This window comes from Pteronotus mesoamericanus, unplaced genomic scaffold (genome assembly GCF_021234165.1).
Source record: "Pteronotus mesoamericanus isolate MK-2021 breed Mesoamerican mustached bat unplaced genomic scaffold, CSHL_Meso_final scaffold_54, whole genome shotgun sequence".
Taxonomy (NCBI): domain Eukaryota; kingdom Metazoa; phylum Chordata; class Mammalia; order Chiroptera; family Mormoopidae; genus Pteronotus; species Pteronotus mesoamericanus.
The window spans coordinates 18,518,967-18,663,145 of NW_026555321.1; the positions used below are offsets into that span (position 1 = coordinate 18,518,967).

Here is a 144,179-nt window from a genome sequence, read left to right on the forward strand (position 1 = left end):
AGAGCGATTACATGATCCCTTACCAGATAAAACCGGAGGCCTGCCCCACCGCAGGTCTCGGTTTCATCTCCCACGTGCTCCCCCTTGCTGTCTCCGCCCTCCCCACACTGGTCTTGCTTTCCCTCCAGCACTTGGAACACATTCCCAGCTCAGGACCTCGGCAGGTGCTGCTTCTGGGGCTGGAACGGGTATGCGTGGTTTGCTCTCTCATTCTTTCCGGGTCTTGGCTGCGAGTGCTCTTTCAGAGAGGCCTTCGCCACAGCCAGAACAGCGCCCTCCATGCCTCCTCACTCTCTTCATTCCCTGCTTGGCTTTTGCCCTTAGCATGGATCACCCTGGCATATTATACATTTATTCCTTTATTGTCTCCTCCTACTAGACTGTCAGCTCCCTGACAGCAGGGAGTCTGTGTCTCTTGTTCATTGCGGGACCGCTAACGTCTGGAACAGTGTCTAAAACATGTTCAGTGCTCAGTAAATACTTGTTAGATGATTAATGAGCAGGCGAATGAATGGCATCTCGCCTTCTATATAGTCTATTGTCCAGAGTTTTCAACCTGGCATTCGAGGCCCTTGAGGAGCTGCCCTAAACTTTAGTCTTGCCCCCTGCTCCTTCCACGTTCCCCAGTCCCTGTGTGGGCCCCAAGTCCACATGACCTCCCTCCTTACTCCCCACCCACCCATCCCTCCATGACTTCCCCATGTTATTTGTCATCTGGAAAGCCTTTTCTTCCTTTCTTTGGCAAAACCTTCCCTCCTGGTTTGAGAAAATTCGGTTTGATATTCAAGGCCCAGTATTGACTCCTCTGTAAAACCGTTCTGGCCCTTGCAGGCAGAAAAGGGGGTGGCTTCTGTGCCCTTACAGAGGCTAACAGGGCCCTTCTCAGCTGCCGGGGAGAAATTCCTGGTCCCGTCACCCACGTGAATGGGCAGCACTTCCCCTCTTTCCGCCTTAAACTCAACCCAAGTGCTCTGAGGTCAGCAGATTGGCCCACTTCCTCTCATTCCACTCCTGGGTCATTCATTGCCCCTCTGGTTTCTATTTTCACAGAAAAGACTGAGGAGCACTTTAGGTCCAGTTGGAGAGCCCTCTGTTCACCTGCAGACTTGAGCACAGCAGGGTTTTCTGGGAGTGTTTATTAGACAAATCCAAGTTTCTCTCCACACCTACAGAAATAGAAACATCCCCAAATGCTCGCCACTGCAACGGGTAGACCATATAAGGAGAGGGTGTCCCTTCGCTGGTGACCTGCTGGCTTTATAATTCTGAGAGGAGGAGGCTTGGATTGTAGGTGTGAGACATCAGTGAAGAGGTGGGGGTTACAAAAGGAGAGGCTGATGTTAATCCCTCGGAAGAAAACAGAGCATGACAAATAAGGGCCATTTGTAGAGGAATATGTAAACCTACGCTCATCCTGCCAGATACCTTTTCCCTCCTGCTTTCCAAATTTCAGCCCACTGTTTTACATGGTGACTGGGAAGCTGAGAGGCTGTGATTTTTACCTAAGAAGATTCACTTAGAACTTGAGGAAGTGGTGGGCAGGGAACAAACACACAGTGTATTTCCCTCCAGTGTCAGGACTTAAACGAACTGCAAGGAGGCAGTCAAAAGAAATGAAACAGGAAGTGTGGTTTCCAAGCAAAGCAGTCCTCAAGCTTTTCAATGTTAGCCACCTCCAACCTGCTCACACTGGGTGCCCTGTGATCAGGCCCCTGGCAAGAAATTGCAGCTTTGATATAGGTGTGTCCTGAACCGCCCGGACCCACCCGAAGCCTGGGGAGGCAGAGGTGGGGGCTTGGAAACCACCTCACAGGCTAAGCATTATAAAACTATTTTCTCCAAAGGAGCAACATTATAATTGGGTGATGCATTCTTCATAGGAATTTATAAAATGTAGATTCTACGAAATAACTGAAGAGGTGCCACATGAGCAGCACCTTATCTAACCATCTCCTCAATCATTTAAAATTGTTAAATTATGTTTAAAGTCTTAAAATGGGCAAACATGTATGGTGCCTGTAATACTCTACCAGTGGCTAACAGGGGTCCTGGGTTGGGGTCTGCATTGTTTGAATCAAGGAGGGAGTGGAACTTTAAATACAAATAAAAAGGATAACAAACCTAGAGTACACATTTCCTCTCCATCAGTGGTTCTCAAACTTTTTCATGCCAGTACACCTTTATATTTTTTTAAATGATTGTGATCTCAAAGAGCTGTTGTTTATGTGGTTTTATCTACTGATGGGTACTATATAGAAATTAAAACAATTTTAAAAAACACTTTTTATTAATTTATCTAAAAATAACAGCAGTAAATTTATTTATTGTTGATGTTAACATAAATATTATATATTTATGAAAAATAGTTTCCAAGATGAAAATTAAAAGTTTTCAAAATAAAATAAATAGTAAGAATGGCATTATTTTACATTTTTGCAAAACTCTGTAATGTGTACCTTAATAGATGATGGCTGGACTCTTGTATATTCTGCATTCGATCTGTTGTGATATCATGTGTCTGCTCTGGAAAACTCTAATGTATTTTCATGGGAGACTGAGAGTGAAAAAAGCAAATATTGTCTAGTATTAGTATGAAAGTACTTTTGATCTTTTGGGCATCTGGAAAGGTCTCAGAGACCTCCAGGGGTCTCCAGCCTATACCTTTAAAGCCACTACTTCAGATCAGCATGCCAGCTAAATTAACATCAAGCATTTACTTGGCTTATAAGTCACTTAGATGGCTCTCCTTCTTAGTATGTGCAGAGGCAGAATCACAGGACTGAACCATTTCCTGCTCCCTGGTGTGCACACTCCAGTATAATTATGGGAACTTGTAAATATGGTGGGATAGTTACTTCTGTCATTAGGTCATGTATATGGCACAGTTGACTTTAAAAATGGGAGACTATTCTCGGGGTACCTGACTGAATCAAGCGATCCCTTAAAAGGGACTGGGCTCTTCCTGGAGAATAGATTGAAATGTGCAATTTCATTCATCTGAACACAAGTGAGATTCTCTGTTGCTGGCTTTGAAGGTGGAGGGAGTCATATGGCAAGCAATGTAGGCAACCTCCACAGCTGAGATTGATCCTTGGCTGCTAGTCAGCAAGGAAGTGGGGGCCTCAGTCCTACAACCACAAGGAACTGAATTTAGCCAATAACCTGAGAGAACTTAAAAGGATGTTTTCCTCAGAGCCTCCAGAAAGGAATATAGCCTGGACAACACCCTGATTCAGCCTGGGATACCCTGAAAAGAGAACCTAGTTACACCATGCCTGCACTCCAGATCTACAGAATTATTTGATAAAGAATGAGTATTATTTTAAGCTGCTTTGTGGTAATGTGACACAGCAATGAAAAACTAGTAATGTATTATTTTAAGTTACACAAATAATCACAAATACATCTTCCTTGCAAAAGATGAAAACATTACTGAGAGGTTAAAAGTTCCCATTGAGCGCTGGCCGGTGTATCTAAGTTGGCTGGAGCATCATCCCACACACCAATGGGTTGCAGGTTCAATTCTTGGTTTGGGTATGTACCTAGGGTGTGGGTTCCATCCCCTGTCTAGGAGTGTTTGGGAGGCAACCAATTATGCCTCTCTCACATCAATGTTTCTCTCTCTCTCTATCTGTGTCTCCTTTCTTTCTCTCTCTCTGGAATCAATGGCTATTTAAAAAAAATGTCCTAAGATGAGGATAAAAAATAAGTTCCCTTCGACATATCACCCCCATCCTAGACAATCTTGAGCCCCTCCATACCCAACTTCCCTGAGGGTATGGTATGAATACCCCTTTGTTGGATATGAATCCTTCCTTCCAGAACTTTTTCTATGCATTTATGTGCATATATTTGTACCAACAGAAAATATATAATACTGCGGTGGTTTGTTTATTTTTCTTATTTGAACTTCACAACACTATAGGGATTAATGCTATAGCTGGCCCAAGTCTTCTAAATATAAACAAGAAAAGTCTGAGTTGATGTTCCCTATGTCCCATGGAGGCATTTGAACCACCCTATTGCTCTTAGATCCAAATTTAAAGAGAAATGTATTTTCGAAGTGGTTGTTTAGAATGGGGAGGATGGGGTTCCACCAGCTGAGAAACATTTAGAGTCAGGGCTGACCTCACATTTCTTGTTTTCTACCTTTGTCTCTCAGGTTATCACAGCTAGAATAACCCTGCTCAGTTATAGCCTCAGTTCCAAGCCACCAGAGAAACATTGGTGACCCTTGTGCCCCAAAGTGACCCTTAACGGCCATCAGGCCCCTGCCTTCATCCAGTACTGGAAAATCAGGGAACTTCAGAACATCCTTCAAAGAACTGCTTACTCTCCATTGATTTGAAGAACAATGAGGAGCTGTGACCTTTTCAGAAACAAGCCTGTGGCACACCTCCAGGAGACAGCACGAATCTCCTTTGACAGTGGACCACAGGCCACCCTGTGGAGGGTAGTGTCTTGCCCAAGGAGTAACCTCCCAACTTAGCTTCTGATCAAACTGTCAGAAGCAGGTTTTCCAAGGTGACTTTAATGATGCGCTCTCAGAAAGAAGCTCCTTTCTCAAGCAAGTCTGTCCTTCAAACTCACAGAGCCGATGGGCCACAAGCCTCTGTGTGAAAAGTGTGCATGTTCCATATTTTGGTAGCAAAGGACACATTAGCAGTGGCCAGTGGCAATGTCCTTCTTGCTTCGCTAAGGTCATCTCATCTTGTGCTCCCCTGACATCACAGAGGTCCTGACATTTTATAACAGCACAGACATGCCCCTTCGATCTTTGGCCTTTTGTGATGTTGAGTTTGCCAGGGAAGCTCTGGCTGCCTATTTGTGCTGGGTGGGCAAGAAACCTTATCAGTTGTAAATCTTTGGACAGAGCCGCTCATTAACAGGGGTTACACTTAACACCTCCTGGCAAAGGCTGTACCCACCTACCCACATCCCTGATCCACGAGTTTCCATGCTTCCTGGCTATTCCAGTAGGGTCACCCCACAACTATGAAAGCACGGGTCTTTGGGGATGGAGCTCTGACCAGGACGGGGCCACCGCCTTTGGACAAGGAATCCATGCACAGAGTAGCAGCTGACTCCTTTGTACTTCTGTGTCTTTGTGACCATATGTTTCTGTTCCCTTTTCTGGTAAAATCTTCTAGTGGATACAATTCCAAAGGTTCACCCAAGGAGAGAAACGTTCTTTGGGCATGCACAAAGGTTTGAGTGAGTCTTGAAACTGGTCCAGGGCCACTGGGGACAGGCTTCTAAAGGCGACTTCAGGGAGTGGAAATACCCCAAACTTTCCTGCCACACAATCAATTTGCCTTAGAAGAGGAGGAGAAAGCTGCCCCGAAAGTAGGCGTTCAGCGTTGGGTAGTTTGTGATATATTCGAGCTGCTGAGTCTTACAGGAGTGAGAGCTCCCCTATTTCACCATGCTAGAGGTTTTCAGAGAGCTGGGGTTTTTGTGACGGTGACTTGGGTAACCGGGACTGGAGAAGTAACAGAGTCAGAGCCGCGCAGAGGGCGGCCCGGGCGCGCGAGGGCGGAGCGGGCGCCACTGCGTTGACGGCCGCGGCAGACAGGGGGCGGCCGCGCCCATTTCCTCCGCTCCGCCTGGGCCGGAGGGATCCGCATCGGCGAGCGGCGCCTCCCGGGTGTAGGCTGCGGCGGCTCCCCGACTGTGCTGGGCTGTGGCGAGACGGCTCCGGGCGAGCCTTCCGCGGTGGCAGACGACGCCCCGAAGCGCGCCGCGCGGTTCGCGTTCCGGCTGCCCGCATGGACGCGGCGTTGAAGCGGAGCCTCTCGGAGGAGCCGGCTGAGCTCCTGCCGTCGGCCCGGGACTTGGAGGAGGAGGAGGAGGAAGAGGAGATGGAGCAAGAGCTGGAGGAGGAAGAAGAGGTAGACCCCCGGATCCAGGTAGGGCGCACGGAGGACGCTCCGGATCCCGGCTCCGCGAGGGCCTCCGCGGAGGTCGGCATCTATACTTACACCCGCCTCGCAGCCCTCAGTGCCTACGGTCTGGGGGCAAGAAGAAAGGGTCTGAATCCAGGTTTTACCTGGTTCTTGGGGAGACTGCAGTGCCCGCGTGGATGCGGCCTGACTATTGCGGGGATGCCCCCGCAGACTCCGGGCAAGATCTTGGGGTCGCCGCAGCGTGCCCAGCGGTTTAGTGGATGTGCAACAAAGGGAAAAAGGGGGCGGGGGCGCCATGCGGATATCGTGGGGTACCCCGGCCGGGCTTAGGGTGCCGTGGGCATTGCACAGCCTCCCGGCCCTTGGAGGAGGGGTCGGCCGCCGGGTGGGCGTTGTCCGCCCTGCAGCGTGGGCTGGCCGGGGTGCCCTGGGCTCCGAGTCTTCACCTGGCGCAGGTGCCCGGCCTGAGCCATCTTCCTCCTCTGATTCATTGTTACCAAACTGAAGGGTTTATTGTCACCACTGGCTCGACCCTGCACTTGGCCTCAAACGGTTTAATACTCAGCCTTTTCTTGTGATGAGGTTGGGTATGAACAGAAATCGGGAACAACTGATGCTCAAAGCTGACGCGGGGAGAAGGCGAGGGGATTGGCCTGACTCTCCGTGCCTCCATTTCTAAAGGAGATGATTAAAAAACAATTTCCAAGCTGAGATCTAGTAGTGACAGTCTAACCTCTTCACCCTCCAAGCAAAAAGCACAGCAAATCCCTTTTTCAAGACCCATTTTTCTACCTTTTCCATAAATCGTTTAAAAAAAAATATTGCTTTTAAGTATGTTTGCCATTCCTGGAGCCCTAATTGGTTTTTCAAGTGCGCAGATCAATTAAAAGCTCATTTAACTTAGCTGTTTCGATTTAAATGAATTGTTTTGGCAGATTAGCAAGATAAAGATCAGGTGGGAAATGTTTGCGTTAGGAATTTTATTAAAATAATCAGTTTCAACTACTGTTCACTTGTTTTCTTGGTACAGGAATTCTGTTAACAAGATCCTTTGTTTGCAGAGTAAGATGAGTTAACTTCATGTTGGGTACTTTTTAGAGGATTTCATTTTGTAAATGTTTATTTAAAGGTGGTTTTTGTTTTTTTTTTTAAAGCTGGTTTAAAAAATATCTAGGGAGAATGAATTGGCAGTTTGAAAAGATTTTCATCTTTATAGAAAAATACTCAACCACCAGTGACTTAATGCCAGAATTCTGCCCTTGATTTAAAACATTTCACTTTTAGGTTTATACTTTCGGCTTGGTCTTGTCTATTTTCTCTTACTGTCTTTTCTGTAAAGTTCTTGCTCTAAGGCAGAAGGTGCTGTTTTGATTCAACCCCTGAACGATCTGTTAACAGGTGGCTTTACCTGAAGGCACAAACCTGAAATAAATATTTGACCTTCTAAGAAAAGACAGATTCCTAGGATCTTAAGGCATTTCAAATCAAGAAAAAGTTTTCAGAAAACTTGACATTCATTTGCTCTTCCAGCCAAGCTTGGCTCAACTGTTTTCCTTGAGAATTAATACTGACTCGTCCCTCTTTCCACAAACTGTGCTGGGGTAATTTTGCAGGTAATGGGCTGAGTCATACGGAAACAAAAGACAATCCCTTAAATCTTTTTTCTCCCTCTTTTCTTCATTAGGGAGAATTGGAGAAGTTAAACCAATCCACGGATGACATCAACAGACGGGAGACTGAACTTGAGGTACAGAAAGCCAGGTCCCTGTTCTTGTTGAAGTGTTGTTGGTCCCACTGACACCAGAATGGTTAATTTTGCTTTAGTAGCTGGAGGGTGATTGCTTGGCGTCCCCTCCTCGAAGTTGAGCAACAGCCTGCTGTCTGACAGAATGAAGTACACCACTGAGCCCAGCTTGTGGGTGGAACGCATGTGGATCCAATTTCACATGCTGTTTTTCATCATGGAAGCGCTGTGGGGCCAAAACCAAGAGTTTTACACACGTGTAAGCCCTCAAGTTATTGTGTCTGTGGAAGAGCTGAAAAACGGAGGGGAAAATGAACCGAACTCTTTAATGGAGAAGAATAAGGGCGCTCATAAAATCTCTTAAATATTTTAGGGTAACTCCTTACATTATACTTGGAAATGTGTGTCTTCTCAGACTCAAACCTTTTTTTACTTTCCTGCTCTAATAATTCACCCCCTTCTACTTCTCTACTCAGTTCTTTAATGTCTGCTTGTGTGTAGAATATAATTATCTTAATGGTAAGGAGAAGCTGTTTGGACTGGGAAAGGGCTTTCCTGCTGGGAGAGACTAGAACTTGATTTGAATTTCATGAACATCTTCTAACCTGAGTGTAAGCAGATGAGCGTTCTTTACAGCTACCAATTAGTCCCCATCCCTTTTCAGTAGTGGTTGGTTTTACCGTCCATCAGCAGATTTGAACCGCCCCCGCCTGTATCTGAGAGCCTGTGAATGACTGTCAGAGCTGAAGGAATGCAGGGAGCTGTTGGGAGGACCTGTTTGTGTAGCAGGGAAGGTCAGCGGAAAGGGCAGGAGACATCTGGGCCCTCAGAGTGCGGGTGCAGGAGATAGGAATGTAATCTACCAGCAGTCCCCTGGCAACCTTGATTCTGACGGCCTACCATGCGGAGGCCCGACGGCACCAAATCTGGATGTGGGAGTGCGGATTGAAAGCTTGTTTTCTGAGTTGTGTGTGAAGCGTTTAACCCTCTATTGTGATTGTAGTTATTTGTGAACACTGGTTACCCTTCTCCCTCAAATGGAGTACAGCCTGAGGGTTTACTTAAATTCTTTTTCACTTAGGATGAATCGAGTCTCTTTGTTGGGCAGTTGAAATCTCTCAGAATATGAGAGACAACAACAAAAGCCCTACCATTTCTGTGGGTATTTACAAAGATGTTTAAGGTGTTTCACAAGGTGTATCTCATTCCATCCAGTCACAGCAGCCTAAAGTCATACTGTCCCATGTGACCACATGTGGCTACTTGAATTTAACTTAATTATAATTAAATAAAATTAAAAATTCAGTTCCTCAGTCATGGCAGCCACATTTTAAGATACTGTGTTGGACAGAGCAGAGAACACTTCCACCATCGCAGAAAGTTTTAGTGGATGGCACTGGCCTGGGAAGCAGGGAAGGTGGTAGCTGCCTCTTCAGGTTGAGGACACAGGCACAGAGTCCTCACAGATCAATGACACTGAAGAGCCAGGTCATCTTCCACGTCCCCTACAGCTCTCATACTCTACCATCCCATATGTGAATAGACAAGTTGGAAATAGTGTTTTTTTTCCCCCCACCCCCAAAGGACTCATTGATTTATTCATTCAACAAATATTGGTATGTCAGCCACTGCTCTCTGGTAGTGCTTACTTAATTAGCATTCTGAGGGTAAAATTATTTCATCTGTTAAAACTCTTTTTAGCCCTGATTTCCGAATCCTTTTTCTGAATGCACTTAGGTGTACGTGTATCACAGGAAGTGTGGGACAGGTGTTTCCTGCCTTTCTGCCGTGGCGTGTTCTTGGCAGCAGCCAAGAGAGTTGGTCGACCTGGCCTGTGTCGCTGGCTGACCTCTCCATGGTATTATTATTATAACCAAGATGGTCTCAAATATAATGCAAGCTTTGTTATGCAGTTAAAACTTCCCTAGCAGCCACAATAAAAAATAAAATGAAACAAGTGGAATTAATTTTAATATACTTCATTTAACCCAGAATGTTCGAGATAGTATAATTTTAACATGGAATCAATGTTAAAAGTCCTTGAGATATTTTACAGATATTTTTAAGTGAACTCTTCAAAATCTTGTGCGTAGTTTATACAGCGATTACCGAAAAGCCTCTGGTGTCGCTGTGTGTCTGGTGGGCTGTTCTCTGTCAGTCAAGCCTTGGGCATCAACCTTGCGTCAGGAATTTGTGGGGCATTTGTGGGGAGCGGTGGAGGGCTACTGCAGACACAAGGGTGAATGAGACAAAGGTCTTGCCCCCAGGGAGTTTACATTTTGGTTGGGGGTGCAGCATGCAGGGGTGGCTGATAATTGCTGATTGTAATAACTATTATAAAACAGTAAGCGACAGGCTGTAAGAGGAGTCACTGGTGTCTGAGCAGAAAAGCCTGCAGAACGAGAGTCCATGTGCAGAGGAGCAGATGGCGTGAGCAGTGGGGTTGTCCGGAGGGCGGTGTGCCAAAGGATGTGGGAGAGGAAGCAGGGCGTTTTGATGTATGGTTGAGTCTCGTTATTTGTGGTAGTCGTTTTCCATGAAGTTGCCGTGGACATTGAATTAGTGAGTCCTGAACCGTGGCTCCCAGAGGGGAAATGTTGTGACCCGAGACTTGCAGGACCCTGACCCCATATTAAGTTCCTGCGAGACTCTAGTCACATTTTTGTCAACGGATCAATACATAATAACCTTGTTTTATGTGTGTTTCTGTTTAAAGACACCTTATTTAGTATATGTTATTGGTTCATTAATGTTGAATCGTGGGCAACAGCACAAAGGTGCATGCCTGAATGAAGCCTATTTAACACACGTATGAGTTCTCTGTAAGACCTATCACAGCCTTCTAGGACTTAGAAACACTGGACAGCACTTCAGCACTAGGCTTGGAGGCCATCTGAAACAGCAGAATCTCCCACAGAAAGCACAAATGTGCAAAAAACATGGCGCTAAATGGACCGTGTGAAGGACACTTGTTTACAGTATAAGAGCTGAAACCAGAAAGCAGGGGGTCTCTTTGCCTGACCTCGGCCAGGAACATGCACATTGGGCGACTGTTTTTTTGGCCACTCTGTGTATGTCCACAAATGACTGCCGAAGTACCACGAGTATTGATTTGGAGGTAGGAGTACACTTTAGTGAGTATGGAGTCTGCCAGTAATGAGGATTGACTGAAATAAGTTCAAAGCCTCACGAGGAGGGTCTTATGCTGTCCACGTTCCTTTTTTCTTTACTTTTGGATTATGATCCGGAGTGCCCAGCACCCCCTCCTGATTCTCCCTGGCTCTGAATAAAGCGAACTGGTGACCAGGTTTGTGACGGCTGCTACTTCGCTCGTAGAACGTGGCTTGGTCATCCCTGGGCAGCCACAGGCCGAGGTGCAGGCCTGGATTCACCTTGAGCTTCCCATTCTGTGTCCCGGTTCTTTCGAACGGCGATTACCAAGAGGCCTCTGGATGTCAGCCACCTGCATGTCGTCAGTTGGATGTTTGCCTCTTCCTGCAACCTCGCTTTGCCTCTGACCTTGTTTGAACAGTGCTGTGTCCCCTTTGCACTCTGATTGATATCTAGAAGGCCTGTCTTTTCAAGCTGTTGAAGGGAGTAACCTTTTAACCAGAGAGGCCCTTGGGTATAAGCCTGATGTTTCAAATTAAGAAAGCAAATGTATTTTCTTAGAGACACATCCTTGAGTGTTATTCAGCACCTACTATGTGCTAGGGACAGTTTTTAGGTAATGGGGAGAGAGCAGTGAAGAAAAGAGGGAGAACTCTCTATCCCCCTGATGCTTCCTTAGGGAGCGGGAGGCAATGCAATTAACAATGAACATTGCAGTAGTTACATGGTGATGTGTGCTAAGGAGAAAAACAAGTCAGGGAGGGGCCTTGGCAGTGTGGGTATTCTGGGAGAGGGGAGGGGAGAGGGTAGGAAAGACTTCCCCGAAAGCCTGTCTGGAGAGAGGGAGCCTCTGGGCTTTGTGGGGAAAGAGCATTCCAGCCACAGGGAAGGGCCAGTGCTAAGCTGGAGGTGTGGCCTGTCTGAGGACCCAGCAAGGAGGAACCGGTGGGGGGTGGGGGGTGGGGGCAGGGGTGAGCGGCGAGCGGCGGGTAGAAGAGGAAGAGAGATTCAGAGGCGAAATGGGTCACTCAGGTGAGGCCATGCAAGGGAATGTGCCCATGTAATTTTGCAATTATATTGGGTTATCTTTTTTACAGATGTTTGTTAAAACAAGATGCAGTACAGAGCATTTCAGCATTTCGTTGTAATCCACATTTGCAATATTCCACGCCCATTAATTTAACCACAGTGTATAGTGTTTTCGTTACTTCCCTTGCTTGCTCTGGAGGTGGGCTATTCCAGGGAAGTGAAATGGTCACAGAGGAAGGACACAGCCTGGCCTAGTTACCCACATACAGCTTTTCTGCTCCCAGTGATCAAAAGCTGCCTTTTCCAGCCTGCCCCTCCCCACGAGGGGAAGCAGTTGTAAATGTCCGCGCTCTGTCCCCTGCTGCTTGGGCGGGACGTTTCTGGGCAGGCTTGTAGAGCGCTTGGAAAAGCATTTGCTTCTGGACATCTGTGTTCTCCAAACTTGCATAAAGCCTGCACTCAGAATTTGCCTTTCCCCCCTCCAGAAACCAGCAAACATGATCTCTCAAAAGTAAATTTGAACTTCGAAACTGAGGAGGGGGAGAGGGGGAGGTAGGGGTGAACTGGAAGCAGGTCTGGCCCCTCTAATGAATTATTAACACAAGTCAGGGGAAGAGGGCAATTCTTTCCTGAAAGGATAGTGTTGTCACATCTTAGTACTTTGTCCTTCAAGGCCTGTGTGTGTGGTGAGTGTGGCGTGTGTGGTAAAACAGGTATGTGCATTGTGTTTGTGTGTTGTGTGTGAGTGGGTCCCCACTGGGGGGAAGGCCCCATAAGACTTCAGTTGCGTTTTGAAGAAAGTACTAGAAAATGTTTGAAGTGATAAATGGATGAGGGGAAGTGAGGAATAACTGGCACCAAAGGAAGTGAGGAGTTCCTTGAAACTGGCACCAAATTCCAGGCCTGATGGCAAGCTGCCCAATCCGGGCTGGGAGGGGCCCTGGCCTCTTTGTCCTCAGGTGAGATCATCAAGTAAACACTGGCCTAGGGGCATTCCTGTCACAAACACACAGGCCATCATCCCGTGGGCTGAGGGGTCCCTCACCTAAATCTCAGACACAGTTCCTGCCCGGGAGGAGCTTGCCCACTCCTGGATGCGAGCACGTAGTTATGGAGTGAGAGGGGCGCGCAGGGCCCTCCGGAGAGCCCCAGGCGAGAGGGGATAGAGGGCGTCAGAGTTGAGGCGTGGGGACCCAAGTCATTTGGGAGGGTCTTTTAACATCCTGCGTAGCCTAGACCTGGAGGAGGAAGAGAGCTGGCACTGTAGACACCTGCAGCTCGACCTGTGTGGGGGAGGTGAGGAGAGCAGTGCTGTTGTTATGACTGTGGCCATTGACTGGTGGTGAAGACAAACGTGCTTGAGGTCTCACTGGGTGCTTCTGGTGACCCGAGCTGAGGCTGCTGCTGCGGTCCCCACGGCTCTGACCTGAAGTTTGGTATCAGAAAGATAGGAAACTTCAGGCTTCCTGCCTCAGGGACAGCCCCCTTCATACCACTGCTGGGATGTCGGGGGACAGTAGCTTTTGACCCAGCAGTTGCACTTGTAAGAATTTACTCTAACGGAATAACTGGGCAAGGATATAGGTCTGAGCATGTTCCGGGCAGCATTGTTTAAAAATGTGGGAAAATCCGGAATCCGAATGACTATCAATAGGGGATTGGTTAAATAAATGAATACAGTGCACACACAGTGGTTGATAGAATCCAGGCCTTAAAATGGTGACACAGCCTGTTGTTAACATAGACATCTAAATGGGATAAAGAAGATTCTAGAAGAGCAAGTAATGGGGTGCTCTTCTTTAAAACAGGTCTCTATGCATAAAAATACCTAGGAAAGATCACACACGAGTTACACCTGGGAGGTGAGTGGAGTGATATTTATTGTGTATGTTTTTCTATATTTTTTGAATTACTTGCTTAGAATTTGTACTCTTTTTTAGGCAGGAATACGGGGAGAAATTCAAAGCCATGGGAACGGGGTGGGGGGAGGGTCTTGGCATCAGGTAACATAGGGTGGTGTTGGGTTAGAATCAGAGGTCTGCTGACTTTTAGGGGCCCCTTGGAGCCTGAGTCTTGTCATATATAACATGGGAGGCTGTGATTCCTGCCCACGCCCCTGCATGGCCTGGAGGAGGAACTGTCTGAAGGGGTGCTCTGCCAGCGGCACAGCCTGGGTGGAGGGGGGCTTCTGTGTGGGGGGCTGGCAGGGAACGGCTAGGCCCGCTGGGCGCCAGATGCAGAAAGGCTCCGACGAGATGCCCGTTGGAGCAAGGCCCACCACAGTGTCTGGCGATGGCTCTGCTCTCCTTTGCCAGGCCCAGCCATGATTTTTGTTGTTGTTTTGGTCAGTGACAGGCACTGAGCAAGGGTCCAGAGAGAGGGCTCGTACAGCCAGTATCACGGGGGCATTGACTTTACAGTCGCCAGAGCAACAGAGCTTTGCTCTGCGGCTGTTCTGCTGGGATGTAGAATGAGTTTGTTTCCAGCGAGCCCTGCCTTGTTTAGGGTCTGTCTTCTCCTTGGACTTGCCTGGCGCATAATAAGTGTTCAATAGAGATTTGAGTAGATGAATAGTAACAGATTGCCTTGGATAAATTACGTCTCTGGGCCTCAGTTTCTTCATCCCAATGCTGGCGCATAATAAGCTATCATCCATTATCGCCGTCACAGGAGCAGGGCAGTGAGGGCCGCAGCGTCGGGGGCACTTGAGGAAGGGCTCTGTGTCCATCCGGAGTGTCCTTCCTGCCTGTTTTTATCTCCTGGCTGCCCTTCAACAGCAATGACTGCTAATGATGATAGTGAGTGCCTACTGTGTGCCAGGCCATTTTCTAAGCTCTTTGCCTACAGAAACTCATCCAATCTTTAGAACACCTTTATGAAATAGATCTTTATGAGCCCCATTTTGCTGATAACAAAACTGAGGCATAGAGTGCAAATGTCTTGTTCTAGAGCAGTTGCTCACTTAACTTTAGCTCTTGGACGTTGGGGGCGGGATAATTCTTTGTTTCACAGGGCTGTCCTCTGTATCACAGGAGGTTTAGCAACATCTGCTCACTAGATGCCAACGATAGCACCATTCCTTCCCAGCTGTGACAGTCAAGCATGTCTCCAGACTTGCAAGTGTCCCCAGGGTGCAAAATTGCCCCTGGTCGTGAACCACTGCTCTAGAGCAGTGCCATCCAAGTATGAGTGTTGCGCCAGCAGCCTCAGCATAACAGGAGCTTGTTAGAATTGCAGCACCCCGGGCCCCACCCTGACCTACTGAAACAGTCTCTGGGGCCTGGGGCCCAGAGGCCGTCCAACCAGCACCCCCTGTCCCACGCACTTCCTAGCACCCTTGTCCCCCTCTAGTGTATGTTTATCAGGCTGTAGTGTGGCCATTTGTTTACTTGTCTGACCCCCCCACAAGATGTGGCTCCTGGAGAAGGGGGCTGGGCCTCCCTATCTTTTTGTTCCCAGGATCCCATGCAGCGTCTGCACCAGGGGGAATGATGAATGTTGGAATGTGTGGGTGCGCATTTTTCCTTAGAATCGAGAGCCCTTGTGGACTCTTGGCATCGGCATACACGGTGTCCTGAAAAACAGACAGGTCCCTCTCCTTCAGTGCCAGCTCTGGAATTGTGTTCATACCCAGGACTCTCGTTAGGCAGGGCCACCCCTGTGCGCAATTGTGATATTCAGAAAGTACCGCCTGGGTCCTTCCCCTCCCCAAAGTCCCTCACTTACAGAGATCTTAGCTCATGAAGGTCTAAGATTCTGCCCTGCTTGGAGAAGTTGGCATTTAAGAGTGGCCTTTCGCATTAAACAAGGATGGCATGCGTGAACATGGGCAAATGGCCATGATCTATTTAGTGGAAGAAAGGTTGGGTAATAAAAGCATGTGTAACGCTCTGTGTAGAATATATATAAAACCATGTGCACAGTAAAAGAATATGTGCAAATGAGAGAAAAGTCTAAAACAGAGTGATTCATAGTGTGGTCCACGCCATGAACTCCTTGTTACCAGTTAAGGTGAACTAAATACAGAAATTGGTAATAAGACTCTAAAAACTTTAAAAAATGACATTTCCGGGTGATCCAAGTGACATTTCACTTTTCTAGTTTATTTTTATTGTATTCTACAGAAGTGTTGATTCACAGTGGGTTGGAGGGTGGGCACTGATTTCCATATAGATTGATAAGCATGGCTTTAGAAAAATGTACCCTCAGATGTTACCAGTGGCTATTGCTAGTTGCTAAGAATGCTAGTGATTTTTATTTTTCACTTCTTGACATTTTCTGAATTATTTACAATGACCATATTTTATTATTTTCACAAGCAGGGAATGGGGGTGGAGAGAAAGGAGCATTATTATAAAGAGATGTCTTTATGAGTCAAAGAAATGAATTTCTATGAAAGGAATTTTAGGAACTACAAACGCTGGTGGGAAACAATTTTCAGACTGGTAGTCCCTGCCTTAATTTTAGATAAATCCTGATGTTGGTGGGCTCCCGAAGTGAATTACTTAATTGTTTAACTCTTATGGTGGTAATTCATGGAGGGATAAAAAAATGCCTTAAAGGCATTTTAGAATTGTCTGCAGCCAAGAAACCCCCATTTACGAGATACAAAAAGTCACCAAGACATAATAGTGTAAAACATTTCAAATATTAAGAGTATTTAAATATTCAACTTAGTCACTATGTGAGTTTGAATATTTGCATTATTTCTAAATGGACAGACTTGTGGGCCCGTACAGGCTTTCTTGCCCAGTCTCATTCACTTGTAGCCACATTAGCACACTGTTATTGGTATGGGCTATTGACTAGAACATAGAAATCGCTATCTAATATCTAATATCGACTCTGTTGCTTTAAAAAATTGTGTCTTCCTTTTAAGCTATAAAGGCCAATGAGATAACACACAAACCTTCCTGGTTCCTCAGCCGGAACCCATCACAGGAATGTAGACACTTGCGGTTGTAGTAAAGCAAACTTTTGTACAGTGACACGACTGTGCCCCAGGTTTAGCCAAGACACCTTGCCTCTTCCTGCCGCGTCCTTGGGGGTCTCCCCATCAGAGCCAGATTGGCTGTGGGGGTTGGTGGATTTGCTGCTGTGCCAGTAGACGACAGAATCTTCAAATTCCCCAGGTAGCAGGGAGCGGTGGTCCCTGCGGGCTGTAGCCTTTTAATGTTGAGCTGGTCTTCTTTTTCTTTTTAAAACAATTTTATTGAGTTTATTGGGGTGACACTGGTTAATAAAATGATATAGATTTCAGGTGTACAGTTCCGTAACACATCATCTGTATATTGTATTGTGTGTTTACCACTCAAAAGTCAAGTCTCCTTCCGTCACCATTTATGCCTCCTTTACCCCTTTCTACCTCCCCTCACTCCCTTCTCCTCAGGTAATCACCATACTGTTTGCTATGTCTGTTGAGTTTTTTCTTTTTTCTTTTGCTTAAATCCCTTCACCTTTTCACCGAGCCCCTAACCCCTCTCCCCTCCAAGGGCTGTCAGTCTGTTCTCTGTCTCTATGAGTCTGTTTCTATTTTGTTTATTTTGTTCATTAGATTCCACATATGCGTGAAATCATATGGTACTTGTCTTTCTCTGATTGGCTTATTTCACTTCGCATAATACCCTCCAGGTCCATCCATGCTCCATGCTGTTGCAAAAGGTCAGATTTCTTTTCTTTTTTTTTAAGACTTTATTTATTTTTAGACAGAGGGGAGGGAAGGGAGAGAAACATTAATGTGTGGTTGCCTCACACGTGCTCCCTACTGGGGACCTGGCCGGCAACTGAGGCATGTGCCCTGACTGGGAATCCAACCGGTGATCCTTTGGTTTGCAGGCCGGTGCTCAATCCACTGAGCCACACCAGCCAGAGCAGATTTCTTTTTTCTTTTTCTTTTTCTTTTTCTTAACAGGCTAGTAGTATTCCACTGTGTGAATGTACCACAGGTTTTTTTATCCACTCACTACTGATGAGCACTTGGTGCTGCTTGAGCTGTTATTTTTTTCCTTCTAGCATTTAGTATAGGGACCTTTACTGTACATGTGTGTGTGTGTATGTGTGTTGGTCGGCTAAATTAAACATCTGTTGAACCTCATCCTTGGCAGGCATCCCAGTTATCTTTGCCCAGCCGTCCTCTTTGAGAGTTACTTAATCTGCCTATGGCCACAAAGATATTTCAACAGTAAAGATTGTCACTTTTATGCAAAGCATCTTAACCAAGGGTCTCATGATCATTTGCAAAGCAGCTCTTAAAGAGCTCAGAGAATCAGCCGCTTTCATTTCCTTAAAGGAAGGTGGAAAACATTTTTTGTTCTATTCTTGCCTGATTTTTCTTTTGCTGTGTTTTGCTGGATTATATGAGAGAGATTATTAATGTTTGCTGTGACAGAAAGAAACTGCTAGTGGGGAGACAATGAGAGGAACATCCGCTGTTTATTATAACCACAGCCAAGCCCACTCAGGATCCACTCTTTCATTGCCTGTCATCAGACTCAGCCGAAGCGTGATGAATGGGGTTTGGTTGTCTTCCTCCACCCACCCTTCTGTTGCCAGCATTGCAAAAGGGTTCAGCTTCATCCCAATAGATTTGCAGTCTGCAGATTTGATGTTTTTTCTTCCCCGGTTTTTGATTTTTATTAAAAGAAGAGATGAAATGGATGTTTTCCTTCCTCATTGTTCTGGTTACTATTTCTACCTAACAGATTACACCAAAACTTCATAGCTTGAAACCACTGCTTTTTTTTGTCCGTGATTTGCAGGACAGGAATTTGGAGAGGGCTCAGCTGGGCGGTTCCTGCTTGAGGGGTGTCTGATGGGGTCAGGTGTCGGCTGGGGCTGTGCGCATCTGAAGCCGTGACTGGACGTCCGAGGAGGCCCAGGTCTGTGTCTGGCAGTGGACACTGGCTCTTGGCAGGGAGCTCAGCTGGGGTTGTCAGCCCCAGGGCTTCCATCTGACCCTTCCAGCATGGCGGTCTCAGACACTCCGACCTCCGTATGGTGTCCGGCTTCCCCCACTGTGAGCACCCGAGGTGACCAGGCGGAAGCATCTCGACCTTTTCTATCTGAGCCTCGGAAGTTGCGTACGAGCACCTATGTCATAGTGTGTTGGTCTGAGCACCGAGCTCCCCCAGATTCAAGAGGAGGGAACACAGACTCCATCTCTTGATGGCAGTCATGCCAAAGAATTTTGAGCCACATTTGAGAACTGCCACACTCACGGTGGTCATGTGGGCACAGTGACCCGTTCTGAGGCTTGCAGGACATCCGTTTTCATTCACTTCATAAACCACCCCATAGCACAGTGCCTTCTCAAGTTGTTTTAATGGTTAACCAGCCAGCCAAGCAAGGACTTTGGTTAGTGCCTCCAGTGACCCTTAAACAAACCAGCAACAATAAAAGTGAGAGGGAGCAGTGTTTAGCAGAGCTGTGGATGGTGTGACAGAAAATTCCTTGCCGCTTTGCCCGCTTCTTAAAAATGTTGTTTGAGACAAAATGATGCCATGGTTTTCACGCCTGTTAGCAAAAGTTAGTGAAACCTAGAGCCGAACATACGGTACCCAGGCAGACACTTGATGGGTTCAGGAGGAAGGCTCTACAGCTCTCTGGACAGCCCTTGCCATGCAGCTTTCTGCATTTGCTAGAAATTGGATCTATTCCCCAGGCTGGAACTTGTTAAAGCAAACCAGACTTTAATGCGATGAAATGTGGGGAAAAAAATAGGAAAACTTGTTTTGGAGCTGATCGAGGCTTTAACTACAAAGCGTGTGATGGTAGGAAGCATGGGCTTTGGAGTTCTTGAGAGCTGGGTTTGAATTCTCCCCTGCTTCTTTATCGGCAGTACAGTCTTAGCAAGGAGTTTAGCTTTTCTGGGTTTTAATTTCTTTCTCTCCCACATGGAAAGGGCGATGAATACCTATCTTGCAGGGCTAGTAAGAATTAAGTGAAGCAATGTTTGTAAGTAAGGTGCTGTGCCTAGCATAGCCCGTTCCGCAAATGTTGGTTCTTTTCCATTCTGCCCTTTATTGAATAATGGCTTCTACATAAAAATCACCACTATTTACTGAAAGCTTATTATATGCTAAGCAACAGCTCTTGAGGACATTGATAAGAAACGGAGGCACTAAAAGATTGAGTCAGTTCTCCCAGCTAAGATTTGAATTCAGGATCCTGAGTCTGGAGCTCATACTCTTAGGTCGTTTTGGGATGTGTGCCCATTCTGAGGTCCCCCAGGGCTGGTGAGCCGAAAGGATGCTGGTCTAGGACTTGGGAACCAGGTTTTCAGTCTTTGGCCTGACACCAGGTATAAATCTGTGGGAGAGGAAAAGCTCCTGAGGCTTCAGTTACCTGCTCTGTGGAATGGGAAGATCTGAGCTAAGTGAGGAGCAAAGTCTTTTCCAGCCCTAATAGTGTATGACTGAGATTTTGATTTTAATCTGGCCACATGCTGAATGTATTACGAATCACTGTAAGTCTCAATGATATGGAAAATAAAAAAGGACTTTGGTCAGTCTGTGCTGTGGTTATTTAAATTTTATTTTTAGTGAAGCAATGCTTGGACATAGTTTTTTTTTGTGGGGGGAAACGCCCTGGAGAAGTTTTAATGAAAAATGAAAGTTCTCTGCCTAATTTCTTCCCACCCCCAGTTCTACTCCAGGAAGCAGCCACTTTTAACATTTTTAGCTGTTTCTTCTGTCGTTTCTTTCCTGTCTCTAAAGTAATAGCAGTGGATTTTGACTTGAGTTCCTTTGCATCCTGTGCCCTCCTTTTTTTCCATTCTGATTAGCTGCAGTCAGGAAGAAGGTTATCCAAAAGCCAGCAAAAACCAGACAGCTGGCTTGCCTGGAATGCTGTGGGTGGATGCAGGCTTCCAACCGAGGCTGCCTGAAGTGATCGCCAGCGCTGTCAACGCCGGGCCATGAACTCACTAGAGTGCCTGGATTCTGAAATTTGTATCAAGTATAAAATGGAGCTTGTAGGACATAACAGCCAGAGTGGTAGTTGACACGCTACTCTGATAAACGTGCAGATCTGTTGTAGAATCCATTTACCATCTAATGTTTAAGAGTTTTTGGAAGAAAGTGGGTCTTGAAGTGGAAATCTGTTACGGTTGTTGGTATAAACATGGAAATTGTTTACTGGGCTTGAACTCAGTAAAAAGCCCCGGTTCCAGCCATTTTGCCTACTCTTACAGAGAGTCCTGCCGACTTAAAACCATGCTTGGCCAGGAATTAAAAAGCAGTGGGTCTCATCGGTCTTGTCTCGCCGTGTGCGCGCGTGTGCAGGGTTATGGAACTTTACTCCTTTCTCCAGGGCCTCTCAGGACTGACCCTTGTGCCTGAAGGTTTAAAGGGTTTATGGGTCTTTTCCTTTGTGGTGCTTTGGACCTTTGTCTATTTAAAAAAATAGTGTGTGTGTGTGTGTGTGTGTGTGTGTGTGTGTATATATATATAAATAAATTGGTTAAATTCCATTCTGGTGGCTCATTCCTATGTAACATCATCAACATCAACAACAACAACAAAAAAAATGGATTGAAAATGAATCTTTTCTAATTTGACAGACATTATACAAAATAAAGGGCTCATGTTATTAAAAAATATCAAAGCCATGAAAGACAAAGACTGAAGAACTGATCCAAAGGAGAGGAGAGAGAGAGAGATGGCAACTAAATTCAGGGTGTAGATGCTGGGTTGGATGCTTGAACAATTTTTCTCCCTTTATTAAAAAAGACATGAGTGGGACAGTTGATCATTTGAATAAAGTCATAGCTCAGATTAATAGCCTTGTATCAATGTTAATTTTTTGACTTTGATTCTTGTATTTTTTAAAAAAGATTTTATTTATTTATTTTTAGAGAGGGGAAAGGAGGGAGAAAGAGAGGGAGAGAAAAGTGTGTGGTTGTGTCTCATGCGGCCCCTGCTAGGGACCTGGCCTGCAGCCCAGGCAAGTGCCCTACACTGGGAATCGAACCAGCGACACTTTGGTTCGCAGGCCGGCACTCAATCCGCTGAGCCACACCAGCCAGGGATGATTCTTATATTCTTGTCATGTAAGAGAATGTCATCTTTAGGAAATACATGCTGAAGTATTTTAGGGTAAAGGAACATCCATCTGCATCCTAACCCGCATTTTTTCCCGTCCGAAATTATTTTAAATTAAAAAAAAAAAAATTAAAGTCTTTTCCCCATTCCCAGACCTGCCCATTGCCTTAACTTAGCCTCCAAACGGCAGAGCCTGCCTTTGGTTATGGAATCTTGACATTGGCCATTGCTTCGGAGGAAGCTGCGTGGTCCGGCCTGGCAGGACAGCTGGGGTGGGCTGTGACGTGGGGCGGATGGGACTGGGCGCTCACATGATCGTTTGGAAATATTCTGCAGTCACATCAGCATTCTAAACCAGAGAGCCCTTCTGCCTAGGAGGAACTCCGTTCAATTTAGGCCTAAATAAAAGCTCCAAGACCTTTATTAACCTCAGGAGAGGGAAATTTACAGCAGGAAACACTGTTGACTGCCATCTTTTCTTTCTTTTCTTTTTTCCCTCTTGTTGGGAGGAACCCCTTCATGGGTCACAGCCGAGACAGAGGGGGTGGTGCCGTGGAAAGAGAAGACAGGCTCTGGCCTAGTCACCAAGGCTGTCGAGCTGCACAGAGCCTGCTCCTGGGTCCACAGCTGGGATTGGGACCCCCAATACTTTGCCCACCCCCCACTGAAACAGTTTAAATAAAAGGGGGGATTTTCTGAAAGGTTAAAGGAGGCTTTCATGGAACCCAAGGGAGGTAAGTGTCTCTGGGCCTTAAGCCTAGGGGGACCACACATCCTAGGTGCCTTAACAGTCTTGGTTTAAGTCTGTTGTCCCAGCATAATTATTAATAGGGCCCCTCCTCACTCTTGAAAGTACTGTGCTTTGATTGATAACTTATACGGCTATGTAATTTCAGGATTAGAGTCAGGCACCCAGATAATCTCCCCTGCTCTGCTGCCTCCTGGTGTTCCCTCATTTGCCGGCTTCTCACACTCTGTCATCTGTCTCTGTCACTCCCTCCTCCCGGTTTCTCAGTTCTTTCCCTGAGTGTCTTGTGTCAGAAACATGGCTGCGAGGTTCTGCCCGACATGTGGAGGACGATCCCCACAGAAAGAAGTGGAGGAAGCCGTGTCTTTGGCAAACGCCCCAAGAGGCCTCTGTTACTAGACTTGGGGCTTGAGGTGGAAAAACAGGAGTCAGAATGGAAGGGACTTAGGTGCCTGATCTCTAACAGTGATTCTGATGTCTCTTAACTTGAAGGGCCTGGCGTTTGCTTCCCCTTTTTTTTCTTTTCCATAAATATCGGGGCTGTTTGAACCAGGGTCTTCGGGTTGGGTGAAAGTTGCTGACGTGGCACTGGGCTTGCTGTGATCGGGGGTGGGGTGACCCTTGGCGGGGCTGGCTCCAGCTCCCTGGGATCTTCTGTCCTGCCCTTTCCCCCTTCTGCTTCCGCCTGGCGCTGCGCCTCTCTGGTTTGGCTCACTTGGCTCTGGCTCTAACCTGGTACATTCTTTCCCATTCTGCCTCCACTGCAAAATTCCTGAAGGTGAAAATGAATCGTCCTGGCTCCCCTTCTCACAGGGCTGGGCAAGGCACTCAGTGGGAGTGGGGACTGAGGGAGGAGAACTGGACAGAGGGAAGGAGAGAAGGCAGCTGGAGGCCCCGAGGAGCACTGAGCGATCTCAGCGTGGAGAAGCAAAGTGAAATCTGGGGTCTGCGGGCTCGACCTGTGCTGTCCAATTTGGCAACCACTCACCATATGTGGCTATTTCAATTTAATTTAAAAAATTAGAAGTTAATAAAAATTTTGTGATTTGCACAAGCCACACTTCAAGTTTTCACGTAACCACACGTGGCTGGTGGCTTCTGTATTGACAACTTGCATTCTTTCAGAGAGTTCTATCAGACCACACTGGAGAGCACTTACTCCCTTTTCACCCAGCACTGTTGAAAGTGGTTTCTTTGTGCGTTCTAGTAGCTACCGTGAGTGCTTTTAAAGAAGAGATTGGATGGGTGAAAAGAAAACATGATTTGTAGTGAACTTCAAAACATTTCAGGTATCCTATAACAGGTCAGTAAGGCAGACTGTTTTCTCCAGTGGTGCCTTTTATCATGTAATTCTAGAATGTTCCTTTGACAGGCTTTAGGGTCCTAACTAGTTATTCTTCTGCCTCTGTTGTAATTTTTGCCTTATCCTAGTTTTCTGTATGTACTATTTATTCTGTATTTTCCTTTACATTGACTAACATTTTTACTTCAGTTTGAAAAGGAGAATTCGTAACTGTAAGTGGAAAACCATTCCAGGGAAATGCATTTTTAAAGCAGGAGTTTTATTGATGGTGTGTGTGAATGGAAGTGCCCAACTTGTAATGGCACAGCTTAGTGCCTATCAAAGCAATGGTGTTGGTTTCCTGTGGATTTTTCGTTTTGCTTATCCAATTGTAGCAGTTCCCTTCTCTGTGGAAGGCTCTGAGCCTGGACTAGCCAGCCATCCCCTTCTTAACAAGGAGATGAGCAAAGCAAACACCAAGAAGTGGGGGGGGGGGGTGCTATGCAGACAAGACAGCACCAGCGGAGGCTTTAAAGAAGGCCCTGAGGGAGGACAACTGCTTCACCATTATTGCAAATACATGGGTGTTTCTCGTCTGAGGAGGGGCTTTGCAGGGCAGGCCTGAGCGACCGGGATGCCTCGGTGCCACGGCAGAGGCGATGCTTTTCAGCCGCAGGTGCCCTTTTCCACTCTTGTCGTCACTGAGTACCGCCGAGAGCTTTTGCTTTGATGGGCAATACCCATACTATTTGCCACGTTAGAAATTAAACTTAACTTTTGAAAACTTGTATTCTTTAAAAAAATCTAAACCTATAAACATGTTAACATAAATAATTTATCAAAATAATGATTTCCTCGAATGAAAAAATATGCCTGACCAGAATGTAATCGTTTATAATTTTTGCACGTCCTTCTCCTGTGTGGCCTAATAGAAGAGCTGCATTTTCCTGTCTGCTTCTGTGTCCCATCTCTTATGATGTCCCATATCAAGTAATCTCTGGAAAACCCCACTGAACACTCACGGGAGAATGAAGGTGAAAAAGACAAATAAGTCTAACTGGATTATGAAAATAGACTCCCAGGAGAGGTCTCAGGGACCACCCCCACCCCGTGGTCCCCTGGACCACACTTTGAGAACCACTGGTGTAGTGAAAGGCACACTGCACTAAAAGACCAGAGGTCTGTGCTTTTGTCTGAAGTCCGACCTTTGTGTGTGACTTCAGGCCAAGCAGCGCTTCACCCGCCACCGCCCCCCCCTCCGGTTCTCTGATCTGCCCAGGCTGGGAAGGGTCCTTCTTGCCGAGCCAGTCTTACAGGTTGTCCTGAGGCATTAGCCTGTGACGTCTGGCTCCACCCACTGAAAGCAGTGTATTTATAAATGGCACTACTGAGGACCTTTTTGAAGTATGGTGTCATCTTTAATTTGTAGGACAGTTATTTTTAAAAACTGACATCCCATCTTAGTCTCACTTGGTTCTGGGGACACTTTTGTGAAGTGGAAAGGCTGTCATTTTCTGCTGATGGGTGAGGTAATTGAGGCTTAAGAGAGTGGGTTGGCCAGAAAATGGGGACCCTGTCCCCCGTGTGGTGACACTGGGCACCCTGTATCCAAGGCTCACGGGTGCTGGCTGGCTGGGTGTAGCAGGAGTTCTTATCTGATACAGGGCCGTATTTGTGACACACTGACACATTCGCACAGGGAGGCTGTGCCACCCTCAGCAGCTCTTGGCTTGAATGCATCGCCCTCAGTCTGAGTCACCTAATGGATGTGACACAGTTTTCAGATTTGAAGATCTGAGCCCTCATCCAGAGGGAACCTTTTTAGAGCTCTTTAAGTGCTGATCTAAAAAAAAAAAAAACCACAACAAAAAACAAACCCCGCCAATAAACAGCCCTGGAGAGTAAATGGCTTGTTTTTCTTGACTGGGAAGGTCTGCTTGTTCTGCGAGATGAGTTGAACTTCCGACTGTGCCCCCGCACGGATCACTTGCCATAGGGAGAACAGTCAGTTTTCTCTGCTCCCTGCACATTCCTGGAAACAGCCTCCCCTCTGATCTTGGGACGCACATTAGCCTGTAATTGTAGGAGACAAAGGACCATAATCAAGTCGTTTCTCAAACTAGGGAATTAGGCAAAAAGCACAAGTTCAATGGAGGCAAACTGACATGATGACAGATTTAAAGAAAAGTTTTGTACAAGTTTGGAACTTGATTGAATCAAGTTCCCCAGGCGCTGCTCCTTCTAAACATGGCTTTATTGTCAGGGCAGAAGTTAACCAAATTTAAGGACAGTGCTTTGCCATGCATGGTCCAGACTGTAGATTGATGCTCTCCTCCTTGTCTATATACATATGACTACCCCAAGGCCTATTTTTAAGTCTTCTCTTATAAGGCTTAATTCGATTGCATGTGACAGAAATCCAATCGCAACTTAGCTTAAACATAACATATAGCAGCGTTGACAGTGGCGGGTGTGTGTGCTAGTTTGGCTCTGGGGAAAGTAGAGTGTAGGATCGGCTGTAAAGCATTATTAGGTCCAGAAGCTCAAAGGGGCATTAGGACTTCCTCTCTCCTTTCCTCCTTCCTTCAGGCTCTTCCCTCATGGTGCCAAAATGGTTGCCCTCTGCTGCAGGCTTTTGTTCCAATCCACTCAGCCTTCTGGGGGGTGGGGGCAGGGCGGGGCATTTCTCTTTCTGACCATTTCAGGCAAGTCCCAGAAGGAAGTCCCCTTAGTACTGATGGGTAGTTTGTTCTGATGTTCTTTCTCAGCAGTCACCGAGGCCAGGGGTATCCACAACTGATTGGCCAGGACTGGGTCAGACGACTCCTGGGACCAGGGCGAGGCCCAGGAAAATCAGGGCTGTTATGTTGGACACACAGGAGGGGTTTCAGTGTGTGGGTTCCCGAACCCCAGGGTTTGTGAAGAATTGTTACTCGAGGAGCTCTGAGCCTCCGTGGGATGGTAAAAGCACTGGGACCACTCTGTCTCATCAGGGAGCAGGCCGGTTTTGTGTTTAGCTTTTAACACATCTTGGGTGAATAGGCGGGTTGGTGGCTGGATGTCAGCCAGTCATGAATCATCATCCCAGGTGACACAGCCTATTCGTAGAGGGTAACGCTGATCTCAAATCATGTCTCTTGGGTCCAGTACCCTTTGATGGCAACTCCCTTGACCAGGCTGGTGCTCCCTGAATCACCCAAGGAGCCTCATTCACGCTTTGGTAAAAGCCAGATTGGATCAGGCCATGCCTCTGCTTAAAAATCCACTGTGATATTTTGACACAATTAAAAAACAAACAAACAATCCCACTAATATTCCATCCTCCCTACCTCACTCCCATTTTTTTCTCCCTTAGAGGCAGTTCTGTAGATCAACATATTTTAGCTGATTATTTAGGTATTTACTTCTGTGATTCTAAGTAGTAAGGTTTTGTGTGGCTACCTCTTGATTTTCCAGGGTCAGTTATTATCTGCGATATCCCATTATGGAAGGTGAGATTTCACCCTCTTTCCTCCCTCTGTCCCTGCCACACACACTCTTTTCTTACTCCCTTTCCTCTCAGTGGAATTATTGTGTAGTCAGTATCCGGTGTTTACATTATTGCAGCTATTGACAATGGAGCCATCTAGTCAAGTACGATTACTTTTACTTTTTGTGGTAGAATGAACTCTTCAGTCATTTCTGACAAAGATACCTGGAAAATAAATTGAGACTTGCTTTAAAAAAACAACCCCGCTGTTTCCCCATTGTGCGTGGGATAAAGTTCAGATGCTTTAATGGCACGCATGCCCTTCCTTGCTTCAAACGCCACCAGACCTCCTACCTGCCACTCTTTGTTCCTGCGAGTCCTTCAGTCACTATTGCCCCTCCTTCTCCACCTGGTGAAATGCCCCTTTCTTCAAGGTCTGACTGAGACGGCCTTTCTTTGGGTGGCCTTCCCAGTTGTACGTCTGTTGCACAGTGTGTATACTGGGGTCTTGTACTTATCACATTACATGGCACTCACTTACTTACTGCTTGAGTTGAAATCTTGGCTCTGCCTTTTCCCAGCTGTGTGACTTCAGTTACCTAGTCTCTCTGTGCCTCAGTTTCTCTCTGTGTAAAATGTGAGTGATAACAATAGCACCTGCCTGATAAGGTTGTTAGTGACTACACAAATTGATGGATTTGAGCGTTCATCATGATGTCTGTCACTTAGTGAATTGTCCATCTGTGCTATGCATCGCTCTGTCTCACAAAGGCAGAGTTGGTGGGTTATGTTCATTAGTGACCAGAATAGCTCTTGGCAAATCAAGTCTCCAGGAGTTGGCAGGGAGCCCGACTGCGTGAAGCAGCCCGGGTGTGAGTCAGGCCCAGGTGGGGACTGGAAAGGGCAGGATCTCTAAGAAGTGGGCATCTTTACACCACCTCTAGCCAGTGCTTGCCAAATTACCTGATTTTTTTTTAAATGAGAAATTTAAGAATCCACATTTAAAAAAAAAAACAAGGATTTTCCTGACATTTGGTAGACGGCATACAGGCCAACGGCCCCTAGGCCCAGAGCGATGGTGCACTGCGGCCTGCCCTGGGTCACGCGCCAGCTGCTCGGACGCTCAGGGTTCTCGCTCGTGGTCTGGACGTGGGCAGCGCTGCTGCTGATTCCCACCAGGGCGGGGACAGCAGGGGTTCAGTCAGGCTTGTGAACACATTTGCAAAGCAGGTCACTGACACAGGTCACTAGGTCTCTATGTCAGCTGCCCCTGCCCCAGGGAGACCCCCTTGGTGCTCTTTGATAGGACCGTGGGCCTCTTCATGCCAGGGGAGAAATTGTGTACATTTATGGAGCACCTTCTATGTGCCCAGGAACTGCTGGGTGTTTAACATTTGCCACCTTTATTCCATCTAACAGCTTCCACCATGACATGGAAAGTAACTATTTTATAGGTAATAAAAATGGTATGTAAAGAACGTACCTGATTAGGGCTGCACAGAAAGAGGTTTGGCCAGAATTGGATGCATCTCTGATAAAAATGCCAGGCATTAGGCAACATGCTACCTCCCATACACTGGACTGACGTCAGGTCCAGCAGAACCTCGGGGGGTGCTTTGCTGGTCCCTGGGCTGCCCTAGTGCATCTGTAGCATTTGCTCAGAAGCGCAAGTCTCCTCTTGTTCCCTGTCTTCAGAAAAGCTGTATTAGGTGACTGTAGGCCTGGCCAGATAGGAGAGAGGCAGAGAAAATCATGATGATGACACAGGACTGGGAGAAGGGACCAAGGCCTGTGTCCAAGTGTCTGGTATTGTTACCGAACAAAAGGACCCGTGGGGGGGGGATGCCCAGATGCTGTTACAGAAACGACACCCTCCTTCCCCGGGACCCCTCGGTTGTGGGTCCTTTGCCCCGCCGCCCTTGGAATTATGGCTCTGAATGGCAGAGTTTGTGAAAAGGAAAAGGAACTACTTATTCAAAAGTTATACAGGTTTGATTAATGGCTAAATGTCACCCTTAAACCTCAAAATCCCTTCTAAAACAACCACCAGCACACACGCCGTGCTGCCTTCCCCCCTTTGCCCAGTGAGGCCAGTCAGGCCAGTCAGGGTACCGTCCTTCAGAAGAAAGAACAGAGGTCCGGGGCTGGGCTGGGCAGGCCTCTCATGGGTCTCAGCACCATCCGCTGCCTCGCCGCGATCTCCAGCTCTTAATCCATAACCATGTGGCACCTTCTCCTGGTCCACTAGCAAGAGTCCTTTCTCCCCTCTTTCTTCCCAGTGGTCTTCACACTGTTCCCCAGAGTCTGTGTCCCTTTGTCTCTCCTGCAGGCCCCTGTCTCTCCTCTTTTCTCGCTCCCTCTCACATTCTGTATTAAGTCTTTTAAACCTTCCTGATTAGCTTTGGTGATACGCCAAATAATCCTCTTTGCAAAGGAGGAACGAAGCTATCCTGTTATTGACATGCAAACTTGACTTCTCAATGGCCCTGCTCAAGGCTCCCATCCCCCATGACGGCCCGCCCTGGGGTGGGGAATATATTTTTCTTGGACACCCCAATCTCTGGACCCCGTTATAAATACTTTGCGGGGGGCCTGGCTGTGCCCTGTTACAGTATGACATGACAGAGGGGAATGAAATGAGAAGTGATCAGAGAGTCTTGTGTCTCCCATGGGCCATCCCATTGGACCAAGAGGCTCCTACCACTTGATATTTATAAATTGTTTTCAGATGGTTACTTGCCAAGGCAGGCACTTTGCAGCCAAGGAACCTCGTGTAAAATTTTACCGGCGAGTGGCTGTTAGGTTTTGGGACAAGCCCCATGGCTTGTGATCAAGTGTTGTTCCTCCTCTTCTGAGTATCCACTTCCCCTTTCTCAAGAGTGTGCGTGTGCGTGCGTGCGCACACGTACGTACCCCTCCCTCCCAAGGTGTGGCTGCGTCAGGCAAACTCCCGAGGGAAAAGGAGTCACGGGCCTGTGACCTGCCTGGCCCTCCAGTATGCCCTAGACATGGGACTAAATTGCTTAAACTTTTTTTCCTTCTTGTCATGTCCACAGGTCTGGTTTCTTGACTTTCACAATGTAATTAAGACTGGCATAGCCCATCTGACTGTTCCTCCTTTCTAAACTCCCTGTCTTTCTCTTTTTAAAATCCTCACCTGAGGGTAAGTTTACTATTTTTAGAGATAGAGATGGTGGGGGGTAGGTGGGGGACGGGGAGAGAAACTTTGATCGGATGCTTCCCCTATGTGCCCTGACTGGGAATCGAACCCTCTCCTTTTTGGTGTATGGGATGATGCTCCAACCAACAGGGCCACCTGGCCAGGGTGCTCCCTTCCAAACTCTTATCTAGGCCCACGTTGATGGTGACCGTCTCCAGGATGGGTGGCCACCCTTATCCCTTGCCATTCTCCGCATTCCAGACTTCAGCTTCCTTTCCCTTTCTTGAAAACACCATATTCTCCCTCTCTAGCTGCTGGCTCTGCTATCTATGGGACTCAGTATTTCCTGCCCCCCTCCCAAGTGCCCATTCATACTTCAGGTTTCTGTGTAGATGTTCCTCCTCCAGAAGTTTTCTGCGGATCCACCAATCAGCCCCCGTCTTACCTGGCCTAGTGAGGTTCTCCACTGCTGGGTCCCATGGCACCTGTATTGTTACCATCATGGCACAGACTTTTCTGGAATGGGCTATACATGCCCGATTTATCCACCAGACTGGAAGTGCCCTGAAGGCAGGGACCAAGCTCAAGGCCCAGCGCAGGGTCTGGCGTGGGAGAAATTTGCACCTTCCTGTTGACCACATCCTATGGCTAAGGACTTCATGGGAGGGGAGGAGATGGTGCCATTGTATAGACTACAGGTGCTGGCGTGGCCCAGTTGGACATCTTTCCGAGCATCTGGACAGAGCTTTTTAATCTAAACTGCACTGTCCAATATGGTAGTCACTAGCCCCATGTATTGTTAACTTTTAAATATATTTAATTAAAATGAAATAAAACTCACTTCCTCAGTCTCACCAGCCAATTTCAGGCGCTCAGTATCCACATGGGCCCAGTGGCTGCTAGAGCGCTTCCAGGGACCCAGGAAGAACGTTCATGTGGATGGGGCTGCTGCGGACACTGCCTTGTGAAGGCATTAATTGAGGTGCTTGTAGGCTGTGTGAAGTCCATCCTTGGTGTTTCTGGTGAGGTCAGGCAGATTTTTGCAGATTCCTTCTTAAGCCTGAACTGTGTCTCCTCACTATCCCCTGGCTGCAGGATGCGCGTCAGAAGTTCCGCTCTGTTCTGGTTGAAGCAACGGTGAAACTGGACGAACTGGTGAAGAAGATCGGCAAAGCTGTGGAAGACTCGAAGCCCTACTGGGAGGCGCGGAGGGTAGCGAGGCAGGTAAGATAGCCCTGCAGGTCATCACGGCGCCTCTGCCCCCCATCCCCGCAGGTGCTTGGCTCTGCCTTCTGACTTCCCTGTCTCCCTGAAGGCTGGAAACGCCAGTCTAGTGTGATGGAGAGCGGCTGTGACTTTGTAAACAGCTGCGTTTGTAGTCAGCCTCTCATCACCCCCCACCCCCACAGCTTGCCTTCATTCCAGCTCTTGGTACTATTCATAGAGGCTGGGTGCTGGCATTTGGGTGGCCCTGTGAGTGGGCGCCGCTTTGCCGCCGGAGTTGGCGCCCAGGTCCACTTCCCAGGCAGCTGGGCCAACTCAGGAGGATGAGAGGATGTGTCCTGAACACCAGGCTTATTTCTCTGCCCCTCCTAATGATCGCTTGTCAGGCAGCAGGAACACTCCATCCCTCTCATTCTCCTCCCTAGTGTGGGAGGAATTAGCTGTTTGCTTCTCTTGAAACGTCAGTTCTTTCCCGTGAGAGCCCAAATAGGCAACTGAGGCACCACGATGAGAAAAGGGGCAGCAGAGGAGGGGGCCTGCGGTCACGCGATTGCTGGGGTTGCATGGAAGCCGGTGCTCAGTTCAGAGTTTGTCTTCCTTGACGGCCACCGCTGTGTGCCTGTGTCGCCTCTCGGCCTCCATGGCCAGGCATGTGAAAGGGGAAGGAAAAGAGCCCTGACACTTACTAGTCCGAGGCTGCTGCTCCTTCCTCTCATCCCGTGGCTCGGTTGGTGAGCATGACAATTACTGAATCCCTGGGCAAGCCACTGAGTCATCAGGTCTAATCAGGTAACAGCCAGACCCTTAGGGGCCTGTGGCTGACTCATTGTCAACTGGCAGAGCTCAAGATGGGCGCTGAGGGACCCCTGCGCGGCTTTGTGCCTGCAAACCCTTCCCTTAAACTCCTGCCTTTTTGCAGATGGGGCAGGAAGAAGGGCGAAGAAGGCTCAGAGTGACCCTGCCCCTCAACCCCGAGAGACCTTGTTGGTCTGTAGCCGCGGAACTGGGAAAACATTCAAAGGCTGAGGCCGGGCTGGATGTCACATTTCATCTCCGTGGATGGGGGCTGTCTGGGCTTGGGCCAGGTGGCCGAGCGTGTCTCTGCACCAGCGTCCTCTGACCTTCCTGATGGTGAAGGGGTGGGGCCCACCGCCAGCTGCTGCCCAGGGGGCTTCCTGTTTTCTTCCTCTGGCCTTAACTCCGCCCCCTTCCTTTCTGTATTTACAAACCCCTCTGACTGTGCAGATAGAGCAGGGGTGGTCTCTGAGAGATGCCTTCAAGTACGTGTCGTGAGGCACTGTGTTCCCAGAGTCTCAGCATCCTTGTCCATGAAATTTTTATGGTCACAGATCGGCCATGGCGCTCTCACGAGGTCATCCTTAGGACTTAAATGAGATCGTGCTTAACCACAGAATCCCTGCATGAGCTTAGGTTTTGGCTTCATTAAAAAAAAAAAATTTATTGTAGGAAATGTCGAAAATAGATGATAAGAAGAAAAGTCTCATACCTTCTGATTATACTGTAGTGGTGGCTTTATTATATGCCTGGAATGGCCGTGTTCACGCATCCCGAGGCGCAACAGGACAGTGGAGACTTAACAAAGGGGAAAACTTCTACAGCTTGGTTTTCTGTAGAGTTCACAAAGATTTGTCATTTCCCTGTAGAAATTCTGTCTGCCTGTCGAAATTTGCATTAACTTTACTGTTCCTGGTGTCAACTCATTTTCCTACTAATGAGTCAGATCCAAGTCCTGGGATTTTGAAATCCAGTCCAGATTCTGCCAGGAGAGGTAGAAGATGTCTGCTTTTCCTTTTCTGGGAGGAGGTGGGGGCAAGGACTTGGCTTTGATTTATTTGAGGTTTTTTCCCTTGAGCCAGAGCTTGTTTTTAAGATGGCTTTGACATATCTGTCCGCCCATCTGGCCTTCAGTGTGTGACCGGGACATTCTGACAAGGGGGCGGGGCCATGTGACTCAGGAAACCTGAATGGTGGAGTGTTTCTTGCTTATTTTGCTTCCTGGGTTCTCTCTGGTCTAACAGTGGCCCTGGACCTACCATTTTATCACTACCAGTCCCTACCCTTGTAATCATTTTTTCTTTTTTTTTTAATTGTGGTAAACTATGTAAGATTTGCCATTTTTAAGTGTACAACTCAGTGGTATTAAGTACGTTCATATTGTTGTGTAACACTTACCACCATCTGTCTCTAGAACTTTTTCACTTTCCTAAATTGAAACTCAGTACTCATTAAATAATAACTTCCTCTTTCTTCTTTCCCTGAGCCCATCGCAACCACTATTCTAGTTTCTGACTATGAGTTTGACTACTCTGGGCCTCTCTATATGTGGAATCATGCACTATTTGTCTTGTTGTGACTGGTTTATTTCACTTAGCATTATGTCTTCCAGGTTTATCCATGTCATAGCATATGTTAGAATTTCACTCCTTTTTCAGGCTGAATAATATCCCACCGTATATAGAGACCACATTTTGTTTATTCATTCATCTTTAAATGGACATTTGGGCAACTCTTGCTATTTTTAAATCGTTGGAATGTGTGAGGAGAGAGCAGAGTGCTTTGCAAACCTGGAGGGCAGCATAAATGCAAAATAATAAGTGTTATTCAGTGCTGAAAGGTGCCTGTTTGGTGTTTATGGGCCATGTGAGTTCATGTCCTATACTTAACCTCTTTGGGGAAGTGAGGGAGGGAAGAGACATTGGAAACTTGCAGAATGACGCAACTGCGGGACAAGCAGCAAAGCCGAGCCCCTGGAGGCAGGCTGCCTGTAATTCGCCATGCAGTAGCCATGGACCTAAACAGGTTGCTTAATCTCTGTGCCTCAATTTCTTCATCTGTAAAGTGGAGCTGTGTATCAGTTCTAGCTTCTGCTATGAAACAAACCACTCCAAATTTAGGGGCTTAAAGCACTTAGTTAGCTCATTATTTTGTTGGGCAGTTTTCCTGATCTCAGGCATGGCTGATCTCCTGTATATACAATCAGCTGGTGGGTTGGATGGAGGCTGGCTGATCTTGGATGGTGCTATCTGTCAAGCAGTTGGCTGGTTGTCAGCTGGATCTCATGTGTCTCACCCAGCAGGCTAGCATGACTTCTTCACATGGTGCTGGGATTCCAGGAACAAAAGGGCAAGCCCTTTCCAGGCCTCTGTTTGCATCACATTTGTTTTTGTTTTTGTTTTGTTTTGTTTTCTAAGATTTTATTTATTTATTTTTAGAGAAAGGGGGAAGGGAAGGATATAGACAGGGAGAGAAACATGGATGTGTGGGATAGAAACATCAATGTGTGGTTGCTTCTTGTACGCCCCTAACCTGGGACCTTGCCTGCAACCCAGGCATATGCCCTGACTGGGAATTAAACCAGCGACCTTTCAGTTCTCAGGCCAGTGCTCAGCCTACTGAGCCACACCAGCCAGAGCCACATTTGCCCTGTTGGTTAGAGTAAGTCATACAGCCAGTTCAAATTCAAGAGGTGGGAAACAATAAGCTCTGCCCACAAAGTATTATGGCCATTTTTACAATATACCATAGTATTAAATTAGTACATGAAAAGTGTTTGGGTCAAAGAAAAAGAATGTAAGTTATTATTAGTGCAGATGTATTTTATGTCAAATATTATATCTCTGTATTGAATCTGCTGTGTTAAAAAAAATAACAATAAAAACCTATGGGTAGAAGAAACAGACCTCTGCTGGCTGGGAGGGCATATGGAAGGTGGAGAGACTGTGAGGGCAGAAAGGCAGGTTGAGTGCACATGGAGCTGCTTGTGAGCATAAAATGTGTCAGAGAATCAAAAACGATGAGGACGAGATAGCTGATTTACCTTTTGACCGATCAAAAGCATTCTAAGCCCAAACAGATAACATGGTGAGGGCCTCAAATGGATGGGGAGTCATGTTTCTCATGACATGAAACAGGCCAAGTGCATCACATAATCCCCTGAATTCTTATGTTAATCGTAGAGGAACAGAGTGTTGTAGTCTTCCTTTGCTGGGAAATTCTAGACACCAATTTTGTTTGCAGTCGACCCTCCCTAAGAGGAGGATGAGAGGCCCAGGTTCTGCAAAGGTGGGTTATCACCCTCGTTACTTGTCTAGGGATGTTTTTCCTCCTCGATTTATTATTTTCTTTCGTTTAACAAACTTTTCCTGGGTTCCTACTAATGGTCATTCACTGTTTTAGTCACTTGTCAAGAACAGGACAAAGACCCTGATTCTGCAGGGGTGATGCTCCTCCCTTCCCAGTCTTACAAAAGTGTGTGGCATGGGGTGTTGTGCGCAAAAGTAGAATCTTTGTTACTGATCTGGATGAAAGGGTGGGCTTTTACCTCCTCCATTTGAGAAATGGAGTGAGACTGTGAGAGGGCTAGGGATTGGCATATAGAAGTGTCTCAGCGTATTTCCTGAGCAACCCCCTTTGTTTGTGCTGGCCATGGTGGACATGAAGTGTGGTTTTTATCCTCCAGGAGCAATACGTATATACGTAAGCAGGGTAGTTTTAGGGTGATTACACAGTCCATGGTCATTATTTGTGATGGGTGTCTGAAGTCACTGCCAGCACAGAATGAGAGAGGCTTTCTACTGAGGCGATGCTCCTAGTGGGAGTAGAGGGTCAGGTTCCTAAGAGCCCCTGGTCACATTTTCATCAACCCAACCACACATAACCTTGTTTTATGTATGTTTCTGTTTAAAGAACACCTTATTTAATATATATTTCTTATAAATAATTAACTATATATAGTATTTCTTAATAGGGCATGTCAAACATTTTCCTGGTCCTGGGTGACATGCCCGTAAATTTCTTTGTCTTTCAGCCTCACAGTGTTCTCCACTACGTTTTTGTAATTGGTTACAACCTCTCGGGCATCGATGCCAAACAGAGTCCACAAATTCACTATTTTTTATAGTTTCATCATGTACTGTAGACTTTATTTTAGCCTTTACTGGAGCAGCCCCTAGAACGGATCTGCAAATTTCCTCTTCCTTTTTCTGGATGTCCCATGCTGTTGATTCATTAACACTGAATTCACAGCCAATGGCACTATGTATGACTCATGCTTGAATGAAGTTTATCTAACACACGTATTTTCTCTTTAAGGCACATCGCAGCCTTCTTGGGCTTAGGGACACTGGCCAGCACTTCAGCCCCAGGCTTGGGGGCCAATTTAAATATCTGCTCACCCAAGAAAAGCACAAAACTGTGAAAAGCATGGCACTAAATAGGCTGTAAGGTGGACAGTGGTTAGCAGTGTGAGGGCTGGAGAACGAAGGCAGTGTCACCTGTGAGACCTCAGCTGGGAACGCGCACGTTGAATGCCTCGAAGATTTTGCTACTCTGAGCGAGTCCAGAAATGACCCTGAATGTGCCATAAATCTTAGTTTGGGATTACAAACAAATTTTAGCAAGTAGGCAGATTGGCAAATATGGAATCTGTGAGTAAGGAGGACCGACGGTACGCCCCAGGTAAAGAGGCCAATGGGGAGGCTCATTTGTTAGAGAATTGGACCACATGGCACGTGTGTAGACAGGCACGGGTGTAGATGGTGTGTGGAAGAAGCCAGTGGAGTGAGGTCACTATGCCTGTGTGTGTGTGTGTGTGTAGGGGGAGGGTGTGTTAAATCTGGGGAAGAGGAGCACATCTGTGCCCTAAAGCACAGGAGAGTCTGGGTACAAAGGATAGAAGAGCTGAGATCTGAAGGGGAAGTCCGCATAGTCCCAGGGTAAGAACATCAGCTTCAGGGAGCCTTGGGGGCCTGAAGGACCAGGCAGGGAAGGAGCTGTGTGGCCAGGTGCTGGAGTGCCTGATGGCCTCGGCCTGGCCTCTGCACTGGGTTGAGAAGCTATGAAGCAGCCATGGTGGGCTCCCGCAAAGGGGGGCTCATGTCACGTTTGCGAAGCTGATTGGGCATTGACGACCAGTGTCGCTTCCTTACGTTAACAATGGCACCCTCTTTTGAGACCTGTGTGTTAGGCACTGTGGGTGCTGCTCTGGGTAGGGGTCATTTATCTTCCCCTTCTGTGCCCATGCAGATGAGGAAACTAGTCTTGGAGCCCAGAGACCATTACATGGGCCTGTACATGACCCTTTCTGGTGTGTGGCCTACTCTGAGAGAACATGAAGGCTTTAGCAGGCTTAGTGGTTAGCCTGCTGCTAAGAATGACTCATAGGGAACTCCAGGGTTTTTTTTGTTTGTTTGTTTTTTGTTTTATCCTCACCTGAAGCTATATTTATTGATTTTAGAAAGAGGAAGGGAGAGAAAAACATCCATCAGTTGCCTCCCGTGTGTGCCCTGATTAGAGATTGAACTCCCAACCTAGGTATGTGCCCTGACTGGGGATTGAACCTGCAGCCTTTTCGTGTATGGGATGATGCTCAATGAATCGAACCACCAAGCCAGGGCCACTCTAGGGTTTTGACCTGAAGATCCTGAGCAGTCAGTGGGAAATTGAAAGAGGGTGGGGATCTAACTTTGGGAGAAAGTGGTGAGTTTACTTTCCTGAGTGTTTTAGTGACCGGGTGGCTCATTGGGAATTTCAGGGCAAGCTGGAGGTGGAGTTGGAAGTCAACAATACAGAGGTGACAGTTTACTGGAAGAGAGTGTATAGAGAGAACTTAACCAGAGATTGAGGATGGAGGAAGAGAGAGGAAAAGGAGAGTCATTTTAACACTCTTGGTATGCCAGTCACGTTTCCAAATGCTTTACCTGCATGAGGGAGGTACATCGCCCCCACTACCCCCCCGCCCCGGAAGAGGAAACAGGCTTAGAGAAGATGAGATGTTCACGGTGCTCACCACATCCTCATTTACTGAGCATCTACGGGGCACCCAGGCCTGTAGTAGTAGGTTGCTTATGTTTATTATCTCGTCCTCATGACAGTGGACAAGGTGGCATTATTGTCATCATACAGAAGGGATGAGACGTGAGGCGCAGGGAGGCAGAGTAATGTGCTTGCATCACAGACCTCATGAGGAGAGGAGCTAAGATTTGAACCTGCAGCTACCTGGTTTCAGCTGCTGCCTGGTGCTTGGCACATAGGAGGCATTTAGTGACTGTTGCAAAGGCTGAACTAACTGCACACTCACATGTCTTAGGGGAACAGGTAGAAGAAATAATTGACTTCTTGGGCTAAAGGAAGATTTTGAATTCACCTATGCAGTTAGTGTCCTGTCTTTTCTGCCCTGGGGTAACCGGGAGGCTCTTGTTCCAAGTACTTCGGGGCCCTTTGAAACGTCTTCCCGGCAGGAACCTCTGCCTTAGTTCTTCTGGGATCAGTGCAACTTCATCATGCCTCCCTGCTTCCTGGTCACTTTTGTTTCTGCTGAGCCACTTTCCTGCCTGGGTGGTAGCTCTCACTGTGGGACTTGGGTCAGGAGGTTGGGTCAGTGACGTCCATCCCGGTGGCCCTGATCGTGTTCCCACTGGGTGGCCACAGGCCACTTCCTGGGAACTGCGTCATCCTGGCTGCCCATGGTAAGGGCAGACAGCTGAGTGACAGGGCACCTGTCCCAAAGCAGAGCGCCTGGTGATTTATGGCAGGAAGGGAGAACGGACTGTTAACTCTCCCTCGCCCGTGAGACCATGTGCATCCTGCTTTGCAGACTTGGTCGAGATTCTGGGGAAGAAGCAGTGGCATTTCGGGAGCCTGGCATCTTGGATCAAGAGTGGGGCAAGGCGGAGAGTGGCAGCTTCTGACCCAGGTTGCAGGCTTCTGATGTAGGGTGGGTTTTGAGGATTTAGTCAGAAGGGCTGACCTCTCTTTGGAAATTACTGCACTTCCTGCTTGGCTGGCTCTGCTTCTGAGTCTTCCGCAGGGGTGGGAGCAGGTAACCTTGCTGATAGTGAGGTTTTCCTCTCCTGGTGGTGCAGTGGGCCACTTGCATTTGGCTCTTACCTGACTGGCAGGTGGTAGAGAGCCAGGCATGGGGGACTGGTCACATACAGAGTCTCAGCAAGGCAGTATTAAGCTGGAGGTGCTACCTAGCATTACCTTGTCATGTGGGAGCTTTGTCAGGGACAGTTCCCTTTTCCTTGTCCCCTTGGCCTTTCCCTGATGCATGAGCGCTGCTTGGTGGGCGACATTGCAAGATTCCTTGGTGGTGGTTTTTTATAATCTTTCCTCCCTCCCATCTGTCCTCAGTAAATTAATTGCAATGGCATAAATCACCCCTTTTTCCCTCCCCAATTTTGTAAATCACATAGGTATTCCTGGGAAAGATGTGGCAGGGTGACTGATTCCTCAGTTAAGAAAATCAGAGTAGGGGATATATTTTTGCTACTGGTTTTGTCAACATGGGTAGGCTTTTTATGTTGGTGGGCAGCAAGCTTTGGTCCCTGGCTAAATGGGGTGTTTCTTTTCAGCACTTTTGGCTAATCTTTCCATTCCCTTTCCTCACCTTGGGAATCCCTTCTGCCCACCCCGCTTTCCTTCTCTCCTCTCCCACTTTCCCCTTCCTAGCCCTCCCCACGGAACATCCTATCTGCCCCGTCCCTTCTGTGAAAATCTACCATTAAGAACCTGATGAACTTGTTCACACTGTGAGGTAGCGCACTGCTACAGCTTAGAGATTTACAATCTCTCTGGATGTTCAAGTACTTGTGCTTTAAAATCATTCCCATAGCTTGGGATACTCTGTTTCCATCCTGGGGGTACTGCTCATGTCCAGCTCTGGGTTTATCCCACAATGGGTGCATCTTGATGTGTGTGAAGGAGCCACACCCATTATATCGGGAGGGTAATACCTTGAAGTCCTGGCCATCGACAGTTTTCATTTCTGTATGGTAGAATGTTCTTGGGGAGTTTAAGTCAAAGGTAGGGCCTGCAGGCAGTGTACAGACCACCCAGTCAAATTCGAATTTCAGGTAATTTTTTTTTTTTTTTTTTTTTTTAGTATAATGCTATTTCATGCAATATTTGGGACATACTAAACTGAAAGAAAAAGTTGTTGCTTACCTGAAATTCAAAGTTAACTGGGTGTCCTGTATTTTTATCTGCTAAATCTAGTATCTCTACAAAGGCAGGAAGTTGTGGTGTTGAGTCATCAGCCAAATAAAGTTGTTTCAGAGTCAGCCGGCCCCTGTTCGGGACCCTGAATTCATAGCCAGTGGAGCTGTGGATTTTGGCCCCAACGTTGCTATTCTTGAGCCCATAGCCTTGGGCAGGTACAAGAGAATGCATACGTGGGGGGCGGTGTTCAGTACAACGGAACGTACTCAATCTGCTCACGCAGCTGGTCTAGGTATGCCTGAGCCTGGCTTTTCTAGGGAGAAATGGGGTTTCTACGATGAGTGGCTGCGTCTGAGTTTTTTTCTGTTCCGCCCTAACCCTCACTAGCTTGACTGCAGAGAGCTGGTCACTCCTGACGGAAATCTGGAGTGCCCCTTCTCAAGAATCTTCCAGAATGTATGTTCTTCAGCTATTTTTCCACTGACTTCTCCAGACGTTGCCTGGCATCTGCCTCTTTCCAGCTTTCTCCTCTAACCCCATTCTTGGTGCCTTTCTCAGTTAATGAGATCGCTTGTTCATTAATTTTTCCATTTAAAACTTTCCCAGGCACCAGGGAACTTACATTGAGTGCCTCTTTGCTTCAGTGTAGGCAACAGTTGGCTTTGCTTAGGAAACCGCACTTTGTACGCTGCCCTTTGAAGAAGTGGTTTGAATGGAAGTAGGAAAAAGACACCACACGTTCATCGATTTGTATCCGGCCTCCAGTGCATTCCCCATCCTTTTGGCAAAGCTCTGCGCTGCAGAGAAGGTGTTGGGCCTTTTATTTTTTCTAATCACCATGGTGTATTGAAATCTAAGATGGTCTGATTCTTTGAATGTAAGTCTCTTGATCTCAGGCTCAGGCCAACTGAGTGAAGCCAGTCTTTATACAGAGAATGCCGGGAGGTCTTTCCTCCCACTGACCTGGGCGCTTCACTCAGGTGGTTGGAGGCATCTGTAGCAGGCGCCTCTGAGAGCAGTCACTGGAAGACAAGCATGAAGTGTAAGGCACTGTGCTAGCTTATATATGTTCCTTTTCTGTTTGTCTTGCCCCAACACGCAAGGCCATAAGAAAATATACAAATGAAGTTTTACAGCCTGAAGTTCTGAAATTCACATTGCCAGGTGCATAAAATAATGGCCTCATCTTGTATCAACTAGGAATTGCATTTGATTCCAAGAAACAGAGGACTTAAAAACAGTGGTCTAAACACACCAAGGATTCCTTCTCTCATCTTAAAAAAAAAAAAAAAAGACCTGAATTAGGCAATCTAGGTTGGTGCTGTGCCTCCATGGTCATCTGAGAACCAGTGGCCTCATACTGGTCCATCCTGATATTTGAGTCCCATCCTCAAAGTCGTTGCATGGCCCAAGGAGCTCCAGGAGCTCCAGCCATCACATCCATATTTCAGGAAAAGAGGAAGTGGAAGGGACATATACTCCTTATATTTTAAGGAGCCTGTAGAATCTACGTGGAAGTCCCTGCTTCTGTTTTGTTGGCAGAATCTAATCACACAGCCATGGATAACTTTGAGGGAGGCTTGGCTTGGCTTGTTTTCTTTCTCCCCCCGCCCCCATCTCCCCTGCCTTCCTTCGCTCCCTCCCTCCCTTTCCCTCTCTCTCCCTTTCTCTTTCTCTCCCTCTCCCTCCCTTCCTCCCTCCCTCCCTCCCTCCTCTCCTCCTTCCCTCCCTCTCTCACTTTCTTTCCTTCTTTCTTTTCTTTTTCCCCCCTTCTCTTCTTCTTTTCTTTCCTCCCCTCCCCTCCCCTCCCCTCCTTCCCCAGCAGGATTGTTTCTAAGGATGAAGGGGAGAATAGATGTTGGGATTCTGCCACGTCTGTAGTGTGGTTTCTCTGTCTTCTAGAAAGGCTCTGGGTTGGAAAGAGGGGTGGGCGTTTGTGCCCCACAGAGCAGGCATAGGAGTTCTTGGATCAGATAACCAGTACGCCCCATATCTCTCTGCCACATTACTTCCCTCTTTTTATGGGGCGTGGAAGTGTCCTTTCCCACATACTGGGCTGGAGAACTATGAGGAAATGCTAGCTTCCCATAAAGGTGTAAATGTGCGTGTGTTTCATGACAGAATCCATTCCTGCTTTCTTTTAACAAATGCTAATTCAATAACATACTTCCCATGGCCACTTCTTTGGTTCAAGCTCTCATGTCTTGCCTGATTGAAATAGCCTTTCTGTTGGTATTCCTGTTTTCTGGTGCCGCCTCCCTAACTCTCCCCGCTGAGTCTTGTGAAAGTCAGTTTTACTGGTAGTCTCACTCAAAAACTTGAGTGCATGTTTTTATGGTCAACTTGGCTGGGCCATACTGCCCAGGTGTGTGGCCAAACATTATTCTGAATGTTTCTGTGAGGATGTTAATTGGATGGGATTCACATCTGGTAGATTCATGTAAAGCAGATTGCCCCCCATAGTGTGGGTGGGCCTCATCCAATCAGTTGAAGGCCTAAACAGACCAAGAGACTGACCTCCCCTGAGTAAGAGGGAATTCTGCCCTACATGGCCTTTGGACTGGAACTGTAGCATTAACCCTTCTCTGAGTCTCCAGCCTGCTGACTCCTGCCCTCTGCAGATTTTAGACTTGCCAACCTCAATAATCACTTGAGCTGATTTCTTAATATAAATCTCCTGTTGGTTCTGTTTCTCTGGAGAACCCTGGCTAACATAGCACTTGTTTTGCCCCAGTATCAACCAGATGCCCTCTCATTCTTTGGCGTCTGCACGTCTCCTTGTTGCCCCAGTGTGTGCCCTCCCCCGCCCCCACCAAGCTCAGCGTTGCTGGGTACATCTTGCTCTTGCACTCACTTCGCAGTACATCATGGAGTGTTCTGTATCACTGGATATTCTGTTCCCTTTGTGAGATGTTCCTCCCTAGACTGACTAGCTTTGTGATGTTCAGAACTGTAGCCTTCAGCCACACGTGGCCGCTCAAATATAAATTAATACAATGAAATAAAACGAAAAGTTCAGTTTTTCAGTGTTGCCAGCCACATTTCAAATGCTTAATGGCCACATGTGGCTGCTGGCTGCTATTTTGGGACAGCACACATAGAGAACATTGCTGTCATTGCCGGAAGTTCTGTGGGACAACGCTGCTTAGCTGCTAGCCTTGGCCTGATTAAAATGAAGGCACAGATGAGCACAGCTTCTTCCACAGACGCTCTCTGCAGTCCCCCTCCCTCACTAAGCTTTTCTTCAGCTTTGCTTCTTTGAGAATTTGACCGAAAAGATGGATATCATCCTCTGAAAACACACACAGAGGCCTAAGTTATAATCACGATTTCAAGATATTCATCAGCTCCCCTTAAAGGTCATCCAGGTCCTGTGGGTTAATAGCCACGAGCTAATACTACATGGTGCTTGCTTATAAAAGAACTGACACTTTCATTTTGCTTACTGTATGCCTGTTTTAAGCTCTTGACCACAACATACTCCTCAGAGCAACCCCATGAGATAGCGTCTGTTATTCTCTTCATTTTGCAGATGAGGCTCTTGAGGCACAGAGAAGTAAAATAAAGTGATTGGGTCACCCAGCTACTGAGTGACCTGACCAGAGTTTGACCTCGGCAGCCCAAGTTCTGTCCTCTACAGCTGGGGCTGAGGAGCCCTGTGTGTATCTGAGCTCTTCGAGGGCAGAAATCACAGATTCTCCTTTGCAGACCTTCCCATGCGTGGTGTGTGATAAAAGTGAAATGAATGCTTGGAGAAAGGAGGAGGGCTTGGAGTTGAGAGAGTCATACATAGGCCTACAGCGTAATTCTCTGGGCCCTGGGACATTTGGATTCTTCCATGTGGCTCTCTTATCCTTCTCCTTTCTTAGTTCCGTTGACTGCCATTTGTTCCTGACCCCTCAGAGCTGGGAGAGGCCCCGAGTCCTTGGACCTACTTTGCTTGGCAGTACCAGGTGGGAAGAAGGGGATGTGCCAAGAGCCCTGGCTCACACGGAAAGCCCTTGCCAGACCAACTAGTGCCAACTTTGCCTCTCCAGACGGGGGGCCCAGCTGCTGCCCTGGCCCTGTCACATGGCCGTTCCTTTTTCAGAGATCCCTCGGTGGCTTGAAGTGGCGCCGGCTCCAGGGCTTGGAGGGGCCCTGGGTGTGGGTGCTGTTGGGCCCTGCTGCTCTTAGGCCAGGGTCTGCTGGCTTCAGCCTTGTCGACATCTTCGTGCTTGCGTTGCCGCGGGGCCCTCAGCTTTGTCGTAAACTGTGCCAGGCCGGGAGCATGCTGTGCCGACTCTATTTCCACGGAGCCTTCATTTTCTTTTGTATCTCCCGACCTTGCATTTTTTTTTTTGGAGCTCTTGCAGGTGGTAGTTAAAATTAAGCCAAGCCATGATGACCTAGAAGCCAAAGATGAGCTGGGGGTGGGGGGTTCACATCTCAGTGAATCAGTTGCTTCTTTGGCTGTGCTTAAGTAGACCAGGTGACAAATGACAGGAATGGGGCAGCCAGGACCCTGGCTGATGAAGAGCTTGGAATAACATGTTTCCAAGTGCAGATTCCTCCGCATCCTGGTGGTGGAGACGCGTAGACGCTCAAAACATGGTCACTACCTTCAAGGAATTTGCAATCTTGTTGGGAAGACCAAGTGAACAGCAAAATAATTCAAGAGACATGTCATCAGTATGTTATACGCTGAGCAATTTTTGAAGTGTTTTTCCACATACACTATCTTATAATATGGCACACTACTGAAATAAGTGCTTGGTCCTCTGAATCCAGAGGGGGTAAATTTTTACCTAGGAATGAATTTCCCAAAGGCCCTCTGGGACCTGGATTATATATCATTCAGCTTGGAGGAGGTGAGGGAGCGTGGAAGGGGGAACTATTCAGATCTGGAAAGAATGGTGCTCATACTGCACTATCTAGTGTAATAAAATTAGGTCATTATTCAGGTGAATTTTCACATCACATAAATGGGCATTTCCAAGGACAAAGGCACCCAGAGAGACATTTATCTGATTCTGTGAGCCACAGAAGAAAAAATTAACGAGGTACATTAAAATAATTGACCACAGGGAGTTGTTTGTGGCTTACCTTTTGTACGCTAGCTGTATCTTAATTAAATACATATTTCTTTGACATCGGCAGCATACCGGCCACTAGGAGAGGTTTTGAGAATTAAAACTTCAGTAGCACAGTCCCTGCTCCTATAAGGCTCCCAAGGTCTCTAGGAGCGATGCTGCTTTAAAAAGATCGTAGAGGCCTGCCCAGGTGCTCAGCTGGTTGCAGCGGCATCCTGTGCACCAAAAAGGCTGCAGGTTCGATCCCCAGTCAGGGCACATCCTAGGTTGTGGGTTCGATCCCACATTAGGCTGTATACAGGAGGCAGCCAATCGATGTTTCTGTCTCTTTCTCTTTTCCTCTTTCTTTCTCTCTTCCTCTCCCTCCCTCCCCTCCTTTTTTTTTTCTGTCTAAAATCAACAAAAGTATCCTCAGGTAAGGATTTAAAAAAAAAAAAAGATTATAGAAACTCCCTGAATGATGCAGAAAGGAGAGGCTGTGGGTGCCGGACCTTTGTTGCTATAGCACTGACTCGGAGGGGCTTGGGCCTGGGGGACTGACCAGGTGTCTCTTGTCATCTAGCACCTGTTGGTCGCCCTCGTGGCCTTGCTCTTCTCCTCAATCTCACTTCATGCCCCTTTGTGGGTCTCTCTCAGGCTCACAGGCCACAGGTAGAGCCTTGAGAACCCTGTTCCCAACCATCCAGTCCCCATGGCAGAGTGAGGTGGTGGTAACTACAGTTATTTTGTCTAGGTTGGGTGTGTCCTCTGCCATTGTTAATGGCAGCCTCTCGGGAGTGTAGCCGAGCAGTTGTGCGAGGTGCTGGCTGGCAGGGACCAGTCCCGGCCAATCGAAGGAAGCTCTCCAGTGGGGAAGCTCCTTCTGTGGACCCCCGCCTGCCAGGGCCATTGAGAGATACCCCCTGCCATCATTTCTCTGAGTATTTCTGGTCTCAGAGGCACGAGGAATGGTAATGACTTTGGACCCATTTGTTTTAATCACGGAGGCCTGCAGAGCATAGGATTAGCTCGTGCAAGTGTGGCATAAGGCACATCTCGCTGAGCAGGCAGGTGGCCAGGATGAATGGGTGCTCCGGCTGCCCCCTCTGATGTTGGTTGTCCTCACTACCTTAGATGAGGTTCTTGATGCTCTGAGTGGGATCTGAAGGAGTTGGGGTCCTTATTTGGGCAGTGGTGGCTGGCTCGTGGCCTAACTACCTGTAGACTGTTCATTAGTCCTCCTATGTCAGCAGAGCGTGACTGGGGCCTTTCTTAGCAAAATGGCACATAGGAGCCAGGGATGGAGAAGGTAGCAGAGTGCCTGGGGCAGTGGCTTTGGATGGGGATGTGTGTTCATCTCTGTGCTGGGCTTTGTGGGTGATAAAGTATAAACTACAGCTCCTGCCCTCAAGAAGTGTTTGTTCTGCAAATTCTCTTGTGCTCAGCTGCTGTTGGGCAGTGTAAGTGCTGGGAAATTTACTGATGGAAGTTCAGAAAAGGGGGAGACCTGTAAGTCCTAGAAGAACAGGAGTGTTCATGCCACCAAAGAGGAGGCTGAGATATGACAAGAACTGTGTTTTTCAGCCTACGAGGTGTCGTAAGAAAGAAGGTATGATTGTTCAACAAATGAGTCCAGATGCTGTGTAGAAAAAATAATTCATAGAATTTGGGGTATTTGAGATGGGTTTGCAAGTATGAGTAGGAGTTCGCCAGGTGGCGAGGCGGAAGGAGGGTGTGTGCTGCTGGTAGAGGGAATGGTACGCGCAAGAGTGAGGAATGCCGACGGCACGGTGAGTGGTTGGGCCTCGCTGGGTGGATGGGAGGTGCGAGCCCGGGGGCAGGGGCAGCGTTAAGGAGGGGAGGGCCATCAGCAGAGCTGCGCCGTAGGAAGGTGATCAAGTGTCCCAAATGCAGTGGTGCGAGACTGAATTTATGCCATGGGGAGTGTGAATTGGCCATGTGAGATTGGAAGCTGAGAGACCCGTTAGAAAGCTTTTAAAATGGCCCAGGTAAGAACTGATGCTGGAGAAAGCTGCCGAGATTTCCTTAGAGGTGTGAGTGGGGTGTGCGGTCAGGCTGGGCAGGGCTTCTCAAGCCTTTGAATGCTCACAGGGGGTGTCCAACCTCTTGGTGTCTCTGTGCCACGCTAGAAGAAGAGTTGTCTTGGGCCACACATTAAACACATTGCGACACATAATCACAAAAGAATCTCATAATGTTTTAAGTAAATTTACGATTTTGTGTTGAGCTGCGTTCACAGCCGTCTTGGGCTGCATGCGGCCCACAGGCCACAGGTTGGACACCCCTGCGTGACAGGGAGACTGTCTTGGCCAGAGGTCTTGGCGAGGTGGGTGTGTGGACGGTGCTGTGGAGAGAGGTGATAGAACTGAGCGTGCCCAGAGGGTCTGTGGCCCTCACCAGGATCTAGGGACTCAGGCTTTAAGCATCGCCATGGCCAAGGGAGAAGTGGAATAACACAGGGTCCCATGCTGGTTCGTGTCCTCTCCAACTCATTGGAGTCATGGGGTCTGGGTTTGAGTCTCAGTCTCCTTTCCTTCTAGCCTTGTGCCCTTGTACTAGTTTCTTAACCTCAGTTTCTTTGGATGTCAAATGGGTACACCTAGCCTTGCCAGCAGGGCTACAGGCTAGATTCCATAGGTGAATACTGGTGCACAGTAGGGATTTAATAAGCACCCTGCCCCAGTTCCCTCTAACCCTCCCTTCCTCAGGGCCATAGAGCTGGGGTGCAGGGAGGGTGGGTGCTGCAGTTGGTTTGTGCCCTCCTGGAAGGTGCTTCGTCGTTGTAACTGGGTGTACTTTTTCCCCTTAGTCTCTGTGAGAGACAGAGAAAGATCTGAGGGCTTTAAATCATAGCGGAAGAGACAGAGGTCACAGAAGAGAACCTCTGGACAGCTGGAGTGGTTGGGCCACAGACAGGGTGTTGGGGGCCAGTGTTGGACCCCACAAATTTGGGATGCGTCTCATTTAAAGATTGCACGTGGGCACAGTGGGCTTTGCGCAATGGGAGCCCTGCCAGGCTTGTAAACGTGTCTCTTGCTTGGCTGACATTTGACTCTTTAATTAATTATCCTTTACTTCCCCTCATGGGCAAGCCTACAGGTTTCTGTTTTGTTTTGTTTTATTGATTTATCTTAAATTTTGCCTTTAGTCAGATCCGCCTATAACAAGTATCTTTGGTCTCCCTCATCTTTTGGTGAGTAGCATTTTCTTGAAAGTTTTGGGATTACGTAGCAGGTAAATAGCAAAAGCTGTAACATAAACCAAAGGCTGCGGAAAACATCTGTTTACCACTCTTTGTGATGGACGGTTTCAAGGACGCCCAAAAGTAGAGAATAATCGGGGAGCCCAACACCAGCGTCAGCGATTGTTACCATCTTGCCAATCACGTTTTATCTAATCTCCCCCCGACCCTATCGTTTATTTTAAAGTTATTCCCTGATGTCGTATCACTTCCCCCATAAATACTTAAGTATTGATGTCTAACAGATAACAACCTTTAAAAGGTCACATTTTCACAAATAACAAAATTAGTAGTGTTTTAATATCATCTAGTAACTTGTCTTTTTTCAAATTTCTCCAGCTGTTTAAAAAAAAGTGTTTTCTTATGATTGGTTGACAGCATTTGATTGGAAACTGCTGTTCTGTTTGGAGTTGCTAATCCGTGCAGACCTCCCCTTGTCCCTCATGCTGTGCTGCTGCTCGGCCCAGGGACATAGTTTTGAGTTTGAGGAAACAGCTATGTGGTAGAGAAACAGCAAAGTGATAGCTGATTAAGAAGTGCATCAAAAAGGAATTTTGTAAACTTTTATTATGGAAAATTTGCAGGCATATACAACAATAAAGATGATAGCAAAAGCGATCGTCTTTATTGATGGACTGTGTGCGCACGTTGAAGCCAGGCATGGCCTTCCAGGACGTGGCCTTGTAAGACCTCCTGTAACTATGTATCTTCCAAATGGAGCTGAGGCTCCCGGGGAGGTGACAGAGCCTGGGCATTCCAAGCTGAGCGGCCCAGTGACTTGTTCAAGGGTGTAGATCTGAGTCAGTGGCCATTGTTGGTGCCAGGAGTATGTGCAGTTCTTCGGATGCAGTGCGCTGTCTCATAGTGGCCGATTGTCCCGGTCAGTTGATGCCAGTTCTGTGCATGGTGCTGGAAGGTCTCTTTTCTTGGCCCTGTGGTGTGTGAAGAGCTGGGGTCCTTGAAAGGGGGCCTGTTTGTCCATGTGGGGCCATCTCTTTGGAAATGTTGGCAGCTCTGTTCACATCCCCAGGTGCCTACGGAGGCAGGACCAGGGTGAGGGCCACGCGTGCACCTGGCTCCTCCCCCAGAGAGGGAGGAGAGAAGGGGCGGTGAAACCAGGGGTACCAGCCTCCCCGGGGACATCGCATGCCTTCAAGTCCTTGACTCCCGGCTGCGGCCAAGAGGAGGGAGATGTTATTTCCAGCTCTGGCATCCCAGGTTTTTATACACCCACCTCTCCGCGCCGGTGTTCCATCCTTCCCAGGGGAAACGAGCAGCTACTCATTAGCTGCAAAAGGGCTGTCATGAGACAGAATTACAGAGCACATGGATTCTTCCCACTTTCTTCCCTGCTTTGCATAAAGCACTGCTCTCTACTCCCTAAAATGTCAGGTCATGGCATTTTAGATGTGTCAGGGCACATCTCATGACCAAGCTCTGCATTGTGTACCTCAAGGAAGGATGAAATGGCTTCCCTGATTGCTGGGGGGTGGGGGAGGGAGCGCGCACCTGCCTTTCTGACCTTGAAACAGGGAGGCGCTGAGGCCTCCTGCATCCTGGGAATGACAGTGTGGGGCGCGGAGGAGAATGGGAATCAATGTGAACGGGCTTGCAGAGAGGAAGGGACAGCCCTGCTGAACTGAGATGGAATATGTGGTGTGCACTGGGGACAGAGAGTGAGGGGTCTGCCGCTGCGGGGGATGTGTGGTCAGCAGGGCATAAGCAAAAGTGGCCGGGATCGGGGTTGGTGGATACCCAGGCTTGTCCCTTTCGTGGGCTGTTTGACTTGTTAGGCTCTAGGATTCTCATCTACAAAATAAGATGGTTGGTTTACATTGTTTCCATCTCCTTGAGCCCAAAGACTCTCTGATTTGATTCTGTGGACTTGACGTTGGCTGCTGCAGGCCCTGCCTCAGGCCTCTGCCTCAGCCTGGCAGCAGGCGCTCCCCGGGGTGTGGCTGTGCAGCCCTGGACTGCTGCTCCCCGCCCAGCCGGCAGGGGTGTGAGAGCCAGAGGGAGCCCAAGGAGGAATGCGGGTGTCGCCCTTCTGGCTGGGCATCTGCTGTGTCCCTGCAGCAGCAGAAAGGATTAGACTTGGGGGCCACAAGGGATGCATTGCTCCCAAAGACACCCTTGTGCATGACTGTCAAGTTGCATAAGCCTCCAGTAATTGTGGAGGCCGTAGGAGTGGGTGAAGGGGTCAGGGATGGCAGCTGGTTTCCCAACCTTGACAGACCTTGATTGGGCTGAGTAGCCCGCTGTGCCCTGGGGAAGCGCAAGGCCTGGGACCTCTTGTCAGCAGCTTTTGGCTGAATGAGGAGATTCTGTGGGGAGACAAGGGTACCACCCTAGGCAGGGGGACAGGCGCCATGTGAGTAGAATGGGAAGCCTGTTGGTGTGGTGCGAAGGGCATGCTTCTGTCCAGAGAAGAGAGGCAGGCTGGCGGCGCGTGCAAAAGAGCAGCAAAGGCAGACTGGATCCTGGAGGTCCCGCCCCCAAGGCCTGCAGTTGAAACGTTTGAGTGGGAACCACCCCTGGTTTGGCTGAAGCCCCGGATGACCGCATGACCGTCGGGACTGGGGATCATCCTGCCAGAAAACTGGGTCACTCACACACCCTGTTGGGTCGCCTCGCCCAAGGCCTCACTCTAGGGTACCTTCAGGTTTCCTTTATTGTGGGCTCTGGAATGGAGGACCCTGTGTAATATAAAGCAGGAATGGTGATGCTGTTCAACACGGAGATGACGGATGACAGCTGAGAGCCCTTCCCCGGCCTTCATTTCAGCGCCTGCACGGGGCCTAGGTCGGCCGTGTCCGGGGGCACTTCCTGTGGGGTGGGATGTTATGTATCTGCCCGGTGTGGGAGCCACCAGCCACATGTGGCTGTTGAGCACTTGAAATTGTGGCTGGTGTGACTGAGAAACTGAATTCTAATTTACTTAATTCTAATTAATTTAACTGCAAATCGCCACGTATAGCTAGTGGCCGCTGTATTCAACAGTGCAGTTCTAGAGAATCATAAGAAGGTAATTGCAAATGATCATCACTTTCTTTTTTCTTTCTTTTTATTAGGACAAATTTAAAATTTGTACAGTATAGAGAGGATGTAAAATGGAGCCCCACGTCCTCCGCATGCAGCCTGTGCGCTTAGGGACCCTGAGCCAATCTGATTTCCTCTCTACGCCCCCCACTCCCCCCACCCCATTCTCCCTTCTCACTTGTAGCTGGAGCTGTGTTATTTGGAAGCAGATAGTAGCTTTTTAATTTGTGTTTTTAAACAGCTCATCTTCAACCCCAGGGCAGAGCAAAACTATTTGACCTTGACCTTCTTCCCACCGCCACCCCCATCCCTTGAGGCTCTTTTGACATAATAATACATTAAAGAACTTTGTGGCCATCAACTAAAACAACCTGAAGTCCTATATTATATCTGTTAAAACTGCTCAGAGTTTTTTCATAGTTCTCTATGGAGAAATACACACCATGGATCTTTTATTTAATATTTTATATCATTTAGTATGTTTTATATGATAGAGTTTAATATTAACTGGTAATGGTTCAAACTGTACAGGGTAACATTTGGGACTGAGTAAAAAACTGATGTCCCATCTGTTCAACAGATTTTTAGATCTGCAAAAAATTGATCCAGGAAAATTGAGTTGAACAGAAATAAGAAAATACGCCATAGCACAAGCTCTAATTAGTAAAGTTTGATGTGGATAAGACTATTTAATGGCTCAAATTGATTCGAAATGGAAAGGAATTGATCCTCATGAAAAGAATTTTGACTAATTAAAATGGAAAAAAAATGAGGAACCCTGGAGAGGAAACATCAAGGGACTAAATGGGCTTAGTGGCATTCTCTCTCCAAAATGCTTCTGATTGAAATGTTTGTATCGAAAACACCCTCCAGGGCACATGGCCAGCACCTCTCTGTGGCCACCCTTCCATTAGCCTCATGCAGCAGTTGGAAAGGGGTGTGGAAGGATAAGAAGTTTGCGTATGGAATGTCTCAGACCACGCGGCAACTGCTGATCCCGAGGGCGGTTCTGAGCACAGGCAGAAAGCTGAGCTGGGCTAAAACTGGGGGCAGCTGCTCTGTCTGTGGTTCCCTTTGATGTTCATCCTGGACATCCCTCCCTCACCGAGGCCAGCAGGGGTTTTTGATCCTGCTTTCAAAGGTTTTTGATCTTTGGATGGCTTGGAAAGGAATCTGGGACTTCCTTCCATGAGCTTCTGCATGGGGGATGGGTTCTTTACAGAAGCCCATGCAACATTTGCCATAAAGAGGCAGGGACAGAATCGCATCTTTTTTATTTTTTTTTAAATCAAGGAGGTGGCCTTCCCACCCACAGTGGCCTCACGCAGTAGGGCCCATGTCCTGTCTCCTTGCGGATGGGGTCGTCCTAACCAGAACCCTTAACCTGCTGGAGGAGCCCGGCCTTCCTGTGTTTCCGAGGTTCTTCCCCTTCTTCAGTGCTCCGCTGCCCCACGTGGACGTGGACGTGGATGTGGACGGCAGGGCCACTGCTGACCTCACTCGGGGCAGCCTCTGTGCTCCCCGCCCCAGGCGGGTTATTCCCGCACTCTTTTACGAGGGAGTAGGGTATTCCCGCCTGCCATTTTATGCCTGAGTGTCCAGGCGTTTCTGGAAGCCTCTTCTTGCTCCATAATTGTTCCTATCACACACTGGGAGGTGCGTGGACATTGAGCCCATTCACTCCTAAGTCAGCCAGGGAATCCCTTTGGGTTTCAGGGGCTGAAGGCGGTTAGAAGGAAGTGGGGAAAGCCATCCGTTGGGCCTGTGCCCTGAATGGGTATGTGGTTTTGACAGATGGAGGAACGTTGCCTCTTCCTTCTCTGTGTGTCATCTGGCCTCCTCACTCCCCTTTGAGGGGGGTCCATCAATCCCAAGAGCAGGTGAGGAAACAGCATTGGGGTGCAGGAGAGGTTATGCCCAGAGCATTCAGAATCAGCTCCTAGACCCCACTCTGTGTCCCCCGGCTCGTGACTCAGTGAGCTCAGCTCCTAGGGCAGCCCCTGCCGCCCATACCCTGTGGAGGGAACACCATGCTCTCCTCGGTGGCTGGCATCTTTTCTCCCTGCAACCCCCCCACCCATTGGCCAGAGTAGCCTTTGTTAGGCAAAGTAGTGAGACCTAACATAGCTTGACCAATACCTCTTTGTCAGGAGTTTGTATCACTTACCCAGTGGGTGATAATTAATAGAATTTTAGCATGAACGCTCTGGGTCAGAGTATGACTCTCGGTCCCACCCTTGGGAGCTGTGTGATCTTGGGCAATGTATTTAACCTTTTGGAGCCTTGGTCCCCATTATAAAGTAGAGATGATAATTGGACTGACCTCATAGGGTAATTTAGAGATTTAAATGAGGCACTGTGCTCAGAATACCATATATGTGTTATCTGAGTCAGGATAAATACATGCTCAAACTGTAGCTGTTGTGATTTTCTTCGTAGAAGCATCCGTATCCACATTTGCTCGCCTGCGGGTAGTCAGGCACTAAATTTGTTTCATCTTGTGGGCTTCTCTGGGACTTGGGGCCACCCCAGCTAGAGTAGGGCTTTGGGCAGCCAAGTGACAGGACTCCTTCTCCTTTTCAGTTCCTGCAGCTGACAGGCCAGTGTGTTGGTAACCCCTGAGCGAGGCTTCAGTGACACGACCATGAGTCCCAGGTGGCAGGCCACAGTCCTGCACACAGCGTGAGTCTCCATCTTGTCCGTGGCCCTGTAGCAGCTCCCGCTCTGTGCAGTAGAAATGGGGAGACTGCCCACTTGTGCACCGATTATGCCACTGCCAGAGTGACGCCGGCGGCCTGACACTGCATGGTAGAGCAGAGACAGCCCCACGATGGGGCGGGGCTCTGGCTTCCTGGCTGTGGCCTGCCACCACAGAGCTGTGTGACGTTCGGCTAGTTGCCTTGCTTCTTTGGGCCCTTCTTTGGAAAATGAAGGGATTGAACTGGCTGGCCCATACACTTCCTTCTACATTGAACCTTTGTTGCAACCAATGCAAATGTCCAGATGCTCTTGTTCCTTCCTGAGAGAATTACGGAAAGGAGTGGAAGTTGAGTCATGGCCGTGACTACATCCATTCCCATCTGGCAGCCTGGACAAAGGTAGACCTCTCTACCCACCCTGCCCCCTTGCTGACGACATTGTGGAACACCCACGTGTTTCTGAGTGCTTCACGGTCACAGCTGGCCTGGGCCAGCATCTAGTAAAGGTCACTTATCAAGTTCATTCATAAGCAGCCTCTTAAAATTCTCTCTGTAGAGCTGTTTCCATGAAAGCCATTTATTTACGTCCATGAGTCAGAAAGATACTTGACATTTTTCCTGGGTTGTGTCTTATAGCTCAGAGCTCTTTGGTACAGTTCTGAGCAGAGTCTCAGTTCATCACTTTGCTAACTGGGCTTCTCTGCTGGGAGTGAATTAATTACCAGGGCACTTGTGAGTGTAGGGCCCTTATTCAAATAACGTGGTCCCACCAGGGCCTGGGTCCTTTGTTAAAGTTCAAAGGTACAATCTTGTTGGTTGCACCAAAGATTTCTAGGTGTCATATTTCACATAATGGGGAGAACCAGAGAGCCAGCTCTTGGGGATGGCTGAGTTGGTGTCTGATTTTTGAGGTTATATGTCCTACTATGACACTGGGAAGCAGTCTCGGAGTTAAGCCCCTCTCGGTTGGATGTGTGTGTAAACTCTTGGATGTTGCCTGAATTTCTATGGCTGAGCCTGATGTCACCACTGGGACAGCCTCTGACTTGCTGACACCTGTCCTTTGAGGAACCTCCCCTAGGGAAGCTTTGATGCCATTCTGTCTCCTTTGCATTCCCATAGTGCTTTCCAGCTGTCGCTGGGCACCATCAGTCTTGTGTTGGAGTTTGTAATGAACGTATCTGTTTTGCCAACTAAATCGGGACCGCTGATTCTTGTGTGGGCTCCCCCCCCCCCCCCCCAAGAACTCATCCTCCAGAAGATGCTTCACCAGTGTCAAACCGAAGTGCTTCCTCCTCGTGTGTACCGGCCAGGTTCCTCCTCATGTACATAGTTTTAGAAAATGTTTAATGAGATGCCTTACCACAAGGCCATGAGCTTTGGGATTCTTTAGGAAACCCCCCAAGTTTGATTCCTTGGGCTTAATGATAGTAAAATGGGCTGTGAACGGCCAGAAAGAACATTCATTAATTGAGGGAGGTTTGACCCGTCTACACCAGCTGCTGTCGTCCCTTCTGTCAGGTTTGCAGAATAGCCTGGCTATGTACTGGGGGCAATGTGTTATCACTTAGGTTTAAATTTGGCTGAATATGACAGAAAACCCTCCCAAAACACTGGCTCAAGCATGAAACTATGTTAGTCTGTCATGTAGAAAGTCAGGAGGTAGGCAGTCCAGGGCAGAGACCTAACAACTGTTTTCCATCATTAAGAGAGTTACCTCATGATCCAAAATAGCTGTCGAAGCACCAGCCATTATATTCATATCCCATATGGAAAGACAAAGGAGCCCTTCTGGAACTTCCACTCAATGCCCATTCGTATCTCACTAGCTAAAAGTAGCAGGGGCACTAGCTATAGTAACAGCTGGCAGTGGGGTCTTCATGTCTCAGGCTGAGACATAAAGGCTCTATTGCCAAGGATGATGGCGAGAATAGACAGTGGTACAAGAACAGATGCCTAACACTTGAACGAATAAATATAAAAGGATGGAGAGGTGCCATCTGGTTTCTGTGGGTTAATTGGAGAATACACCCTCATGTTAGTAGTATTCAGGATATGACAAGGCAAGCACATGTCTTTCTTTCTTTTCTTTCTTTCTTTCCTTTCTTTCTTTCTTTCTTTTCTTTCTTTCTTTCTTTTCTTTCTTTTCTTTTCTTTTCTTTTCACCCAATGACATGCTCTTTGATCTTAGAGGGGAAAGGAGGGAGGGAGAGAGAGAAACATCGATTTGAGAAACATCTATGGTCGCCTCTCTTAGGTACCCCGACAGGGGACCAAACCCACAATCCAGGTCTGTTCCCTGACCAGGAATCAAATCCATGATCTTTCAGTTTACGGGATGACACCAGCCAACCGAGCCACACACATTCTGGGCCAGGCACATTCTGATGCTGCATGTAGGAGGGAAGGAACCTTCAGAAACTCCGTTGGAACTTGACAGAGTACATCATCTGCAAGGCCCCTGCAGCCGGGCTTCTTCCTCTGGGGGGACCTGGCCTGTCTACGGCAGCCACCGTTCCTTTTATAGTTCAGGAAAGAAGAGCTTCATAATTCAAGCCAGGGAGACCTGGGCAAGAGCATTTGCCCTTAAATGTTGCTGAATTGAAATACCAAAATCTCCTTAAAAACCTCATGCAAATCCCTTCTTAGGAAACAGAATCCTTTGGGCTTCACGATTGTGGGCTGGTGTTGGTGTGAGGCCTGTAGGGAGGCTGCGGCACAGGGTGGGGGCAGCTTTGCGTGACAGGTCCCGTGCCTCCGCCCCTCCCCTGCATCTCCTCTCTGCTGACGAGAGTCCGGGAGGGCCGCCCTCACGCAGGAGAGCCTGGAGCAGTGAGTTGTGTTGCAGGGAGCACGCTATGCTGTCTTGTCACTTCTCAGAGGGTTGACAATTCGGTAGGGAGCAGCCTCCTTTCCCCTGCTGCGTAGCTGGGACAGGCCCATGGGGGCCCACAGTTGTGCACAGCAGCCAGGTCCCTGGGCCACTGGTTGAATGTGTTCGCCTGGCATTCATTCAAGGCCGTCACTCTTGATTCTGTTTTGAGACCGGTCTTTGTCCGGTCTACTGCAGATACTATGTTTCATAATACTGCTCCCTCCTGCCTCCTCTCTGCTTGATTTTCAAATCATCATCTTGAGTCCTCCGTTCAGGACCATCCTCCTTTAAGAAGCTGCCCTTGATTTGCTCAACTGGAAGTAATTTCTCCTTTACACCCCTTTACATACAGTAATATATGTGCTTATATGGCCCCTGATATGCTTCCCTCTGTCCTATGACGCTGTCGTTACGGTTTGCTATTACAGACTTCGGGGTGGCCGCTCGATGCCTGTTCCAGCTTCCCGACCCCGTAGTCATTGCCCGGAGGGGCGGTGTGCTGCCCAGTCCGCGTTCACCGGAGGCTGGAGAGCGGTACCCATGGGGTCACAGAGCTGCTCCATCGGCTGATGGGCTCCAAGTCTGATTCTGTTTTCTCCGCCTGTGGTTTCTGAGGGCTTCCTCTAAGTCATGTGAGACAAGCTCTGGGGATCTGTGGGGGCCACCTTGTTCCCCTTCCCAGCCCGAGGGGCTGCCCCTTGGGTGTCCCCCAAGTTTATGGAACTGCCGTGAGGATCTGGTTAACCGAGGGGGCCAGCATTTGGCAATGGCTTGCCTGTGCTCTGGCAGGGAATTCCCCGGGGGGCCCGCAGCAGCGGTGACCGGAGGCTTTGTCGTTGATTTCTGATGCAGTCACACGGTCCGCTCTCGAAAGAGGTGTGTCTACAAAAGAAACAGCATGCGTGTCAACTGTGTCATGTCACACTTTCTAGTACTCCCAGTAAAGGAAAAAGAGACAAGCAAAATTTCATTTAATAGCATATTTTATTTAACCTTGTATATTCAGAACATTGCCATTTCATCATGTAATCCATATGGAAATTATTAAGGTGATAGTTACTCTTTTTTATATACTAAATCTTCACAATTTGGGGTGTTTTGTGTTCAGTTGAATTAATGGCATTTCAAATGCTCGAGAGCCACGCATGGCTGGTGGTAGTCAGACATGGTCAGCGGTGGTGTTTGTGGGTTCTCCCACTGGACGCTCCCTGAAAGCGGGTGTCAGCCGAGTGGGCAGCACTGGGGCGGGACTCGCAGGACCTGGAGTCTGGTCACAGTTCAGCTTCTCTCCAGCCATGTGCGCTTGGCAAAGGTTCGGGTCTCTCACCCCGCAGCTCCCGCCCGCAGGCTGTGGGAGTGTGATCCCCGGGGCCTTTCTGCTTCTGACGTGCTACGAATTGAGCCACGGGTCTGGGCAGGGATGGTGTTGGGGACCACTGTGTCCACCGTGGCATCATGAGCAAATGAGAACTGCTCTATGAACGGCCACGGTTGTCCATGCCTGTCATACAAGGGGCTAGTTTGCCATCTCTGGCTCTGACAGGAAGGTGGCATGTCTCCCTGGTCCACTGGGTTCTGGGCTCTGAAAATTGCCCCTTCACCTACCCATCCAGCCTTTACAAGGACCTGCGGGTGCTAGGCCTGTTCCTAGAGTGGACAGGGCACGTCCCAGCCCTTGGGACACTGTCCTTTCGGCGGGTGTGATGGGCCAGCAGGAGCCCTGCCGTTTCCTGAGGCCTCATGCGGGTCTTTCTCACACAGGCGCAGCTGGAAGCTCAGAAGGCCACGCAGGACTTCCAGAGGGCCACGGAGGTGCTGCGCGCTGCCAAGGAAACCATCTCCCTGGCCGAGCAGCGGCTGCTGGAGGATGACAAGCGGCAGTTCGACTCTGCCTGGCAGGAGATGCTGAATCACGCCACGCAGAGGGTATGAGTCATAGTTGTGTGCGTCTGTGGGAGGGCGCACCTGGGTGTGCGCGCAGGCAGCACGCCTGCAAGCGTCTGTGTGTGTGGCTGTCCACACCAGGGGTGCCTGCACGCCTGAGGGTGGGGGTGGGAGCAGCTTTCACGGCGTGACCCCTTCCCTGTCTGTCTGAGCCAGACCACCCCTTGGTTCTGCTGAACGCTGCGTGTGGCATCTTCTGCAAGCAGAGGAAACAGACTCCCAGGCATGTGGCCTAAAATCTCTGAAAGTCACAGGGCAGGAATAGAAAAGTCAGTTCATGCCAGCAGGCTCTCCCTTTTTAATGTCACTTGTCACAACAGTTCAAGTCCTGGGGGACCTGGTAATGAAAGATGGCCTTGTGCTTCCTTAAATAGAAAGCCTGACACACGAATGATTTGACTTAGGAGTCAGATTGGCTGGGCTGTTGACGCTGTACTACCTCCTGCTCCCTGAGAAGCCTGAGGCTCCTGGCTGGGCTGGTGTGGCCTGGGGTCTCCTGCCCCCTAGTGGACATGACGCTTAGAGCCAAACACTGGCTGGAACAGCTTTCCCTGGTCAGCTGATGAAAATGCAAAGCGCAGGTTGGAAATCTTGGGGATTTACTAGCCACAGGCTGAAAGATGTGGAAAGGACACACACACGCACGCACAGTTAGAGTAACTCCTTCCAAGAAATTAGCTGAAGGTCGCCTTTCCTTTTTGTCCTCCCTCCGCCCCAGTCAAAGGTCCAAACTAGCCAGTAAGAAACCATTTCAGAAATCACTTGGTGTGCTCTTTAAAAAAGAACAAAACATGTTTCTGTGTTTCTGCCTTTTTAATTTCTTTTTTATCCTCACCTGAAGACATGCTTATTGATTTTAGAGAGAGGAGGAGGCAGGGAGGGAGAGAGGGAGAGGAACATCAATACAACAGAGAAACATTGATGGGCTCCCTCTTGTACGTACCCCGACAAGGGACCAACCCCAAAACCCAGGCATGTGCCCTCACCAGGAATTGAACTCATGACCTTTTGGTTTATGAGATGACGCTCCAGCCAACTGAGCCACACCGGCCAGGGCTGCCTTTTGTTTTTCTTAGTAAGTCCCAAGGCCGTAGTGGGTGGTGAGTGGCTGGTCAGGGAGGTGTCCCCGGACCTCCACATTACGCAGCTCCACGGAGCAGCATGCACACCAGACTTCTCTGGGCCCCCACCTTACATAGGGCTCCTTGGGGTCCTGGGAGGGTCATCGGAAGTGTGCCCTCGTTGAGGCCACCGGTGTCTCGGTCGTGAGGGTGACCAGTGCGGATGAGCAGGCGTTCCAGGTCACAGGCCAGGATTTCCACCCTGGGGCGGCCGGTCTTCCCCGACTCCTTCCTGTGGCCTGAGAGGCTGCCCTTGCGCTGCTGAGCGGGAGGGAGGGCTCAAAACGGACGCCTGCGAGAGACAGAGTGGGTGGCAGAGCTTTTCTCGACCACATCCCTGGGTCATGGGAAGCTCAGCCCCCGGGGGCTGTGCTCCCTGAATCTGATGGGTGGGGCAGCTGCTCCCACATGTGGCTTGGCTGCGAACCTCCCTCGGGATTCAGCTTTTCCCTGAGTGGAGCTCACGTCGCCCACCCCCGGGGCTGCGTGGGCCTGGCACGCTCGCCTTGCTGAATAGTGGTTGATGAAGACAACGAAGGGTTCAGAGTATGTCCCCTGCCTTGTGTGACTTCTGGATACTCCCAGAAGCCTGCTTTTTTAGGGGAAGAGAGCTTCATGCCACCCTCTTCTTCTACAGAAAAATACTAATCAAGGGTCTAAAGAAAGATCCAGAGCTCAGAAAGGTCCAGGGCTCTCTTGAGGAAGTGGCGGTGATTTGGCCTGCATGATCTCCACTCCAGGCACAGTGGAGGAAAACTGAGGTCCCCACGTTTCTTGCCCAAGGACATCAGTGTGTCCCCTTTGTACCTCTCAGACGTGTGGTGACATTGGGCAGCCACACTTGGAGCCATGGCTGAAGCCAGCATGCTAGGAAATGATAAGTGACCCAGGAGGCCTGGTGTTCTCTACTAGGTCACATGCAATGCCATAGACAGGGACCAGGAACAGGTCTCTCTGCTTAGGTCTGGGGTCAAGGAGGGCCTTGGAAGCTGCAAGCAGCACGAGGCAGAGCCGCCGAGCCTGCCCTTGAGTGGCGTCCTGGGGATGTGGGGCCCAGAGTCCCTGCTGCTCACTACTTGGGGCTTTGGGCAGCAGCAGCGCCCCTGGCTTTGTCTATTTTGGCCTTGAAGCGGCCTTTGTGGGAAGGTGATGGCTTCATTCTCTGGGAGAGGAGGCCTGGCATCTGGGAGGGAGGAACTGGCTTTTCTGATATCTGGCAGAGAAGACCAGACAGGAAGAAAATGTGACTTGGACAAGGAGAGGCACGAAGTGTTTATGAATGGCAGCTGCTGGAGAGGGAAGGACGCAGCCAGTCTCCCCTCCCCGGTCCGGCTGTGCAGGTGGGTGGGCGCGTGGATTTGAGGCCTGTGGTGGCACGTGAGCTGTCCTGGCCAGCTTTCCTGACACTGGTGGGGACGTGCCACCCTCTGCCATACAGTGGAGAGAAGCCACCTCTTTGGGACCCCTTGCCCAGGGGTGCGATAAGAATCAGAAAACAGCCTGGATGCGCTGAGGTTCTGAGGAAACCAGAAAACTGGCTTCCCTGAAGAGAGGAGGGTGCTGATCTTCGCGACAGGATGCTGGGGACGAGGTTACCTCCGGGATGTTGGGGATGTCGGCAAGGGTGGAACGCCCCAGGGTTTGGAGAGGGAGAGCTGGGATGGGCGGCGGAGGGGCCACGCCGGGTGGATGTCTGCAGGTCAGTTCAGGTCATTTCGCTGGCAGGGGATGCGGCCAGGAGGCCGTGCCCAGACTGTCTGGCACACCTGGTCGGTGTCTGTTGGTATCCAGGCAGGAAGGCCCCAGCTGGTTGAGCGTCTTCTGTGTGTGACTGTGAACAGCATCTCTGGGGCCCGTTAGGACCCAGCTGCCTGCCTGCCGGGGGACTCCTAGGAGGGAGCCAGTCAGGCGCTCCCGGCCCACACCTGTCTCTCCTGCTAACCTGGGGGGAGGCAAGGGTCTACGGCCTCCGCAGGCCAGCATGCATGCCTTTTCCTCCAGGGCCCGCTGCTCACGTGCCTGCCCAGGCCCGGTGCCGTGGGTGTCCGGCACCTGTTCTGGCTGCCTAGCTCAGCTGGGCACTGGCGGTGGGCAGTTCTGGGGCAGGCCCGAGGGCAGAAGCGCATCCCTGCGGGTTCTGGGGGCCCCAAGAATGCCTGACTTCTGAGTCTCGTAGGCAGAGGCAGGTGCAACCAGAAGTTAACAGAGAGCCTGTAGGGGGTCATCCCCAGGACAGGGGCCCCTCTGGGAGAAAGTTCTAAACCATAATGAGAGAGGCCAAGACTCTAAAGTCCTAAAGCAAGGCAGGCTTTGCTCTAATGCTTTTTCTTAGGTAAGAGGGAGAGAAAAAGACGCTTTAGTGCGTCCCATGGAGGAGGAACGTCCCCAACCCTGAGGCGTTCCACCTTTGCTGACATCCCCAACATCCCGGAGGTAACCTCGTTCATGGTGGACAGGTATTTCCTTCGGGAGCCTTCCAGCTCTGGGGCAAGGAGGTGCGATGCTGGGAACTGTCCCCCGCCTCAATCTTTGTGAGCCCTGAGTGCTCCTCCCGTGGAGATGGGACCAAGGGCGTGTGGCTCCGGGCAAGGAAGAGCTGCAGCCTGTGCAAAACCCACTGTAGTCAAGAGTACCTCCTCCTCTTGTATCCGTTGCCCCAAGTGTCACACATTGCAGACCCCTCTCGAGTACAGCCCTGCTGTCAAGCCGTCTCTGAGCTGCCATGGCCGTCCGGACAGGGCGGATCCCACGCTGCCTTGAATGACGGTCACGGCTGCTGGGTGTGCCTGTGCCCCCGGAGGTGCGCTGTCCAGGAGGTGCTGCGTAATCGCTGTACGCAGCTCTGAATTGAATGTGGTGGTGGTGAAACTGAAGAGCGTGGTCCACAGATGGGGGCAGGTTCTTGGAGTCCAGACCAAATCGCTGTCAACCTGGGCTTCAAGGAGGCAAGCGCAGCCCTGAGCATCCTGGGAATACGATGGCGCTGGGCACCTCAGGTTGGGGTTGCACGTGCCCGGCCCAGTCCAGCCTGCTGCTGCCGTGAGGCTTTAGGGAACTTCTTTGTCATCGCTTCCTTTTGTGGCTCCTCTCTGTTCCCCGTGCCTTCAACTTTCATAGCAGAACCACCCGGGGCCTCCCTCCTCCCTGATCCACCTTCTCTTGTTCCCCACCCATTGTAGCACACGGCTCATGCCTGGTTCTGTACGTAGATGGAGGGCTCCTTGGTTACTCGGGGGATTGCACCAAGGCGACATCCATGGTGACTTTCTGCCTGGAGGCTGAGCTGGGGGCTGTGTGTATGTGGGGCAAGGGAGACTGGGACAGGACGTGGCTGACGTAGCCTGATGGGGGTGCAGCAGGGGACAGCGACATGCTTGCCACATCCTCGGTCTTCACTGGTAATACTTCCAAGGGCTTGAAGCTTTCTGAATGTTTAATTTTAGAAAGCCGTGCTGCTTTTTGCAAATTAGGGGCTGAAATATATGAGGGCCCATATGCAGCTGCTGAGAACCCTACTTCGTGTAGGGGACCTTTCTCTACAGTGCCTCAAATCACAGCCTTTCTAAGTCAGGCTCTTTAGAATGCTTTCAGACAGCTCTTTGAAGGTGAACGCTGCATTGACTTCTTTCATAATGGAGCAGCTCACCTCCAATATATTGTCTTCTGTCTGGTAAGCTTGGAGGTTTGGGTTTTCATAAAGGTTACAACCAGCAAGTCCAGAAAGCCTAAGATTTAAGACAGGACTGTGTCCAAGCATGGCATGTTTTTAGTGCATTCTTTTTCTTTGTGAAATCTTTGGTGTTAGAAGCAAAAAGAAAGGATTCTCCTAGCCCTTTGGTCTTGATTGACAAGTCACTTTAGCAAGCATGTTATCGCAAGCCAGCTCAGCTCAGTTCCCTCCTCTTTTCCTTCTCTGGCTTTGTTTTAATTCTTTTGTTTTTATAAATATCTCAAGCATTGAAACCTTTTTGAAAGAGAAATATTTTGAAGAAGGTAAAAGTATAACTGTGATGAATAGAAAATGTTCTTGTGTCAAACTAAGGAGCGAACTAGTAAGATGTTACAACTATTTCAAAGGAGAATTCAGTAAAGGCCCTTGTAGAAAACCAGGAATGCTGAAACAGATTTACAAAATGATCCAAAACTGGTCAATATTTACAGGGTAATCAATAATCAAATACCCCTCCACTGGGACACAGTTCATCTTCATTTCTAGGGATAAGAATCATTTGTATTACTATCAGTTTTCTACAACTTACAGCTCACAGTAAAATAGCTGTAGGACAATGAAAGCCAGAAATAACCTGGGAGGATATGCTAGACAGGACACCCAGCAATATTTCATGCTCGTTTCAGTCTTTCATAATTTTTCCTGACACGTTAAGAAACAAACCAACCTTATTGTAAGCGAGTGCATCAATTAACTGCCCCAGGCCAACTGTGGCTGTTGACTGGAGGAGACGCTAGAACGTCGTGGCCTTCTGCTGTGGGCTTCTCTTTTAACCTCGAGTAAAAGGCACGGTGCTGCCTTCCTACAGTTGTCCTGCTGGGTTTGAGAGAGTGGACCAATGATCCGAGGGCCTTCTGGGCTCCTCTCTGATGCTCTTTAGGTAAAACAAAGAACGGCCCACCAGCCTCACGCCTGCCTGTCCAGTTCATTCTGTAACACTTGTGTGAGTTGTGAGTAGACGATGGGAAAGAAGTTGCGAGCTGCTTGTGTGGCTGGAACTGCTATGTGTTCCTTTGTCGTCTCTCCTCTAGGCAGGCTTTGCTCTAATGCTTTTCTTTAGGTAAGAGGGAGAGAACCCGCATTGTCCACGTGTCAGGGAACGTGCCTTGGAGCTGCCATGTTTTTGGCCATTGAGGGCTTTTGATTGGTTTTCTTTTTTTAAAACCCATTTTAATCAATAGGCGTAACAAAATGTTCCCACTAGAATTTCCCATCAGCAGCATGCTGACTGGTCTCCTGGCCATAAATTTTTGTGAACCTCAAAATCTGATATGAGTGACTTGATATTATTTAAGTGTAAAGTTAGATCTTTCTGGATCCTGGATTCTTCTGTGTCCACACAGAATTCGGGATATTTGGGAAAGAAAGGGCCAAACTGCTGAGATCGATTGCCTTGTTGTCCTGATGCCGTCATAGTTTTGCTAGGTGTCCCTGTTCTTTGATGTCGGAGTTCCCATTGGTGCTGTTTGCCCCTGTGCCTGCCCATCGGTCCCTGCCCCAGGGCGGAAGCAGGAGGAGCCCAGGGTGGCTACTTAGAGCCAGGAGGCCCAGGCCGAAGGAAGCGGACTGCATCAGAGAATGCGTCATAACTTTTCTCTGATCTTTGTCTTGTCTTCTTCCCTGAACGTTGCCACAGCCAATTTGGCTATTTAGTCCTATCTGACAAGACTTTTCCAAAATGGGAAAATAGGAAGAAGCAATCCTATTCTACATGGACATTTAATCTTACGTCTGCCTGCTGATTTACTCAAAGGATATTTTTTAAAAAATAATACAAGTTCTGGGCTTGGCTGGGTTGACCTCTGCTGTCGTTTGAAGGTCATGGAGGCAGAGCAGACCAAGACAAGGAGCGAGCTGGTGCACAAGGAGACGGCGGCCAGGTACAACGCGGCCATGGGCCGCATGCGGCAGCTGGAGAAGAAACTCAAGAGAGCCATCAACAAATCCAAGTAAGTCTGGGCGTGAGGACCCCCGGGGAGGTGGTTCTTCTCTGAATCTCCTCAGCTTTTTATGTGCCTTGTACTCAGGCACCTGCCTTGCCAGAGCCCCCTGCCCAGGCTTCCTCTCTCCCTCAATGTTCTATATCCTGGAGGGACAAGGTGCTGAGTCGGGTGGTTACTCCTGGGCAACACAGAACACAGACTTTGAAAAGCAAACCATTCCCTGGCTCATTGGCTGGGCCTGTTTACCTGCCAGTAATGAAGATGAGCTGTGTGCACAATACAGGGTCTCTGTGGACCAAGAGCTAATGAAATGGTGCAAGACTGGTTTTAATGGTGGTTTTCCCCAAGCTCTTCTCACTACCATTCCTATATATTTTTATATAATCGTCATCTTGGAGAAAAAGCTTACTCTTATGTTTCTTTCTTCCTGCTTTTCACAGGCCTTATTTTGAACTCAAGGCAAAGTACTACGTGCAGCTTGAGGTATGTGTGGCCTTTGGCTTTGTTGCTGATGGGATTTTTCTGTAAAGCCCCTCTTTTTGGATAGACTTTCATATAGCACATTTGCTACAAGAGGAGAGTGGAGAGACATTCTTTATTGAGTTTTCAGGCCTCAAAATGGGTCTTGGCTGGGTCTTAAGTGGTCCCTGAAGATCTCTATATCTGATACATATATATGTAGTTCTCTGTGTCAGCCACTTTCTATATTGTGCTGGGCGGTGGTTCTCAGTGTGCTTCTAGGCCAGCAGCATCAGCAACACTTGGAAACTGGTTAGAAGTGCAGGTTCCTGGGCCCCTCACCCTAGACCCACTGGGTCAGAAACTATGGGTGGAGTCCAGCCATCTGAGCTCTAACAAGCGCTCCAGGTGATTCTGATGTGAGCTCAAGTTTAAGAACCACAGTGCTGGGGACCAAATAGCTAGAATGTGGGACTTCTGTGTGAGTTTGACACCCATTGTTGCTTCCCTGGTGGGGTTTATTCTGCCAGTGGTAGATGCTGGATGATAGAGCTTTAGCCTGTCACTCAGGTGGGAGTTGGGGGTGGTGGCGGCTGCTTTTTTATCTGGAGCACGGACAGCTTGGTAAGTCATCAGGCCCTCCATCGTGATTGGGAGTCTGGAATAGAGCGATGGGCAGAAAACATGCTTGAACCTGTCATTCAAAAGCATCACAAGGCCCATAGAGGCAGCTGTCACTTACTGAGCCTCCTGTCCTCCTGACCAGCAACTGAAGAAGACCGTAGACGACCTGCAGGCCAAACTGGCCCTGGCAAAAGGCGAGTACAAGACGGCCCTGAAGAACCTGGAGATGATCTCAGACGAGATCCACGAGCGGCGGCGCTCCAGCGCCATGGGGCCGCGGGGCTGCGGCGTCGGGGCCGAGGGCAGCAGCACATCCGCGGAGGACCTGTCAGGGAGCAAACCCGAGCCAGACGCCGTTTCTGGTGAGTCAGGGGCTCGTATGCAAGCGGGGCGATGACCCAGCTCATGTGACCTACGTCCAGGGCTTTTTACACTGACACAGAAGGGCCTTAGACTTGGGTGGGCTGAGGGCCATTTCTGGCGACTTCCCACATTTGGTGGGACACTGCGTTCATCAAGATGTTACGAGTGTGTCTCAAAATCAGGATTCTGTGGTCAAGTAAGTTTGGAAAGTGAAGAATGTTCACCCCTCTCTGAGGTTCAAAGTACATATTAGGACATACAAAGGTGTGAGAAGTACTGCAGGGGAGAAGGGTTGTCTAAGGATAGGGGCTTTGGAATTAGATTTGAGTCAAACCCTGGCCTTCCCATCATGACTAGTGCCTCATGCAGGCAAGAGCTTAACTTTATACCTCCATTTCCTCACCTGTGAAATGGGGAGCATGATAGTACCTACTACCGACTGCAGAGTGGCGGTTAGGATTAAATGAAGTAACACTGGCACCCAGTACGTACCCCACAAATGGTGGCTCTCACCGGTGTCTGACCACAGAGCACCTTTTTCCGGGGCCACCTCCTGGGAAGCTGGTAACAGAGGTTTGGTGTGCCCTCCTGTGTGTTAACCAAGAAAACCCCTCCAGCACTGTCTTTGCACACTTCGTCTTCCCTGGAATAGTCCCTGTTGGCTCTTTCCCAAGCTCCATTCTCAGGTGTTCCTTAATTCAGTCAGCAAACGTTTAAGTGCCAGGCTGAAGGTCAAGGAAGTGGAAACTGTATTTTGAGAATCAACAATGCGAGGACTTGAATAACATCATCTCATAAACCCTGTATGGAGAGGAACGTGAAGCGCAGAGAGGTGAAGTAACTTGCAGTGGAAGTAGGATTGGAATTCAGATTGATCCCATTTTCTGTTCCCAACAGTTCAGTATTTCTCATTTATGGTGATCCTCTATGGGATGCTCTAAGGCTGTTTTTAAAGATGAGGAAGGAGGAAAGGGGAGAAGAAGAAAAGTCTAGTAAGCAGCAAGATTATGTACAGGCAGAGGGAGAAATAGCTAAAGGCAGGAGCAGCTTTCAAACCATGAGAATGACACGTCTCTGGGCCTTGGTTACTCTGGCCTGCAGGGTGAGCGAGGCCCAAGTTACAGAGCGCTCACTGGAAAGGGATTTTCTTTTGCAGCAAATCATGACCTGGGTAGGCTCTGAGCATGCTTTGAGCTCAGGAGTCATGTGAAAGAGAACAAAGGTCCCAGCAGGTATTCCACGTGGGGCTGTTTCTTCCAGCAGCTCCTGCTTTTATTTGCTGTGGAAGAAAGCCCTCATGTCTGACCAGCTTATTTGGGGGTCCATTACAAAGAGCCAGCCCTCTTCCTGCGCACCTATGACTATTGGGGGACTGGGGTGGAAAACCACGCCGGGTCTGTGGCTGAATTCGTCTTCTACCTTTAGGCAGTGTCTACTGACGCTAACTTCTAGGGCACACACTGGCTAGAAAGTTGCGGTAAGGGCAGTGGCCTGTCCATGGGATGCAGCTGCCGGCCACCTCCCTTCGAGCTGCATTGCAGTCTGGGCCTGCACGCTCAGGAGGGTCCTGTTCCCTTTCCATTAGTGACCCATGGTGGCAGGGATTCTGCAGTCCCCATGCCGAGTCTAGCTGTCTGCCCGCAACAAGCTCTTGTGGAGGTATCCAAGGAACTAGGTTGCTATCTGCCAGACCCTGCGTGACTGGTGCTCTCTCTCATTCTAGTGGCTTCCGAGGCCTTTGAAGATGACAACTGTAGCACCTTTGTATCTGAAGATGACTCGGAAACCCAATCTGTGTCCAGCTTCAGCTCAGGACCGATGAGCCCCTCTGAGCCGGCTGAGCAGTTCTCTGCAGTTGTGAGGCCCGGCAGCCTGGATCTGCCCAGCCCCGTGTCCCTGTCAGAGTTTGGGATGATGTTCCCGGTGTTAGGCCCTCGCAGCGAATGCAGCGGGGCCTCCTCCCCGGAGTGTGAGGTGGAACGAGGTGAGTGGCAGCCCTCTCAGCAGTAGTGCTGTCCCAGATGCCCCAGGGCCTTTGCAGCCAGACCCCTGCACTGTTCTAGACCCTCGCCAGGTCTCGGAGCCCCTGGCCCGTTAGTGGGTCTGGGTGGGTGTGCTGTCGGCGCTGACCCCCGAGAGGAGTTTCCAAGTCCTGGCTCCATGGCCTCGGGTCTGTGTGTTACCGCAGCTGCAGTCCCCTTGACGAGCACAGCTGGGGAGGGTTGTGCCCCCCAGCTACTGAACGAGTATGACAGCTTTCATCGCTCAAGATGAGCTGAGCGTATCAGATGCCTTAAGGAATAAAAACAGGAAGGAGTTACGTGGAGAACCCTCTGATGCACACGGTTGGGCAACATGGGGGGATCCTGGAGGGCTGAGCTGGCCGACTGGCTTGGGCCTGGGTGACCTTGGCATTGTCATTACTCATTTAATCTTCAACCTTTTGGTAGGAGACAGAGCAGAAGGGGCAGAGAATAAAACAAGTGACAAAGCCAACAACAACCGGGGTCTTCGCCACAGCAGCAGCGATGGTGGCAAGAGCCACAGCAGCGCGTCCCCTGAGGGCCAGGCCTTGGCGAACAGGATGAAGCAGCTTTCTCTCCACTGCGCAAAGGGAAGAGATGGGATTATTGCTGACAGAAAAATGGTGCAGATCGGCTGATCCACCCGAGGTCCTGGCCCCAGTGCATATCACTATTTATACATGAAACTGTATGGAGAACATTGTGCCAATAATCATTTAACACATGCCAAATCGTAAGCGTTTACTCTGAACTGCACTAATGAAGTTTCGGTGATCTTGAGGGCTGAAGATTTTTCTTCTGGTTAAGAGCTCTTGAGCTGGTTTGTTTTCTAGAGCAGAGTTGTTGCAGGTGGACTGTGAGCTGGTTTGCAGTCTTTGTGGAACATTAACTAAGAGTGTTAATGGAAGCAATGACTAGTTCCTACAAAAGAACCCAAGTCAGGAAAGGGGCTGGGAAGCTGAGCCCAGCTGGGGTCAACAGCTTGCTTCTATTTCCCTTCTCTCACCCTCAGTTTGGGGAAATAGAGACGTCTTCCTTTATATCTTAGGGGATCTAAATGAAAACAAAGAATGCGAGACAATACTCGAATATTCAGAACTCACCTTTTGGACCCAGTGAAGGCTTAAGAAATCCAAGAACGTTAAGTCATTTTTGTCACCTCTGGCGTTCAGAAGGGGCTTTTAAAAGAGTGTATATGTTGGGACACCCATTAAAACCATTTTCTATAAAGGTTACTATGAACTGCACTTTTTGGGGTGGGAAAGGTGAATGCCAGTGTGGGGGCGGGGGGCGGGGTGGGGAGAATGAGGGTAGCAAGGACATACCATAGAATGGGATTTGTGGCTGTGGGAGAGAAGGTTCTGTAACATAAACCGTATCCTACCAGCCAAGGGGACTTGCTCTAAGAGAAGTGCATGTGAAGAATGGTTGCCATTGTTATTCTAGACTGACAAGGTGTTGATTTCTCTGTAGGCTATAACTTTAAAAATAAAAATTATTTAAGGGTTATGCTACTAGTATTTCTTAGGGGAAATTGTTTCTTAAAGCTAGGAAAGGGAGCAGGCATGTGTTGGCAAAGGCTGTTAAATAGATGCAATGGAATCTGTTGTAATACTAATAGTAGTATGTGTTAAGACTGCTTTTCTTTAATGTTTTCATGGTTACACATATTTAAGAGAACTGTATTTTATTTGTTAAGAAAACTTGGCATTTCTAAAAGGAAAAAAGCAACCCCATTTCAAACTGTTTGTTAATTCTGTCAAAACTTGTATATTTTAGTCATTTGTAAATCTCTTCATACTGTAGTGTTTTTCTCCTTTTTTAATGACTGATACAGTATCTTAATTACAAGGTTATTTTGTACTTGTCCTAATACCTTGCGTGTAATAAAAACCACTTAAGAAAATGTCTGTTTTTCTGTTACTTCACATGAGAAGTCCTGATGTTGCCCAAATCTTCTATTCTAGGCAACTTACTTGCCACAGGAGAGCATGGAATGCAGTGAAAGTTGTGGATCCTAATAATTTAAGCCCCGATTACCCAGGTTTGAATTAGAATTCTACTTTTGCTGCTACAAAGCTAAGCAATAAGGAGACACAGTGGCAGGAAAATAAAGACAAGGTGGTTATATTGGAAGTGGGTCTCAATATCTGCTGCACACTGGGATCTCTTAGGAGGCTTAAAACACACTGCTCTCTGGTCTGAGCCCTGCAGACTGATTGAATTGATTTGGGGTATGCTTGGGCATTGGCCTTTTAAAAGCTCCCCAGCCAACTTTATTCTCTTTCTATATTGGTCTAGCCAAAATTAGTAATTTCCCTTCCTCATACATCTGTAACACTGCGTTTGGAGCTCTACTGTAGAATTCAACATTACAATATATTAAATTGCTCATATACTGGTCTCCTCTGTTAAATTTTTGAGAGCAGGGAATAGATCTTAATTCAGTTTGTATCCTGTAAGATCTTTAATACAGAAGGTTCAAATCATGTGTGTTTATAATAAATAAAACTCTTATGCTTTAGTTTTTTCTTTAAAGGGCCAAAGAAAGATAATCTACCTAAAATTAGTATCTAAAATTGAAAGCACTAATATTTACCGAAGTGAAATCTCACTAGTATAATAATCTACCACTATCCTGAATGTTACAGATTTTTTTGAAATGTGACTTTTCAAACAAATAATGAATTCTCTTCTCTTTTAGATGGAGCATACTAAATGAGGTCCTTTAATAATGAGTTTTTCTAGGTTAAACTATGCAGTTTTCATAAGTATAAACATTTTATTTCAATTAAAGGTAGCATAAATACAAAAGTTTTGATTATAAATTATAGAGATGATGAAAAATACCTATTTTCAGATTTTTAAATTCTTGAGCATTATTCTGCTTTGATGGATTTTTATGTAAACAACTGGGAATTTACACAAGTCTGTAGTACTTCTGCCAAGCTTTCCAAATGCAACTTCAATTGCAATATATTAAATTCTCAATTGTATTTTCTTCAGAGTGCTGTTACCATACAAGCACTGAACTACACAGCAATGAAAAAAAACATACCAACTAAACAGTGATGTCTTCACTATCTCAGACTACTTTCATCAACCTGATAAATGACTGCAATATATACCTCAGTCCTCTTTTACATGATTCAATGGGAGACAGGTATCTAACTTCAACAACCTTCATTCTTACACATGAGCATCTTCATACTAAGTTACTAGTATTTCTAAAAACTTTATTCTTTCATAATATCTGGGCAACAAACATTTAAAGTCACAAATAATGCAGAATTAAAATCTGTTGTGTGACGTAATTCATTCGGTAATTAGTTGCCCAAAATGTATAGTAGTCATAACAGCAGGTTTAATACAACATGCTCTGCCAGAAAGACAAACAATGTAAGTATTTCAGAATATTCTTTCAGCCTACCATTCCACCAAATGAATCTCTTTCCCTCATCTGGTCTCAGTTCCCTCTTAGTGAAGCTGTATCACAGTGCCAAGTATAAACTTCAATCATCTGCACTTTTTTTTTTTGCAAGCCAATATTCCACATATACACAAAACCATATAAATGGTACTTCTGAAGTAATTTAGAGTAATTCTTACTATATACAATTCTCAGTAAACATCCTGACTTGAGCACCAGATCCCACCGTAACATCTTTTTTTTTTTTTAGAGAATTCTGTTTTGTTGTGTTTACTGTCCTGGAGATTTGTGTCCTCATTTGAAGAGTTGACTGTTAAGTATGAAATCCAGTAATTGCTGAGATTTTTCCATCACTGAAGTTGCGTTGTCTTGATGGGGATAATACTATTAAAGTCCAAGAAAAAAGGTCCTTCTTGTTTAGGCAAAAAAGTACTGGGAATGATATTGTAAATCCCAGCAGGTATGTTTTCTAATTCCAGGTAGCAAAACCCACACCTAATATTAGGGAAAATAAAAACATGGTTTAGAGAAGACGGCATCACAAAAAGCAAAATATACATCAGATATAATCAAAATGCCAACCTTACCTGTAGTCACCGCTGGATTTCCTCTGAAAGCCATGGGGACCAGGGTCTCCCACCACAGACACTGCTACAACTTCAAAGCCAACACTGTATTGCCTAGCAGTAAAGAGGCACAGAGTTTTAACTGCTAAGTAGTCTCAAATACATGCATACCTAAAAATAAGTATACCTAAAGTGCAAATGTACTACTAAAGTCAAGTATATGCTTTCTAGGAAGCTTCAGTAGGAAGAAAAAACACTCTGAAACACACGCATACTATTTCTACTCTAATTATGGAAAACACCACTTATAGTTTTAAATTGAAGACAAAGATTAATATCACATTAAACTTATTTTAGAAGAGACTGTTTTTACTATACATTCCCAGATGTTAGATTTACATGATAAAATATTGTCACTGCATAAGGCAGAAAAAGTGGAACAGAAGAGAAAACCCTGAAAAAAAAATCTAAGAAAGTAATTAGCATATGGCACACATGGCATTCCAAATCAGTAGGGAGAGGAAGGGTTATTTAGGTGGTGATAAAAACTTAGAAAAAATATTGTTAAACTGTATCTCACACCAAATTTAAAAAAATACATTCCATTAGGATTAAAACAAAGAATCTAAAAAACAAAACAAAACAAAACAAAAGAACTAGAAGAAAATGTGGTGAAATTTGTTTACTATTGGGGTGATAGTTCCTGCTCACAGCAAAATAAACCAGAAAAAACTGATTACTTTAAAATGATTTTTTTCTATGTGAAAAAATTATCTGGGAAAAATAATTACGAGTATGTGAAGGAACTGGTAACAGCGTGGTGACTGGGAAGGAGAGGGGTGCGTGGAGGTGGAAGAGGATATGGGGGGATGAACGGTAACAGGGAAAAGTTTTTAAAAAATGTGTGAAGGAGCCAATATTCCTACAGACATGCCCTTATTCATGCTTATAATTATGAAAAACATGACAATGCCAACAGGAAAATAGGCAAAAGACATGAATTAGGCAATACTGGAAACATACACATTGTCAAGTATTTTTACATGTCTAATCAATCTGGAAATTAAATATAAAAGGGTAATTAGATACCTTATATTACCTAGCAGACTGAGGAACCTTTTTAAAATGACTGAAAAAGTAGCTTAGTCATATCTAAATGAGGATTATTAGTTTCTTTTGAATTAGTTTGTAAGGCAGGCACAATTAAACCTAGTTTTACTTAGAAGTACTATTTTTTATTTGTATTCTCTAGTTTTTACACTTCTTAAAATTGTAAAATATAACACAATGTACACAAAATGAATATATAACTTAACAAATAGTTTGTAAAGTGCACAAACACCTGGGTTACCATGACCTCAATCAACGAAACCCTCTCAGCACCACGGAAGTCCCTTCTATCCTCCTTTCTGAACAGAACTCCTGTGCCCACAAAACTAACTTTTAATCACTTTCTTGCTTTGTATATACTGTGACTGTTGACGTGTGCATCCTGAAACAGCAGTTTTGTTTGTTCTTGACTTCATGCAAATGGAATCATGTATATTCTTGTCACGTGTGCCTTCTATTGTTCAGTATTATTTTTAAGACTTATCCTTCATGTTGTGGGTAGCTATAGTTTATTTTCATTGCTATATAGGACTCTTTTGACTTTTATAATCTTAAATGCCACTGATGCACATCTGGATTATTTCAAATTTTTGGCTCTTACCATGGTTTACTGGCCATCTGGATTATCTTCCTTAGGACCTGCCTGTTCAAGTTTTTAGTTTTAAAAAACTGAAGACTTTTTCTTACTAATGTAGCACATATAAAAATCTTTTTATTAAGGTATTTCCTATACAGTAACCCACCTGGAGTTGATTTTGAGGTAAGATGTGAGACTGGGGTCTTCACTACCTTTTGGTACAGGGACACTCAATTATTCCAGCACCATTTATCGAACAGACTACCATTTTCCTGCCCCTGTGCACCACCACCTTTATCATAAATCAAGCACCCGTATATGCATAGGTCTGTCTCAAAACTCTCTTCTGTTCTACTAAGCTCATTTTAAATATAACACTATTAATTTAAGAAATTAGTACTCATTACAAACCTTGGTCCTCTCAGCTCTATTAGTAATGGCCCAGTCTTTTCTATATGGAATTGGTAAATGGGATTATTCTTATGAGTCTCTTGAAAATTTCCACATCCTCCAGCACTCTGACCACTCCACTTTCCATTAATCTAATAAAACAAAGTTTTTGTATTAACAAAAGTTCACATTCTCCAATTCTATGTTAAAAACAAAACTTTATAATCCCAGCCCCCAAAGGCAGCAACTCCCCACTTTGGCTCCACCCTCTCTCTCTGCAGTTTTTATTTGCCACTGATGGTCACTCTAACTCCTCATTTTAGCCAGGTTACTTTGCTATCCTAAGCCCTATCTCCATCACTCAACCTTCAATCAAGTTGTTTTCCCTGCCTATAATTCTCCTGCCACCCTCTACACACCTAGTGCACCCTGCAAAGTCAACCTCAATTTTGACCTAAGAGGTTCATCCACACGGACTTCCCTAATGACGAAGCTTTACATTAACCTTTCTCCGAATTTCTTATTTCTGCCCACAGAATCACTTAATGTTGCTCATTGATGGTCTTGTCACATTTCTCTTACTCCTTTCAAGCTCCAGAATACTCTGTATTGTGAAAAATTGTTAAATGTGAAGAATGAAAAGGAGAAAAAGGGAAGGGAATTCTAGGATGTCTCTGAGATTATGACCCAGAGACAGAATTTTCTTACCTGTTTTGATACGGTGTATGGTGAAGGAATCTTTGAAAAGGTAAAGCTGCATGCTGAATATACCTAGATTAAAAAATACATGTATGTTGTACTGATAAAGTTTATACTTATAAAAATGCCAAAATGATAAAAGAATATACTGGAAGACTAAAAAATTAGTTGGCATATGTAAAAGTCATTATTCTATAGGCAGCCTGGTATCCAATCAGGTTTACTGAAACCAGGGATCTGGTTTTTGCTTTCTCTGACTCAGGACAAATCACAATCTCTGTGATTTGTGGGCCTTGGCTTCTGCATCTGAAGAATGGAGGTGTGAAGGCAGCTCCCCAATGTCCCTTTCATCACTGAAAATCTATTCAAATTGAACTTCTTTACCGATCCATAGAAAACAGACCTATGCAGAACAAAATTAGGATGACCCTCTCAATTTATGAGAGCAATGTTTATAGGCAATTGATTCCCTTTCATTATGTTCAGAGAATTCTTTTTCAAGTTAACAAAAAAAGTATATGTAGGCTAATAAAGTTTCTATTGCTCGCTCTGGAATTCATTAGTGTAACACACCACATTACCTGAGGACGAAACTACTTCTCTAAAAGCGAAAATGCTTATTAAAAATGTTATTCAAAATAAAAAGATTATTTTTCAAAGGCATTATTTTCTGCAGGAAATATCCTAATAATTTAATATTGAATTGATATACAGATAAACACATACACATAAAAATACAGATAATTTTCAGAAATAAACTTTTTCTGTAGCTAATCCCACCTACAAAGCAGAGCACATTGTATACTTTATATTGTTTTGTCGTTTTATGTTGGTTTACTTACCCGGACTGTGTAATGGATTGTATTCTGTTTTTCATACTGAGAAACCACTAATGTAAAAGTATGGGTCCCAGGCGTGGTCAGCTTTATCTTAGTCAGATAATGAGGGCTGTTAATTCGAATGCCATCAATGTATGGGGGCGGGTCAGCTGCAAATAAACGACCGGGTTTGCAGAAAAGATTTTAGTTAAGATTTGAATTAAGTTTTATGATTGATGGTAGGAAAAATTAAATAGACATCTCCCTAATTTATTCTATCTTTAAATATAACATTACTGAAGAATTACAACTTCAATTCTAAACTTTACAATTAAACATTTCAAAACTAATATTAAGCAGTTTGTAATAAGCAAAAGCAATCTTTCAGAATGCATTCAGTGAGGGATAGATAATCCTTGCTGTTTGCTCTCTGTTGCTTTTTTCTCCAGAAGATTTTCAAGTCAGGATTAGCTTTTTTTTCCCCCTCTGGAGAAGATTTTTAAAAAGATACAGAGTAATGAAAAATGTATCTAGGTTCCCATCACTCAATTTTTTTTTTTTCCATATTAGCTTCTTTATAAAACAAAATCCCTTTAAACCATCACCCTCAGTCTTATTTCATTTCACTCTGATAGATTTTATGAACATCTTTTCAGACTTTAGCACACATATCCCTAAAAAAAAAAAACAAAAAAAAACGAAGAGGTAAATTTTACTTCTGTGAGCATATATCTAAAAAAGGATTGTATATGTGTTATTTTGTATCTTTCATTTTTCACTCAACATATTTTTTGAAATCCAGGTTGTTCTAGATGGATATGGTTTATTCCTTTAAAAATTGCCTTTATAATATTCTATTGTATGAATAAAATACATTTTATCTATATCCCCATCTAGTTATCCAACCTGAATATTCAGATTATTTCCAGTACTTTTCTATTACAAACAATGCTGCCTGATATATACTTTGTTAGTCTCATTAATCAAAGCTGACATCATAATATTATTTCATGTACATGAATTACCATGTCATTTTAGATCAGTGCTGTATTACTTGGTTTACTAAGGAACACTGATTATTTATAATGTAATCTATTAAAAAACTAAACATTTAAGAATCTCAAACAGGTAACAAGTATCTGCTGCTTAGAGATATGTAATCTAGAGTTCAGAGAAAAAGAATGGGCATATCTATGATAGGTTTTGAACCTTTCCATTAGGATGGCCAAAGTCTGTTTAGATTTTTCTATAAAATAAAAGATACATTTTTCATTTTTACCAATAACTTTATTGATTTGGATATTTTGAGTATGTCAGCTATCTCCCACTATTGGCTTCTAGTGGGTAGAGGCCAGCGATGCTGCTAAACATCTTCCAGTGCATAAGACAGCCCCACAGCAAAGAATTATTTGGCCAAAATGTCAGTTAGTACCAAGAAACTTTGCGAACCACTTTTGACACATTCAAACAGTCACAGCACCTCTTCCATATACTGCAGAAATCTTTTTTTGCATTTCAGTTGTGTTTTTACCTTTCTTGAAATAATAAAGCATGTTATATATTTTCTTCCAACTTCAATATTAAAATGGCTGCACAAAAATTCACCAATTTTGTTTTTTTTTTAAATGCACGCTTATATTGGCTGTCACAATACAATCTAACAAAATTGTTTAAAACAAAATTAAAGACAACTAAGCACTACTACAACTATCATATGGAAAACACTAGACGAACTTTTTGGCCAACCCAATATATCTCAGTTTACCCTTCTGTCAAATGGGGAATAATACCTGTTCTATTTATTTCAGAGGACTATGACAAAAATAAAACTACAAATTGCAAAGTACCTCGCAAAGGCAAAAATCGGTGTGTTAAAGAGGGAGCATTGTTTAAAAAAAAAATCCAGGTAAAAAGGGTAACACATATTTGAATTCAAAGGCCGTGCAACATCTTAATGCTAGGAATAGATGAGTGTACACAACTCCTGTGCTTTTATGGTTGCATAATAACCACCACGTGAAAATGGAAAATTCGGATGGTTTAACCAGACATTTACCATGGGATCCACTATATTTCCATGTCCATTCCAGGATCTCTAGGGATACTGACGGCTAATATCAGTGCCGACTCTCAACACAGTGTAATGGGGATGAATGCCATGTTTTCTCATGATTAAGCAACACAAAACTCAACAAAACCACTTTTGATCCCATCTCCTCGAACAGTGCCTATTTCTTTGCGCAGCCTTCGTGAAATAATTGCTTCACAGTCTCTTCTCACACCACTCCAGCTGGGCTTCGAGCCCACTGCTTCTCCAACTCCGTTCCTGTCAAGATCAACAATGAATGCCAGGATGCTAAGTCCAGGGGTCTCTTCTCTAGCCTCATCTTACTTGACCTCTAAAATAGCAACTGATGTAGTTGTCCACTCTGTCCTTCATTAAATTTTTTCTTCCCTTTGGTTATAGGAAATCTTACTATTGCATCAGGTACTCTACACAAATACTTTTGTGGTTAACTTTTCCTCTGTTTAACCTTAGGAGGTCAGAGTTCAAGGGTCAGGTCCTGGGTGTTCCTCTCTCTCACTACAACTCCAAAGATGATTTAGACAGTGCTATCTTCAAATGCCATCTATGACCATTTCTGCTCAACCTGTATCTACAGTCCTGACCTTATCCCAGAACTCAAAACTCCAACTGCCTACTCCACAACAAAACTGCTTCCTCCCACCCTACCAACACCTAACCACCTCAGTAAATGCTGCATCACTTTATTGCTTGAGCCAAAGAAATCAGAATCATCCTTGATAACTCTTTGTCCTCTACATCAAGTCAACAAGTTCTGACAATCCTACCAAAACATAAATCTATCCACTCTTCTTCTATTCCTACTTCCAAAGGTCAAACCATCATTTCTCAAAAAATTGCCTGACTAGTTTTTCTACTTCTATTTTTTGTCTCCTCCAATATATTCTACAAAGAATCTTCCTAAAAAAAAAATTCACACTTAGAACTATATCCAAACCCTTTCCTGTGGCTTATAAAACCTCATGTGATCTGAGTCTGTATACCTTTCTGATCTCTTCTGATACTATACCTCTCCAGGCCTACTGGCCTTTTCTTGATTCCAAAAAAATCACCAATCTTTTTCTCATTTTAGAGTTCTAGCACTTGCTGTTCCCTCTCCCTGTAATGCTCTTTCTATTTCTTTGCATAATTGATTCATTTTTGTCATTTAGAGTTCCTCTTACCCCTTTCAAAGACTTCCATGGCCCAACCAAAGCGAGCAACCAGTCACTAACACATGATCTTATTTATTCCTTTATACACCTGTATCATTAACTTTTTTTTCACTTTTCTCCCTAAGTTACAACATAAACTAACAGTTTCTGTGACTCAGCGATAAATTTTTTTGACGGGGAAAACAAAATGATTTCAACACAGTATGTTAAATGCCTCAGAAGCCCTACATAGGGAAAGGTTCACTTTGCCGGGCAGATGGTCATAAAAGAGGAAGTAACATAAAAGCTGGGCCTTAACTGTGTTCATTATGCAGAATAGGGAAAATGACGTATGTGGGCAGGGAGGAGAGAGAGATTCTTGGCAGAAGAAACTGTGTGAGAAGTGGGGGCAACAGGGCATGATGTGCTCAGGAGTAGTCAGTGCCTCACTGAGGGCGCTGTGAAAAGAGGGGATGTGAGACAAAGGGGGACAGGAAGGCTAAGGCCAGGTAAAGAGCTTGGATTTTATCCAAGAGTTCATGGGAAAGCACAGGATTTTTGATGAGATAAAAAAATATGACTCAAGTTTCAGAAATAAAACACAATGTGAACTCCCAAATTCTTGAGGACTTTATTAAAGACAAATCAAAACAAAACAAGTAGCATAAATACCCACCCATCTTGTTTGTGTGGTTTCTATTAGTTTATAAGTGTAATTATTAATTTCTGCATATTATCCACATAAAAATCTATCATTTTCTACTTAATTATATAAGTAAAATTTTAATGTTTGGTTTGAACGTTGGCCTACTAAACATACCTGGGTAATACACTTTTTTCCCATCGGTCTTGTATACAACCATTGTGATAAATTCTCGATTATTTGCAAAATCATCCTAAAAGCACAAAGAAGCCAATGTGGTTACGAAAATGGGCTTAAAATGCTCTTAAGTTGGAAAAAAAGAACAATTCTAATTTTAAGAGCATTTATTTCAGCTCCTTAGCTATTAACATTGTTTTTCTGATTAAACTGTCATTTCAATAAAAAAATAAAAAATAAAAAAATGTGTTAAAAAGACTCTGAAGCTATTAAAATTATGGTTACCCTTTACAGAATCAGGCCTAATGATTCAAAATTTCCAACTCCTCCTTTAATATATTTTAATGTTAATATTCTTAAGACCTAAATTAGCTTATGTAATTAACATAAAAACTCTCCCTAAAAGCATAAACTCTCTCATATTTTTCTTCAGAGATGATTTTTGAATAAAACTTAAAGAGTATGATTATAAAATATAAATTTCCTCACAGGAAAACATTTATCTAAGAAAATACCGTTTTCAAGCCACCTATATAAACAAAACAGGGTGATGATCAAATTATATATCTCACCCACAACAGTCTAATTATATTTAAAAGAATTTCTGTATGGAGTATCATAAGAAGGGTATCAGTACCTTGTCTGTTATGTGTCTACTAAGCAAAACCCAAACTGCAGCGCCCCCTTGTGGACACTGCACCTCCAATTTGTACTGGGGATTGTTGGCCAGGCTATAGGCATCTTTCACAGGTCCATGCTTAGCATCCCAGGTGCTACAACATGAAGTCAACAAGGAAGGAAGGAATTTAAATTCTCATATAGCTAAAATTATTAATATTTTAAAAAGTGTTGTCTTTCAGATATAATTAAGTTACCAGGTTTTCTTGTTTTTTACAATTACTGGCATGATCAAGAAGCATATAAACAAAATAGCTATTACATGGTACTGGGTAGTAGAATAAGAACAGACACATAGATCAATGGAACAGAACAGACAGCCTGGAAATACACCCATGTCCCTATGATCAATTAATATTCAACAAAGGAGGCAAGAGCACAAAATGGAGTAAAAACAGCCTCTTCAACAAATCGTGTTAGGAGATCTGGATAGCTACATACAAAAATATGAAACTTGACCACCAACTTACACCATACACAAAAATAAACTCAAGGTCGATAAAAGACTTAAGTAAGGCATGATACCATAAAAGTCCTAGAGGAGAACATGGGCAGGAAATTTTCAGATATTCCACGCTGCAATATTTTCACTGACAGGTCCCCCAGAGCATGGGATATAAAGGAAAGAATAAACAAATGGGACCAAATCAAAATAAAAAGCTTCTGCAAGTCTAAAGAATATATCAGCAAAATGAAAAGGGAACCAACTGTATGGGAAAATATATTTGCCAAAGATACCTCAGACGAGGGTTTGAGCTCCAAAATATAAAAAGAACTTACATGACTTTACACTAGGAAGACAAGCAATCCAACTAAAAAATGGGCAAAGGACCTGAACAGACACTTTTCCAAGAAGGACATACAGAGGGCCTATAGACATATGAAAGGATGCTCAGCATCACTAGCCATCCAAGAGATGCAAATTAAAACCACAATGAAATACCACTTCACAGTGGTCAGAATGGCCATTATAAATAAATCAACAAACACCAAGTGCTGGTGAGGTTGCGGAGACAAGGAAATCCTACTGCACTGTTGGTGGGAATACAGACTGGTGCAGCCACTGTGGAAAACAGTACAGAATTTCCTCAACAAACTTAAAAATGGAAATGCCTTTTGATGTGGCAATTCCACGGCTGGTATTATACCCTAAGAATCCTGAAACACCAATTCAAAAGAACCTATGCACCCCAATGTTCACAGCAGCGTTATTTACAATAGCCAAGTGCTGGAAACAGCCTAATCAGTAAATAAGTGGATCAAAAAACTGGTACATTTACACAGTGGAATACTATGCAGCAGAAAGAAAGAACTCCTACCCTTTGTGAAAACATGGATGGAACTGGAGAGCATTATGCTAAGTGAAACAAGCCAGTTGGTAAAAGAAAACACTATATGATCTCACCTATAAGAGGAATCTAATGGACAAAATAAACTAATGAGCAAAACAGAACCAGAGGCCTGGAAATAAAGAACAAACTAACAGTGACCAGAGGGGAAGTGGGGAGGGGGTAACAGGGGAAAGAAGAGGGAGGGTCAAGTCAAGGAACACGTATAAAGGACCCACGGACAAAGACAATGGGGAAGGGGAAAGGATTTAATGTGGGAGGTGGGGGTGGGTAGGGCAGGGGACAGTAATTGGCGGAAAATGGGGACAACTGTAATCCAACAATTAAAAAAAATGTTTTTAAAAAGGAAAATAGCTATTACATGAGTCATCTGTGGGCATGACAAAAAGAAAATACTAGTGTTCTTAATTAATTATTTCATTTTAAATAAAGTGGAGACTACTATAAAGCATATTCTGAAATGTGTAAAGAAGTTACCTGTGAATACATGTTGACTCTTTAAAAAGACCTGGATTCCAACTCAAATAAATCACATCATAATACTGGCAGAGATCATCCCATGAAATCCAAAATATTCCTAAAAATGAGGTATTTTTATTAATCTAAAAATGTTTTAATGATAGGTGACTTAGGTAGTTAAACACCCTTCATGTTGTTAAAGCATGCTATTTATTTGAAGATCAAAAAGTATTAAAATTATAAAAAGATGTATTTACCATTGTCTATTTTTTGAGCTGTTCGAGGATCAAAGTTTAAGTATTTTTGCAACTCTGGGGTCCAGTTTTTTACATCATTTTCACTGTATCTTCCTTTCCAACGTAAATGACTCCAAGGATTTTTCAACTGAATAAATCGCAGCCCCTATTGAAAACAAACAGGAGATAACAAAGTTGCAAAACAGTTTTCAGCTTATTTTTATTAGTTGTATCATTCTTTAAGGTAGGATGCACCTTGAATACTTGGGAATTCTTTTCTCTCCAAATCAATTTGAAATTAATATCCTTTAATTAACACTTTCACCATATCACATATCTGATCAAAAACTGTAAATGGCTATCCATCACTAGATCTATGCAGTTCATAGGGCTGTCATTAACCACATGTGGTTAATTAAAACAAAATTAAATAGAATTTACACATCAGTTCTTTAGTTACACGAGGCGCATTTCAAGTGTTCAAGGACCATGTGCAGCCGGTAGCTAACGCACCGCCAGCACAGAGAACATTTCCATAACCACTGAATTCCCATGGGGCACGCACTTCTGCCTCACAGCGCCCGCCAGTCATTTCCTGCTCTTTCAGAGCCTCCGCGACACGGGTCCCACCCGTTTCAAATCCCACACGCCTCTGGCTCTCCCACAGCCTTTCCTCTCAGAAGCCCATAAATAATTCCTATTCAATTTCACCTCTGAAGGCATTTGTTCATAGTGTTTCCCTTTCCTGGAAGGCCCTCTCTGATCCCTTTTAGCTACCCTTTCTTTCAGATCCTCTTTAGTTTCTTCCTCCACTGATCGTCTCTCTGTGACGGCTGAAACAGTGAAGAAAAGAGAGAAGAACATGAACTTTGGAGCCAGAATGAAACGGGACCAAATTCCAGCTTTACTATTTATCAGCTCTATGGGCCTTGCTTTGGTCATTTATCCTCTTTGACACTTGTTTCTTCATATGCAGTAAAGTGAGGATGAAAATACCCCTAAAAGACTGTCGTGAAGATTAGATGAAGTAATATATGCAAAATATCTAGCACTTCAATTTCCTTCTTTTAGTAACTACCTCTCTAAACTTTATAGTGCTAACAATCTGTATGACATTTAATTTAAAACAAATAATATCCTATCTTATAGTATTTCCTACTGGTGCAAATGTAGCAGTCTTGTCTCTCCAATGAGATGGTAAACTCCTTGAAAGAGTGACATGATTATCTTTTTCCTAAGTCTCTCCTGAACATGAGTGTTAAGGTTATAGTAAGTGCTTAGAAAATACAAGGTGTGTCTACAGAACTGGTAACACTGATTCAGAAAAACAAGGGCTTGTAAATCTAAGCGTATTTATCTTATTTCAAGCAGTCAACTTAAGAAATTGTATTTTTTAATGATGTCATAAATCTGTTTGGAGAACTTTAAACAAAACACACATTCCTTTGCTATTTTATATGTGGCAAATTATAGCAAACAGATGTGAGTTCTGGACATAAGTAAGACTCGTTTGTCTTGGGCTATATTCCCAAGAATCTTCATTAATACAATTTCTTTTCTCAATTTATTCTACACCACTTGTGCCCTACACCTGCCACACATCAGCCAACAGACACTGAACTCTAATTCTTTCTTTTCATAAAACCTAGTTCTACATGAGTAGGGTATCTGCCTTATTTCAGAACTCTATCACTTCTTTAAAAAGGAGATGAAATTACTGCTAAGCTTTTCAGAAGCAGGTCCCAGGGATCGCTGACATTCAAGGACACTAAGATTGGGCTGTAGGTTTTGTTTGGATGGAGAACCAGCAATTCAGAAGGACTTGAATATGAAAACATATGCTAGAAAACTAAAAGAATCTGGTTTATTATTAAACGCCCCATTTCCAAAGTTATTTCCAAGTGACAGTAAAGGAAAAGTCTAGGGGAGGTTCAGAAATCCATTGGCAAGCCATGTCTGGTCTTGAAACTGAAATATACCTTCACCATAGACTATGGAGCATCACCTCAAGCAGGAGACAAAAAATAAATGACCCAGAGGAGAAGCATGAAGACTAAAATTTGCCAAAGATTAGAAGCAAGCAGGAAAATGCTTTCACTCAAGTACCAATAAAATCTTGTGAGGAAAGTGGTGGATGACAGGAAGACTGGGAGTAACTTTAGTCAAAGATGAGTTCTATCTGCACAAATGAGGTTTTAGAGATAAATGCCTGAATGAGATAAATGTGGAAATATTTCTGAATAGAAGTCAGAACTAAGGAAGTATCTCAGACAAGAAAAATAACATAAAATTAATGAATATATCTAATCAAAGACATTGGAGGAAACTCACATAAATTTTAACACACATGAAGAAGTCTTTAAGTAAAGATCAACTATGACTACAAAGAGTTCATGTAAACAAAAGGAAAGTATGGTCAACTTCATTCTGATGTGTGCTCAGGCTGGGTCAGTAACTTTCACAGAATTACATGTGAATGCAAGAGCATTATCAAAGTGAGGAAACCTGTCACCAGCCCATGGCTTACCCCACCTACTCATGGTCTAAAGTGGCTTACTTGTTTCAAAATGATTTCCATGTGTGAAAAAGACCACTGATTTTAACTAAAAAGGCTGTTATTTGAAATTCTTAATTTACTGGCAATCAGCAATTTTTAAATGCTTTATTTTCAAGTCAAACCATGGGGCCTACTTATCTCATAAACATGTTATTTCTCTAGTTTCCTTTGATCATTCAGAACAAATAGCCTAGTAAATAATGTATCACAGAAATTTTCCTCAAACTCAAGCTTACTTTCTTTCATACTGCCTTTTCATTATTCAAATTTAAATCTTTGCCATTACTTCAATATTGGTCACCTATTACATCTACCTCAAAAAATGTTCTAACAATAATTTATTCACGGTACTAAATAATAGTGACTTTTTTCCCAATGTTTTGATTGTTTATGGTAAATTACATTATAAAATAAATCTTTCAGTTTATTCAATTCACATTAATTTTTGTATTTTTTGCTTTAAGTAAATATTTATGCTAATTTTAAAGGAAGACACCATTCCACACAGTATGGTTGGGGGTGCCACAATGACCGGCTGATTTAGAAAGCTTTGAGACTATAAATTTTTAAATGTTGCAGTAGGTCCCTGCTGTCTTCATAATTCACGTAATTCCATGTGTTACGTAAGAAAATTAGTCTCATTAATACACAGTGGCACACTGTTATTACTGATTGAGCACTAATTCTTTCTATAAATATAAGCAGTGGAAATGGAAAGAAATTGAAATTGAAAGTTAAACTTTCTAGTGACTATACAGCTTAGGTACCAATCATTAGGGGGAAGAGCCCTTCCTTAATAATCTTTGTATTTTCTAATTCCAAGACGTAATGAAGTCAATTATTCCAATACCGGAGCACGAAAAAAGGGTCTGAAAGGCCTGAGAGCGTACAAGGGCTACTAGGAAGAAACACAGGTGCAAACCCACGGGCATCTTTCTTACTCACAGGAGGCTTATTTTATGTGTCCTTTCACCGGTGTTTACTGACTGTCTCCTATGCTCCAGAGTCTAACACTGTGATTGACCCCAACACCAACAATCTGCCCAGAACCTTGAAGGTGTCTGTTCGCCTCAACTCTGCTGCTTTCATGGGAAAGGGAGAGGCACTCAGCACTCTGTTCTGTCATCAGTATCTATGCTGTCACTGTCATTACATTTCCCATCTTTTTTATTTCATGATTCCCAATAATAGGTCAAGCTGTTTAATGTTAACAGGTGGATTTGAAACCTCTGCCTAAGTCTTGATGTGCCAGTATTCAAAAGTCTAACATACTTTGGGATTCCTTGTAATGTCTTATTAACAAACAAGAAAAACAAGAGAAAAGAAATTTAAGGTAAAACCTTGAATTCTCTAATGTCCAAAACAGCATATGCGTGTGTGGGAACCAGACCCCACTTTTCTCCTTCAGCTTCAGTCATCACCCCAGTTGATGCGGTGATGAGGACATCCCCTTTGTGAAACCTGGAATCACCACAATAGACGAAGAATTAAAACACAATGATACTCCCAGACCACACCATCTTTCCCTTGGTCTAAGAGTTCACATGAAAATTTCCACAAATTTGAACTGTTTTTAAAAATAAGCTATTCCCAATATCCCTTGAAGACCTTTAACAAGAATTACATTTCTATTTCACAGCATATCAGATAAATTATCACATCCCTCACCCTATCAGTTTCAGACAACTTAATTCTTAGGCAGAAACATAGCAATAAAGGAAGGTAGCAAATGCTAAATTTTCAAATGCTCTACAAATAAAGATGCCAAATGCCAAATGCACTCTCCTCAAAGTAATTTTATTTATCAAATCATTGTTTTCTAATTTCACTTATGAATGTGTATTATTGTATAGATAATTTTTCAGTCCTTATATGTTAAAAACGCTTTTTTGAAGGAAAGGCGGCTGTACCCACCTGCTGCCCTAGAATCTGTGAAATGAACTAAGAACAGCAGCCATTCCCCTACCTATACGTGAATTATCCATATGCTACTTTTCTCTTCATGTTTTTAGACATCTCTTCCCATCGTCCCTCAAACTGGTAAGTACTAAGGAAGTACAAAATAATTCTCCCATATTAGATATTCCAGATTCGAATGTTTTACATTATCAATAATTTGGATTAACTGCACCTCTTGTATATCCACCACTGAGGACAACTGAGGGCTGGCTGAAGCAAGTACATAAAGTGATGTCTTTTAGAAAACAGAATTTCCTGCCCCCGGCAGGTGTGGCTCAGTGGACTGAGTGCCAGTCTGCAAACCCAAGGGTCACCCGTTCGATTCCCATTCAGGGCATATGCCTGGGTTGCAGGCCTGGTCCCCAGTTGGGGGCTTGCGAGAAGCAGCCGATCAATGTATCTCTTGCACATTGTTGTTTCTCTCCCCCCTTCCCCTTTCTCTAAAAATAAATAAATAAAATCTTAAAAAAAAAAAAAAAATACAATTTCCCTAAATAACTGAAAATGACAGCCTCTGTAATGTCTATTCTAAACAAGGAATGACATTTCAAAACAGCGTCTTTTACTATGAAAAAAAAGAGAAAGAGAAAAATGTTTACCTTTGATAAAGCATTCGGAAACAATTATCCTTACTGAAAGTTTGGCTATCTGAATGCATAGCAATCCTTTCTGGTATCCATCCAGTCAATGCATGAAGATCGATATTCTGCAACATAAACACATTTCAGTACAGTCAATGATTTTTTCAAGCTCTAAATATATCCCCAGGGTAGTTGTTACATTTCATTGATTTGATGATTTTTGAGTTCTGATTTTGAATTTGATTTGGATTTTTCCAAAATCATTATATCAAATCATTGCTTTCTACAAGTAATAAGTTTCTTATTTAACTCAAATTCTTACCTGGATTTAAGCACAAGCTTATCTTTTCCCTACAATCTTTACTGCTTTTCCTAAACACATAATTTGAAAACTCAAGACATATAACAGAAAAAAGTTTTAATAATAATGATGATAATCACTATTTTATAAGTTCTTACAAGAATATAGTTACTTTTCTACTGTTTTATACACATTTTTCATTCTCTAAGCTGCACTGGGTAAGTTAAGAGGCAAGGTATTAGAAAGCTAAAATAAGAATATTAGAATTGACTATGTAGGTGGGGAAGAAATTTTAATATCCTATTGCCCTTACCTATGACCTATGATTCCTTGGTTAGCATTATAAGAACCAGAATAATGAAAGAGGCTGTGTACTAGGCCAGGAAATTATCCAGGTAGGAATGACGGATGATATGCACATATTTTATCATTTAATCTTTACAGGTCTGAGATGTGGGCATTATTCTCACATTAAGAGAAGAAAAGAGGTTAAGAAAGATTAAATGCACTTCCTAAGGCTACAGGTTGGTTAGTGTTGTAATTCAAAGTCATACTAATCTAATTTCTGGGGCAAGCCCAGTAGTTTACCTTGTACAACTAATGGACATTGGCACAAACCTCAAATTTATAGGCTGTGTTAAGGTTGGAAGGATAACAAACAAAACATCCCTTGAATCTGAATTTAAAAATAAAAATAAAAAAATAAGGATGACAATATGACACATCCTTTTGATCTGAAGCAGCTATTTTGAAAATGTACACTGTGTTTAATTGGCCCTGTATTCCAACATGAGAGCAGACACATTCATTTAGACTTTCTTGAATACCGAATCTGTACAGCAGTTCCTCAGATAATGTCTTTTTGTTATAATGTTCGTGCGATAACATAGAGACTTGACTTTTTTATTAGTCTATAAAAAAATTGGTTTCATTATACATCATTTTGCTTCAAGTTATAGAACCTATGGACGACATCAAGTGAGGACCTACTGTACCATGTTGCTAACCTTATAAAAGAAAATATGTACTCCCATAAGGTGACTGATCAAAATGTTTCAGAGGCTGATAATTTGTTTTGTTTCCTTTAAACAAAATAGCAGCTATACTCTTTCAAATTTAAAATAGTCGTGTAAGATAACAAGTCTGTGTCTGGATCATTCTATTACTTACTGAATTGGATCCTGGGAAATCATATCCTCCCATGACTTTCATATACGCTTTTTCAATTAGAGAAACCCACAGTTCACTTTTGTTGTTAGAATAAGAACAGAGCAACTCTCCCTTATGATCAACAGGTAACTGATCATCAATTATAACCTGGGGAAAGATAACATTAATTTCCTTAGATAGTAAAAGTATCTTAAAATCTTTTCTATAAAGAAAATCTTTCATACAGATAAATTAAAAGGCATGACGACATTCTTATTATTAAGGTAATGATAGTTTCCTATTTCTACAGTCTGATCAATTAAAAAATGTTATATAATTTCTTTATTCAAGTTTATAAGCTAATATCCCTGTCAAGTAATAACCTTCAGCCAATCAGATGTTTAATGTTATGAATCTACCATCAAATGACTAGAGATTCTAGAAATGTATATATCTAAAATAATTGCTTTTTGGAACTTTCTATAAAATTTTCCAAAATCATTTGTTAAATAACTTTATACTTGCCATGATTTTTTTTATTTGAAAACTTTTATTTATTTATTTATTTTTTAGAGAGAGAGGAAGGGGGGAGAAAAAGAGAAAGAGAAATATTAGTGTTAGAAACATCAACTGGTTGCCTCTTGTATTGATACATGCCCTGACTGGGGACTGAACCCACAGCCTAGGCATGTGCCCTGACCAGAAATTGACCTAGCGACCTTTCCCTTTGCAGGACAATGCCCAACCAACTGAGCCACATCAGTCAGGGCATGATTTACATTTTTAATTATTAACATATGTTACTAATAGCAGTATGTATAATATCACAGATTCAAAATCAATGAAATGTTCAAATGTTTACATGTTTTTAAAATGTTTATATAAGTAACATTTCTTAATAATTCTACTCAATATTCAAAGATGGGGAAGGGAGAAACAGAAGGGGTTGAATTGGAAAGAAACATTATTCACCTTTCTTGGGACACCATTGAGGTGAAGTTTTACCATATACTTGCCACATGGATTGTACTCTGGCTCACCATCCTTATTCTGAGGGTAAATTATGCTTTTGTAAGGAAAATAAATATTGAAATAGCAACATTAATATTCAGTATAACTACTATGCAGACCATTATATTTAGACATGCTATTGTCTTGGCAATTTAATAAAATTAAGCATGAGAATCTTTTCTATAGTAGGCCTAGAAAAAAATTTCACTGTAATCAAAATGCTTTTTTAATGTAAATAAATGAGTAAAATATCTTATGAGATCATACAGCGTGGCATAAATTTCACAATATTGTGAAAAATGCTCAGTGGTAAATTAAGTGGGTATGTTATAAGCTGAGTAAAGTAATCTAGTAGTGCCCTGAGAAGTAAGCGGCCCTGAGAAGTAAAGAGAAGACCATTTCAGTTAACCACAACTAAGGCAACTAACTGTAACTCTGACAGACGTTAAAACAACGCTGATAAAAGTTACACAAAATTATCCAACAAAATACTCATAAAAACAATCAGTATCAACACACTGAGCATTATATGCTTAAATGGTTTTTACCCAAGATGACAAATAGCTTGAAACTAAGGGCTGTGTCTAATTCCCTCACCTTTGCACTTTCGGGACTTAACACACAAAAACCACTCATGGAAAGATGTATGAAAAAATTATGAAGTTTAATTTTTATAATGAATGATTTGAAGCTAATAAAACTTAAAAATTCAAAGAAAAGCTATTTCAGTAACATTTCTGTACCTTCTAAAGCAGTTCCAGACAAAAGAAGTAATTTTGCAGTACAAAAATTTGAGATATTTTGCCAGTTTCACATTTTTTTGTGTGCAAAGTTTTCAAAATATGATGCATTTTACACTCACAGCCCATCTCAATTCAGACTAGCCTTCGTGTTCAGTATCCATATGCGGTTAGTGGCTACTATGTAGTCCAGTGCAATTATAAAAATGGCCTAATTTCACTTAGACCAATTTCATTTATTCCAAGTATTCCAAGAAATATTTATTCTACATATATAATATTAACTGCATATACATATGGTCTTACACTGTTTTAGCAAATCTGTTCACATTTGCAAACTGTCTGCTTAATACACAAGAGCGATAGTATTTTGAGTGGTATGCTCTTCGCTTTCTGTGCCAGTAAGGCCTCTAACTTTTAAATTTCTAGTTAAGAGACAATTATATGAAAAGGGCTAAAGGAACAAATATAAAATTTTACCTGGTAATCAACTTCTTATTAAATCGTCTTTCATAAGCTGCACTAATAGCCAGTGATGCAACAAAGGAACAATCTGACACTATTGTCTGTTAATAAGAATTTATTAATATATTTCATTCATTCATGTAATTTCAACATTTCCACAATATTTAAGCATTGCACCTAGTACCTGACTTTTTACAGTAAATATCGTGACTACTGCTTGAGTAGGAAATAAATAGAAATGTCATACTACCAACTTACACATTTTTTGTTCAAATAAATCCTTGAAAAAACCAAAGTACTCCAATAAAGTTAATTTAGAATAATTTAAATATCGATAATGCATTCCTTACATGAATAAAAGCATACTTACTGAATCACACTGTTCTTAATGACAAAAAAATTAAAGGCATTTTTAAAGTTGGTTTATGACCAATAAAAATGAATATGCGTATCAAAAGATTTTTGAATCATACTATTTCAGGATCATTATTTTATATTAATATGGAAGACACATGTGACTTCAGTGCAAAACTTAATGGAAGTTTGCAATAAAGACATAATGTTGTTTCAACACTAAGTGTTTTAAGTAAGTCCAATTTCCTTATATCTTTTATATCTATTCTTATCAAAGGTGAAATTCACATTATCAACTTTTTCATCTGTAAGCATCTATTAATAATTAGTCTATATAAAAATCTGTGATTGCTCAAAACAGTTATTCATACTTTCATTATCTCAGTGTGTCTAAGTCCAAGTGTCATGCATCTGAATATATAGTAAAAATCTAAGGAAAAAAGTAGACCTATATTCAAATTATTTTAAAATGTTAGCTTTCATATAAAATTTATACAAAACAAATGTTTACCTGCTTTATGCTGAAACTGGATACAGTATAAATCATTGTAGGATTGTTGGTGAGCTCTTCTGGGCGCACCCATTTGGAAAACATAGCTTTTTGTTTAGGTGATAATGGTAGCTTGCCCAATCTATCACTGAGGTAATAATAATAAAATTAAAAAACTATAATAAAATTAATATTAAATGACTCAAAACCAAAATTAAATTTTCTTTTTTCTTTTTTTGGTATAGTGATCCTAGCTATATTTACATCATCTGAAAACAATCATCTGGTCAAATCCGGCTCTTTACACTTAACCATGAATCCAGTCAATCTGATGATTGTCCCCAATTTAAAAAGAAAACACAGGCCCTGACTGATGTGGCTCAGTGGACTGAGTGATAGGATATGAACCAAACGGTCACTGGTTCAATTCCCAGTCAGAGTTGGGGGCCAGGTCCCCAGTAGGCGGCGTGTGAGAGGCAACCAGACATTGATGCTTCCCTCCCTCCTTTCCCCCCTCTCTAAAAATAAGTAAATAAAATCTTAAAAAAAACCCACAAAAATAAAAACCCCACACAAACCAGGTAACTGAAAACAGAAGAGCAACTTAAATTTATTTATACTTATTTTCAAAATATAATTTTGAAATTTAATATAACATGGTTATATTCAAGAAATTCAGTTTGATAAAATGGAGCCATTAACAACAATATAAACTGATTCATTCAATATGACCTAGGAAGCTACAGATCTTTATGTTGGCTCTTGAAAAACTCTTCACTGCAAGGCTAATAGTGAGAGTAGCTATTTACTGAGTTAACATCCATATACTAGGCATTATGCTAAAGTACTTTACATATATTATTCATGGAATCCTCAAAACAATTCTATTAATGAAAATATTTTCTGAAAAAGTCTTAAAGTGATTAAATAACTTGCCAAGGTCAAATAGCTAAGAAGTAGCAGAACTGGTGTTTGAATTCAGGTCTCTGGTACCAAATTCACCATTCTTACCCATTACGTTCTACTCATTGTGTGTGTTGGCAAAATATATTGTGTATTATGTCTCTAAAACTGATGTATAAGACAAAATAAAAAACATCTACCTTTCCCTCAAATGTCTTCTAGAGCAAGGGCAACCAATCGTTGGATTTCCAAAGATTTCTAGAATAGTATAAATAAAGTATATGATCTGCAAATTAAAACTGAGACATTCTTTTTTTAAAAGAACGTTCACAGATACTATAAGATGGTTTTGTGGTTAGGTGAGATCTGCAAACTCCTGGCTGAGGGACTGGTTTTTGCACTGGAGGACATCCTTAAACTTTTAATAAGCCAATATTTATTGTGAATCTCTTAAGGTACAATAGAATATGGCATAAAACATTTCTCAAACTTTTTTGGTAGATCTCGTAGAGCCATTATCAGTCTGGGTAACATTTTGGTACCTGTGTAGTATCACAGGTGATGGTAAATAGAAAAGTGAGCTGAGAAAATTTAGGAGAATTTAAAGACAGCCACCACAAAATTTTGAGGGAAAAAAATAAGGGTAATTCATTATCTAATTACTTGGTATTATTAACCTGCCATGTGAATCATAATACAGGGTAAACTTGACAGTCCTTAAGTATTTGTTCTCAAAAGTCACTACTAAATTACCAAATTAAATGTTTTTTTCATCGTAAAGATATTAAAAATATTTTATAAGTATAATTTTTATTGTAATACATGACCAGAACAGAAAAAAATGCAATGGTTCTATGAAAGATTCATAAATTGTGAAGTTTTTTCTCATCAATCTGTTATCTTTGAACTTAAATGTTTTATGTTGCTTTTCTTTTGCTTGTTCTCACCATAAAATAATCTAGAAAATGAGAAAGGAAAACATCTTCCCAGTTACAGCAATTTTAGTATTTATTCTTGAGTTTCCTCCGAATTTAATTAATTCAGTAAGAATTGACTGAGAACCTACAATACTATATGCCAGACACTGTGCTAGGCAGTGGGGTGCAACTTAATTAAAATAGACATTTGACTTAATTAAAATGTTTTCTGTCCCTAATGCAGCTTATCCTCTAGTGTGAAGAACAGGCATTGAGCAAATAATCACACACAAAAATGTGTAATTCCAACTGTGACAAATGCTATGACCAAATTAGGGGAGTTTGTATGGTATTACATTTTACTGTTTCAATTACATTGTAAGCACTTTCCCATGTTATTTAATTGTTGGAAATTTGTTTGTGGCTGTATAATCTTTTTATGGTTATTCTGTTGTATGACAAGCACTAAAAATATAATTATTACCTTAATTTATTACACAAAGATAGACATTACAAATTTACATCTCTACTTGGATATAACTATTTAAGAACATAGTATCTTCTAGCCATTCGCTACCTGTCATGCTTCAAGAGTTCCAGTTGACCAGCCACTGAGTGAGGCCAATAGTTACTTTGAGTGCTGGCTGCACCATTAAGCCAGTTGTTATGCAACTGGCTCAGTCCTTAATGACCATTTCTTCTAAAAAAATTCGTTTGCATGTGTTGGGGAGGGTACAGGTGTGGGTGCTGAGGTGGGGATGAATTTGAAGTTTAAAGTTTAAACTAGAAATACCATGATGTGGTCTGCTTGCTTTCTTTCTAGATAGGCTTTAAGATCAATTGGATTTACATGGAGGCCAGGCCAGAGAGTGTGTTACATTTGATGACTTCTGTGCAGACAAGCACTTATCCAGGCTGCATTATTAACTGGTTTGTTTAAGTTCCAGATTGTTTTCTTACATTAAAAAAAACATTCAGGAAACATAAGACAACTTTAGGAAAAATTAACTTAAAAAAACTTGCACTCAAAAAAAAAAATACTAGAATAACTGATTCACATTTTCACAATTATAATATATAGGTGAATATCTTTTTAGAATGTTTCCTAAAGTGAAATTACTGGTCAAAGGAGTATAAAGATTTGTAAAGTAGTTAAAATGTAGAGCCAAACTGTGTAATATAATTTAGTATTTAATGAAATTATTATTTTTCTGTTAACACTTATTATATAGTATTTACTATATAACAAGTACCATTACAGGTGGTTTATAGTTTATTCACTCATTTATCATTGTAACAGTATGAAATGGAATTTTTTATTATTCTAAAATCTGAGGCAGATTAAATAATAAATGTGTGCAGCATCACATAGGGCATGAAATTGAACAGCTTGGCTCTGGAATCTGTGCTGTTAGAATCAATGCTATAAAGCCTCTCACAGACCTAAAAATTTCTTAGATCCCAATCAGTAACTAAAATCACATGGTTACCTGTGTGAAGAAACTGGATTGATAATTTTTGGTTTTGAGATGTCTAACTTCTGCCCTTCTAACAATAGTGAAACACCAGAAATGAAAAAGCAGATCTTTTATTCTTTGTATATTCTGCATATAATAAGCATTCAATTCTCTGATGTTTTCTGATAACATGTGCACTGCAGAAATTTTGAAAAAAACAAAATCACTTTAAAAAGTTAAATCGCCCTATTTTGCTACCTATCAATAAAAACTAAACATTTCGCTATATATCTTTACATTGTTTTTCTATATAGCCAGAAATATATGAAAAGAAAAAAATCTAAATGTTGTATGAATGATTTTCTATCTTTTTTATTAGGCTACAAGCATTTTTCCTATATTTTTCAAGAACTTATTTTTTATATGGGAAGCATAATATTTAATAGTGTGGATGTACCATTACTTAGTCATTCCCATATTGTTAGATGTTTAATTTGTTTCGATAATTTTTTGCTGTAAGTGATGCTTTGATGAATGTTCATATTATATACATATACATCTTTGTCCAAATTTTGATTTCCTTAGAATGATTAGAAACTGGGAGTCTGGAACCAAAAAAATATTTTTAAGGCTCTTTACATAAGCTGCCACTGTTCCATAAGGCTGTACGAACACTTTCATAGTTAACCCTTTCTTGAATTGTATCTTCTTCATAAACAACAATACTGTCATTCTATTCCAGTTTTCCATTCAGTTCTTTTTTTTTTGATTTACATGTCTGTTACAATCAAACACCAATTCAACAAATACTTCCTGAGTACTTACTTTATGGCAGGTACTGTGCTAGACACGATGAATATAATGTGGGCAAAAGGAGAGCCAAGCAAATGGTAAGAGAGGTACTCTTGCTATGTTGCCCCATCCCCTTCCCACTGCCACACTTCTCTTCCAATCAAAGTTTTTAATTACAAATTTTAATTTCAAGGCTATACATTTAATTAGGTTTCAGAATGTGGAAAAACTACTGAAAAATTAAAATCTTAAAAGAAAAACTGCAATAGTGTTTACTTACCAGAAAGGCATTGGATAGGCAAAACGTTCCCTCAGGTCAATATTCATAAAGGGAACATATTCTATACCATTTATTTTTGATGTTGTCCTATAAAACACAAGAAGAAAAATTCTAAAGCAAATGTTCAAACTACCAAACTTACTTAAAATTTAAATGACAATGTATGGTACTTTAATAAAATTAAACCGACAATCTCATGTTGATATCTTTATCTGGACAAAGTTCTCACAAGATAGTTAAATACCAGAAAATATCTGAGTCAATTCAATTCAGTAGTTATTTTTTTAAGATTAACATCTTTCACGAGAAACAACAGTCTTGAGACAGGCCCACACCAGATGTACTGAAAGTGTCCTTGACACCTGGGCGCAAAGTGTGGTCCACTGAAAGTACAAAGGGAGAAGCAACTGATCAGTTACTTTAAGATTTAAAAACTATGACATTTATAATTCTGAAAATATGTTCTTCATATTTTCTGGGTATCAAAACATGGAAGAGACAGTGGAAAAAGGAAATGTCATAAATAACACTGATAGCCTCTTGACAGGTTAAAGAAATGTGGTTTGTAGTAGCTTCATGTATTTTCTTCTTGTTTTGTGTATGTGTTTATTTGTATATATTAACTTATTTCCTTCTGTTTCTTTCCCTCATTTTATTTAGAAGTAATTGCAGGGTAACTTCACAACTTAGTCTCCAGATAGCAATATTCAGGGAGACTGACTGAATTTGAGAAACAATCAAATTCAATGCTGCAATGACTGTGTGTATACTTATTTTGAAAGGATGAAAGCTTTTTACCTGTATGAAGGATAGTTGCATTCTGTTAGGCAGAAATATAGACTTGTTTTATTGTAATGTGGAATGTCAAATGTGTACAGAAGAGAGCTTTCGGATGCTGAGTAGCCCTAATGTTGGACTGTTATTAATTAATTGTGTCTCAATTCCAAAAGAACACTTTTTTTCCTGCTTTGTGTTGTGTTGGTTCACATGCAATTTACTAGGCAAAGAGAGCCAGGCTAGCAGGAGTAGAATTAAAATCTACAGCATTCACAAGGAAAGTAAGACCAGCAACACTGAAAGGAAAAGAAATCAACAGAGACAAGAGGGAAGGAGGGCGGGGGGGGGGGGGGGAAGGAAGGGAAGGGGAAAGTCAAAGAACATATAGCAAGGACTCATGGACAAAACCAAAGGGGAAGAGCTGAGGGAGGGAAGGAGGGAGGCGGCAAGGGAAAGTGGTGGGGGTAGGCAGAGACAAATGTATTTGAAAAAATAAATTAAAATAAAATCTAAAAAAAATCTACAGCATTCACAAAAGAAAGAAAAATGCCCTCAGGCAGCTGGTACATAGGAAGGAGCCCTTTCATTTTAATTTTAGGAAATTAAAAATGAGCACGACTTGCACAACTCTGTGTGGATCCTACAGCCATACTGGCTGAGATTTATCCCATCTACGGAGGCTCAGAATGCAATCAAGGATTTCCACATCAGCACTGTTTTGCATTTTTAACATACTAAAGGCTCTTACAGACACTGAGCTGGCTTCCTAGACCAGGGGTTGGCAATGTTTTCTGGAAAGGACCAGACAGAATATAGCTCTGGCTTTTCGATGAAGTCTCTGTAACATAGTCCCCCCCCCCCCCCTTCTCTTTTGTAGCTCTTTAAAGAAAAGCAAAAACCATTCATAGCTTGACTTCCCTTTACTGAACCCCTGGCCTAGACTGCGTTTCAAAGTAACAATTTATTCTTCCCATGAGGGCTCTAGTTACAAAGTTGCGCAGATGACTTGACTGGTCCTCCATACCCTTTATTTTGCTCTCTAACCTTTAGTGCTCAATTTTGAAGAATGCTAGGATTTTTGGGAAGACATGTCTAGTAGAAATGTTAACACTAAAATATATTAGAACAAATTTTAAATATCTCAAGTTGTGACTATACGACAATTTATAATTACATAGTAACAGCATTACACACTATATTAGAGATGTGAATATGACTCAGCAAACCTAATGAGAATAAAATGACACGTGTTAACAAAATCATTCATTATAATGAACCATAAACTAATTTACCTGAGAACTTCTATTTCTTCTGCTGTGTATCTCTGTCCTTGTGCGTCACATGACTGTGGACTTATAAATGGCTGAGGTCTTTCAAGGAAGGGGTTAGTTCCTAGCGGAAAATGTGTTCTTGTTGGAGGTGGCTTTGGTTTAATATTTGTTGACTTGATTTTGCATAACGGCTTTGTTAAAGGCTCACTCAATGCTTCTGCTCTATAATAGAAAGGTACAGAAAAACTGTTCTAGTTTTCCTTCTCACACTGAAGCTTTCTAGAAAACAAAATTTACTTCAAGAACAACTCAAGCATTCCTGATGTAAAATTAGTATATAAAATTCTTACATACTAGTCAACTGTTCATTACTTAAGCTACTCCCAAAGGTATTTTTGCAAACAATATTCTATTAACATTATTTGATTACTTACTGCACGTCAGATACTATGCAAGGGGGGCACAAGAATGTATCAAATACAACCCCTACTTTTAAGGTGCTCAGAGTTTGGTGGGGAAAGAAAGACAACTATATCAAAAGTGACAGACGCTGAGATAAAGTATCACATGCGAGTGAATACACAGCAGAAAATATTAATGAACTGAGAAGAGAGGACGAATCAGGGAATATTTTTTCTGAATTGATGTTTGAGCTGCAAAGAGGTCCGCCTGGGGAGTGAGGAGGCGTTATAAGCAGAGAAAGAGATTAGCGTACGCAAATATGTGAAAGTATGAAAAAGCATAGTGAACTAAGGTAATTTCAAAAGAATGGATGCAATCCCTGTGAATAGTTCAACTGAGAGGCAGCAAGAGATGAGACCTGTGTCAGGGGTTGAATTATAGGTCTCACATGATATTCAAGGAAATTTTGACTGTGTTCTGTCAAAGAACTAACAAGCTAAAAAATAAAAGTTCTTAACCCGAGGTTCACATATGAGTCTCAGGAGTCTTGTGAATACTCTGAAATTATATGCCAAAAAAATTGTATGCACATTTTTCTTAGAGAATGCACCCATGATTTTGAATAGATCTCAAAGGAGCCCATGACTGACCAACCCCACTGCACTTAGGACACGCTCGATGCTTTCTCTGCAAAGGTAGTAAAAGTCATCTATGACTTTGACTGGTGAAAGAAATCAAAATGGAGAAGATAACTATGTGTCAAGTATCCCTACCTTCAAGAATTGGAGAACACAAACTAAAGGTTAGATGATGGTGATGAAAAGATGACTGTTTTACCTCAAAAAAAAAAAAAAGAAAAAAAAGAAGGGCTGGGGGTGCTAGTCAGAGCCTCAAAAAGGATGTAATCTTATGAATTATAGCTATAAGAGCAATTTCCACCCTTTTCCTTAGTAATGTTCTTCAAGAGGAATAATTCTGTTGTGCAAATCCATTTACTCTTTTAACAAATGCCTACTGAGCTCATACTGTATGCCCAGCATTCGGCTATGTGCTTGGTTATAACACTGAACAAAACATATACACAATTTTCTGTACTCACAGAGCTTATGTTGAGGTGATGAGGGTTGGAAGGGACACAGACTTTAATAATAAACATGATAAACTGTTAAATTTCATATGTCTTAGAAAGTGGTAAGAGTTACGGAAGAGTTATCAGAATAGAGTAAGCAGGATGAAAGTACCGAAGGAGATTCAATTTTATATTTTTAGGCTAGGCCTCATTGAAGAGTTGACATTAGAGCAAAGAGCTGAAGGAGGTGCACACATCTAGGCAATGTGTGCGGCTGTAAACTGGGTCATTCTCGATATCTCCTTTTTAGTATTAGCTCTGGAAGCCTCTCTGGAAGTTCTCCTTTTTGGAAGTCTGACATTATAAAACAGAAGGGAAGTCTTCCATTTACATATATAATAATTTTTGTCCCACACATAGAAAGCTAAAGAAAACATTTTCGATGTTATTTTTTTATTTTAAAGCAGGGAACCAGAGAGAAATAAATTCACTCAGACAAAGAAAGTAGACTTGATCTAGATCTCAGGTAAGAGATGGAGATTTGTTACGAGCTCTAACACATTTAGATAAATCTGTCACATTTAAGGGACACAATACACTGCCATCCATGGATAAGAACTCGAGTGACCAAAACTCACCTATCTAGTGCCTGCCGAGCCAACTGTTTCAGTTTATTTTGCAGAGTTTTATCAGCTGTTTCAGAGGACTTAAGAGAAAGAGAGAGAGACATTCTGAAGCATAATTATTTTAATTTCCTTAATCCATGATATTTCTAAGCACAAAAATTAACCATGCACATTATACTTCTTGGAATTACAAGAGAATACACCAAGACATTTTATTTTCATCCTTAAAGGTATCATTTTAAATAGTGTTGAAAGCTTATCATTGAGGTAAGCTTTAGGGCCACTTACTATGGACAGGTGGTAAGCGGAACACGGCTGTCTGACTACGGTGCCATGGAAGGCTGAGCAGCAGTAACCTTAGAAGACCAGCACTTACCTCCTGCCTTAGGTACCCAGAGAAATTAGGCTAGATGGTTCTCCTGAATCAAAGAGCCTGGACAAAATGCCAGAGCTCTAAACAATACCGTGACCCACTTACCTCACCCTCCTGTCAAATACACTGCTCTTATGCTCTAGATGCCCCTTAATGCTAACAGTCCCACCCAGGGCTCCCAGAGAGCAGCAAAAATCACTCAACATAGAGATTTTAACAGTCCAAGTTAATATAGTTCTCCCAAACCACTACCTTAGTTTTTAGTGTATGAAACTGAAAAAAGAGAGGGAAGAAGTTTGTTCTAAATTTGTGATGGTAGAGTCTTCCTGTAATAAGTTAATTTTAATTATATGTAAAAAGGTTAAAAAAAGAGTACCTTTAATTTAGAAAACTGCCTAATAACTCGATCGTAATGCTGTTAAAATTTTAACAAGATGTTAAAATCCATTACTAATTTCCTACTCTTCATCATCTTTTAATGAATAACTTAGTTACATTTATAATGACAGCAACTTTTTCTGTAAGAAATTAAGTAAAATTCACTAGTAAAGAGATATTTCTTAGCATAACTCCAAATTTAACTTGTAGCTATACATACAGTTTTTAGACAGAGATCTACAGCTTCTGTATACAATTCTATAGCATCTTCAACATTCCCTTTTTCGTCTTCATCAAAAGCTTGTGTAACAAGGAAATGGGCACGCTCCAAGTCCAACTGTTGTTTTGACTTTAAAGGATCAGCACTCTTGGACTGAACTAGGATAGAAAAAAGGCACACAGAAGAAATATTACCTATATATATATCTACCCAGGAAATAACATACCAGTTTAATACATTTAAGACATTCTTCACCAAAACGCTATAATCCTTCATTTAAAAAAAGCTTAGTAAGGTAGAGTTGTGCTAAAACCACTGAACTGTACACTAGAGAAAGGCGAATTTTGTGGTAAGTGAATTTACTGGTATAGAATCAATAAATGTTTTTAAATAGATTTTATTTATTTATTTTAGAGAGGAGAATGGAGGAAGAGAGGGAGAGAAACATCAGTATGTGGTTGCCACTCGCGCACCCCCTACTGCGGACCTGGCTCACACCCCAGGCATGTGCCCTGACTGGGACTTGAACCAGCGACCCTTTGATTCACAGGCCTGCACTCAGTCCACTGAGCCACACCCGCCAGGGCTATTTTTTTTTTTTTTTTAAAGCTTTACATTTTGTTTGCCTCTTAAAGGTACATGATGATTTTTAAAACTTTAACTCTCAGTAACACCTCTCTCAAGTATGTACTAATCTCATTTATAAAATGAAGATACCAAAACTAAAAATGTAAGATACCTAGCTTAGGGTTTCTCAGGCTTGGCACTACTGACATTATCCGTTGGGTAATTCTTTGCTGTGAACTGTCCTGTGCTTTGTAGGAGTCTTCACAATATCCCTGGCCTCTATCCAACTAGATGACAGAAGAATATCCCCCACCTCCCGCTAGAGTAAAAACCAAAAATCTCTCTAGACATTGCCAAATGTCTCCCGAGGGACAAAATCCCTCCCAGTTGAGAACGACTGATCTAACCTTAGGTTTCACAGCTACAAGTGAAGGGCAGAGACTAAACTTGGATTATTTATTTTTTATTAATTCTAATGATGTCTGAACATCATTTTATGGGCCTTCTGCCTACCAAGGGGTGCCCCACTTCTGCTGCCTTAACTCCTCAGAACTTTGGTATCACTGACCTCAGACACCACCTTGTTGTCCACAATCTGGTAAATGGTGGTTTTCTGGATGGACTGGGTGGACTTGCTGTTATTCAGGGCATCACAAAAATCAAAGTCCTCCCCTTCTTTTAGTGGGTGGCAACCTCAGCCTCCAGCTTGACCTTGATTTTCCGCAGGACCTTGGACTCTTGGATCTGGCATAGCCCCTCTGCTCAGGTCTGGGCGAGCTGTGACTCCAGGTGCAGCAGAATCCTGTTGAGCTTTTCCATCTGCATGGCACAGTGAGTCTCCACCTCCCTCAGGCTGTTGTCCAAACAGGCCTTCAGATTTCTCAAGTCCAGATGGATCTCCAAGGACTGGACTGCATGTCTCAGCTCCATGAATGGCATCACAGAAGTGCCTATCTCAGCGGTCTGAGAGGCGACCACTGTGGTGCTCTCCTCAATCTGCTGGGACCAGGACTTGCCTAACTCCTCTCCGTTCTTCAGAGTCAGCTTGTCATGCTGGGCCCAGATGCCTACCTGCCACGATCTACCTGGGGTCCTGAGATTTGGGGGCATCCCACTCCAAGGTCAACCCAGAGTTGGCAATGTGGTTTTGTAGACCATTTACAACCTCCTCTCCTCACGGTTCTTCTCCATGAAGAGCACCTCCTCCTTGGGAGCTTCGATCCCTGTCTCCAGCTACAGTTGTGTAATATTAGTGTCATCAATAACCTTTTAGAGCTCACCGATGCCACTATCCACAGACTGGTACATGGCCAGCTGTTTCATACTTGACACTGACCTCACCAGCAGCAAGACAGTCATTATCGATCTGCAGGACAATGTGGGCATTGTCCACAGAACTTGCAAAGATCTGAGCCTTCAGGTCCCTGATGGTATTGAAGTAGCGCCCCCAGTCTCTGACCCCTTTCTTCAGGTGTTCCTGGATTTTGCTCTCTAGTCTCCTATTATCAACCTCCAGGCTCTTCACCCTCTCCAGGTAGGAGACCAGGCAGTCATTTAGGTATTGCATACTCTCCTTTTTGCTCTGGACACCCCCTGTGCCCACCAGACTCCCGGCCATCCCTGCAGCCAGGCCTCTGGACCACCAGCAGCCCCACACGCTGGTGGAGTGGTACACAGAGATCCACAAGCCCAAACCCCCAGTGTCTGCACAGATGCGGACCGTGCTGCTGGCTGTCCGGGCCTGGTGGCTGGGCGACAGCGCAGAGCCCAGGGTCTGGAGAAGCTGGAGTGGGTGCTGAAGATCATGTTGTTCGGGAAGGAAGCCGAGGCCAAGAATCAGGTTCAAGCTGCCTCAACTTAGATCTTTTAATTCCAAGTTTTGAGCTCTTTATTCTACACTGGTGAATTTCCCACCCAAAAAGCAACTCATCTTGCAAAAGTCTCTTCACTATCAGCATATTTTATATGTTTTAAAAATTGGGTTTCTGAACAAGATTTTTTTGATAAATAATTCTTCTGTTTAAAATAATTAGGGTAACCATTTACTTCTCTACAGATTACATTTGTTGAATAAAATGGGTCAAAAAGTTGGCAACAGAATTAAGGTACATTATACTTTAAAAATCCTTCTGAACTTTACTTCTGTTTCCCTGTCAAGTCTTTATTTTTTCAAGAGATATGGGCTCTCTCATTCTGTGCCTCATTATCATGTTTATAAATTTAAGAGCTTCATTTACTTGGTTGGGAAAATAACTTTCCTTTGAATTAACTGGTATTTTGAATTTATAATCAATGTAACTTTTTATCAAGTACGGCCCTGATGCACAGGCAGTCCACATTTTAATAAATACAATTTCTAGGACCCGTCTTAAACTAAACCACCTGTCTTCAAGGGGACTGTCATAACAAGAATTCCAATCATCAAAACTACCCTAACTATGTGCGTATAACTACTGCTCCTATCTATTCAGAATGCGTGGTCGAGTGTAGCACAAAGTTTATCAGGTAATGCCGAATAAGTAAAGATTCCTCCAAGCCAGCGATTTTTAACCAGTGTGCTGCAAGAGTTTTTTAAACATGAAAATAACTGACTAATTAGGGGCACTGACCACTTTTCCCTTACATTGTCCCCCCCGCCAAAAAAAAAAAAAAGACAGCCAACACAACAATAGCTTGCTGGTGTGAATGAATCAAACTTACACCTTTTTTTTTTCCTTTTGTCAGAATGGCAATAAATATATTTTTTGGTGTGCCACAGAATTTTAATAATTAGCTTATGTGTGCCATAAGAGGAAAAAGGTTAAAAATTGTTGCTCTAAGCTGCTGGAGGCTTTATTATATGGCCACAGTAAAAAGGGTTTAAAAGATGAATGAATTTCTGAAACAAAATGTCAATAGGTGATTATTTTCTTTCCTACCCATGTGAAAGAAAATATTTCAATAGGTGATTGAAAATGTCAATAGGTGATTATTTTCTTTCCTACCCATGTGAACAGCCCATTTTGACAGAAACCCTTCACTTCTAACAAAACTGTGTGCACTTGTTTTACAGCATTTGCCATGCTGTTTCTGAACATACATACTGGCTGTTTCAGGTCTCTGCTTATATGTCAGTTTTCCAAGATATGGTTTAAAAACAAGAGTGTAGCTAAGGTCTTGAGGTTGATGATACTGATATATAATAGAAGAGACTGTGATTCTACTGCTGAAGTCTTTAAACACTGAAGAGCAGTAGTCATTTAATCTTAATATCAGGAGAAGGAACATGGCAGATATTAAAAAAACAAATTTTTAACAGGGTCCTAAACTGACTTTGACAATGATACAGTCAGAATATAAATAATTCACCTCTCTATACCTCTGGGAAATTAGGAGATTGGACTATATTATCTCTAAGATTCTTTTTCACAGATTCATTACTTATTTACATATTATGACTTTTAAAGATGTGACTACCAAATGAGGAAGGAGCAGCAAAAGACTGAGGATTAAGATCCAAACACAAAAAGAAAAGAGAATAATAGGAGGAAAATAAGATGTGATGGAAGAGAAGAAAAGAAAAATACAGTAACAAGTTTAGTAGTCTTTTACTGACCTGCTGAATGTAAAGCCTGAACTCTTTCCAGATACTCATTTATTTTTTCTTGAATGCGTTCTAGGCTTGATCCTGCCATCTCTGCATAAATTAATGCTTGTGCAGCTTCCTAAAAATAAGAATTCAAAGGAATTTGATTAATTACAATCTAAGTTTTCTTTACCACTTTCTAACTCACTATTGTTTTATATGAATGGCAAAAGAAGAATGTCCTTAGGATTATTAGTAATTTTTTCATAAAGTAAATGACTTATATAATTTCCCAATACTTTTTCTTTAGTTCTCACTGCTTTAAATTTTCACATACTGTTGAACATTTACAAACTCAAACAGGAGAGACTAATTATAAACGTTTTCTTAGAATAGCTGTGGTTTATGTTTTCTGTTTTCCTTTTTCTTTATGCAATAGGTCAGACTTAAAATATCATTAAAAGGTGACATATTTAAAAGCAGATTTCAGTTGTATGAAATCAACTTATTTTAATATAGAAAATCTGGATTCATATTCCAGTTATTCATTCTGTAACTTCCACAGCTAGTTATGCTGTGGCTAGTGAGAAAGAGACCCCATTCTCATCGCCATTTCAGGAAGGTGGCGGATGCTACAACCGAGAAGGACCAGAGCGTGGTCTTTCCCAACAGCAACACCTTCTCTGCAGTAACCTAGGCAGTTTACACTTCATGAAGCCTCCCGGCTAATGGTCTGGATCCAAAGAATATTACTTTTTTAATCAAGTTATTGGAGCAGGAGTTGTTTCATTGAACCCAACAAAATCAATAACAAGAGTACAGTTTTGATCCAAATGGGAATTCAGTCTATGAGGCTATGAGGGTAGAAGAGCTATGATTTTCTTAGATTCTGTAAGTTGGATATTTCAGGGGAGGAAAATAGAATAACTTTACATCGAAACATTAAACGCTGTATATTATGTACCATCATTATCTAAATACATTATACCTACACTTAACTTCAATAAACTGATACTATATATGTAAGTATATATTCTACCCCTTTAGTTATCTTGCATGTAAATACTGATTTTTCAAATTATTTTGCTTAAAGCCAATTTTTGAAATTGCTGGTATCAATTTTATTTTACTCATTTCTATTTGAAAGTGATTAATAATTAAGGAATCCCTTATAGAATAGTACTAAGACAGTAAACACAAAATATCTCATAAAGTTTATGTAAATAGTTCTTAAAAGCAAACCACTTCTGACTGTCTCAAGGATAAAAAATTCTTCCTAATGACATGCATATAATCCAATGGCAAAAAAAGAGGCACTGTAGAGTATTTTCTTTTGCTTTAGAAAAAGCTATTTTAATTGGCATTTTTTAAACCTATGAATATTTACTAGTTATTTCACAAAACTAAAAGACAGAGAATTTTAGTTTTAAAGAAATACCACCTTCATTATATTGTCCAAAGCAAGTCCAAAAGAAATGATTCTGAAACAAACTATAAGTGTCTCAATATGGATTATAAAGGGAAGGCAATAAAATATTAATCTGAGAAAAGCAAACCGCACATTACTGACAGCGTGTGTTTGTGGAAAAGAATTACTACTGCTTGTATTGTCAAAGTCTGATATTCTTTCTAAAAGAGAAGTGACAGCATGATAAAGATATAGCTCCCTCCACGAGGAGGAAGAGGGCATGGCTAGAGCTGGAGGGGTGTGTTCGCAAATCCTCAGGATTGGAGAGCAGAGGGTGACTGGCTGGAAGCTCAAACTCTGATTTGATAATTCTGCCCTCAGTAATTTACACAAAAGAAATATCAAAGATATGTGTAACACATTAGTTACAAGGATATTAATTGAACCACTACTTATGATGCTAAAAAACCAGAATGAACCTATATGCCCAACAGAGTTTGTAAATAAATTTCAGTAGAACCACACTACAGAACGCTAAGCATTAACAAGATATTACAAAAATATATGTAATGATTTGGAAAATTTCAAATGAAAAGAACAGGCTATACATAGTATAAACAGTACGACCCAAGTTTGCTTTAAAAACAGGTGTGCACACACATGCGTAAAAACACAAGCACAAAGATATACATCAAATGCTAGGATAAGAGACGTTTTCTTCTTTTTTAAATGTACTTTTTACTTTCTTCAAAGAACATGCATTATTTTAGTGAGGATTAGCGACCACTTCCCAGTAGCCATAAATCAGAAACAAGTGACAGAATTAACTAGCTGCTAACTACCCATACCTAAGTACTGCCGCCATAAGCAGTGCAACGGTGGGCATTGCCAGTCAAGACTGCAAGGAGGGAAGTGGTCATTCCAAAGCTACGACCAAACCTCCCACTAGTGGCAGGAGCCCGGGGGGCGTGGGGTTGCCTGGGCTCTATGGCCGGGTCGCCTCTCTCCTGAAAAGGAGAGCAGCAAGAAGATAAAAGCAAAGTCAAGCGGGCCTGGACGCCTCAGAAACTGGATCCTGCCCCTAGGACGGAATCCGCGCTTCCGGCTTACCTTGTAGTAAAACACCGCCTCGGAATAGCGACCTTCGTGGTCGCGCTGCACCGCCAACCGGGCGAATTGCACAGCGTCCCGCTCCAGCGCCGACGAGTCCATGGTGCCGAGGCCCCGCACCAGGGGAGAGAGCGAGGCCTTGACGCAGAGGCTCTTTGCCCACCGTTGTGCACCAGGAAGCCGAGGTAAGGACTTCGGAACGCCGTGGGAGGACCAGCTAAATTTACTTTCGGCAGACGAGGAAGAAAAGCAGGCCTTCCCAGCATGGGCCGCCGCAACGCCTGGCCCCCGCGGTGTAACTCCTATACCCAGCCCGTGGGGTAGCCCCACTTCGCTGCCTCCCCATCTCCCGCCCCGCCCACCGGCCCCACTGCGCAAGCGCAGTGTGACCCTTGGGAGGTTCTCTGGAGCTGGGGCGGTGGAGGCTGGACTCCTCGCGAGATTACGGGAGGGTGGGCGTGGTCAGGCCTGTTCTGGGCTGGAGCGCACGTGACCACCACGGCACTCGGGATTGGGCGGGCGAAAGCAGAAGTACGTCCCAGTCCAGGTTACTGTGCAGTCTGTGTGGTGGTGGCTAGGTTGGCCAGGCAGTTGCCGGTGACAGGCAGGCAGAGGATACGTGCTTCTTACACACCCTTTTTTTTCTACTAGAGGAGACGTTAAAAAAAATAGCAAGAAGCACTTCTCAACACATGTGAACGGATGCTTTAAAAATTAGGAACGTAAAAAAGGACATTTATAGGATATATGGGATTCTTTTAAAGTACCCTTAATAACGTTTCTTTTCCACAAAATCAATCATGACCGAATATACAGCACTCCCAGTGAATACCCGAAGTATTGATTGTATTGTCAACAATATTTTCACCTGTACTTAACCTCAGATTAATTTACAGTTGTTGTAATACAATACTTAGGTAATTATTTGATTGTCTTCTCTCCCTTAAAAGTCTGAACTTAGCAATAATAAAAATGAACTGGTGATAGGCGCCATAATATGGATGAAACTCAAAATTCGTGCTGAGCCAAAGAAGCAAGATGCAAAGGTACATACTGCATGATTCCGTTGATAAGACACAAGTGTAGTCAATAATGCTAGAAGTCAGGTCGATTGGGAAGGGACGTTTGGGGTGATGTAACTATTTTGATGGTCGAGTGGCAGAATGTATACATTTGTCAAAACCCATCACACTGGACATTTTAAACATGTACTTTTAATTTTTTCTTAATTATACCTCAATAAATTTTAGTCACTTGGTCTGTGTTTAAAGGGAATTAATTTCTTAATATTTTCACTCTTCATATTTAGAGAGGTTAATAATGATAACTATTTAATCGTCCTATTGTGAAGGATACAAGTGAAAAGCATTTGACTGTGCCTGGCACAAAGGTGATTTTCAACCAACAGTTTTATAACTGAAGGAGGGATGTTTTCTGTCATTAACTGTTTTGTCTCAGTGTTTAACATAAACCTTGGTCAAGAGAAGATGCTCAATGAACATTTTAAAATGTTGAATCAGTGAATTCCCTAGTAGTATATTCAATGCACCCTCCTCCATCTTGATTCTGACAAATAAAATAGAAATTCCTTGTCCTGGGCGGGTAGGTCAGTTGATAAGCCTATGCACCAAAAATGTAGGTTTGATCCCAGTCAGGGCACAACAGGTTCGTTGCTGGTTTGCTCCTCCATTGCGGAGATAGGAGTGGCAACTGAACGATGTTTCCCTCTCTCTAACATCAACAAACATATCCTCAGGTGAGGATTAAAAAATAAAATATAAATTCCTTAGCCCAGAATATAAGGTCCTTTAGAACATGTGTTCAGAAAACATCCTCAAGGTGTTTGCAGTCAGTCTTGAGCAAATTGACCCCCAAACTACAGCAGATGAATGAAGTTTTACTCATTCTAAACTGGACTTCTATGTCTAATGCTCCTTCTCTATTCACAGCTTATAAAATTCCTAGCACTCCCAAATAATTGTGATCCGTCCTTGAACTTAATTATTACTTACAAATTTAATCTTTCTTTTTTGTTCATTTATTCAATGAACACTGAACACCTACATTGTACTGGGCACAGAGTAACACATTGAAGACACAAAAGACATAAGAGAGTGAGATAAAGCAAGTTAAAAGCAACTTGAAGCTTCAAAATATCTCTGTCTTAAAACTGAGTCTTCTTATAGGTGAGATCATGTGGTATTTGTCTTTCAACCCCTGCCTTATTTTGCTTAGCATAATGCTCTCCAGTTCCATCCAAGCTGTCGCGAAGGGTATTAGCTCTATCTTTGTGCTGTGTAGTATTCCATTGTGTAAATGTAACATAGTTTTTGGATCCACTAATTTATTGATGGGCACTTAAGTTGCTTCCAGTGCTTGGCTACTGTAAATTGTGCTGCTATGAACATTGGAGTGCATAGGTTCTTTTGAATTGGTGTTTTGAAATTCTCAGGGTTATAGTCCCAGCAGTAGAATTGCTGGATCAAAAGGCAGTTCCATTTTTATCTTTTTGAGGAAATTTCAAACTGTTTTCCACACTGGCTGCACCAGTCTGCATTCCTACCAACAGTGTACTAGGGTTCCCTTTTCTCCACAGCCTCGCCAACACTTGTTTGTTGATTTGTTTATAATGGCCATTCTGACTGGTGTGAAGTGGTATCTCATTGTGGTTTTAATTTGCATTTCTCTGATGGAACCTAATCAACAAAACAAATAAGCAAGAAAAATATAACCAGCAACATTGAAAGAAAAAACAAACGAACAGTAAGGAGAGGGAAGGAGTGAGGGGGTAACAGGGAAAAGAAGAGAAAAGGTCAAGTGAAGGAACATGTATAAAGGACCCATAGACAAGGGCAAAGTGGGGAAGGATTGAGGGTGGAAGTTGGGGGTGGGTGGGGCGGGGGAAAGTGGTGGTGGGAAAATGGAGACAAATGTATTTGAACAATAAAAACAAAAGTAAAAAAAAAAAAGAAAACCAATCCTGAGCCTTCTAACTGTAAACGTCTTCATTTATCCAAGACTTCTTTAGTTTCTCAGCAATGTTTTATAGTGCACAAGTCTTACACATCTTTTGACAATTTTTATTGCTAAACATTTCATATATTTAATGCTATTTGAAATAGTATTGCTTATTTAGTTTCAATGTCCAATTGTTTTTGGTAGCATACAGAAATAGAATTGTATGTATACGTTAACCTTGTATTTTGCAATCATGAATTATCCAGAAAACCCTGATGCTTTGCTGGTGCCGCCCAAGACAGGCCACCTCTGTGGAATGTCGGCCGGGATGTCCAACAGCACCTCCAACCCCCTTAGCCACGTTTGTGACATTTACTACAGTAGATAGAATTTGTCCAGTGTTAAGGACTCAATACTGCTTGGTCACAGAGCCCTCATCCTGCAGTAGGGAGCCCGCCCACAGGGAGAGCTGGGAGAGACCCAAGAGAAAAGTGAGCTTGAGCAGACATGGGTCAGCACATGTGCCCAGCTCCGGAACCCCATGCTGTTCACTGTTGAGTCTTTGGTCTACATACAGCTTCAGCATCAGAAGCAGCAAAAGCAGGTTTTGAAATCTGATTCGTAAGGGGCTTATGGAAGTAGCACTGTTCTAGGACTCTGTAGGTGGAAAAGAGCATATTACTAGTAGTAGAAGTATTACTCTTTTTAAAGCTGCCAGCGCAGTACAGTCATGCATTACTTCGGTCCTCAGATACTAAGGATTCTGTCCGGTGGGGCCCTGGCATTTGCCTCCTGACGGGTTGCCAGGCAACACCGATGCTGCTGGTGCACACCCTCTCCCCACCTTTTTTTCCCCACATTTCTAACTTAGAAATTTATTTTCTTATCTGATACAATTTTAATAGCTTTATAAAGTAGGATACACATAAAGAAGAAAATGCTAAATATAATTGAATGATCACAAAGTGAAAAACAGAACACATGCAAACATTCTGCAGACGAAAAACCAGTACTTACCCACTCTACAGAGGCACCCTCATGCCCATTCCATTTACTATTCCCACTTTCCTTCCTAAAGGTGGTTTCCATGCAGGTGTCTAAAAACAAAGTTCTTTTTACCTGATTTTGAACTTCACATACGTTGAATCATGAAGTATGTAATCTTTTCGTTTAATTTGTTTATGAGATTTATCTAGGATACGGCACGTAGCAGTGCTTTGTTTCATTGCTATATAGTATTCTATGCTACCAATATACTACAATTTATTGATCTATTTTACTAGTGAGGAATATTTGGGAATTTCTATTTGACTTTATTATTAATGCAGAGACTACACTTTGAGAATCACTGTTCTAGATAAAAACGGAGGTCTGGGAAGTCGAGGCCTGTTCCCAGCTGACTCTGGACTATGGCTCTGTGGCCTTGAAATGCCAGTGCCCAGGGAGAGAGCACGTCATGCTAAAGGTGCTAACATTGAACGAGTGAGTCAATGTTCTGGGACCTTCCTTCCTACCTTCTTTTTTTCCTTTCTACCCTTCTCCCTCCTTCCTTCCTAATTATTTCCTCTATGACCCTTTAGGATACTTTGCTTTTTATCCTGCACTGCTTTTCTAGGCTCCACCATCTTACACGTCTTGTAAGGAGACAAAGCTTTAAGAGTTGTCTGTGTGCAGGTGAATGATCCAGTTCCATCCATACTGTCACAATGGGTAGTATCTCTTTCTTTCTGCTGCATAGTATTCCATTGTGTAAATGTAACACACCCCCTCCAGACTCCATCCCTGATGCTGTAGTCCCTGATTTCTTACAGAAACAGCCAACTTCCAGTGACCCTTTTTCCTTCCCATGTGATGGGAAAATGGAATAATTTCCCTCCCCACAAACACTACTCTACGACTTCCCTCACAGGAAGAGCAAAAATAACGGTTGGTCCTTGGTTTCTTGGTTATCCTGGCTCACTGACTCCAAGAGACCAATTTTTCATGTCACTGACAGATTGGGGATGGATTATCTGCATAGGTAATATGTCACCTGATGTCACCTGCAATTCTGCCTGGTGAAAGAGGTAGAAATGGAGAGGACAGCAATGGGTAAAGTTCCCATATCTTCATGAATTTGAGGACACAAACTAAAGTTTGGAATATGATGGTGATGAAAAGGAGAGTGTTATATTTTTTTAAAAAAAGTTTTATTTATTTTTTATTTTTTAGAGAGAGGGGTAGGGAGGGAGAAGGAAGGGGAGAGAAACATCAATGTGAGAAAGAAACATCGGTTGGTTGCCCCTTGTGTGCATCCTGAGCAGGGACTGAGCCTGAAACTTAGACATGGGCTCTGACCAGGAATCTAACCGGAGGTCTTTTGCTTTGCTGGACAGTGCCCAACCAACTGATCCACATCAGTCAGGGTACATGGGGTATTATTATGTTAATAAAAAAGTGAAAAAGAGAAGGGTTGGTTTGGTGCAGCTGCCTCATCAGGACTTCAAAGGGGTAAATTGTATCAATTCATGCTATAAATTCAAATGCAATTCCCATTCTTTGTCTTTGTGCATAACACTCCTTAATTTCTCTTTTTCTAGCACACCCCTTCTCCTCTTTGGAAGCCCTTGAAATGTGGCTGGCCCAAATTGAGATGTACTGTAAGTATAAAAAATATTCCAGATCCCAAAGACTTAGTACAAAAGCAAATGTAAAATATGTAATTATTTTTATATTGATTACATGTTGAAATAATACTATTTTAAATTTATTGTATTAAATAAAATATATTTTAAAGTAAGTTTCACCCATTTTGTTTCCTTTTTTACATGTTTATTAGAAACTTTAGAATTACCCATCTGGCTAACATTCTATCTTTTGTCAGCATTCTGCTTAGACATTCCATCAGGGCATTTTAGACTGTAACATGTGCTTTTCAAGCAACATCTTAGTGGTATTTTAGTCATACGGCACATGTTGGTTCTCAGGGAATCAGAGACTGAACTAGATAAAGAGGAGCCTTGTTGGAAACATTTGTGAACGGAAGTGTGAGAAAAAAAGATTGGCAAGGGGAACTGCCAGCCTGCCACGCAGACCTGACAAAGGCTCTTCCAGTCGAGTGGGGAACTCCAGAGCAAATATTGTTCTTTAGAGGTGCCCTCTTTTGGTACAGATGTCCAGGCCCTTGTACGACTGCTTTGCTCACTTGGGGTGGGGGGACTGTTCCAAGAAGAGCGTACCTTCCACGGAAGCTGAAGCCGGCATGACTGTCAGCTAACCAAACTCTTCTCAGCTGGGCAGGGTGTTCTTTCTGGAAAGGGGTTCTGAGTAGAGCAGAGCCTGTAGATGTACAAAGTTGGCTCATGATATTTAGAAATAATTAGTACAATTAGTTATTGAAAAATCAGATTTTCATATCAACACTTGAACTTCTGGCTTCTCCTGGAGAAAAAACACTAGGCTCATATGCCCTTCTTGGAGCAGCTGTCGAGAGCTGAGCAGTGGCTGCCTGACTGTGTGGGACCGAACTGTCCAACCTACTTCCTTCCCCCAGCCTGCTCCACACACTGACACTGTCTGCCTCGGGGGTGGCTTTCATGTGCCCTGAGGTGTCCCAGAGAGGATTCAGGCTGGGAGCCACTGTACTCTGAACCTCTCCCAGCCCAAAGTTTATAGCAGGTGTGAAATAAATGTTTATTACATGAGTAAATGAATGACTCCCTTCTAAGGCAACATATGCTACATGGAATTCTCCAAGAAGACACAAGGTGGTGGTGTGTGCTCAGAAATCCAGCTCCATCCACCCTGCACCCACTAAAGACAAACCTTAACATCTAATTTTCTTGTCATCAGGATGTGAAGTACAGCATGGAGAATATAGTCAATAATATTGTAATAACTCTACATGATGTCAGATGGGTACTAGACTTATCAGGGTGGTCACTTCATAAATTATACTAATGTCTAATCACTACATTGCATACCTGAAATGAATATAATATTGTATGGCAACTGTGATTGAAAAATAAAAAATCCTAATTTTATTTACAGGTATGACTTTGAATTCAGTTGGATATGAATGTGTGTATGTAACTTCTAATAATAGATTTTACACATATCCTAGTGAGTATATCTTTATCTGTCTACACACATACAAACATATATAATAAAATGTTTAAAATTAGAAGACACATAATTAGGAAATGTATATAATTAACATACATAGCATATTCACATATAATTAACATATGTAATCAGGATATATATGATGGGGATAAATGGAATTACAATATAATAGAATATATGTATATATAGTTATATCAATTTAAATTTAGATATATAATTAATGTATACATATGTAACTAGTATCTAATAAAATATACATACAATTAGGATATATATGAAATTAGGATAACTAATCAAATATTTTTAACATTTATAAACAATTAGGATGTATATAATTTTATTTAACCACATGAAATGACCATTGTCACCTTCAAAAAGAGCAATTTTATATAGCTGAACCTAATGTTTCAAATGGGCCAAAGTTATTATACCTGTTCAGAAATAAAGCTTATCTTGTGTTCTTTTCCACTGGAATCTCCTGTTCTCAGATTCTAATGCCAGTGTCCCCAATCTGTCAGTGACATAAAAAATTGGTCTCTTATCAGAGTCAGTGAGCCAGGATGACCAAGGAACAAAGGACCAGCAGTTATTTTTGCTCTTCTTATGAGGGAAGTCACAGGGTGGTGTTTGTGGGGAGGGAAATTATTCCATTTTCCCATCACATGGGAAGGAAAGGGGGTCACTGGAAGTTGGCTGTTTCTGTAAGAAATCAGGGACTGCAGCATCAGGGATGGAGTCTGGAGGGGGTGTGGCTGCGCCTCAGGATCCTCCACCTGCACACAGACAACTCCTAAAGCTTTGTCTCCTTACAAGACGTGTAGGGTGGTGGAGCGTAGAAAAGCAGTGCAGGATGAAAAGCAAAATATCCTGAGGGGTCATTAAAGAAACAATTAGGAAGGAAGGGAGGGAGGGAGGGAGGGAAGAAAGAAGGAAGGGAAGATTCGAGAACATGGGCCCACAGAACAATGATGGGACCACAGGGAAGGAACTCGCTCACCCTGTGTTGACATCTTTAACATGATGCCCTCTCTTTGGAACTTCAGGGCCAGGGATCCATGGTCAAGAGTCTTGGCTGAGAACAAGCCTTGAGGTTCCCAGTCCTCCTTTTTCATCTAGAACGGTGGTTCTCAATTGGTAGGTACAAAATAGACAGGGGGAGGTTAAGAATAGTATAGGAAATGGAGAAGCCAAAGAACTTACATGTACGACCCATGGAAATGAACTAAGTGTGGGGGGGGGATGCTGGAGGGAATGGGGGTACTGGGTGGAGGGGGATAAAGGGGAGGAGAAATGGGACAAATGTAATAGCATAATCAATAAAATATACTAAAAAAACCTCCTGGCTAGTGTGGCTCAGTGGATTGAGTGCTGGCCTGTAAACCAAAGGGTCGCAAGTTCGATTCCCAGTCAGGGCATGTGCCTGGATTGCAGGCCAGGTCCCCACTGAGGGGGGCGAAGGGGTGTGGGGGGTAGGAAGGGACTGCACTAGAGGCAACCATACATTGATGTTTCTCTCCCTCTCTTTCTTCCTTCCTTCCCCTCTGTCTAAAAATGAGTAAATAAAATCTTTAAAAACTGTACTAAAAAAAAATGTGGTTTCTGCACCAACAGCATTAGCATCACCTGGAAACCTGTCAGAACACAAATGCCGGGTCCCCATGCAGGCCTACTGGATCAGGACCCTGCGGGTGGAGCCCAGCATTCATGCTGTGAACAAGCCCCTGTGATCCTGGTTCAGCCAAAGTGTGAGAAGCACCCCTCTAAAGTCTCATTCCCATCACTTTCCCACAGCCAGACCCAAAGAATCATAATCCTGCCAATACACTGGGCTCAGTGCTCCTGCCTCTAGGAGAGCCCGAAGCATCCCTCTCTTCCTTCCTGCTTTGCTCTTATATTTGCCTTTGGGACTCAAGTCAAGCATCCATTCTTCTGGGACAAGGTGTGAGATTTTCCATGATGACTTAGACGCTGCCTCTCTGGCCCTCCCAGCTCCTGACTTACCCCTCTCTTAGCAATTATCAAATGGTGTTTGAACTATGGGTGTGAGTCTTTCCCTTTCCACAAGGCGGACTCCTTTGTTCGTTTTGTTTTAACCCCCCAGTGCCTGGTCCATGGAATTTAAAACATTTGTTGAATGACATAATAAATGGCCATCACTTGGAATAATAATCAGTCCTGGTCTGTGTGGTTCAATTTGTTGGAGCATCATCTCATACACTTAAAAAGTTGGGGGTTGGATTCCTGGTCAGGGCACATACGTACGTACGTTGTGGATTTGATCCTCCCTTGGGGAGCGTATGGAAGACAACCAATCAATGTTTCTCTCTCACACTGATGTTTCTCTTTTTCTCTTTCTCTTTCCCTTTCTCTCTCTCTAAAATTAATGAACATATTAAAAAATAACAAAAAGTATAATAATAATCATAGTAATATGAGTTAGAAGTAGTATTTATTCAGTCCTTTTTATTTTTTACAAATTAAAAAAAGCCTTATTTAGGCACAATGTACAAATAACAAAATGCACGTTTTAAGTGTATAGTTTCATGGTGTTTTGACAAGTTCATACACCCCATGTAAACACTATCATTCCAAAAATTTTTCCACCCCCCTTTTCAACCCATCTCCGGAGAACCACTGACCTGCTTTCTCTCGTTATGTCTTAGCTTGGTCTTTCCTAGAGTTTGAGAAACACGGCATCAGTTTGTGTCCTTTTGTGCCTGACTTCTTTTGCTCAGGATAATGTGTTTGAGATTCACCCTTGTTATGATGTCCATCAGTAATAGATGCTCTTTTTACTGCCAAGTGGCATTCCATTGTATGGATATAGAACAATTTGTTTACCTGTTTACTTGTTTTTGGATTGTTTCCAGTTTTCAGCCATTGAGGATAAAGCTGCTGAAACCAATATAATACAGTATGTCAACTGTATTTGAAAAAAATTATTTTTTAAAAAAAGAAGAAAACTGCTATGAACATTTGTGACCACAGTTTGGGTAGAAATCCTCTGAGCTTTTTAAGTGGTTTCATTCATATATTCTCTGAGCTTCACAAAATATGGGTGATCTGTCAGGTGAGAGTCTGGCGTGTGTGAATCTCAACTGTTTAATGGATGGGTAAATATCCAAATGTATCACCACACATTTGAAAGACTAGAACACGTCACCAATCAGTCCAGTGCTTTGTTTAAACCACATGGTGAGTTTGTGATGGATCTTCTGAGACTAGGGACTCCGTGGAGGGTATGATAAAATGGGGTGAAAGCTCTGAGCTGAATGCCTTGGAGAGATGGGCTGGGGACCGTAGGAAGGGGCGCGGCAGGATGACTGGGCATGCAGAGCTGGTACAGGCAAGGTTGGAGGCGCAGATATTTGTACTGCCCGATTCCAGCGCTGCTCATCACAGCTTCTTGGGCTGTGCACTGCCCAATTCCAGGACATCGTGCATGTGCACTAGGACCTTGCTACTCAAGGGGTGGTTCCTGGACCAGCAGCACCTGAGAGCTTTTTGAAATGCAAACTTGCAGGCCCCACCCAGGCCAGCTGAATCACAATCAGCATTTAACAAGATCTTCAGGTGATTCTTGTACCTGCAGTAGACAGGAAATTGTGCAAGGTGTGGTCCTGGTCTCCAAGTACTGCGGTGATGGGGAGTGACGAGACTTACTTTCTTTCCTGGTCTTTCCACATCACTCCTTGGAAAGAATGCTGCCTGTGTGTGTGTGTGCATGTGTTGTGTATGCACTTGTGTGTGTGATCTGTGTACACAATGTGAACTTCCCTACATTTCACAAGTATGCAGGAAAGGCGCGGCTTGGGCGCCCCATACTCTGGTGGAGGCTGAGAGGCTGAGATTCTAAGGGAGGGGAGGAGAGGAGACCTCCTCCCATCCACCAGGGAGGATTCCCCAAGTAACATACTTCCATCAGCCCCTTGCAAGCCTGGATTTCAAAATTTGGTTTTGCTGCTTCTGATTATGAAGCCATGTATAGGAAGGGAACCAAGGAATCAGCAGTGAACAGCATGGGGTTCTTGAGCTGGGCATGTGTGCTGAGCTGTGTCTTCTCAAGCTCATTCTTCCCTCGGGTCTCTCCCAGCTCTCCCTGTGGGCGGGTTCCCTGCTGCAGGAGGAGAGCACTGTGACCAAGCAACACTGAGCCCCTGACACTGGACAAATTCTATCTACTGTGATAAATGTCACAAACTTGGCTAAGGGGGGTGGTGCTGTTGGACATCCTCGCAACATTCCACAGAGGCAGCCTGACATGGGGCTCCACCAGCAAGGCCTCAGCATTTTGTGGAAAATTCATGAACCACCAAAATCACATTTCTTCTATGTCTGGTCAGCCTATTCAAGTACAGAATGCCCACTGTGGCTGGGCTCCCAGCTAAAATGTCCCCCAATAAATGTGCAAATAAAATCCATTGTTAAGTTCTGCAGTCTCCCGTAATTTATAAATTGTATTTTTGCTTTTGTTTCTTCACCCATTTTACCAACTGACTCACTAACATGTGAATGAAGAATTTGCAGATGAAACAACTAAATAGAATGCAGGAGCATAACCTATATGTATGAGTTGTTCTTTGATGTATTTAAATGTCCTGGGAAGATATCCAGGATATATTGCTAAGTAAAAATAAAACACTCAGAATAATACTAATAGTGCAATTTAATAAGTATAAATTTAAACATATGTTTATATATAAACATTTATTTGTATAAATGTACATTCACACGTATACATGTATATACATAGATGCATGCAGAAGAGACTGGAAGGATACATACAAAGTTTTGAGAGTGGTTAGCCCTGGGGAGGAAGTAGGGTGTGGGAGGAAGTGCTGGGAGTGTATAAAGGAGGACCTTCCCATAGCACTCAGTGCCCCTGAATGTTCTTTGAACATTAAGTGGCTTGACCTGGGTCACCCGGAGGCAGGCTCATATGCTATGAGGAAGCGCAAGCCCAGGGAGCAGGAGGCGTGAGGGATGATGGCTGTGAGGCAGGGATGGCGGGGGGGCGGGGGGGACCTTTATAAAGATGCTATTGGATTGGTTGTTTTGTTTAAGCTCATAGGACCCCTCTGCAAGAAACTGTCAAAACCCCTCAGTCTCCGGACTGTCTGAAGGACTGATTGGAGAAAACCAGGCAAGGACTTCTGCTCCCTCCCACTGGTCCATGGGGAGTTAATTCTGCTGGAACTTCAGGTTGCGTGAGGGTGCTGAGCAGGTTTCGGAGGTGGAGTCAACGGAGAGCCAGGGCAGCACGTAAGAGGTGTGTACACAGGCCTGAGGAGAGGCACTGCAGGTTATGCCAGTGTGAGGGGTCCAAATCCACCATAAACTGGTGGCAGCAGCTATAATAAGAGACTGATAAGGCCAACAGTATCTGGAACAGTGCCAAGGGGCTGCCTGATACATTATACAATGAGGGTGTATTTGTGTCTTCCATGTATATGTAAAAACACTAAAAAGTTAGCTTTGCAAAGGATAAAAACATTGAAATGTGGTCTGTGGAAAGTATTTAAATTCCCCACTTCTCAGGTAAACACACAAATGCACCATTTGTCACTACTCAACTGAGGAGACTCAAAGGCTGGGGGCATGACAGCTGGGGGCTGGACTCACCGGAAGCTTGTTTTCTCACACGGATGGTGCCAAGGCAAGGGGTGGGGCTTAAAGAGTAAGATCTGCTACAAGAGTGCCTGCATGTAGTTTGGCCATGTGATTTGGCCTCTGCACAGCATGGTGGCTCAGGGTACACTTGTTATATGGTGGCCTAGGGCTCCAGGTGCCAGTGCCCAGAGCACAAGGCAGAAGCCACATAGACTTTTATGATCCAACCTTGGAAATCTCACTATGTTGCTTCCCCACATTCTACTGGTTATAGGGTTAAAAGGGGAGGAACATTGACCTGCCCCATAATGGGGGAGCGACAAGGTAGAAGGGCATGTGGGGTGGAGATACTGCTGCAGCCGTCTTTGCAAAACCAAATCTACCAAAGTTATTATTCTCATTAATTTGTACAGGGGAGCAAAGCTCATAAATTTCAAGAAGACTAATTTATTTAGCTTTTTTTCTCTTTTTCCTTTTTTGGGTTACTAAAATCTTCCAGGAAACTAGCTTCTAATAAACCACGTCAGACACTTCATTCCAGGAAAGGATAACATATTTCACTTTGCAGAGAATTGATTTTGTGTTCGTTTTGAACTAAGGAGTCACTTTACGAAAAGAAAAAAGTATATATATTGGTATCAGGGGATCCCAGGAAAGCTCAAGTCCTTTGTATTTTTCAATTTCACTTTTTGTGTTTACTGAGTGGCATATCTTTTTTTTTTTACTCTCTTTTCATCTTGTCCTGTTTATCTAAAGAAGAAAAAGGTAAAGGGAAAGATTCAGGAGAGTATTTTTAAGAATTTATTCCTTTGAGCAAGTAATTCCTAAGCAGGTGGAAAAGGTTAAAAGTACAGAGGTTTTCTTTTAGTGTAGAAACACAGAAACATTTAATTACTAAATACAGTCATGCTGACTTTGACGTCATTTGTTAGTACGTTAAACTCAGCCTACTTAACATATGTTTATTGAGTGTTTTCTACAAGTCTTGCACTGGATTAAACATGGTGGATTCCGAGGAGACACACCACTCTTGTACATAAGGAGCCTCCACTTTGGTGGTCAGCGGCACACAGGTTCGCCTTGGAGATTATCCCGAGTGGTTCATTCTTGGAGATGCTGATTGGGGTTAGTTTTAGCAGCGCTGCTTTCCTCATAATAAGATGACAATATTGGAGTTTCTGAGCTGGGATATTCATCTCGGAGGCAGCAATGACTGAGGGCCTGGCTTTTTTGGCCTGGGGTGTGGGGAGGAAGAAGGTGGTTAAGAAGCGTTAGGTAGATACAGGATTTGCACACGTGCCTGCCCACATATGAGGCTGACTTCAATGTGCTTCCCCAGAAGAAATGTGGGAAGTGGCAATACAGTCCGTATTAATGACCCTCTAACCTCACACTCCCTCTTTAAATTCTTGATGGAAAAATTTCCTAGCAAACGAGATGAGAATAAAACATTTTCTTCCTTTGTGAAGCATTGATCTGGTTTGGGCTAGCCTTGTTCCAATGCTATCTTTTCAGGAAAAAAGTGTTTTAGGGGACTCTCATTTATATAGGAAAACTGAGTCCTAACCCCTTAGTGTGGCATATACTCCCCCTGTGATCTGATCCCAGCTGTGTGTCTTACTCCACACCCCCTGCGGCTCCTTGAACATTATGTTACAGCCTCAGCCAGCCCTGTGGAGCCATGTGTTCTGTCACTTCTAGGACTTCACGCAGGCTGTCCCCGCTGCCGAAGTGCTTGTTACCACGAAGTGCTTGTTACCACCTCTTCCCAATTATACCTGGCTAGCTTCTCTTCCTTCAGGCTACCTCCTTCAGGAAGTCTTCCTTAAACACTCCCTATCTCTGAATGGATCAGGTTCTCCTCACCTTCTCTAGTTATGGAATTGATCATCTTTCATTTTAATTTCCTCTCAGCCTCTTACTCTCCCCCACTACTCAGTCAGTTTTTTTGAGAAAGGCCCACAATCCTATTTGCCATTATTTTCCCAGTGCCTGGCAGATGCTTGCCACATAGGAGTACTAAAGTACCTATTGGATGAAAGAAGAAACTTATTTGTAAGGCTTTATAGTTTATTCATTGTTTTTACAAGATATTACTAACATAATCAGGAGTAAAACCCAGTTCACCTCAAGGGAATGAGAAGACGAGCGATAGACTGGGATAAAATATTTGCAAAAGGCTTATCTGATAAGGGACTGTTATTCAAACTACACAAAGGACTCTTAAAATTCAACAATAAGAAAACAAACAACCTGGTTAAAAAGTGGACAAAAAAAAAAATCTGAACAGACATTCTGTCAAAGAAGATATATGAATGGCACATAAGCATGTAAAAATATGCTCTGCATTATACCATTAGGGAAATGCAAATTGAACAATGAGATTCCACTACATTTATGAGAATGGTGAAATTCTGCTGTGGAGTTCATTTAATTTTCACAATATCCTTGTGAGGTTTTTGCAGATTGCAATAATCTCATATTGCAGCCTAGAAACCTAAGGTCCACAGAGAATAAATGAATTGCCTAAGGCTATATTTTGTCTAAGCCTGAATTCCTCTAGAAGACACCATGAGACAGGGGCTTGTGTGCAAGTAATTTATTTTAGCACTGGTGTTTTCAGGGGCCATAAATCAAAGGAGGAAAAATTAAGGGCTCACAGTGGCCACGAGGTGGTGCTCCACACCATCAGCTGCTTTAAAGTGGCAAAGGTGTGTGGGCTAAGTCACAGTGGAGGATGCAATGTGGCAACCATCAAGTTCTATTTTAATAGAGCAAGTAACATTTATGAACCCTCAATAAATAGAATTCTAAAATAACCTTTAGAACATCATGCTAAAATAAATAGCAGATTTTCATTTCCCTGCTTTCTTTCTATAAAGATGTTCTCTGATGTTCCCTCTATTAAAATAACCTACTGTCATCAGCTTTTGCAAACAAGGTACATTTGGGAGTTTGCAAGTTAACTAGCAGGCCTCTAGAGGAGTCTTTCTTGAAGTGTGGACTAAGGCATGAGAATCTCATTCGGTGTTTGTTGAAACACAGATTCTTTGAATTTTCCCCAGACCTGCTGTGCCCGGGTCACTGGGTAATCTGCATTTTTACCCACACACCAGGGGATTGCATGTGGTCTAATTTCTGACTCTAGATTATGTTCCTTGTCTTGCCTTGAAGGGCTAGCTCATCAGGAATCTATCCTGAGTAGTCTTGGTTGTCTAATTGGCACTACCACCCTCTGAAACAAATCAGATGTGCTACAATGTACAAGGTTGCAGTTTGGAATCTGCTCCACTGCTCCTCACTAGGCTGACTGGCAGCTTGTTCACCCGATCTTTATGCTTAGACCCTCTCTGAGCTGCAGCAGAGCAGCTCCCCCTCAGGCAAAGCTGACTTCTGGCCACGTGGCTAGTGAGGGTTAGCTGCCCCGGTGCCCTTGTGGATTTGTAGTCCCAACTCTTCTAAGTTAAAACTACTTTTACCAGAGTTTCCTTCCCCGCATAGCATAGTTTTCGTCTAGCATTGGGTCCATGAATCTTTCTGTGCGAAATGTGGAGGGTAGAAATGCATTACATTTCTAAATGTAGTTTTACATTTGTAAAAACAGCTACATTGTTTTTAAGGCGGGGAAGGTCACTGTGGCAGCTCATTGCGGGCTCCTCTGGTTGGCGTGGGGCACCGATGGGCCCACAACTCTTCCACTTCCGCTCAGTCTTCTCCATCTGTTCTCCAAGTCCTGGGCCAGATGTGTGTTTACTTCCGTGACGAAGGGCGCCTTCACCTACGGGGTGCAGGTCTCCTGCATCACTGGAGATGGAGGCTGGGAGGCGGTAAGAGACTGACACGGTCGCATTGCATCCTGTGCTTTCCTCGCACACCCCAGCCAGTCCTGCTCTCTCACGTCATACCTCTCTTGGCCTCTGCCAGCCAGGCCCTGCTGACTCAGTCCCCAACACCAGATGTGGAAACAACAGGCTGACCTAAACTGCTTAACCAGCTCTCATGATTGCCTCACTTTAAATCCCTTTAATAAGCCTTTATCATTTAGATTTTGCCTAGCGGTTCTGCTTTTTTTCTGATCAAGCCCTGACTGATACAAGTGGAGGGGGAAAAACACAATCACACAAATTTGATATCCACTGAATTCTTATGAGTCAAATTGTTTCCCGAATTTACCTTGGCCACCATATGTTGCTCCAGTGTCATAACAGATGAAAAAGACCTTTCAGTACTTATCTTGTTTAATGACTTGGTTAAGCAAATTGGCATTTCTTGAGCACCTATCATGTCCCAGGTGCTGTGTATGAGATGCTGAATTTATTTATTTATTTATTTATTTATTTATCCTCACCTGAGGACATTCTTTCATTGTTTTTAGAGAGAGAGGAAGAGAGAGAGGGAGGAAAGAGAGAAACATTGATGCAAGACAGAAGTGTCGATTGGTTGCCTCCTGCACACGTCCCGAAGGCATATTGAAACCCCAACCTAGGTCTGTGCCCTGACTACAAATCGAACCTGCCACCTTTTGGTTACAGGATGATGCTCCCACGAACTGAGCCACAATGGCCAAGGCTAAGACGCTGAATTTAAAGAGGCATGAGGTCTTGGTCTGGAACTGGCAGGGAAACAGTGGAGTGAGGGTTTTGGAGGACATACGTAATAGACTTCCCGGCTTTGCTCTGTCAGCTCCATTCTCTGTTTCCTGGTTCCTAGGAGGGCAGGAAAAGTCCAGGCCTGAGACTGTAGCTGTCAAAGCCAGTGTATTGGCCAGGCACTAGCTCTGTGGAACCAGAGGATGGGCGGAGGCGGTGGTCTGTAGTTCCCTGCATGCTAAAAGCCAGGGGGCAGGGGCTGAGCAAGCTGGACGCCAACCCCTCTGCCTCCGCATCCCTTTTCCTTGCTTGGGTTAGTTTGCTCAGGAGCTCGTCTCTCCCCACAACCCCCCATAATCCAGTATTCCATAGACTTAGGCATTCTTTTCAGACATCCTTGCCAAAAAAAGTAATCAGAACTTGTTTTATAGTTATAAATCATTCCCTAAGGTCCTTAGGATACAACATTTTTTTTTTCTTTTTGGTTGGTTTGGTTTTTTTTTTCTATTGAAGAGCCAAGATAATACAATTTGAGATAAACTATACCATATTTTGCTTTTTGTCACAGTTAGAATTTACTATATTGGAATTTACAATAAAATGAAGATAATATTTCTACAGATGAACCAGTTGGGAAAGTTATTTTGAATTGCACGTTGAATCAGCCACAGGTGTTTAACTTTGAGAGGGGTCTTATAAGCCACTCTCAGTGGGTTGCAGGGGTGTCCCTCCTTTTGGCTTCTCTGGGCCACACTGGAAGAAGCCACACATTACATATACTGTGACACATAATCACAAAAATATCTTATGGTTTAAGTAAATTTATGATTTTGTGTTGGGCCACGTTCATAGCCATCCTGGGCTGTATGTGGGCTGTGGACCATAGGCTGGACACCCCTGGTATAGCATTCTTGGGGACATGTTATTCTCAATTGTGAATATGAGAATATTCACAATTCCATATGAAGACTTAAATAAGTGGGTAAGTAAAGATTCATGTAACTTCCTTTCAGGCCTGGGAAGGGAATGAAGCATCCCTACCAATAAGCCTTTCTTATATAGGTAATACCCAGAAAGTTTTATCTTTTTTATTTTTTCCTAATAGACATAATAGCAACCATGTACTGAACTCTTACTATGCACCAGGAACTATACTAATCATTTAAAGTACATCATTTCAGCTCTTTACAAGAGTCCTTTGAAGTAATATTATTGCAGAAGAAGAACCTGAGGCACAGAGAAGTCAAATAACTTGCCCAGGTTCAAAAGAGCAAGCAAGGACCCCGCCCTTTCCTCTACAGCAGTCGCCATCAGAAATGCGGATTCTTGGGCCCTATCCCAGACCCGCTGAATTTAAAACCCTTGGAACGAAGCCAGCAATCTGTTCAAAACCTTCCAGGTAATTCTTATCGTCTGTGGACCACTGAATTAGAGAGTTTACAAGATCATAGAAAACCACCGGTTAAGTTGGATCCTGAAGGTCCTGAATAACATAGACCACTGGGGAAGGGAGAGGCATAATGGGCTGGGGTTCCACAGGAAGGTTCTTGGAAGAGATAGATCTAGATGTAGGTCCAGAAAGAAAGGTGGAGGAGAGCAGAGAGAACATAAATGGAGAGGAATAGCACACACAAATCATGGGGAAGGGAATGGATTGTGTTTATGCAGAAGTGTCAGGGACCACAGTGAAAAAGAAAGAAGGAAAGTTGGGAGAGTGACACTTCATAAGTTTTCTTTAAGAGTACGGTTTTTGTTTGTTCATGGAGGGTGTTTGGATTTTCTGCAATGGGCCAGATGGAATAACTGGAAATGGGTGAGTCAGGGAGTGATCCACTTGGCCTAAGAAACTAGGAAAGGAGTTTGTGAACATGGAGACTTTTCTGTGTGTTTATATTTCAGTGGAAAACTCAGGGGTCAACTTTGGTGCAGAGAGAGAGAGAGAGAGAGAGAGAGAGAGTGTAAAGTGTTGGGATGGGCCAGCCCCTTCCATAGACGGCTTCCTCTAATGACACTTGTGAGGAATCGAAGTGGCAAGGATGTTGGTTAATTTACTAAGGCAAAATGTTTGCTTATTATCTATGCCGAGTTCCTATTTTGGGCAATAAAAGGCCATTACTGATCCATATTAACCTCTATTCTTCCCAAACCACCCAGCTGTTCTTGCACAATGTAGGCATGAGTAGAGATGAGGGGAAACTGCTGAGACTGAGTTTTCAGGAGATTCATAACAAGATATGCAAACTGACACTTGTTCTAGTTGCACACTGTAAGAATAATTTCCATCTCTAAGGAAATGTTCAGTACAAACATTAATCTCATAGTCTTTCTCCTTCAAAGAATTATGTGGAGTCATCATTATGTGTTACTTCTGACAAGAAACAACTTGTACTGAAATATTCTCTTATGTTGTGCAGTGGTTTGGAAATGCAGAGAGACTAGAGATTCTCAAATAAAAGCATATAACTTTAAAGACTGACTTATGCTTCTGTGAGCTGGAGATTAGAATGTGGAGTCCAGCAGAATTGGATTGGAATTTTTAGGTCCCCCTACTTAACCGGTATAGCCTTCGGCAAGTCGCATTTTTCCAAACCTCCAGAGAAATAGAAATAATTAACCTTAAAGAGCTGTAAAAGGTTTAGAAATAATGGATATAAAGCAGGCAGCATGCGGGGCACATGGGAAGCCAAGTAATGTAGTTAAGAATATCTAATATACTTAACAATTTTGTGATGTCCATAAATGAAGAAAATTCCCCCATCTTTTTATTTTTAGTGGAAATTCTGGTCCTGCATCTTTAACACTCCTGAAATATTGAAGATGACTTGTAGTGATTTGAGTTCTCACATTTGTAACATAAAGTCCCAGAAGGGTATTGCTCAGTCTAAGACTACATGCATTTATGATTTTGATAAATATTTTCAAATTGGTTTCTATGGGGCTTATGCCAATTTATTTTCCACCAGCAAAGTACATGAGGTAGGCAGTTGTTTTTTGAACGCTGCCAGATGACATCTTTGTGGAAGTTTTACAGCAGATCTATACATTCTTTGATGCACCCCCACCATTGAGAGGTGGGGGTCAGTGTCTCCTCCCTTTGGGTCTGGGTGGGCTGTTGTTGCTTTGACAATAGTTGTGGCAGAAGTGATGGCATATGATTTCTGGGGCTATGTCATAAAAGACCATGCAGCTTCCACCTGGTGGAATGTTCACACAACGGAAAGCAACCACTATGAGGGGAACCCGACCACCCAGAGACCATCAAGTTGGAGAGGCCACACGTAGGCCCTCTGAGGGACAGCCCAGCCAAACTCCTGGCCACAGAGAGGACTAGCTGTTGGCCATGAGAGGGAGGGAGACACCTTGGACATTCAGGAGAGTAGAACCTTCAAATGACCACAGCCCCAGTTGACAACTGTACCAGAGACCCCAAGAGAGAAAGCTGCCAGCCACGCCCTTCCTGAATTCCTGATCCATAGAACTATGAAAAAAAAAAAATAGCTGCTTTAAGCATGTAAGTGTTGGGGTGGTTGGTTATGCAGCACCAGTAATGCGATGCTTCCCTACAGTGGTTCTTGAACTTTATTTTCAGCCTCCCCAGAAAACCTTTCAAATGAGGGTCCCACAGGTTTGCCAGGGTAGATGCAGTGTCTAGCTCACTGGGTGAACTCCAGTTCTCGCCAGCCCAAGAAAGCATGAGAGAAAATGAGTAAGAATGACATTATTGTAGGGCCGACCTTGAATCAGCCCTAACTTAAATTTTAACAAGTTATTCATTGGTTAACAACAATACGCTAGCTATTACCTAGGAGACAGTACAGGATGGATGAGCCCTGCGTTGGTGAGAGAGCATGGTATCAGAATTTGGGAAAGATATTTCATACCGACTGAGTCTCAGCTTCTTCATCTGTATTGACCATACTTAGTTCATGGAGTTCTTGATACATTAAATAACATAATGTAGGAAAAGTGCATAACAGTGATTGTCTCAATATGGAGTAGTCAGCTGAGGTAGGATGAAAGAGACTTTCTTACAACTGCTGCCCAATAAGGCTATATGCCCCTCAGGGCTGAGTACCACTAGGCTTATTACTGGAAGCCACTCCCTGCAGTAATACTTTTATAAAATTAATATTTACTGCCTCCGCAATGGTTGCCCTGCTTCCACCTTTGCCCTCCATTAGTATAATTTCCACCTTGTAGGTAGAGTGAGTCTAAGTTGGATCATGTCACTTCTCTGCTCAGATTTCTCTGATGGCTCCCATTACATCCATGGTAACAGCCAGAGTCCTTACCAGAACTTACGAGACCTTCCGTATTTACCTCATGACCTTCACCTCACGCACTGGGCTCCAGCCTCTTAGACCTCCTTACGGTTCCTTGAGCCCTCCCAGGGCCACTACAATCTGTCGGGTGGATTGTGCCCTGTAGGAAGTACCCAGATGAGGGGGCAGAAAGAGCTGAAATCTAGCCTAGCTGTGCTCCTGGCATGATGGACACGAACGTGTCTTCTTGCCAGGACCAGCCCTGACGTCCTGAGGTGCGCTCCTGCCCCAGGACCTTTGCACTTGCTGTTCTTTGCCTTGGACTCTCTCCCTTCAGGATACCCAAATTGCTCATTGACTTCCTTCAGTCCTTTCCTCAAATGCTACCTTATCAGAGAAATCTTCTTTGACGCCTATGGAAACAGTAACACTCAGCTTCCCTTGTTTTTCTCCACATCATTATTTGCCACCTGACATGTATAACTGTACTTATCTCTGCTCTCCTCACTGTAGACAATGATTCTGGAAGAGTAGTCCCTGGACTCAAAGCATTATTATCCTCCTCTGGGAACTTGTTAGGACTGTAAATTCCTAACCCAACACCTGGCCCCACCCAACACCTTCTAAATCAGAAGTCTTTGAAGTGGGACCTATTTACCTGTGTTTTAATAAGGTAATTCTGATGCCCACTCAGGTTTGAGAATCCTTGGTCTAGGAAATGGGAGAGGATTCTTTGTTCATTTACTACTGTATTCTCAGAACTTAGAACAGGTCTAACATAAAGTAGATGCTCTGTGAGTATTTGTTGAATGAGTGCTGAGTGAATTTGAGTGCTTTCCAAGAACAGGGTTGCCTTGTAAGTGCTTTACAAGTGTTAACTTATTTAGTCCTTAATTGGTCCTATGATTCAGGTACTATAACTATTGAATTTTACAGCTGAGGAACCTGAGCCACAGAAACACTAGGTAACTAGCTCAAGATCAAACAGCGAGGAAGTGGGGAAGCCAGGAACCTGGAGCTCATGTGTTTAATTGCAGGTACATATACTGGCTCTCAGCAATTCCCAGGGTTGCCCAACAGAACTGTCAGGCTGCTGGGTAGGGGGGAAGCTTTTTATAAGAAAGGAACAGACGGGAGATCTCAATGTACTCCTGTGTAGGGGGTGTTGGGGGCAGAAGGAGCACTGGTCAGGAGCAGGAGACACAGGTTCAGTCCTTGTCTCCCACTTTCCATGCAAACACTGGGAGCCTTAATTGTCCATCTATGAAATGGGCCTGAAGCCAGGGGTCTGGGGATTCAGAATGGGATGGGGCTGCAGCCAGCTCATACTGTTCTGAGGCAGGCACTGCGGGCCCCCGATGTCACACCCCCCGAGTCCACCTCTGACCCAGAGGCAGCTGTGGGAGAGCCTGGAACCCCCTTACCCTGAAAGCTGGCCCCTCAAGTGTGTGTGTCTGCGTCTTCCTTCTTTCTAACCCAGGGCTTTATCTAAAGCAAAGGGAGTCCAGCAGGCCTTCTAGGAAGCTTGGCTTGAAGTTGATGGCCTTGCCCCAACCCTCAGCTAATGGGGAACAGGAACCAGCAGATTAATGCGCTGGTCTCCCGTCTTTTGTGTGGACAATTCTTAGGGGCATTCGGTGCATTTCTGGGAGGTGGCAGCAGGCCGAATCCTCCCCCCGCCGCTTGCTGACAGCAGCAGCAGTCTCCGTAACAGCCTCTTGTCCACCTTTCCTCCCTGCCTGTCTCACTCCGCGCCTCTTCCCTGCTCCTGCTTCCTGGGCTCACCCTCCAAATAAATCACCTGCCTCCACGTGCTGGGTCTAAGGCTCTGTTTTAATGAAGAGACCTGCCTTTCTCCGGATTAGGATAAGAGACACTGCTCAGGGAGAATGAAGCCCAGCAGTGCACTTCTTGGCTAGGAGCGTGGCTGGATCAGTGTCCTTGGGCTTTAAATGTGCACAATAGCCTGGATTCTGGTCCAAGCTGTGATCAGATCGACACGGAAACCGAATCTTTCCTTGTTCCCTCTGGCAGTCAGCTCATTCACTCCATGTTTTGAATGATCTTTGCACAGGGACGGATATCTCTAGCATTTGTGTTCAGAAGCTGGGGCCAGAGGCTAAAATTTGTTGAAAATTCAGCTTTTATTCTTTGGATTCAAAAAAGATCTGCTAAGAAAACGCTGCCCGCCGCCTGCCCCATGCAGATCATAGAGACGAACTCAGCGGCCGGGGGTCTGTGGTCAACCCATGGCTTCATCTCCGCTCACTGGGCGGGGGTTTTTCCCTTTCTCTTCAAGGCACCTACTCATTTCACACCATTCCCATGCACCGTAAGAGGGAGAACAGCCTTCAAAGAGTAGAGCAAGGTACACTTTCCTTCTTAAAAGGAACCGCTGAGGTTATTTCTGGGTGATGACTTGTGTTTATGAGTGACGTTTCTTTTTCCTTTAGGTTTACTTGTATTTTTAAAATTTTCTATTCATACCCTGGAATATATATATGTATATAGGTATATACACATACACACACGTATCTGAACATGAAAAGTTAAAAAATAAATTCAACTACACAAGCAATTTGTGAAATAAATAAATGAATGAATCCTGAAAACAGATGGCTATAGAGAGGATTACATATATATGTTTATATACTTATTTCATTGTTGAGTTAAGCCAAATTCCTGCATACTTGGTCCAAATCTCTCTACCAACACCAATACCCAGCACTGGCCCCACAGCAGCTTTGTAGAAATAAGCTTTAATGTTAGGAATTCAACTTTCTGCGGGAGAAGAACGAAACTGTGAGAAAGGAAGTCCTTTTGCCATAGGTAACATTGTTCTTGAGTACACAGTCATCAGTGTGCCTGTTAGTGGATCAGGCGTGACTTTTAGTCCACAACATTTGCATTTTAGAATAATATTAATAGCAAATGCTTATGTAGCACTTGCTCTGTGCCAGGCACAGGTCTAATACTTTGCCTATGTTGACAATGTTAACTTCTCAGCAACATTATGAGACTGGGGCTATTACATTATTTTCATTTTAAAGATGGGGAAACAGAGGCAAAGACAGATTAAGGATCTGGCCCAAAGTCACACAGCTAATCAGAGGCAGAGCCAGAATTTAAACCCAGAACTGCCTGGCCCCAGAGTCCCTACTCTCAATGACTACACTAAATCTTCTCTCTGTACTTTTTTCTCTCAATGAGACAACCTCTTCCAAAGATCTTCAGTAGGTAGGTAGGAAATTCAACTCAGACTCTCTTGTGCTTCTCTTCTCATTTCCACGAGGTCAAATACGAGTTCTCAGCTTGGAGAAAAGAAGGGGTTAGGAGTCTGATGTGCACCCACCTGTGGCTTCCTGGTTCCATACCGGTGGCCACACTCGGGGCTGGTTCTCCCGTCTGGCTCTTGGCAAACCTGAGACGCACAGGGTTGTATTGTGCTGAAGATGTGTTCTCATCAGGAACCCCACTCTCCCATGAGCCACCATCTACTGGGGCTCCATGGGCACTCAGGGCCCAGACTCTGTCCTGTGGGGAGTCCCCAAACCCCGCTCAAAGACATTTCTGCCTCCTTTCTCAGCCCAAGTAATGGCCTTTTTCACCTCTTCCTGGAGACACCCAGCTGAATCCTCAGTTGTGATGAAACAAAGGATTTTTACTTAGTTCCTGAGATTGATTGGAGGAGGGGGATGCACAAATGTATCTTAGTGCTGATCCCTTCTACCAGGGTGGGAGTTGGAGAAGGATAGACTAAAGGCAGGTATATGTTGGTAAGTCATTTGTCTTATTGCAAATTCCTATGAACCAACACATGAACTAAGAGACTCAGGAGTGCCGGGAAGCAGAGGTGGGAAAACATAAGACTAGAGGGTGAGAAGTCAAAAATTACTTGAGGATGATTGTTCAAACACCCTAACCCCACTCCAAGTTTATGCAATTAGAATTCCCCAGAGGATTTCTTAACAACTGTATCTTATCATAAAGCTGATTTTGGCTAAGTGAGTTTTCTAGAAAGCCAGAGTTTCCTGTAATAGTCAGAAATTTACTTAATGAAAGTTCATCGAAAGTAACTTTGAGACTATTACTTGGTATAAATTATAGAGCTCATTTGTTAGAATGTTTATTGTAGAGAACAATGTTCATCATTTGAATTGTCAACTGGACTTGCCAGTGGAGGTTAAGTTTATAGCCAACCTTGAGATCGTTGACCCCTGACTATGACCTCTTGATCTTGTTGTAATTGACTAGTAAATGTATGAAAATTGGGCATATTTTTTGGAGGGCATAACGTTACTCCTCCTTGCAGAAGTTCTATTCAAGTAAACATTGAACATGTGACTTTAGCAGATAAGGCACAAAGCAAATTCTCTTTCTTCCACAATGGGTTTAAATCTGTTTCTCTGTAGCCTGTGGAAGTTATATGGCATAATTACTGAAAATTCTGGATACAGTTTTGAAAATGCTGATTCCGAACAAATGACCAAAACATCCAGGCTTTAACTTTGTAAAGGTTAGTATTTTTCTGTTTGTTTGGTTTCTCAATCTCTTCTTGTCTGCTTTTTGTCATGGGTGCAGATGTCTTATTTCTTCAAAAAACATAGCTTTTAGGATTAGTCTTGAATTCCAAGAGCCCAGCGGAGTGCCACCCCCACTGTGAGCGCGCAGCCAGCATTTGTTGGTGATAATGGACTCCTCATCTCTTCATGGATCCAGTATGCATGTGAGGATGGATGGACATAGTTTAAAAATCTTTGATGCCTTCCTCCCAGAGCCAAAATGAGGAGGTTTTTTTATGTCTCTGTGTTTGTAGGGGATGGGAAACTACACTGAGTATCTCTTCCAGCTTCCAGATCAAGAAACATGTGAGAGAGGTGAGGTTGTTATCGAGGAAGGCTAGTTTGTCCACTAATAAGCAGGTGTTCTCTTGATAGGGTCTCCTATTGGCTCGTAGAGTTGACAATTATCCTTCTTCATGGCTGCTAGCATCTTATCTCCCAAAGACCCCACAAACAGATTCTGAATCACATTACACTTATTGCATCATTTCCCTTCTTACTCTTTCTCACCCATCAAGGGCATATGAAAGGTGGCTTATATTTGAGATTCAGCCACAGTCTTGTTTTTATATAGATCTGATTGAGTACGCTGAGTTACAAATTCGTGGCTAGCATCGCTTAATTCATTCTATTAGGTATAAGTAAGTGTCTTTCAAGTTTTTAAGGCACTATAACTATAACCATGATTTGGGAATTTCTGAGTAGCACCAAGTCTTCTCTCACCAGCCTTAAAAATCCCCCTCCCCAGCTCCTCAATAATCCTTTCCTTTTCTGAAATCACTGTAAACTCCATCTTTTGTGTAAACTTTAGAGCTTTTGCAAGGTCTGAATAGTATCAATTCCTTGGTTAAATCCCATTATCTTTGCCAGTGTTCCTCCCTGCTTTCCTGGGATCATCCTTTCATTTTCTGCCATCTGCCCTCCCATCAGTGAAGATGAAAGTGCAGACACTCTTATCTGAGGCAGTTTTCAAGTAAAAGAACAGAGAATAGAAGAAAGTAGAGTGAGTCAATATTGTCAGCTGCCCAAGAAAATGGCCATCAATTGCTTATGTGTCTTATTTGGATGTCAAATTTTCTTGGCAAAAGGAGATTTGATGAAATGATTCACATGATGCTTTGTAGGGCTAATTTCTCTGAATGTACAAACATTTGCTGCAGCTGGATGTTGTGTCTGGCTTTAGGATTCCTGGTAGCAAAAGCAAATAGGAAAAGATATTCAATTATACAGTGTTCATCATCTGACTAAAAGAAGTGCAGATTTGCACCTATAGAGATGGAATAACACTCAGTTATGAAAGTATACTGTAATGATGATTCTGAGTTATAAGTGACCAAAATTCAAACTGTAATAGCTTAAGCGTGGGCGCGCACACGCACACACATACACACACACATACACACACTCGCTGTGAGGACTTGAATGTCCTCAGGATTTCATCTCTGCTTTCCTCCGTGTTTTGGGATCAGGCAGGCTGGTTTTACAAAGCAGAAACCATGGCAACAGGCAAATTCAGCTTCATAACGTCAAAACTAGAAACGTTAAGAAAAAACATCTGAGGAAAGATTTTGACGGGCCATGTTTGAGCCACATGCTGACATCTGGATGTGTCACGGTGTGGGGACTGCAGCTCCCTCCCTCTAGAGCAGAGGGTGAAATGGGATTTTTCCTATAAGGAGGTTGGTTATCATTCCAGGTAAGCAAAAAGGAAATGACTGTTTTACCATGCCATGGTTGCCCGCTTTACCCCTTCTACTCTAGGTTCAGGTCTATCATACAAATTTGCCCTTCTCAAAAGTCTACGATACCCTCAAAATCCCTAGGTTTTTTAAGAAATTGTCACTTGACTCCTGACTGAATTTACCTGCCCAGTCTTCTCAAGGTCTCTCTCTAAGTGTTTTTCATGGCGCTGACTAGCAACCTTGAGAAATTAGTCTGTGCCACAGACAAATGGGCTAGAAGAGATAAAGGCCACCAAGGACATGCTTGCCATGTAATAAAGTTGGGTTAACTCACTGAGCAAAGGGACCACGTACCAGAGAGACAATGGGTTGCCTCACTAGACAAAGGAAGACCCAGACTCGCTATACCATTGGAGGAATGGGTGGGGTTTTGGTAAAATTTCAATAAAGCAGTGTTGTGCTTGCTCAAAGCAGAGCAAGGCTGAGTATGAAAGAGTAGACATCAGGCCTGGGCTGAGAAGAGAAAACTCAAGATCCTATTTTCTTGGAAACTAAAAAGTTAAGATAAATGCGGAATGTTGTGTGTCAAATCCTTATCTGAGGTTTTGTACCTAGAGAGGAAATTGAGACTCTTTTCCTCCTAAAATGACTTAGATTCTTCAGGCAAGAATGAAGTGTTCCATTCTCACTAAATGTGGTTTCAAACAGCAAAGTTTCTGACAGTATGTGAAAATTTAGAGGACAAATTTTCTCATGTTCTTTTGTTAATTAACAAAAGCACTTCCCCCCCTCCCCCACAGTTTCACAGAAGAAATTCTTCTCCCTCCACTCGTCTTACAGGATGGGGCAAAAGTAGATTTACAGTTGTGAGAACATGAAACAGAGTTTATTTTTGTATTATTATTTATTAACTTTTATATTATTTTCCATATGAACAACGGTGAACCCACTTTTGCCCCACCTGGTAGATACACCTGCTCAGGGTCTCTTTTGAAATCACAGCATGCTTTTGTAATCAAACGTCAAGGAGTGAGTTAAGGTGGAAATACTACATCAATTACAAGGAGAGTTGGAGAATGGCTTTTGGAGTGTAGGTATGTTGCGGAGGTGGTGGTCGTGGAGTTCCTACTACATGCCAATCCTTGCGAAGGAGACAGAATTTCTATCCTTGAGCAAGCATCTCACAGTGTAGTGAGGGAAAGATCATGGAGAAAAAACCAACTTCGAACTCCGTCAAGAGCAATGGTGGATTTTGGCATAAACATTTGTGAGAGCAAAGCGGAAGGAATTGTAGCTCTGATCTGAGGCATTTGGTCCCCTCAAGGTAAGAATAATCAGTGAGAGGGAGAATCTGAGGTGTTCAGGTGAGGAGATTCCATTCTGAAGACGTTGGAAAGTGTAGCAGGCATCGCTGATCCCGTGCCGCAGAGGCGCTCAGCGCAGCCCCGAGCTCCCCTGCAGCAGGCGGTCGGTTCGGAGCTCGCGCACAGCCTCCCATCGCGGAGTCTCCCAGCTTCTCCCGAGGGCTCTCTTCATTGCTAGGGTAGCTCACTTAGTCTGCTCACAGGGCAGCTTGGGAGCGTTGAGGATTTAGCCCTTCCCCTCCCCTAGGGGCGATCCTCAATCACCGAGGAATGGATTTATTGGCTAAATCCCAACTGCCTTTTACTGGGACCTGTCTGAGGGTCTTTTGTAGTTTCTCAGTCGTTGCCCAGCAGGATTGAACTCCAGCTGTCTACGGAGGTAACACACTCATTAAGGCACACTTTTTGGCTTTTATTCCTTCAGGTCTTACTTTCTGTATCCCCTCTCTTGCTTCCCTGAATTGCTTTCCCAATAAATTACCTCGCCCAAGTCCTTGTCCCAGGTTCTGCTTTTTGGGGAACCCAAACTAAGATAGCAAGCTTCTCCCCTGTAGGAGAATAGCACACAAGCAGGAGTGGGGGGATCGCTTGAAGGTCAAGGAGAGGGCACAGAGTAAAGTAGTGAATGCTTTGAGGTACCAAGAGACATAAGGACCTTACTCCTTACCTAGGGTCAGTATTAAGAGTGTAACACCAGGAGCCTCAAGTCATCTTGGGGTCTAAGCTACTGCCTTGGGGAATAAAAGGGAAACTAAAGGAGAGGGATGCTGTTGAGCAGGTGAGTCAGAGAGAGAACATGGCTCTCTGAGCAGAAGGAGGGAACAGAAGATGGAAAATACTGGTTGGCATTCAGTATCTGAGCTTAACTGTTTTTGCTGAAGAATTTTACATGTGAAAGCTCGATTATTTCTCTGAGAGAATCAGGACACTCACTCAGCACTCACTGCCTCAGCTGCATGTGAAGTGACTGTCTTCGGAGTAGACCAAAACTTTGCCTTGTCACACCCACATCAGGAATAATTAAGGGACAGATTGATAAAGAGTGAAGTAGTCTATTATTTCAGAAGTTATCCTCCATGTAGCATGCTCTCTAGGTTTTATGCCCAATTTAATAACCTTGAAAAAGCACAGAGAAGTTTGAATTTAACTTTGTTGGTAATATATTGTCCTTCTAATGACAGTTTATTTTAGAAAACTTTAAGTGACCCCATTTCCTTGAACACTCAGGCCAGAAGCTAAACAACTCTCCATTCCAGAAATGATTCTTCAAATTTTGAAACACTGTATACAAAATGTGGTGGAAATGGTAGCTGACTACCCTGGCAAGTGTGGCTCAGTTGATTGAGCATCAGCCTGCAAAGCCAAGTTTGCCTGTTTGATTCCCAGTCAGAGCACTTGCCTGGGTTGTGGGCCTGGTCCCTGGTTGGGGTGCGTGAGAGAGGTAACTGATCAATGTTTCTCTCACATCAATGCTTCTCTCCCTCTTTTTCTCCCTCCCTTCCCCTCTCTCTAAAATAAATAAGTAAAACTTTTTAAAAAATGTATGGCGGTGTGACTAAGCTCTGACCAATGGAATGCAGTGGAAGGAATTTGAGCAACTTCTGTTTGACTTAGAAGGAAGTTTCCAGAAGGTTTAGCTCTTTCCCCCTTCCCACTGGCTCCCCTGGTGGTACTTGCAGAAACTTTGGATGGCACATGTTGAATCTCAAACTTGGGTCCCTGAATGGTTGTGTGGAGGGAAGCCTCTCGCTGACCTGGAATACCCAACATTGACTGATTAGATGAGAGGGAAATGACCTTCACTGTTCTGTAAACCATAGTATTGTCAGGTCTCTTGTTATAGCAGCTTAACTCTTACCCTACCTCATGTATACACATGTGTAAATACTTACATGGTATATTTCCTTTGACTCCATCCTGCTCTGGTTGGTGTGAGCTAGTTTAGAGCATCCAAGGAAAATACACACGCGTGAGCTTTACCCTGCCTGGTGAAGGCTATCAGTGCAGGGAGTGTTTGTCGTTGTTGAGTTCATTAATTCATCCCTCCATCCATCCAGCCATCTGCCATCTAAACACCCATCCAAACATTCATTATACATCCTGTTTTGAGATCTAGTATGTCAAAGACTCTTTGTTAGGGGACATCCAGGGGGTATCAGTGACCCAAGGATGAATGATGCCCAGACCCTACTCTCAATGAATTTATTGTCTAGAGACTCTAGGTGGAGACTAAATCTTTAAAAGAGGGTCATTTTTTATTCTAGGAAATCTTAATTAAATTTGAAAAATGCTAGTTTAATTTATATATTGTTGTTGGTATTGTTATTATTACTTTTTTTCTTTGAGAATGCTCTTCCTGGTAAATTTTTGTGTTTATTTTCAAGGCCAATGTTTACAGAGTGAGGGACCATTTGTATTTAATGGTAATAAACCTTGGGTGAAGACAAGCAATGTGTTACCACAAACACAGCCTTTGCTCCTCCTCTTGCTCCTCCCTTTCTTTCCCCAGGAGAATATTAAACACTGGGAAACCTGATGTATATCCTTGAGTCCTTCCCTACTCTAGGTTCAAACAGCTTCTTAAGGGGTGAAGATAAGAAGGAGAAATTGAAAGGACCAGCCCAAAAGGCTTTGCCAGGTAGGAGGAAATTCCTTTGGATAGTTTTCTTATTGGGCACTCTAGTTTGTTTCCCTTTATTTTTGCAAATACACTGTTACTTTTTCACTTCTAGGCAGAGAGAGACAGAATGATATAGACAAATAGAGGAAAAAAGATAAAAGCTGAAAGAGAGATGTTGAACAGCAAAGAGATGGAGAACAATTGAGTCAGGGAGAAAGATGCAGAGAAAAACAAAACCCCAAAGAATATGTTGGATATACAGAGAAAGAGCAACCTCTAAATGAAAACTGTGACAAAAGGCGTCTGCAACTTTCTGAACTTTTACTGAGCAGGGATGTGGGAAATATTTTGAGACTGCACCCAGAATTTATCATCTGTGTGGAAAAGGGAACCGATTTACGGGACTCACACATGGTGCATGAATTATTTCATTGATTCACATCTTTGGGAGATTTTAAAAATGGAGACTAATGTTAGAATGAAATATTCTGGAATATTCTGAATCTAAAAACATGATGGCTCCTTAAAAACAAAAATACAGAAAATTGTTTCACTCAAACATTCCAAGCTAATCTTGTGTCTTATGTTTGAGCCACTCACTATCTAAGTGAATTTTTGTGGCTGTGAGTTTTAGAGGATTCTCCTTCTGGGCCACATGTCTCCCATGCCCCCTTAGATGGGGGTTGCAGTGCAGACTGGCTTTATTTCAGATTTCTCAGAGGCCTTAAGCCAAGTCCCTTCCAATACTATGCCCATGATCTGGTTTTACCCATTCTACAATCTTGCTTAATGTTTAGATTTATACTGTTTGTTCTGATTATACTTTTAATACAAATGAATTAAAATATAACTGTAATTAAAATGTAAAAGTAAACCCAGTGAGCTTTGAGTCCTTCATTTACCAAAATATAATGGCTTAGCAGGCACCGATTTTCCCAAGAGTGCCTCTAAATCTTTGTATAGAACATTCTGTCTTAAGAACAGGAAGTCATATATTTTTTCCAACCAAGTGAATTTACGCAACAAAAATTTGTTGAACACCTAGTATGTGGTAGGCCCTGGGCATACATCATGGAGAAAAAAAGATTCCTCATAGTACTTATATTCTCTTTAAAAGTGGGAGCACAACAACAGATAATCAATAAAAATCATGGTGAGTATTATACAGCATGTTAGGAGGTGATAAGAACTATGGGAAAAGAGGAAAAGCAGAGCAGGGTTGGGGGTTGGGTGTGCTGCGAGAACAAGGGCGGGAGAGCAATTTTAAGTAGAATGGCCAGGGTGGACCTAAGCATGAAGGTGAGATCAGAGCAACGACTTGAGGGAGGCAAGGGAATGAACCATGCATATTTGGGGGTGTATGGGGAACAGTGTTAGAGGTGGAGGAAAGAGCATATGCAAAGACCCTAATAGGGAATGTAACTGGCTATTTGGAGAATACCCAGTAATCCAAGGTGATCAGAGTATAATGGGTGAGAGTGAGAGATGAGTCAGAGAGAAAACTGTGGGCCAGGTCACACAGGACCTCGTAACATACTTTGTCTTTTTTACTCTGAGCAAAACAGGGATTCTTTTATTTTTATTTTTTTAAAGATTCTATTTATTTATTTTTAGAGAGAGGGGAAGGGAGAGAGAAAGAGAGGGAGAGAAATGTTAATGTGTGGTTGCCTCTCATGCCCTCTCACTGGGGACCTGGCCCACAACCCAGGCACGTGTCCTGACTGAGAATTGAACCAGTAACCTTTTGTTTCACAGGCCGGCACTCAATCCACTGAGCCACAGTGAGCCAGGGTGGGATTCACTTTTTTTTTTTAAGATTTATTTTTATTTTTAGACTGAGGGGAAGGGAAGGAGAAAGAGAGGGAGAGAACCATCAATGTGTGGTTGCCTCTTGTGCTCCCCCTACTGGGAACCTGGCCTGCAACAACAGGCATGAGTCCTGACTAGGAATCGAACCAGTGACCCTTTGGTTCATAGGCTGGTGCTCAATCCACTGAGCCACACCATCCAGTAGGATTCCTTGAAAGGCTCTGGGCAGAGGAGACTTAAGTTTTAAAAGGATTTTCCTGGATATGTATTGAGACTAGACTTCAGGGAGAAAGGTTAGAAGCAGTGAGACTCATGGAGGTTACTATAGTCATTAAGCAAGAGAAGGGATGATGGCTCAAGACAGGCTGTTTGCAGTAGAAGTGGAGGGAGAGGATCAATTTCTATACAAACAGCTCTAATGGAGAGCCAACAGGATTTCCTGGCAGGTTAAATGTAGGGTGTATGTGAGACAGACGAGTTAATGGAGCTGGGTTTGTGTTATGAGAAGGTTGCAATTGACATGAATTGAGGGAAATGAAGGGAGGGGGGGAGAAAGAAAAGAGCAAAAGAGGGAACTGTTCTAGGTGCTGAGCATATATAAATGATGAAGACGTTGTCTTAACAAAGCCTAGTTGTTCATTGAAATAAGTGCACAAGGTTCAGAGGAAGAATGGAACAAGAGAGAGGTGACATTTGAGCTGGGTTTTGAAAGGAGCCTGCCAGATGTGTGTGTATGTG

At 43.8% G+C, this 144,179-nt stretch overlaps 2 protein-coding genes across 3 annotated transcripts; one reads left to right on the top strand and one right to left on the bottom strand.

The window, feature by feature from the left end:
- The first annotated feature begins 5,590 nt into the window (after positions 1–5,590).
- On the top strand, positions 5,591–71,076 carry SH3BP5 (SH3 domain binding protein 5). Its single transcript, XM_054595435.1, has 9 exons — positions 5,591–5,909; positions 7,591–7,653; positions 31,585–31,713; positions 59,362–59,526; positions 66,214–66,344; positions 66,779–66,821; positions 67,564–67,783; positions 69,508–69,768; positions 70,235–71,076. The coding sequence occupies exons 1-9, from the start codon at positions 5,769–5,771 to the stop codon at positions 70,444–70,446; spliced, it is 1,365 nt and encodes a 454-aa protein (XP_054451410.1). The 5' UTR covers positions 5,591–5,768; the 3' UTR covers positions 70,447–71,076.
- Positions 71,077–72,567: 1,491 nt separating this feature from the next.
- Positions 72,568–110,219, bottom strand: CAPN7 (calpain 7). Of its 2 annotated transcripts, XM_054595613.1 has the most exons (21): positions 109,882–110,219; positions 107,394–107,502; positions 103,232–103,389; positions 102,273–102,340; positions 100,185–100,385; positions 98,116–98,202; positions 93,788–93,914; positions 92,938–93,023; positions 91,679–91,772; positions 90,728–90,874; positions 89,275–89,381; positions 88,057–88,177; positions 84,181–84,325; positions 83,942–84,041; positions 82,075–82,210; positions 81,438–81,513; positions 77,423–77,568; positions 76,590–76,652; positions 75,903–76,033; positions 73,826–73,918; positions 72,568–73,733 (listed from the first exon to the last, which is right to left on the bottom strand). In XM_054595613.1, exons 1-21 carry the CDS (start codon positions 109,981–109,983, stop codon positions 73,589–73,591), a joined length of 2,442 nt encoding a protein of 813 aa, XP_054451588.1. In that variant the 5' UTR covers positions 109,984–110,219; the 3' UTR covers positions 72,568–73,588. The 2 variants fall into 2 exon arrangements, with proteins under 2 accessions (XP_054451588.1, XP_054451589.1); XM_054595614.1 differs by lacking the exons at positions 77,423–77,568; positions 82,075–82,210.
- Between the last annotated feature and the right edge of the window lie 33,960 nt (positions 110,220–144,179).

What these genes read in the sequence shown, in the direction of transcription:
- CAPN7 (XM_054595613.1), bottom strand. Translation starts at nt 109,983, where the DNA reads ATGGACTCGTCGGCGCTGGAGCGGGACGCTGTGCAATTCGCCCGGTTG. An exon ending in AGCTCAAAAAATAGACAATG is followed by an intron (nt 84,042 to 84,180) that starts GTAAATACATCT and finishes CCTCATTTTTAG; the next exon opens with GAATATTTTGGATTTCATGG. An exon ending in CATACACCGTATCAAAACAG is followed by an intron (nt 76,034 to 76,589) that starts GTAAGAAAATTC and finishes TTGTTTTATTAG; the next exon opens with ATTAATGGAAAGTGGAGTGG.
- SH3BP5 (XM_054595435.1), top strand. Translation starts at nt 5,769, where the DNA reads ATGGACGCGGCGTTGAAGCGGAGCCTCTCGGAGGAGCCGGCTGAGCTC. An exon ending in AGAGCCATCAACAAATCCAA is followed by an intron (nt 66,345 to 66,778) that starts GTAAGTCTGGGC and finishes TGCTTTTCACAG; the next exon opens with GCCTTATTTTGAACTCAAGG. An exon ending in GGAGTGTGAGGTGGAACGAG is followed by an intron (nt 69,769 to 70,234) that starts GTGAGTGGCAGC and finishes ACCTTTTGGTAG; the next exon opens with GAGACAGAGCAGAAGGGGCA.